This window comes from Malaclemys terrapin, chromosome 2 (genome assembly GCF_027887155.1).
Source record: "Malaclemys terrapin pileata isolate rMalTer1 chromosome 2, rMalTer1.hap1, whole genome shotgun sequence".
NCBI classification, from domain to species: Eukaryota; Metazoa; Chordata; order Testudines; family Emydidae; genus Malaclemys; species Malaclemys terrapin.
In genome coordinates this window covers 143,072,521-143,192,630 of record NC_071506.1, presented here as the reverse complement: position 1 = coordinate 143,192,630, position 120,110 = coordinate 143,072,521, and the positions used below count along the sequence as shown (strand labels likewise).

The 120,110-nt window shown below is 58.8% G+C and overlaps 7 protein-coding genes across 14 annotated transcripts; 3 read left to right on the top strand and 4 right to left on the bottom strand.

Moving 5' to 3' along the window:
* Positions 1-6,539: 6,539 nt before the first annotated feature.
* MRPS24 (mitochondrial ribosomal protein S24) lies at positions 6,540-10,358 on the bottom strand. The gene is made up of 4 exons (XM_054018234.1): positions 10,273-10,358; positions 8,631-8,711; positions 7,503-7,614; positions 6,540-7,060 (listed from the first exon to the last, which is right to left on the bottom strand). Exons 1-4 carry the CDS (start codon positions 10,303-10,305, stop codon positions 6,777-6,779), a joined length of 510 nt encoding a protein of 169 aa, XP_053874209.1. The 5' UTR covers positions 10,306-10,358; the 3' UTR covers positions 6,540-6,776.
* A 4,095-nt stretch (positions 10,359-14,453) lies between these two features.
* On the top strand, positions 14,454-16,261 carry LOC128831102 (uncharacterized). The gene is made up of 2 exons (XM_054017213.1): positions 14,454-14,928; positions 16,093-16,261. The coding sequence occupies exons 1-2, from the start codon at positions 14,544-14,546 to the stop codon at positions 16,128-16,130; spliced, it is 423 nt and encodes a 140-aa protein (XP_053873188.1). The 5' UTR covers positions 14,454-14,543; the 3' UTR covers positions 16,131-16,261.
* A 3,521-nt stretch (positions 16,262-19,782) lies between these two features.
* On the bottom strand, positions 19,783-46,923 carry NPC1L1 (NPC1 like intracellular cholesterol transporter 1). 3 transcript variants are annotated; one of them, XM_054016634.1, is made up of 19 exons: positions 46,826-46,923; positions 38,042-39,579; positions 33,997-34,097; positions 32,506-32,678; positions 31,825-31,953; positions 31,009-31,191; positions 29,962-30,076; positions 29,565-29,692; positions 29,288-29,425; positions 28,959-29,048; positions 28,033-28,223; positions 27,357-27,475; positions 25,639-25,765; positions 24,636-24,691; positions 24,028-24,178; positions 23,039-23,270; positions 22,220-22,333; positions 21,943-22,105; positions 19,783-21,163 (listed from the first exon to the last, which is right to left on the bottom strand). In XM_054016634.1, the coding sequence occupies exons 1-19, from the start codon at positions 46,877-46,879 to the stop codon at positions 20,994-20,996; spliced, it is 3,972 nt and encodes a 1,323-aa protein (XP_053872609.1). In that variant the 5' UTR covers positions 46,880-46,923; the 3' UTR covers positions 19,783-20,993. The 3 variants fall into 3 exon arrangements, with proteins under 3 accessions (XP_053872609.1, XP_053872610.1, XP_053872611.1); XM_054016635.1 differs by lacking the exon at positions 21,943-22,105 and having other exon boundaries at positions 20,997-21,163; XM_054016636.1 differs by lacking the exons at positions 19,783-21,163; positions 21,943-22,105; positions 22,220-22,333; ... (2 more) ...; positions 24,636-24,691; positions 25,639-25,765 and adding an exon at positions 25,769-26,156.
* Positions 46,924-58,181: 11,258 nt separating this feature from the next.
* DDX56 (DEAD-box helicase 56) lies at positions 58,182-68,161 on the bottom strand. The gene is made up of 14 exons (XM_054018319.1): positions 68,067-68,161; positions 67,007-67,168; positions 66,335-66,495; positions 64,895-65,065; positions 64,409-64,499; positions 63,926-64,170; positions 63,296-63,424; positions 62,609-62,722; positions 61,043-61,137; positions 60,695-60,768; positions 60,220-60,309; positions 59,674-59,779; positions 59,061-59,161; positions 58,182-58,570 (listed from the first exon to the last, which is right to left on the bottom strand). Exons 1-14 carry the CDS (start codon positions 68,118-68,120, stop codon positions 58,484-58,486), a joined length of 1,680 nt encoding a protein of 559 aa, XP_053874294.1. The 5' UTR covers positions 68,121-68,161; the 3' UTR covers positions 58,182-58,483.
* A 2,980-nt stretch (positions 68,162-71,141) lies between these two features.
* TMED4 (transmembrane p24 trafficking protein 4) lies at positions 71,142-74,957 on the bottom strand. Its single transcript, XM_054017840.1, has 5 exons — positions 74,752-74,957; positions 74,264-74,364; positions 73,842-73,967; positions 73,228-73,374; positions 71,142-72,546 (listed from the first exon to the last, which is right to left on the bottom strand). Exons 1-5 carry the CDS (start codon positions 74,954-74,956, stop codon positions 72,397-72,399), a joined length of 729 nt encoding a protein of 242 aa, XP_053873815.1. The 5' UTR covers position 74,957; the 3' UTR covers positions 71,142-72,396.
* On the top strand, positions 74,870-97,846 carry LOC128831445 (interleukin-1 receptor antagonist protein-like). Of its 6 annotated transcripts, XM_054017845.1 has the most exons (8): positions 75,029-75,111; positions 89,003-89,205; positions 91,819-91,981; positions 92,545-92,788; positions 94,625-94,685; positions 95,619-95,707; positions 96,493-96,617; positions 96,861-97,846. In XM_054017845.1, the coding sequence occupies exons 5-8, from the start codon at positions 94,666-94,668 to the stop codon at positions 97,068-97,070; spliced, it is 444 nt and encodes a 147-aa protein (XP_053873820.1). In that variant the 5' UTR covers positions 75,029-75,111; positions 89,003-89,205; positions 91,819-91,981; positions 92,545-92,788; positions 94,625-94,665; the 3' UTR covers positions 97,071-97,846. The 6 variants fall into 6 exon arrangements, with proteins under 6 accessions (XP_053873816.1, XP_053873820.1, XP_053873821.1 ...); XM_054017846.1 differs by lacking the exons at positions 91,819-91,981; positions 92,545-92,788; XM_054017841.1 differs by lacking the exons at positions 89,003-89,205; positions 91,819-91,981; positions 92,545-92,788 and having other exon boundaries at positions 74,870-75,111.
* Positions 97,847-100,352: 2,506 nt separating this feature from the next.
* IL36RN (interleukin 36 receptor antagonist) lies at positions 100,353-106,741 on the top strand. Its single transcript, XM_054019067.1, has 6 exons — positions 100,353-100,424; positions 102,806-102,849; positions 103,361-103,497; positions 104,561-104,755; positions 105,593-105,717; positions 106,174-106,741. Exons 3-6 carry the CDS (start codon positions 103,416-103,418, stop codon positions 106,381-106,383), a joined length of 612 nt encoding a protein of 203 aa, XP_053875042.1. The 5' UTR covers positions 100,353-100,424; positions 102,806-102,849; positions 103,361-103,415; the 3' UTR covers positions 106,384-106,741.
* The last annotated feature ends 13,369 nt before the right edge of the window (positions 106,742-120,110 follow it).

The window sequence follows — 120,110 nt, the reverse complement described above, 5'->3', positions numbered from 1 at the left end:
CCCCGCCTGAGATCAGGGCCCCGTCGTGCCAGGCGCTGCCCAGGCCCCGCCTGAGATCAGGACCCCGTCGTGCCAGGCACTGCCCAGAGCAGGGGCTGGATGCTCAGTGTGCCCACCATGCTGGGAGCTGAACTCTTGGCGATGCAGAGCCAGACAGCCCCTGCCCAATGAACCCAGTCCCAGAAGCAGCTGGGGTCAGGGTGGGTCCCCTCCCCGGGGTGCAGAGCTGCCCAGGGCATGAAGGCCCCCTGCCTAGCGGAGTGACATGGCCGGAGGGGGAGGCCCAAGACCCAGGAGCTCTGGGGGCCACAGCTAACCATGCCTGCCCCAGCAAGGGGAGGGCATGTTTCACTCCGAGGGGTGCGTGCGGGGGTCCCAGCATGACTGATCCTGCCGTCAGGAAGGGCAGCAGAAGTTCAGGCCCCACCGCTCTGCCCCTCCCCTGCTGCAATTTCAAACCCGCTGGAGGTGCTTTTCTTTAACACAGCGATCAGCTCCTCCACGCAACGCTGAATTCATTAACGCCCACCCTGACACCAGCCCCGGACCTCGTCACAGAGCTCTGAACTAGGCCACAGCCCCGGCACTGAGCCAGCCAGGAGCGGGTGGAGGAGCTGGCGAGCCAGGTCTCCCCAGGGTGGGCAGTGGCCTGTTTGCTTAGCACCCCATCACCCTCGCTGTCCCAGAGCACCCTGGGGTGCTACTCACGCGTCCCCAGAATACCAGACACTCCAGCACTGCAGGCCCTCACTCACGGGGTCTGCAAGGGCACACTAGTAGTGGGGTGGGGGAGCAGCGCGCCTTTCTGGAAGGCGTCCCTGGGCTGATACCAGGCAAAGCCATGTCTGGTTTTCTCTCAGCAGGAAGTACCAGGCCTGGAGGGTTATTAGTTACATGATATCTGTGCCGGGCGCTGCCCAGACTCCGACCGAGATCAGGGTCTGCTGAGATGATGGCAGCTGACTCAGTGCGGAGAGTCCCTGCCCCAGGCAGCCCCCAGCGCATGGACCAAGGGAGCCCAGAGGTGGGAGCGATGCCCAGGGCTAGATGTTGATCTTGGAGTGAATAAGCCTCACAGGAGACGTGGGCTTTGGAGGGACTTGGGGTTGGGTGGGGCCTGCCAAGGTACAGAGGGAGAAGGGACTAGCTGAGAGGGGCAGGCTTGAGGGCTGGGTGTTCCTTGGCTCTGGCACAAGGGGACTCGGGGCTGATGGCAAGGCCCAGAGCTGCCTCTGCCCATGGCCTGGGGGCTGGCACCTGGCTCCCCCTGACTGGCACAAGGCTGGGGGCACAGCTCTGCCTCCTAGGACTGGGACCCTGGCACTGTCCTCGCAGGCTACCAGGGCTCTCAGCTGAGGGAGGAGGCAGAGCTAGACTGGGGAGCCCCCCCCGGTATCAGGGTCAGTCTCACCCAGCCAAGCAGCTCAGGGTGCCAGGGCCCTGCTGCCTCCCCCCACACAGATGCTCTCCAGGGACCCTGGTGTCCTGGCCACAGCTCCACTTCCTCCTGCCCCAGGCTGGGCTAGGGGTCAGGGACTGAGCTCCACGGAGCCAGATGGCCGGGCTGCTCCCTGATGCCAGCGGAGGGGCAAGGTCCATTGCTCCCCCTCCGTCCCCCTGGCACCGGAGAAGGGCAGCCAGGGAACGTGGGCATGAGCTGCTGCATGTGAACAGCCAACACGACAAGGGTGAGGTCCCAAGGGTACAGGGGGCTACTGCAGGGGCAGCGCTAGGGCAGAGGACATGCTGGGGGCAGCAGTAGGGCAGTGGGTACCACTGGGGCCACGACTCTCTCTGCTCCTCTCTCTCGGGCCATCGACCAAACTAGAATACTGCAGGTCGGGATTGAGGGGCACTAGCGGCATTGTGTGCGGGGAGCCCAGATGGCCCTCCTGGCACTGCCCAGGGTGCCCAGCTGTGGAGCACAGAGGCCCTGGCAATGGGGCAGGAATGTGTGCCCGGCAGAGCACAGAGCCCCGGACGCTTTCCTGCTTGGCAGCACCCAGCTGGCACCTGACCCCACACAGTGCTCAGGCCTGGGGGATGCTTTGCCGTTTCACGTGCACTTGGAGATTCACAGCCCAGCCCCGACACACGGGAACCAGCCCTGGCACCTGCCACAGGAACTTGCCACAGAGCAGGCCCGAGCCAGTGCCGCACCCTACCCTGGGGAACCTGCCTTCTCCCACATTGCACACACCCGCCTGCCACCCGAGCACTGTACCGGGAACCGGGAGTCCTGGCTTTGGAAGGGGAAAGGGGCTCCAGTGATTAGCTGGGAAGCAGGACTCCTGGGTTCTTTGCCCTGGGCAAGTCAGTTTGCTGCTCCTTGCCTCAGTTTCCCCAGCAGCAAGGTTACAGCCTCACTCCCTGCCTCAGTTTCCCCAGAAGCAAGATCATGTCGCTCCCCACCAGTTTCTCCAGCAGTGAGGTCACATCCCCTCTCCCTACCTCAGGTTCCCCAGCAGTGAGAATGATCCTGAGCAAATTAGTCTATGGGGCACAGTTGGGGTTGGTGTCAGAGGGGCAGGGAGGAGCCCTGCTGTGTCCTGAGACTGCTCCCTGCTGCCAGGGGTCAGCGCTAACTCGGGGGGAGAACAGCCCCTACTGCCCCACCCAGCCGGCTGCCACACCCTCTGTTCAGGTTTCCCAGCCACACACTGGCCAGGCCCAAGCTGGCTTGGCATGAGGGCACAGACCTGGGAACAACCCAGCCCTGCCCTGCCAGGAAAGTCAGTTTCCCACAGCTCATCCTTCACCCTCTGCCCCCCTTCGGGCGCCCATGGGAACGGTGCAGTAAATAGCTCAGCCAGGATGGGCGATTCTGCCTCACTCCGGTTTGCCTCACATGCTCGGAGCAGGCAGGAGCCCAGAGCGGGGTCAGGGCGTGCACCTGCCACCCGGGCTGCAGCTACAGAGCGCTGGCCCATGCCAGGGATGGGAGCGGGGGCAGGGAGACCCTGGGCAAACCGGAGTTTAGAACCCAGGAATCCTGACTGCCAACCCCCCCCCCCACCACCACCAACCACCAGAGCCCACTCCCCACCCAGAGCTAGGCAAAGAACCTGGCAATCCTGGTTCCTAATCCCTGGGCTGGGAGTCAGGACTCCTGGATTCTCAGTGGCTCATCCACTGACTTGCCATTTGAGCCTGCCCCCCCCGTGACTTGGTCTCCCCCTGTGCAGTGGGGCCAGTGCCCCAGCGTTCAGCTGGCTGGAGCAGCAGGAAACAACATTCTTGTTATTTTCAATGGTTCAGAGTCCATCCCACACCAACAGGCCCGGAGAGCCCTGCGACCCAGCCCAGCGCGTGCCATGCATGCCCCGTGATCCATCATGTGCAGGCCACTGCCCCCACATCCTCTTCATGAGACACGGGCCTCGCCCCGTCCTGGGAAAGAAGGGAAGGGTTCTGTGGAAGTCAGTGGATGAGCCAACTAGAACCCAGGAGTCCTGGCTGACAGCTCCACCCCTGCTCTAACCACTAGCCACTACTCCCTTTGCAGGGCTGGGATAGAACCCAAGTCCTGGCTCCTAGGGAGCTGTCCACTCTCCTCCCAGGCTGAGGCCTCTGACAGCACTCAGTGCCTTGGCAGGGCCCAGCTCCAGGCTGGGACAGGCTCAGGGCGGAGGGACCCAGGGGATCCCCCCACCCATCTCTAGGCTTCCTCCACGGGAGCTCTTGGAGCTGTGGCGCTCACTGGCCTGGCAGGGGGAGCCGTGTGGCATTGCGTGGTGGGTTCCGGGGGAGGCAGGTTGGTGGGGGGGAATCTCCTGCACTGGACATTGGCTAACTCCCAGTGAGTTGGTCTCACACCCCAAGATGCCAAAGGGCCCAATCCTGAGAGCAGCAGGACCATGGGATCGCAGGGGCTCGGCCCCTCCGAGGATTGGGCCCCTGGGCCCTGTGCATGGGCTGTGAATTGACACCATTGTGGTTTGTGGTGCCCACTCGGCAGTGGGACGCCCCCACTGGGACCGTCACACAAGAGCTGGCGTGTGAACACCATTCCTCCACCGCTCAAGGCTGATCATGGTGCAGCCTGCCTCCCTGTGGCTGGGGGCCAGCTGCCAGCTCCACCCCAGAGCAGGCTGCATCTCCCAGGTGTCAAGGGAACCCTGGGTATTTTCTTCTCCATTGCTGAGCTGCTGGCCCCTTGAGGATGGGCAGGTGGATGGTGCGGTACAGCCCCGAGAGACTCCTGCAGAACACCCCTCTGGGCCAGAGCCCCGTGTGTCTGCGCCCTTTGGTGTGGACACCAGGAAATGCTGCAGCAACATCTGTGGAGCCTGCCAGAGCTGGGGGCAGTGGCCAATCCATGTGCCCATTGCCCACACACCCTGGCAGCCATGTCTCTTCAGTGCTGAGGTCCTGACCAGTGCCTCATGCCCTGAGTCCAGCAGCACCCCACACCAAGATCTCCATGGCACTGCCACAGCCCTGCCCCTTTTCAGCCCACTGAGATCTGAGCAGGGCCCATTCCTGCCTCTGCTGGGCATTGATTGGCACCAGGTTCCCCTCCCATTGACTTACCCACCTCCCCGAGCCCCCTGGAACTCTTTTGGCAGGTCAGACCTTGCCCCCGCCATGCTCCTGACGGACCCCTCATTCCTACTGGTTTCTCTCCCTTACCCCTGCCCAACTAGGGGTCTGTACCCCTTCCCTCAGCCCCATTACCAGGCCTGGCCACCCAGTACCCCAGCCAGGGACACCAGAGCTTGGGGCCAGGTGCCGCTATCAGCAGAAGGGGTTCCCACCCCCTACCCCATTTTACAGAGCGGACGCCAATGCAGGATGTGACAAAGTGGAGATTTTCCCTAGTTATGTTGTATGTGAATCTTACTGTTTTGCATGAATGCTGTGTGTGCCTCAGTTTCCCTTTGTATTGCACCAATGTTTAGGTCAGAGGTGGCCAACCTGTGTCAGAAGTTAATATGCAGCTCCTTGTATAGGCACCGACTCTGAGGCTGGAGCTACTGGCGCCAACTTTCCAATGTGCCAGGGGGTGCTCCCTGCTCAACCCCTGGCTCTGCCACAGGCCCTGTCCCCACTCCACCCCTCCCTGAGCCTGCTGTGCCCTCACTCCTCTCCCTCCCCCCCCAGAGCCTCCTGCAAGCCATGAAACAGCTGAGCGGGAGGCGCTGATGGGGAGGGAGGGGGAGGCGCTGATCGGTGGGTGGGAGGTGCTGGGAGTGGGGGAGGGGAAGCTGCTGGGGGGCTGCAGATGTATTACTGTGGCTCTTTGGCAATGTACATTGGTAAATACTATCTCCTTCTCAGGCACAGGTTGGCCACCCCTGGTCTAGGTGGTGGGAATAAGCGTGTGTGACTTCTGTGGGGTTGCGCCAACTGCTTGCATGGATGATATGGCCGCCTCTTCGCAACCTGAGACCCAGGAGGGGGATGTGATCAGGTGACTCTTGGCCTGGGAAGTGAGACAAAGGCAGGAGGAGGAGACAGTCTCCTTGGGCACATGGCTTGGGGCACAGGGGGAGCTCTGGCTTTGGGCTCCCTCCCCCCCAAGATGGACTTGGCTGAAAGTCACTGATTTCTGTGCTAACAAGCTCTGTTCTACGCTGTGTTCCTCTCGACTAATAAACCTTCTGTTTTACGCTGGCTGAGAGTCACGTCTGACTGCGGAGTTGGGCTGCAGGGCCCGCTGGCTGCCCCAGGACCCCGCCCGGGCAGACTGGCTGCGGGAAGCACACAGAGGGGCAGGGATACTGAATGCTCCGGGGTCAGACCCAGGAAGGTGGAAGCTACTTGCTCTGGGCACAGTCTGCTCAGAGAGAGGAGGCTCCCCCAGAGTCCTGCCTGGTTTCGTAGGGAGCAGTTCCAGAGCATCGCCCCGGCGACTCCGTGACACAGGCCCCAATCCGCCACGCTGGCTTTCCCAGATCTGGGTCTGTGTGTAGGTCCCACAGGGATGGGGGGTTCTCGGGTGGAAAGGGGGCAGGAGGGAGCCCTCATGGACGTTGCCATGTCCCGGGGGGGGGCGGGGGGAGACACGGGGGGGATGCAAAGCTGCTGGCTCCCAGGCATGGGCAGCGCATGAACCGTGGCTGGGGGAGACTAGCCCCCAGCCCCGTCCCTTCCACCCGAGGCCACACCCCTTCTGCTACCTGCCAGAGCCCAGAGGGCCCCCCACTGTGGCCACCGGCCCAGTCCCATAGCTAACACCCCAGCCCCAAAGGAGCGCCATGAGGGAGGGTGGTGCACGACCCCAGCCCTGGAGCGCCGGGAAGGCAGGCGGCGCGCGGCCCCAGCCCCGGAGCATGGGAAGGCGGGCGGTGCACGGCCCCAGCCCCGGGAAAGCGGGCAGCCCCAGCCTCCCAGCTGGAGTGCTGGGGGGCTGGAGTTGGAGGACTGGAGTCACGTGCAGGGAAAGGTCACGGCATGGGGTGGGGCCATGCCTTGCTGTTTGGAGAGGCACAGCCTAAACCTATGCGACCCGCTGCCCATGCTCCCAGGCCCACACTCTGACCGCCCCGGGACCAAGCTGGGAGGAAACTGGGCTACGGTGACTCCAGAGATGGACGCAGGGGCCAGAGTCCTTTTATTCCCCGTTGCCGGGCCGGGCCACTGCTATGTCCAGAGCCACGGTAACACCCGCCCCAGAGCGCCCCACAGCCACCACCTGCGGGTCCATGGCCTCCTCGGGCCCATGCGGAGCCACTCTCCTGCCCCACAATGGGCCAGCAGGTGGCCTGGCTCGGGCACAGGAGCCCCACTGCTTGGGCTGGCCCAGGGGAAAGGCGGGGTGCCCCGCTGCAGGGCTACAGGTACTTGTAGATGACCTTCTCGGGCACGGTCTGCACTTCCAGCCGGACGGGGCACTTGTAGAAGAAAGAGAGCAGCGTCTCGGTGTAGCCCACCAGGAAGTAGAACTTGTAGGGCGGCAGGCGCTGCAGGAAGACAGCGCAGACGATCAGCACGTTGGCGCGGCGCTTCAGCACGATCTCATTGGCCAGGCAGCCGTGGAAGGTGCCGTAGATGAACTTGCGGATGAAGACGTCCTCCACGGTGCGCTCGGCTGCCCCACTCTCCCCGTCCAGGTTACCTGCAGGGCAGACAGGGCAGCGGGGGGTGAGGGGATAGCACCAGGCACACATGCCCACAGGGCACCTTTAAGAGCCGGTACCGGCAGAGCAGGGGGCTACATGGGTGTCCAGCCAGGGCACTGCATCAGGATCCAGCCAGGGAACACACATCTCCCTCCACTCCGCTCCCTTCCCCCACGCCTGGAGAAGATCTCAGGGGGGCGGGGGGAAGAACAGCCCATGCCCAGGTTGAAGACCCCTCCCACCCCCTTTCGTTAAGTCAGAGGGACCACACAACAGGGGGCGCTGTGGGGGGCAGCGCAGGGCACTGGCTGGGAGGAGGCACTCCCAGCTACTCCCTCCCCGGCCTCTCCCAGCAGGAGGCGCTGTGGGGGACAGGGCAGGTGCTGAGAGACGGGGAAGCCCAGGTACCCCCAGGCCAGCGGCTGGTGGGTCACTTACTGGTGTGCAGGGAGAGCCAACCCTTGCGATGGGCGATGTAGTGAGGCGGGTGGGCCTGTTCGTACGTCACCGGCTTGTCTCCTTTCCCGACTCGCACTCGGGCCGCCCGGTTCTGTAAGATAACACCCATGGGTGGGGGGTGAAAAACAACATGGGGGCTACCCCCGCTTGGCAGGGCCAGGAGCGGGGCACACATCTTCCCCTGCTCCATAGGCGTTAATAGCCCAGAAGGGCCGGGGCAGCAGATATTTCAGAGCGTTTGGCAGTACCTAGGGCCCAGAGCACTGACCCCCTGTTGCTAGCAGGCTGATCCCACTATCCACATGCCCCCTTCCTCGGGACTGGCTACGCCTGGCAGCAGAATGGCATGCAGCCTGTGTGAGAGGCAGCCTGCAGGAAGCTTTAGCCTGAGTGTTCATTTCCCTGCTAGGGGCGCCTCTGGGTCCTGCCCATCTGATGCCTCAGAGTGACTCACACTCTCAGCAGGCACCTCAGGGGCGCTGAAGGTGCAGACGCAGCGAAGAACAGGTGCAGCGAGGTGCAGGCTACAAAACTAAGCCCAGGAGCCGCTCTTCGACATCGACTCACTGAGCCTCCAGTCCCCTGCCACTCCTGGACAGGGCAGAATCACCTCATGTCCTGGGGGAAACTGAGGCATGGAGGAGAAAGGACCCACGCCTGGTCATCCAGGGAGTCAGTGGCAAACCTGCGTGTAGAACCCAGGAGTCCTGCCTCCCTGCCCTAACCACACCTGCCACACAGGACTGTTCGGGGAACACAGAGCTGGGGTGGACTCCACAGGAGAAAGCAAAGGCTCCTGGCACAGGTTGCTGGGGTACATGGGGGGTTTCCAAGGCCTCGCCCAGAACTCTGTGCCTCTGTCCCTGCTGGGGAGTGGCTTTGCTGGGTGGCTGAGGCCCTGTCTCACAGGCCCCTCTCCAGCTTTGGTTTTGCAGGTTCAGAGGGAGGGATGGCTGTTACTTACCTTAGAGCTCCTGGGATTCTTTGAGGGGCTGTCCATGGGATCCCACCGCTGGCACCTGCATCTCACAAGTGCACGAGCCATGTATGCCAGTGCTAGGATCCACACGGACAGACCCTCGCAGCAGCAGCCCGCTGTGCACTTACCTTGTGACACACAGCTGTGGTCTGAATAGCCCGGCTGCAGGAAAGGAGCCACGAGAAAGCGCCCCGGGTCCACAGAGCGGCCTAGCAAAGCAAAGCACAGGGTGTTAGGGAGCAGGGGAGGCGGCGAGTGTAACAGACCCCTGGTTGCATGCTGGGGATTGAACGAAGGAGCTGCAGCACCAGAGACACAAACCCCTGGACTGAGCTGCAGGAGACACATTCATGGGAGCCGGGAGCCAGCTGCTAGAACAGGGGTGCTGCATCCGGCCCTTCAGACGTTTTAATTTGGCCCCCAAGCTCCCACCAGGGAGCAGGGTCCAGGGCTTGCCCCGCTCCAGCGCTCCAGCCGGCTAGCGGGGTCAGGGTTTGCCCTGCTCTGTGCATGCTGTGGCTCCGCGCGGCTCCTGGAAGCAGCGGCATGTCCCCGCTTCGACTCCTACACGTAGGGGCAGCCAGGGGGCTCCACACACTGCCCCTGCCCCAAGCGCCGCCTCCAGAGCTCCCATTGGCCGGGAACCACAGCCAACAGGAGCTGTGGGTCAGCACTTGCGGATGGGGCAGCGCGCAGACCTGCCTCGCTACGGCTCTGTGTAGGAGCCGGAGCGGGGACATGCCGCTGCTTCCGGGAGCTGCTTGAGGTAAGCGCCACCTGGAGCCTGCACGCCTGAAGCCCTTCCCGCACCCCAACCCCCTCCCGCCCTCTGAACCCCTCAGTCCCAGCCTGGAGCACCCTCCTGCACCTCCAACCCCTCATCCTCAGCACCCCAACCCCCTCCCACCCTCTGAACCCCTCAGCCCCACCCCAGACCCTGCACCCTTAACCGGAGCCACACCCCCCCTCTGCACCCCAACCCTCTGCCCAGCCCAGAGTTCCCTCCCGCATCCTGGGCTCCTCATTTCTGGCCCCATCCCAGAGTCTGCACCCCCAGCCAGGGCCCTCATCCCCTCCCACACTCCAACCCCCAATTTTGTGAGCATTCATGGCCAGCCATACAATTTCCATATCCAGATGTGGCCCTCAGGCCAAAAAGTTTGCTCACCCCTGTGCTAGAACCACTGGAGGGAGACACGCCCAGAGTCAGTCTATTACTGTAATGCCCCGCCGGCCGGCTCCAAAGCCGCGGGCACCTCTGGGTCCTGACCATTCCTCCTGCAAACCCAGCTCCAGGGACACCCAGCGGGCCATTTCGGTGCTGGGCCGGTGGATTTTGATTAAATGTCCCGGAGTTGAGTTGCCAGGGTCGGCATGTCCGCAGGGCTCTGACAGCAGCCGGAGCTGGCTCCTCGGTGCGGCGGGTACTTGGATTGCCAACTCCCCGGGGAAAGGGGAGCGGAGCGACACCAGGGGGGGCAGCGGCATCCCCCTCTCCTGGTCCCACCCAGCCGGTGCACCCCCCCCGCCCCTTTGTTTCACACCCCCCTGCCCTCTCTGTGCTTGCACAGCCCTTGGCACAACGTACAGCGCCGTGCACATCCCCACGCGCTGGGCGCTGCCCAGCTGAATCAGCCACTAGCCTCGGCTCCGGCCCGTCGCGGTACGTCTGCCAGGCCCAGCGACCCCCGGCCCCACGTGCGCCGGGGGGCACAAGTTCCCGCGCTAGGCCCCGCCCCCAGGGGGGCTCAGGCCGCGGCGGCACCTCACCGTCAGGCCCCTTCCCCACAAGGGCGCCGCCATCTTGGAACGTGCCAAGCTCCGCCCACTGAGAGGGAGGGGGGAGCCAAACCGAACCAAACTGCACCGGGAAGGGGGCGGGGCCGGGGACGGAGCCGAAGGGGAAACCCCGCCCCCAAGGCCTCCTCCTGCCGGGCGGGGGAGGGGCGTGGGGTGCAGGGTGGGGCCGGCTGGTCGCTGCCCCCCCGCATTGCTCCCCTGGGCGGGGGCTCCTCATCAGCAGGCTCTGGGGGCGCTGGAGCGTCAGCCCCGGGGGGGTCCCCTGTGTCCTGCTCAACCCCTCCCCCGGTGCTGGCACGTGGGGCTCCCAAGAGTTTACACACACAAGTGGGTATTTTGTGTGTTACAGGAGCACCCAGTCGCCCCCACCGAGATCAGGGCCCCGTTGTGGCATGTTGGGGGTATGTATCCCAGCGTCCCTTGCCTGCAGGTTCACAGCTTTGGGGGCTGTTTTACACCATCTTGCCCCCTTGCTCTGCCCCTTGCCCGCCTGCCAGGGAAGAGCTGGCTGGTTTCTGGGGTCCTGGGAGTGGATCCCCAAAGCAGGGCCGTGCAGGCTGCGGTTAGCAGGGCATGTGCTCACACCCAGGGGCTCTGATCTCCTCTGGGAGCGAGTTCCGGAGTCCAGCCCAATGTCGTGGTCCCAGTGCCATGTGGCTGCAGCAGGAGTTCACAGGGAGACTCGTCTCAGGTACGCAGGACCTATCCCACGCTAGCAGGGCATAGTGTGCCCAGTGGGGTGGCGCCAGGGATTTCTCGGGGCTGGTTCCTTGGAGCAGTTGTTGAGCCTGGAGGTGATCAGTGCATGGATTGCTGTGTTCAGCTCTGTACTCAGGCCCTGATACCAGGGTGATGGGCGCAGAAAGCCTGTCTTGGTCGCAGATGGGAGTGGGCTTGGCTGTCAGCCTGGGTGGGCGAACATAACCAGCTGAGGGCAGGTGCCCTCCAGAGCCCCATGCAGGGGCCGGACCAGCCTCCGCCCCATTTGCAGTGGGGTCGGAGTGGGTCACTGCTGGGCCCTGCCCCAGGGAGCATTGTTACAGGGCCGACCCACTCGCAGGGCTGAGAAATAGGCTCCAGGCTTTGCCAAACTCGTTAAGGACCGTGCCCATGTGGGGCCCTGAGATTTCCGTGGGGACTGTGGGTCAGGGCCACGGTGTGTGGCTGGTTGGTTCTGCAAGGGGTTGGGGCCAGGCTCTATGCTTTGTGTGAGTCCCACTTTGGCTAGGGATGGGGGCGCCCCACCCACACCCTGGGGCCCCGGCTCAGCATGGGTAAGAGTGGCCTGCAGTGAGAGCAGGGCAGGGAGAGGGGTTGCTGTGGGGGGCAGCTAGATCCAGACTCAGAGGCAAGATTTCCCCACTGCCTCTGCAAACTGGGCAACCCCCATGGTCAGGGCACAGGGCCCATCTCTTGCTATGCCACCCCCTGCAGCAGAGAGGGCTGGCTGGGCCATGGGGCCTGCCCCCTACCCTGCCCCCCACGAGAGCAAGGCAGAGGAGCCTGTGGCAGGTAGTGCTGCCTCTGGGTGATCAGCGTGTGAATGGCCCAGGGCCCCGTGCCCACCCAGGTGGCCTGCCCTGGAGCACAGAGGCACACCTGCAAAACCTGGGGCTGGAGGGTCCAGCTTAATGGCAGGAGCAGGCGGGGCAGAGGTAGCAAGGGGGGCAGGGCACAGGGCATTGTAGAGCCCATAGGTCTGCAGGGGAAGGGGGAGGGGAATCCTGCCCTCTCTGATTTACAAGTGAGCCAGCTCTGCCTTTGTGTGTGGAGGGGGAGGGTTAGGAGTCAGGACTCCTGGGTTCTATCCCCAGCTCTGGGATGGGAGTGGGGTCTAGGGTAGAGCAGGGGGGCAGGGACCCAGGACTCTTGGGTTCTATTCCCACTTGGGGCTGCCTGGCTGCAGCACGGCCAGTGGGAAATAGTCATTGCTCCAGGCCCTTGCTGGTAACAGGCTGGGAGGCCTGGGGCTGCTGGAGGGTTGATCTGTAGGGATCCACATTGCATGGACCACACAGGGCCCGCGGGGCATGGAGAAAACCTGGCTCACGGATCACACCGGGGCGTTGTTATGGGGAGCTATCAGTGAGGTGGGATGCTTCTAGCGGGGTCCCCCAGGGCTCGCTCCTTGGGCCGAAGCTGTTCAATATTCTCCCCCCCGATCTAGTGGAGACTCAGATCTTTGCTGGCGCAGTTAGCAGGCAAGTGGAAGGCTGGGGCGGGTGTAAATCCTGACAGGCTGGGTTCCTGCGACGACGGAGAGACCTGCTGTGCCTATTGACCAGCAGCATCTGAACCCAGCCCGAGGCCAGGCAGCACTGCAGGGAACCCAAACTCCGGGTTTTCCCTGCAGGGTGGGAGATGGCGCCGTGGTGAGCAGGGACTCCAAGAAGGACAGGGGGGTTGTGGCTAATGAGTGCTCGGTGCAATGCTGCGGCTAACAGGGCTCCCAGTTGAAGGCCGTGAGCTTCCTGCAGGACACAGGCTGGCTGAGACCGTTACAGGAATCCCAGGTCCAGTGCTGGGGTCCACACCCCAGGAAGGGTGGGGGGCTACTGGAGGGCGTCCCAACAATCACCACAGAGCACGACTAACTCAGCCTATGGATGAGGAGGCCGAGAGGTGACGGGGCGCCGTGCCCAGGTCCTGCCGCATGGACGAGGATCTGAGTTTTTCCCGCATTCCTGGCAGTGACGGTTAAACACCAGGACAGCTCAGTTAGAAGGTGCTGGAATCGCCACATCCTGGAGTCTCAACACCTCGAGCTGATCGCTTTATAAGGGCTAGGCTGTAAGCCGGCTCCTGAGAGGAACTCTACAGCCCATGGGTCAGGTTGGGCTGGGGGGATCCCTTCTGGCCCCGGAGTCTGCGAAGCTGCGTCTCCCTGGCTGTTGCCCTCCATTGTGACCCTCAGCATGTGCAAAACGCCCTGCACCAAGATAACAATGGTAATCCAATGGCATGCTTCAGGGCTGCAGTTGATCACCTGCAGGGGTCAGGAAGGAATCTTTTGCCCAGTTCCCAACTGGTCAGACCCATCAGAGCTTGCCCACGGTGAATCCAGGACCCTGTGGCAGAGGGGGTGGGTGGCAAGTGTTTGGAGGTGGCACAGAGAATCCGTTCTAGATGCCCAGCACATGTGCCTTTCCCCCAGGTCAGACTGGCAGGGACCTCGGGAGGGGGGGGGGGAGGAATATCGCCTTCCCCTGCAGTTGGAGGAGCAGATCGCCTGCTGGCATCATCTGGGCATGTTGCACATGCTTAAGTCCCTGCCCTCTCAGGGGCCTCAGGCATGGGCGCCCCTGTGACGTTATTAATATGAACTGGGACCGTATACATCATTGTTGCAACCAAGGTCCTGTAGTGGCACCAAATCTTGTATAAAGGGGGTCAAATAAGGAGTCTAAGACAAGGTTATGCTTTGGTTATGATTCTGCTGTCTGTATGCATGTATAATTTTTGTATTTAAAGTTATAAGTATTGGCTCTATCCTGTCTATTTCAAACTTGTGCTATGCTTCTTGGGTGACACCCCCAACAAGTTGGTGTCAGCTCTGCCTAGCTTACTTGATGGCCCATTAAGGACTATCAGCTATACAATTGACCCATTGAGAGACGGCAGATACACCACGTGACTCAGCATGGGGCAAGCCTATGGACAGAACTTTAAGGTTTTTCTATGCCACGTGCTGGATAGCTTGTGTTTGGGACAAAGGCCTGGTCTACACTACGACTTTAATTCGGATTTATCAGCTTTAATTCGAATTAACCCTTTAACCGTCCACACAACGACGCCATTTAATTCAATGTAAAGGGCCCTTTAAATCGATTTCTGTACTCCACCCCAACGAGCGGAGTAGCGCCAAAATCGATTTTAGCAATTCGAATTAGGGTTAGTGTGGCCGCAATTCGATGGTATTGGCCTCCGGGAGCTATCCCACAGTGCATCATTGTGACCGCTCTGGACAGCAATCCGAACTCGGATGCACTGGCCAGGTAGACAGGAAAAGCCCCGCGAACATTTGAACTTCATTTCCTGTTTGCCCAGCGTGGAGAGCACAGGTGACCACAGATACCTCATCAGCACAGGTAACCATGCAGGCTGATAATCGAAAAAGAGCACCAGCATGGACCGTGAGCGAGGTACTGGATCTGATCGCTGTATGGGGAGAGGATTCAGTGCTTGCAGAACTTCGTTCTAAAAGACGAAATGCAAAAACTTTTGAAAAAATTTCCAAGGGCATGATGGAGAGAGGCCACAATAGGGACTCTGAGCAGTGCTGCGTGAAGGTCAAGGAGCTCAGACAAGCCTATCAAAAAACAAAGGAGGCAAACGGTCGCTCCGGGTCAGAGCCGCGGACATGCCGCTACTACGCCGAGCTGCATGCAATTCTAGGGGGGGCTGCCACCACTACCCCACCTTTGTTCGTGGATTCTGGGTCGGGGATAGTCTCGACGCCTGAGGATTCTGCCGATGGGGTAGAGGAGGAGGAGGAGGAGGAGGATGAGCTTGCAGAGAGCACACAGCACTCCATTCTCCCCAACAGCCAGGATCTTTTTATCACCCTGACTGAAGTACCCTCCCAAGCCAGTACCCAAGACTCTGACCCCATGGAAGGGACCTCAGGTGAGTTTACCTTTTAAAATATAAAACTTGTTTTAAAAGCAAACGGTTTTTAATGATTACTTTGCCTGACTTTGCATTCGCGGTCAGTTCAGCTACTGGAAAAGTCTGTAGCTACTGGAAAAGTCTGTTAACGTGTATGGGGATGGAGCGGAAATCCTCCAGGGACATCTCCATGAAGCTCTCCTGGAGGTACTCCGAAAGCCTTGCCAGAAGGTTTCTGGGCAGTGCATCCTTATTCCCTCCTCCATGGTAGGACACTTGACCACGCCATGCTTGCAGCAAGTAATCTGGTATCATTGCCTGACAAAGCCTGGCAGCGTATGGTCCCGGTGTTTGCTGGCATTCAAGCAACATCCGTTCTTTATCTTGTTGTGTAATCCTCAGGAGAGTGATATCACTCCTGGTAACCTGGTTGAAATACGGGAACTTAATTAAGGGGACAGAGGTGGCCGTTCCTACTGGGCTGTTTGCCTGTGGCGGAAAATAAATCCTTCCCTGCAGTTAGCCAAGCGCAGATGGGAAATTGGCCCTGAAGTTTTCCGCGTTTGGCTAGCAGGGATCTTCTCTGTTACCAGCCACGCGGTGGGGGGAGGGTACCGTGATCATCCCAGAGAATTCATGGCGAGGGGGGGGGGGTCGGCGGCGGGGGGGGGGGGTAGTTTGGTGCCTGCAGGGATCTTCCCTGATACCAGCCACGCGGTGGGGGGAGGGGTACCGTGATCATCCCAGAGAATTCATGGCGGGGGGGGGGGGGGTTAGTTTGTTTTCTGGTGCTGCTGAATGTTAACAGAAAAAACGCAGCACTCTACTTGCCTGAAGGGGCCCAGACAAGCCCCCCCACACTGCCCCCCCCCCAACTGGCTGAGATTGGCCAGGCTTCTGCAGCACTCTACAGGCTATGCTTGGTATGTGGGAAAGGAGGGTGCAGAAGCTGTAAAACAATGGCTTACCATGGCCGCATGCAAGCCGAATTCTGTTGCCCAGACCTGTGATCTCTAGCAGCAAAGCCACAAGCACTCAGCATTAAGAGGCAAAATGCGACCTTGCACAGAAATCACATGTGCTATGTAATGTGAACAGTGTTGGTCACCGTGAAAGAGTATAAGCATTGTTCTGCAAAATGTAGCTTTTAAAACAATTCTCTCTTTTTTCCCCTCCCTACAGCAGCTGCAAATTCCTCAAGCCTCCCTCCTCCATCCTGAAGGTTATCACAGATAAGGCGTCGTAAGAAGAAGACGCGGGAGGACATGTTTTCTGAAATTATGCAATCCAGCAGGAGTGACAGAGCTCATCTGAATGAGTGGAAGGAAACAGTTTCAAAGTATAGGAAAGAAGTCAGTGAACGTGAGGAGAGGAGGGACCAACGTGAGGAGAGGAGGGACCAACGTGAGGAGAGGAGAGACGATCGAGATGAGAGATGGCGGCAGGAAGACCAGAGGATGAAGGATGCAACGCTGGGGCTGCTCCGGCGTCTGGTGGAGGTTCAGGAACGGCTGCTGGAAAACAGACTGCCGCTTCAGCCCCTGTTCCACCCTCCCCCCTCCCCATGTTCCGTATCCTCCTCACCCAGACGTGTAAGAACGCGGGGGGGGAGGCTCCGTACACCTTCCCATTCCACCCCAGTAGACAGCCCAAGCAAAAGGCTGTCATTTTTTTAACCTTTTCTTTGTGGCTTTTTCCTTCCCAGCAATCCTCCTCCCAAATACCACCCAGGTTCCCTCCCTCTTTTTCTAATCTATTAATAAAGAATAAATGATTTTTAAATGATAGTGACTTTATTTGGTTTGAAAGAAAGATGGGGGAAGGGGCAGGGTGGGTTCCTTACAGAAAATCAGTCAGTAAAGGGGGAGGGTTTTCATGAAGGAGAAACAAACAGATATTTCACACTGTAGCCTGGCCAGCCATGAAACTGGTTTTCAAAGCTTCTCTGATGCACAGCGCTTCATGGTGTGATCTTCTAATCGCCCTGGTGTCTGGCTGCGCGTAATCAGCAACCAGGCGATTTGCCTCAGCCTCCCACCCCGCCATAAAGGTCTCCCCCTTACTTTCACAGAGATTGTGGAGCACACAGCAAGCAGAAATAACAATGGGGAGATTTCTTTGGCTGAGGTCAGAGCGAGTCAATAATGAACACCAGCGACCTTTTAAACGGCCAAATGCACATTCTACCACCATTCTGCACTTGCTTAGCCTGTAGTTAAACAGCTCCTGACTCCTGTCCAGGCTGCCTGTGTATGGCTTCATAAGCCATGGCATTAAGGGGTAGGCTGGGTCCCCAAGAATAACTATGGGCATTTCAACATCCCCAACGGTTATTTTCTGGTCCGGAAAGTAAGTCCCTTGCTGCAGCCCTTTAAACAGAGTAGTGTTCCTGAAGACGCGAGCATCATGAACCCTTCCCGCCCAGCCCGCGTTGATGTTGGTGAAACGTCCCTTGTGATCCACAAGTGCTTGCAGCACCATTGAAAAGTACCCCTTGCGGTTTATGTACTCGGTGGCTTGGTGCTCCGGTGCCAAGATAGGGATATGGGTTCCGTCTATTGCCCCACCACAGTTAGGGAATCCCATTGCAGCAAAACCATCCACTATAGCCTGCACATTTCCCAGAGTCACTAACTTTCGTAGCAGCACCTGAGTGATTGCTTTGGCTACTTGCATCACAGCAGCCCCCACAGTAGATTTGCCCACTCCAAATTGATTCCCGACTGACCGGTAGCTGTCTGGCGTTGCAAGCTTCCACAGGGCTATCGCCACGCGCTTCTCAACTGTGAGGGCTGCTCTCATCTTGGTATTCTGGCGTTTCAGGGCAGGAGACAGCAAGTCACAAAGTTATGAAAGTGCCCTTACGCATGCGAAAGTTCCGCAGCCACTGGGAATCGTCCCAGACCTGCAACACTATGCGGTCCCACCAGTCTGTGCTTGTTTCCCTTGCCCAGAATCGGCGTTCCATGGATAGAATCTGCCCCATTAACAACATGATCTCCAAAGCACCGGGGCCTGTGGTTTCACTGAATTCTGTGTCCGTGTCCGTGTCCATGTCCTCATCATGCTTGTTGCTGCGCTGCCGCCGCCGCTGCCTCCTCGCCTCGTTTTTCTGGTCCTGGCTGAGCATAAACTCCACGAGAACGCGCGAGGTGTTTGCAATATTCATGAGTGCTGTCTTGACCTCAGCGGGCTCCATGCTTGCCGTGGTATGGAGTCTGCAGTGTTCACCCACCCAGGAAAAAAGGCGCGAAAATGGTTGTCTGCCGTCCGTTGCTTTCATGCAGGGAGGAAGTGAGGCTGTACCCAGAACCACCTGCGACGATGTTTTTTGTCCCATCAGGCACTGGGATCTTAACCCACAATCCCAATGGGCGCGGGAGACTGCGGGAACTATGGGATAGCTATGGAATTGCTACCCACAGTGCAACGGTGCAGAAATCGACGCTAGCCCCGGTACTTGGACGCACACCACCGAATTACTGTGCTAGTGTGGCCGCACTCATTTCGACTTTATACAACCTGTTTCTCAAATCCGAATGATCTAAATTCGGATTAATCCCGTAGTGTAGACATACCCAAAGAAAGCAGAGACCACATGGCAAGAGACTATAAAAGGCGGCTGCATCTCTTCCATCTTGTCTTCAATCCTGCTTCATACCTCAGGAGGAACCTTGCTACAAACGGAAGCTCTGAACAAAGGACTGAATGACCCATCCCAGCTGGGGATGTTCCAGAGACTTGATTTGAACCTGCAGTTTATTCTATCACTGCTACAAGCCTGAACCAAGAACTTGGCCATTACTGTATGGAATTGATTCCATTTCACCAATTCTAGCTCTCATCTATATTTCTTTCTTTTATGAATAAACCTTTAGATTTTAGATTCTAAAGCAGGGGTGGGCAAACTATAGCCCACGGACCAGACCCAAAGCCCTGAGGGATCCGGCCCACGTCCCTGTGGCCCCCAGGCGGGGGGAGGTAGAGGGCTCCATACATTGCCCCCCACAGCTCTCATTGGCCTGGAACAGGGAACCGTACCCAATGGGAGCTTCGGGGGAGGTACCTGGAGGCGTGGCAAGGGCAGCACACACAGAGCCCTCTGCCCTCCCTCCCCGAGGGACCCACCACCCCAGAGCCTAGGGTGACCAGATGTCCCGATTTAATAGGGACAGTCCCGGTTTTTGGGTCTTTTTCTTATATAGGCTCCTATTACCCCCCACCCTTGTCCCGATTTTTCACACTTGCTGTCTGCTCACCCTATCGGAGCCACTTTAGGTAAGCAGCACCAGGCCGGAGCTCAAACCCCTCCTGTACCCCAGCCCCCTGCCCTGAGCCCCCTCCTAAACCCCACACCCCTCCTGCACCCCAGCCCCCTGCCCTGAGCCCCCTCCTAAACCCCACACCCCTCCTGCACCCCAACCCCCTACCCTGAGCCCCCTCATACCTCCTGCACCCCAACCCTCTGCCCTGAGCCCCCTCATACACCCCACTCCCCTCCTACACCCCAACCCCCTGCCCTGAGCCCACTCCTACACACCACTCCCCTCCTACACCCCAACCCCCTACCCTGAGCCCCCTCATACCTCCTGCACCCCAACCCCCTGCCCTGAGCCCCCCATACACCCCACACCCCTCCTGAACCCCAACCCCCTACCCTGAGCCCCCTCATACCGCCTGCACCCCAACCTCCTGCCCTGAGCTCCCTTGTGGACCTCACACCCTTCCTGCACCCCAACCCCCTGCCCTGAGCCCCCTCATACACCCTGCACCCCTCCTCTGCCCCAATCTCTAGCCCTGAGCCCCTTCCTGCATACTGCACCCCGTCCCACACCCCACACTCCCTCCCGCACCCCTGCCCCAGCCCTGCATACAATTTCCCCACCCAGATGTGGCCCTCGGCCCAAAAAGTTTGCCCACCCCTGTTCTAAAGGATTGGCAACAGCGTGATTGGTGGGTAAGATCTGACTTGTATATTGACCTGGGTCTGGGGCTTGGTCCTTTGGGATCTGGAGAACATTTTTTCTTTTACTGGGGCATTGGTTTTCATAAAACCAAAAAACAAGTGGCACTGGTGGTGATACTGGGAAACTGGAGTGTCTAAGGGAATTGCAAATGATTTGTGGTTAGCCAGTGGGGTAAAACCGGAGTCTTCTCTGTTTGGCTGGTTTGGTGCCTTGGTGTGCAAAGGACCCCAGCCTGGGGCTGTAACTGCCCTGCTCTGAGCTATCTGTCCTGAATTGACACTCTGTCCCACCAAGGGCAGCATCGTTACAGCCCCTCAGTCTCTCCTGGTCTGGGTTTAGACTGGGTGAAAATTACTGGCCTGTGCTGAACAGGGGCCCTTCTGGCTCAAGAGTCAATGAAACAATTTCATACCCAAGAGCTTAGCAGAGGCAGGAATCCTTTGCACTGAAATGCAGCTGCCTCTGGGGTGGAGCGCAACTGCCATGCAGCAGCCTGCACCAACATGCCAATGTGGGGTGGAGACGGAGGAACCCCACACCAGGGTTTCCCATTTGCAAGGTTAAATGCAGACAAAGGTGGAAGGGTGAGAACAAGGTTTAAATATAATTCAGGTAGTAAACTGTTATGTAAACACTGAGAGGTGGGTTCCGCCTGGCCCCAGGGCCAGAATCTGCCTGGAATTAAACACAGCAAATCAGAGCCCCCAGACTTCCGGGGATCAGAGAGATGCAGGCCCCCCCAGCTCGGCCCGTCCTAGGGGCGGACAACTCGCTGGGCAAGGAAAGTGCATGCGCTCCCCCAGGGGACCGAGTGACGGGGCGTCTTGCTGGGGAGCACTGAGTGTGAGGAGACAGCGCCCCCTAGTGCTGAGCTAGAGCTTCGAGGTCAGTGCTGGAGGTGGGGAATCCCACTCCACTCCCTGCAGCACAGCACCCCCTGGCTCTGCCCTGGGGCTGGCACTGAGTGCATGGGGGCCCTCCGAGGCGGTGGGGGGGAGATTTGAAGATGCAAAGGGGGGGGGGCTGTCCGGCAGCAGAACCCCCCGACCCACATTGAGTGAGAGAGGAGTGACCCCTTGGCAGTAGCAGCAGCTCGGTGCCTCCTGGCTCTACCCCTCAGAGGTGGCAGGAGGCCACTGGGGGGTCTCTGGGCCCCTGGCCCTTGCTCTGCTCTTCCTTGTCCTGGAAGCTGGGGTTCCTCACGGTCAGACTACCCTCAGGGCTCCTCTTCTCCAGCTCCGGCTGCGGGGCCTTGGCCCGGGCTGCGGCGGGGCTGCGGCTGGGCCCTAGGGTACAGGAGGGGCAGGTTAGAGCCGGGTGGGATGGCGGGCGCCATGGCTAGGGGTATACAGGCAGCTTCCCCCCCCCCCGCCAACCATGGTGCCCCCGTGCCCTGCCCCCTTCCTCCCAGCTCCCACCTCTGGGGCAGGATCCCTGGATATTGGACTGCGTTCCTGAAGATTTGCTCCTCCATGGGGCTGCATGAGGGAGTCCCTGGGGAGGAGGTTGGGGCTGGGGGGCGGCTCCCCTCAGAGATGGTGCTGGGAGAGCGTGGCGGGGGGCAGTGAGGGGAGCCGGGCAACGAAGCATACTGGCAGAGCCTGAAGGGACGGGGGCAAGGGGTGCTGGGGGAAGCCGGGGGGTGGTGGACAGGCAGGGGCACTGGAAGGTGGGCAAGCAGCCAGGGGTGGCTGGCGTGCTGGAGGAGATGGGATGGGGGCAACGAGGGGTGCGGGGGGCACTAGGGGGGATAGGTGAGCAGTGTGTGGGTGCTGGGGGGGGCAGTGCGGGCGGCCAGGGGATGGGTGCTGGGGCAGGCAGGCAGTCGGGGGGCAGGCGCTGGGAGAGGCGGGCAGTGCAGGGTAGTGGGGCGGGCGCTGGGTGAGGCGGACAGCGTGGGAGCCAGGACGGGCACTGGGGGAGGTGGGCAGTGCAGGGTAGTGGGGCGGGCGCTGAGGAGGCGGGCAGCATGGGCGGGCACTGGGGGAGGTGGGCAGCGCAGGGTAGTGGGGCAGGCGCTGGGGAAGCGGGCAGCATGGGCGGCCAGGACGCAGGCAGCAGGCACCGAAGTAGCTGAGCAGCACAGGCAGGAAGACCAGGCCGTGCAGCAGGCCCAGCAGCGTGATAAGCAGGTTCAGGCGGAAGAAGAAGATCTGGATGAGCTGGGCCTTGGCGAATGCCAGCACCACGATGCCCGGCAGGTTGGTCATGGCCACGCCCGCGAAGACCTGCAGCGAAGGGGGTTGGTCAGAGATGGCCCAAGTCACCCCCACACTGCCCCTCCCTCCCTGGGGCTGGCCGGCCCCTGACCCCCCTGCCTTGCCCTGCGGCCCCCCACTCACCGCGCTGCCCATGTTGATGGTGGCCTCCTTGGCCCTCTCCAGCCGAGTGGGCTGAGTGCTGACGGCAAAGGCACGGGTCAGATGGGACACGAACTCCACTGAGATGCCCACGGCCTGCAAGGGGCACAGAGCAGTTAGCGGGGCTGGGGCAGGCTCAAAGCGCCCCCCCACAGCACTCTGTGGCCCCCCAGCACCTGCACCGTCTGCCCAGAGCACCCAAACCCCATGCCTGGGATCAGAGACCCCGCCCCATGGGACACAGTGGCAGAGGACAGCGAGAGGTCACTGGGCCTGCTGGGTAATGGGTTCTCCATGCAGCACTGAATCAAGGACCCACCTACCCATGAAGTCCTGTCCCAGCATGCAATGGGTTTCGGAGCATCACAGCCATGCCCTCCCCTGCCTTGGCTGGGTCCTGTGGGCATCTGTGAATGGCAGCCTGGGGCAGGGATGGGGGATGCTGGGAAGCAGGCACCTGGGGCTGGAGGTTGGGTGCGGGTGCTGGGCGGCTGGGGCTGGGATTTGGGGGCCCAGGGTGAGATTAGGGGGCTGGATGCCAGGGGCTGGATGCCAGGCACCTGGGGCTTGGTGTTGGGGTCCTGGTGATGGAGGCTGGAAGCTGGGTGCCCAGGTCTGGGTGCCAGGTGCCAGAGGCTGGATGCCTGGGGCTGAATGCCAGGTGCCCAGGACTGGAGGCTGGGTGCCCAGTGCTGGGTGCCCAGAGCTGGAGGCTGGGTATTGGGTGCCCAAGGCTGGGTGCCGGGGGCTGGAGGCTGGGTACTGGGTACCCAGGGTTGGGAGCCCAGGGCCGGCACGCACCGTCACCAGATTGATGAGGGAGATGGCATTGTAGCTGATGTCCCAGAGTGTCATGGCGCCCACGGTGTCCACCAGGATCATGACGATGGTGAACAGGTTTATGAGGCCCGAGCGCAGGTCCATGCCCAGCAGCACACAGCAGACGGCGAAGGTGGGCACCAGGCAGAGCGCCAGGTTGAAAAGCCCCTCGTTCACGATGGTGAGGTACTGCTCGTAGAACACGTAGGTGACCCTGGGAGCCGGGCACAGCGTGAGACAGCAACACCCGCCCCCCAGGACCCTCCCCGCCTCTCCCCTGGGACACGGGCCCCTGGACAGCCCCCTGCCTGGATCCTCCCCTGCTTTCCCCCAGGACACGGGCCTCTGGACAGCCCCCCCCCCCCCCAGGACCTTCCCCACCTCCCCCCGGGACACGGGCCCCTGGACAGCCCCCTGCCCGGATCCTCCCCTGCCTCCCCTCTGGGACACAGGCCCTTGGACAGCCCCCCCGTGCCTCCCCCTGGGATGGCCCCCCCAGGACCCATTCCCCTGTGCCTGGGACATGACCCCCCAGACTGCCCTTGGGACCCCCACCCATGCCGAGGACATGGGCCCCTGGATGGCCTCCAGGACACGGGCCCCCCGGGACCCTCCCCTGCCTTCCCCTGGAACACGGGTCCCTTCCACAGACCCCCCGGACCCATCCCCCTGTGCCTGGGACATGGGCCCCTGGATGGGCCCCCGGGACCATCCCCTCCCTGCCTCAGGGACATGGGCCCCATTGTGCTGCCCCTCTGTCCCTGCTCCCACTGGACTGGCCTCAGCCCCAATCCCTCCAGACATGGGCCCAACCAGTCTGCCCCCCCACAGGGGACCCAATGGGCATCCCCTCCCCCTTCTCCTCATGGGACAAGGCAGTGACATCCTTATGGGAAACACCCCCCAGTGCCCCCCCAACCCCCAGGAACCCCAGACGCCCCCTGGCCCCTCCGTGCCATCTGCCCCCTCACGTATAAGGGAAGACCCGGAAGTTGGGGTCGGTGCCCGGCACCCGCCGCATGGAGTGGGTGATGTTTGTTGCCAGCGCTCGTGCCGCCTGCAGCGCGGCCGTGTACTCCTGGGAGTTAGTGAGGGGCGTGTGGTAGGCCATGAACCGCGAGGCTGGGGAGATGTGGGGATAAGACACACTGCCCCCTGGCCTGGAGAGCTCCCCTGGGACCCCCACTCCTCCCAGTGCTCCCCTCCCCCCACATCCTGGGACCCCCTCCCCCACTGTGGCCTCCCACTGCTCCCCTCCCCCATATCCTGGGACTCCCCTCCCCCACTATGCCCTCCCAGTACCCCCCTCCCCACCACCCACACTGCCTGGATCCTGCCTCCAGTGTGGTCCCACACGGCCCCTTTGTGCCCACTCTTTCCCCAGCATGCGACAGACAATGGGGCTGGACCCCCAGCGCTGTGCGGCGCGGGAGGGTAGTGCGGTCCTGGCGCCTGCAGGGGCAGAGTGCTGTGTGCCATTCCCCCCTCCCCTAGGGGCCAGGCCCTCCCCATCCGTCTCACTGCAGAGGGGGTCTCCCCTGCCCCCCGTGTGGGTGTCCCCAGCGCGGCTGGCACTTACCCTGGATCTCGCCGTCTGGGCCCAGCTTCACAGCGGTGTCGTAGGCTCCCAGCCCCCTGGCGGGGACAGGAGAGGGGTGGGTGAGAGCGGGGAGGGGCAGGGTGAACCCCCCCGCTCCATGGGAAACCCTCCCCCCACCTGAGTCTGCCGACAGCCTGAGCTGCCCGCTATGGGGCAAGGGGTGCCTGGAGAGGTCCCCAGCGGGGCAGACGTGGGGTCCCCGTGTGGGGCAATCCTGGGCCCCAAGGTGCCAGCATGGGGCTCTGAGTCCAGCCCCATCAGCCAGGGTACGTGTGTCCTGCACTGCTAGCCAGGCTGGGGACAGAGGGGTGGCTGGGGGGGTGCTGCTAGCTGGTCCCAGAAAGGGCAGGGGACCCCACCCCCGAGGTGGTGGCTTCCCAGGGCAGAACACCCCTAGAATGGCAAACTGGGGGGGGGAGGGGTCAGTTGGAAACTTTTCCCCGTAGGTCAGGCCGGCGCTCATGGCCAGCGCCCCCGGGTCCTGCCAGGAGCCTGTGCCCCACCCACCCAGCACAGCCATGGGCACAGCGAGGGCCTGGTGAGCCACAGGCCCCTGGGACAGTCAGTTACTCTGTGTGTGTGTGAGACACCCCTGGCCAGCAGGGGGCGCTGTCTGTCTGACCCCCCCTCACCAGCAGGGGGCGCTGCGTGGGTGTGTGTATGTCTCACCTCTCACCAGCAGGGGGTGCTGTCTGTCTGTCTGACCCCCTCACCAGCAGGGGGCGCTGCGTGGGTGTGTGTATGTCTCACCTCTCACCAGCAGGGGGCGCTGTCTGTCTGTCTGACCCCTCACCAGCAGGGGGTGCTGCATGTGTGTATGTCTCACCTCTCACCAGCAGGGGGCGCTGGGTGGGGCATGTGCTGCACCCTAGTCCCAGCCCCCATGCCCGCAGGGCATGTTTCCAGCCCCCAAGGACTGCCCGTGCCTGACCCCTCCCCCGCTGCCATCCCAGCGCCAGGCCCTGCCCCTGCCAGCACCTACCCCTTGGGGCAGTTGAGGTTGGGCATGTCGTGCAGGAACCAGGGCAGGAAGCGGTTGAACTGCTCCACCGAGGGGCGAATGACCTCGCTCAGGCTCCTCATGCAGTTGAGCGGGCAGCTGGCGGTGGCTGTGGGGCAAGAGGCTGGCACGGTGAAGGGGCCACAGGGCGTGAATCCTGGGGCAAGAGGGCATGGGGGGCTCTGCTCACCCAGAGGAATTCCCAGGGTGGATCAGACCTGGCTCCGCCTGGACCTGTCTCCTCTCCCACAGGGCCAGTCCCAGGGACGTGCCAGAGCCCCCATCCCATGGCTCTTCTGGAATCACCGGCCCCTTGGAGCTGTTTCTCCCAGACTCCATTAGGCCAGGGCCGGCTCATGGCCAGGGGTGGGAGGGCTCAGATCCCTGCTGTTGCTTTATCCCTCCAGGGAGCTCCAACTGCTTTTCTGCCCAGATCAATGCAGGGCTCTGCTCAGCTCTTGGCCTTGGAGATCTAGTGGCTGGGAGTTCCGCAGGCTCCGCTGGATTGAAAACCAGGGGGTTGTGCCTTTTATTGCTTGCATCTGATGAAGTGGGCTGTAGCCCATGAAAGCTTATGCTCAAATCAATTTGTTAATCTCTAAGGTGCCACAAGTACTCCTTTTCTTTTTGCAGGATGAGCTGTGCACCCAACTATGCCCTTTGTCATCCCACTACGGCCAGACTCCCCCCCCCCTTTGCCTCTCACTCCTGCCCCTCCAAAAACACACTGATCAGAACTGAGTCTGGCAAGCGCTGGCAAAGTCACTTTCGGTTGAAAACAGCTTTCCAGTGTGGCTGGGAGGCTGGCCAGACCCCACTGATCCTACCACCGAGCTCTCTGCCCCAGCCTGCCCCCACCAGGATCTCACGCCGATCTGAGGGGAAATCCGGCTTTTCCGCCCTGTCCCAAACCCCTGGGGCTCTGACTGGCCCCTGGCATTGGAATCGCCTGGCCGCGGCATTCAGCAGTGGGAGCCAGACGCCATTGGGGCGCGCAGAGCCTCTCTGTCCGAGGTGTGGTCCTGTCTCGCTGAGGGGTGAGCCCTCTTCTCCAGCCCTCCCCATCCCCAGACTGCAGGGTCCCTGCCTTGCCCTGCCTCCAGGGGCCCCCAGCCCATCTCTAACCCCTCTCTCCTGCCCCCTTGGTTGGGGGTCACAGTGCCACACCTGCCGGGGGAGCCCTTTCTGTGCCGAGCCCTGGGCAGCACTGTCAGGTTAACCCCCCGTGCCCTACGGGCGAGACCTACTGTTGGTGGACGGGCAGACCCCACTGATCCTACCACCGAGCTCTCTGCCCCAGCCTGCCCCCACCAGGATCTCACGCCGATCTGAGGGGAAATCCGGCTTTTCCGCCCTGTCCCAAACCCCTGGGGCTCTGACTGGCCCCTGGCATTGGAATCGCCTGGCCGCGGCATTCAGCAGTGGGAGCCAGACGCCATTGGGGCGCGCAGAGCCTCTCTGTCCGAGGTGTGGTCCTGTCTCGCTGAGGGGTGAGCCCTCTTCTCCAGCCCTCCCCATCCCCAGACTGCAGGGTCCCTGCCTTGCCCTGCCTCCAGGGGCCCCCAGCCCATCTCTAACCCCTCTCTCCTGCCCCCTTGGTTGGGGGTCACAGTGCCACACCTGCCGGGGGAGCCCTTTCTGTGCCGAGCCCTGGGCAGCACTGTCAGGTTAACCCCCCGTGCCCTACGGGCGAGACCTACTGTTGGTGGACGGGCAGAACTGGCTGTCCTCGGAGCTGATGCGGCAGCATCTCGACAGTGGGTGGAGCCAGTCAATGAAGTCATCCACCCAGGACGAGGCAGGGATGGCCAGGTAGGATCTGCAAGAGGAGCAGGGGGTGGACGGTTAGACGCTGGGCATTGGGGAGCCCTGCCTGCTGGGATGCAGCATGGAGGAGGCCTGGCAGGGGGTTGCAGGCCTTGCTGTAGGGCACCACGGGCCCACCCAGGTCAGGCTAGGGACAGAGCTGGGCAGGAGGCGCTGTGTGGGCTGGGGGACCCGGGCTCAGATAATGACTTAGGTCCCAAGAGACCATCAGAGGTGCCCGTCTTTGTCCAAACAACAAATCAACACAGCGAGGCACTCAGAAGACGCCCAGAGCTTGGGGACGATGGCCTGCAGGTCGGGAGTGAGGGGCACCGGCAGAATTGCGGGGCAGGGGCATCGGGGCAGACCAAGGGGTCCTGGCAGAGCTGGGAGGGCAGGGGTGTCAGGGCAGAGCGAGGGGCCCTGCAGAGCCAGGGGGCAGGGGCTGTGGGTCGGAGCGAAGGCCCCGCAGAGTCGGGGGGCAGGGACTGTGGTTTGGAGCAAGTGCCCTGCAGAGCTGTGTGTGGCCCCATAGCTGGGCGCCCCTCTCCCAGCCCCAGGGGCACTCACACGTTGGAGAACTTTGTGGCATACTGGATCTTCTGGGTCAGGGAGTTGTTGTCACAGCCGGTGCTGGAGCAGACACCGTTCATGCCGGGCCCGGTGGAGAAGTTGTAACCGCCGGTGGTGACAAAGTAGGTGGGAAGGCCCACCATGAAGTATTGGTTCAGGTACTGGAAGTATTGCACCATGTAGGAGTCCTAAGGAGACACCGCAGGACCCATCATGCCAGCTCCCTGCCCCTGCCACCCCGGGGGGGGGAGAGTAGCTAGGTTGGCTCAGAGACGGTGCCCCACCCAGCCATGGCCTTACCCGCCGTCATCTCCCCACCTCGCGCTGGCACCGACCTGGGCACGAGCCGTGGCTAGCGTGTCAGCCCCCTCCACTGGCACCACAGAACAGAGGGCAGTGCCAAGACGTGGCCTGCCCTCCCAGGCGCTCCCCAGCCTGGGCCCCACAGAGATGCCAGGCCCAGAGCTCCCAGTGGGGCTGCAGCCCCAGGAACCTCCTGCCCCAGGACAAGCTGGTGTCTTTGAGCGGGAGATGGAGCAACCTCAGGGCTATGGGGCACCCCACACCTCCCTAGCCCCCGCCCAACCCACTGGGTGCCCGCCTCCAGCCAGCCTCCTCGGAGCCCAGCCCAGGGCAATGCCCCCAGGGGAGAGCCAGGCGCTGAGGGCACGATGGGGAGGTGCCCAGATACCCTGGTGATGGGGCAGCAGAAAGGCCTGGGCGGAGCAAGACCGAGCTGCCCTGTTGGGGCTCCTGGGAAACTGCCATCATGGCCGCAGTGGGGTGCGACTGCCCAACAGCCAAGGGGCGTCAGGGCCAGGCAGCACCTGGACAGGGCCTGCAGCCCAGGCTCCGGGCGCCCTGTGAGAGCCGTGCTGCCCGGGCAGACATGGGGCGCATGCGGGGGGCAGGGGGGTTCTCACCTTGGGCATCGCCAGCTCCTGGTTCAGCCCCACGGGCACCTGCAGCGCCAGGTAGATCCCAGCGCAGAACATGAACAGGAAAAGCAGCATCTGGGGGGTAGGGGGCACCATGGTGAGGACAGCTCTACCGCCCCTCCCCCACCCCAGCCCCCTCCCCTCCCTGCCACAGAGCACCCAAGCCCCAGCACAAGGGCCCAACCCCGCCTGCGTAGAGGCTCCCCCACCCTGGAACCCGGGCCCCCTCCCCCAACCTTGGACCCAACACCCTACCTGCCCCTCCCCTGCCCTGGCACCCGGGCCCCCTCCCTTCCCCTCTCCCCCCCACTCACCACCAGGGCCCTGACAGCACGGTTCAGCAGCACGGGGGTGTAGATGCGCCGCATGAAGGGACGCAGCAGCCCCTCACTCCGCGCCGGGCACCCCGCCTTGTTCAGGCGGTGGCAGCAGCAGAGGTCGAGGCGGGCGGCCTGGGGGCAAAGGAACCGTCAAATCTACCTGCTTGGTGCAGCTGGGGAACGGCCCCGCCCCCTCCATCCCTGTGCCCCCTGGCAGTAACCCCTCCCCTCCTGCCCCCCAGCCCCTTGCCTCCCGCCGGGCACCTCTCACCTCCTGCCTGCGGGCGTCGAGGGAGACCAGCGCCACGAACATGGACATCTGGAGCAGGAAGTCAAAGAGCACAGCCAGGGCGGCGTTGAGAGCAAAGGTGCGAACCGCTGGCATCCGCGTCAGGGACCCTGTGGGCACGAGAGCTCGTGAGTTGGGGGGGATCCTTGTGCCCAGGGGAAGCAGCTCGTGAGTGTCGGGGAGGGACCCTGTGTGCACCTGGCGCTACCCTGCCCAGACTGGCATTTTCCGGGCGCGGGTCCCAACGCCCCAGCCATGGCCTGGCGGCATGCCAGGAAGGGCACAAGTAGCAATGGTGCTGGGCACCCCCAGGTGCCCCATACCTGGGCCCAGCCCTCTCCCAACTCAGGCCCCCTTGTCCTGCGCCACAGGCACTCACCCAGGAAGAAGCAGGTGGCCTCGGAGAAGCTGCACAAGAGCATGCTGGGTGCCACGGTGCCCAGCACCCGCCCGATGTGCTGCTCACGCCTCTCGCCCGGCTCCCGCACCGACCTCTGCAAAGCACCCACCAGGGTGAGGGGAGGGGCTGGGCGATGCCCCCCAACTGCCTCGCCCTGCCGGGGGCACCCCCACCTGGCTCCCTGCCCCCCAACTGCCCTGCCAGGAGCACCCCCACCCGGCCCTCTGCCCCCCCATTGCCCTGCCAGGGGCCCCTCCACCCAGCCTGCTGCTCCCCAACTTCCTTGCCCTGCTGGGGCACCCCCACCCAGCTGCCTGCCCCCCAACTGCCTCGCTCTTCTGGGCCCCCCCCAGTTCCCCCACTGCCATGCCAGGGGCACCCCCACTTGGCCTGCTGCCCCCGAACTGCCTGGCTCCACCGGGGGCACCCCCACCCAGCCCCCTGCCTGCCAGGGGCACCCCACCTGGCCACCTGACCCTCAATTGCCCTGCCAGGGGCACTCACACCCAGCCTGCTGCCCCCCACCTGCCCTGCCCTGGCAGGGGCACACCCCTTGCCTATTGCCCCTCCCCCACGTCCTGCTAGTAGATCCCACCCCACAGAACCGCCCCCAGCCTGTTTTTCTTCCTTTCATCACTTGCTCCCACAGCCAGACAGGGTTGATTCCCCCCACCCCCACCCCTGCTGCTGTGGGAAGGGCCCCTCTGACCCCCACGTTCATGAGTGTCAGCCCCTGATCCCAGCCCCCTCAGCTGGTCCCCAGTGGGACACCCCAGCCCATGACCAATGAGATGTTTCCCAGTGGGCCCCAGGAGCCGATGGGATGTTGCCCAGTAGGATATGCCAGGAGGGGGCACTGCCCTGGGGTGTGGGGGATAGAACGGATTCTGCAGGGGGCTGGGCATTCTGGGGGGGCTGGGTACTCCGGGGGTTGGGCTGTGCTGGGTGTTCGGGGGGGGCTGGGTACTCCAGCGGGAGGGCTGGGCTGGGTGTTCTGGGTGGGGGGGGCTGGGTGCCCCAGCTCACCTGGTATTCCAGCACGAAGATGAAGATGTTGTCAGCGCCCACAGCCAGCACGAGGAAGGGAACCACCTCAATGATGACGAGGGAGGAGGGCAGCCCCACGTAGGCATAGAAGCCCATGGAGGAGAACACGGCGCCCAGCACCACCAGGATCCCGCCCAGGCCCAGCGTCACCTTGGAGTCCACCTGCAGGGGGCAGCGCGGTGGGTCAGGGCGACTCGCACCCATGCGGGGCGGGGCCTCTCAGGACTGATGTGGAGCTTGTGGGAGATGCTACAGAGACCTTCTAGGGGTTGCAGGGAGCGGGGTGGGGGGCTCGGCCAGGCTATGGGCCTGGGGCTGTGCATGGCAGTGCCAGGGGCCGGTTGTGGGGTTAGTGGGTGGCGCTCTCCTCCGGCGCTCAGGGCAGGCTATGGGGCTGGGGTTGTGCGCGCTGGGCTGTGGGGCGGGCGAGCCGGGGCTCTGCAGAGGTGCAGGGTACATGCAGTGGACCCTGGTCGTTCTGTGGCGGCTGGTTGAGTCTGTTCCAAGCTGGGCAAAGGACCCAACCGGCTCTAGAGACTGAGGGTCCCCAACAGGCAGCCCCAGCCCCTGCCCCCAGTCTTCAGGGAGAGGGCAGCCCCCTCTACAGGGCCCGCTCAGCCCCAGGGGGTGCCAGCGAGGGGTGGGCACAAGGCTGCTTGGCTACTAGAGACTGGCATGAGACAGGCCAGCAGACAGGCACTGCCCTCACCACAGGCTCATGCCAGGGCCCCACCCCAGTCCCCTGCTTCCCAAAGCAAGCCCCATAGCCTCCCGCCAGCCCCGCTGCCCCCGTACCAGGATGCGCCTGCAGCTGGAGTACTCGCCCAGGGCCAGCGCGATGTAGAGGAAGATCACCAGGTAGCTGATGGCGAAGATGGGGATGTCCTCGACCGTGGTGCGGTTAATCTCGTCCTCCAGGGAGCGCTGTGGGGGCCGGGGGGTTAGAGACAGGCAGTGCCACATGGGGCAGGGTCAGTGCCTGCTTCCTGCTGCCACTGGCTGGAACTGTGCCCGCTGGAGCCAAGAGCTGTGCCCAGGGGCCTCCTATGGGGCTAGAGGGCTGGGCTGTCCCCATGCACCCTGGGGTGCCCTCTATTTGCCCCTGCCCTGACTGCGGCTGTCCCTCCCCCATCCCTTCCTGCTGTCCCCCCTCTCCTCCCAGCCCCAGTCTGGCATCAGGAAATGCCCCGTGCCTGTCACCGTCTCCCCGCATATGCCCCCAAACCAGAGCTTGCCCACTGTGCCAGCAGCAGAGGCTCATCGTTGGCCTTTAATGGGGCAAGGAGAGGGGGCAACAGGATGGGGGGAGTCACTCCGAGCTGGGGGCTGCTCCGGCTGTGCAGTGTTGGGGGTCCCGGCTCCAGAGAGCAGTGGGGGCTGAACAGCCCTGAGCCATAAGAGAATTGTTTGAGCCCCCATTGTGCGGGGCTGGCCTCCAGCCGGGTCTCTGCAATGGCCTGGTGCTGCCCCCGGTACCTCGGCCATGTAGGCGATGGTGTAGGTGTGGGCGTGGGCCCGCTGGAACTCCCTCACCACCTGCAGGAAGCGCTGCTCCCACAGCAGCACCCAGGCGTAGCGCGGGTCACTGCGCGGGTAGTTGTTCAGTGAGAAGGTGAGGATCAGTGCCTGGGCCTCCGAATAATCTTCACCTGGCGGGGGGAGGGCACTGACAGCCAGCAGGCACAGACATCCCCCTCCTCCCGCCAGCCCCTAGCAGACAGCCTCCTGCCCCCACCCACGGCAGCACCAGTCCACAGGAAAGGAGCGGGTCTGGTAAAGGAGATCATAAATATCCAGACTTTGCCACCCCGCCCCACCTGGGCACCTTCCAGCTCAGGATCGAGGGCCACTTCCTGAATACCAGCCCCCGGGATCAGTGCAGGAGTGGCATGGAGCCTTCCAGCATCACTGACAGGCAACCACCTCTGGGCTGCAGCGTAGTAGCTGGCAAACCCCGCACCGCGACGCCTGCTGACTATTTAGGACAGGAAGTAACAGTTCTGTACCCAGCTGATACTGCCACAGGGTGGAGGGAGGTCAGGGAGGCAGGCTGGAGTCCCTGGAGCACTGGCCAGGATCCTTAGCACAGGGTCCTGGGATCTCAAATGGCCCCAAGCAGCCAGGGCCTCAGTTCCTGTCTCCTCTTCCAGACAGCACCTCCAGGAGCATAGCGCCCCCACTGGACTGAACCAGCTAAGTCATGTGCCGGGGCTGGGGGCTTCTCACCCAGATGCCAGGAGCCCCGTAGGGCCGATGCTCCAGAGCAGACCTGGAGTCACCCTGGCTGGATGGGCACAATCCCCGCTCGGTCCCACCAGGCCAGATGCAGACAAGCAGCTCCATGGATCCCTGCTGCCCCCCACACCAGCCCCATCACCAGCTACCCCATGATCCGGCCCTGGAACGGGGTGACCCCGAGGCTCAGCCCTCTCCTGCCCATTCTTTCTACAGCCCGTCTCTGGCTGGACCTTGTCCCCTCAGCGGCTGGCACTGCTCGGACGCTGCTGCTGCTCTCTTTGCCTCACACCTTGTTCGGCGCATCAGACACCCACCGCTGGTCTTCTCTCACTAGGTCCTGCTTGGCTGTCCCCACCCTGTCCATCGCCTCTCCTGCGCTGGCGAGCCCCACTGTGCTTTGCCAGTCATGCCAGCTGGCACCGCTCACGTGGTACATGCCCAACAAATACCACTGGGCACCATGGTACATGCCTCTCACGCTGGGGAGAAGCTCCCTGCGAACATCCCCAGAGCTGCCTCGTTATCCACCTTTCAGCCCCTCCGTCACTGTGTCCCCAGCCGCGGTGCCTGGCTGCTGGGGCACTGTGCCCAACGCCCACCAGGCCGACCCACCACATGCTTCCCTTGTGCCCCCCTCCCCCACGGAGCTGTGAGCTGGTGGAGGAGGAGTGCGGTCACTGCCCGCGAAGCCGCAGGGCTGGGTGCCCGCCTGGCGCTGGTGCCCCTTACCTGTGTAGCCACCCACGGCCAGGAAGGGGAAGACGGGCGCGCCGTAGTCAGCCATGCAGCTCAGCTGCAGGTTGGTGATGTCCTTGAAGGAGAGAGGCGAGCTGGGGAGGCAGAAGGACTGAGTGAGGGCGGGATGCCTGCTCGGGGCACTGCAGGGCCCCCGTTCCCTGGTCCTCCTGGTGCCACGGTCCCATTGGCTCTGTGGCACTGTGCCCGTGCACAGCGCTCTGAGAGCTGCAGCCTGTGCCAGGAGCTCCCCCTAGGGATGGACCCAGGGTGGCGGCAGAGAGAAGGGGGCTGAAGGCAGACCACAGGGCGGGGAGGGGAACTGCGAAGCGGAAGGGTGGAGAGATCAGAGACGGAGGAAGCCAGTGACAGGGGAGGAGCTGGCGGTGGGTATGGCAGGGGCAGCAGGAAAGGAAGGTCAGCAGCCTCTAACCACCCCCATCTCCAGCCTTTCTGCAGGGGGCGCCTAGCATGGCAGAGCTACTGCCCCACAGGGAGCTCCCCACCCCACGGCTGAGCCACTGCCCGTCCCCCATGGCCCTCCAGGGAGAGCGCCCCAGTGTAGATCCAGAGCCTCCCAGCACACATCCCAGCATGGAGTCCCCCAGAGTCACCCTGTGAGGAAGTGGGAATTTTTGGAAGTATTCTTGTGATGCCTACCTGTGACTCAGTTTCCCCCGTACTTTTCATGCAACCCTATGGGGGCGAAAGAGTTAAGTCTGCCCTTGGGGCTGGGCAGGAGCCGGGGAGGTGGGAGTAGCCGAGGCTGACCCAGGTGTATGGGAAATCCAGGCAGGGAGTGGTGCATAACAGGCCCGGGGCTGGAGGGGGCAAGGGGTGGGTTCCCCCAGCTCTCACCAGGGATGCTGAGCAGAGGCAGCTGGAGAACAAAGCCCAAGGGGCCTGGGCTGGGGATACAGAGCCGGCTTCGGGGACAGGCAACGGAGCGGCGAGGCAGAGCCTGGCAGGCGCCCGTGGCCGCGTGGCTGGGGGGCACTGGCTTGGCCAGCACCACGTCTCTGTGCTGAGCTCACACCAGCCTGCGCCCAGCTGACCAATAAACCCTGCTCTGCTGGGACAGGCTGCCTGGGGTCCCTGCACTCCCGGCTGGCTTGGCCGCGCTCCCAGGCAGAGCTCCGGGTGCGACGCAGGAGGGCTGGGATGCCATGGCCCACCCTGAAGGAAGAGGGGGACCCCTGGGGGGCTGGCAAGCTGAAGGGGTCCCCGGGGCTGTTTAAAAGCTGGGGTGCACCCATGATAACCCCCTTGTCCCCAACATCAGTCCAGCTACCCCCACTGCCATTGCCAGGCCGGTGGTCCCTACCAGCGCTAGCCCAGTGTGCACCACCAGTACCACCTGCCCCAGGCCGCCCCCGTCGCTCCCTCCCCCAGATGACTGGCTCGAGCGCCCTGGAACACCGCCATGCTCCGTGGGGACCTGGTGCCATTACACGCCTTTCCTCTGGGTGGGCACCAGGGGGCGACAGGCAGTGGCACTGCTGGACTCTCTCCCCCCAAGTGCCCAGCCACACCAGACATTTGTGATGTGGCTATTGGCTTGGGAAGTAACCATGTCCCCATGGAAACCAGATGCCATGGCAATGCCAGCCTCAGGACCTGCTGCTCGGCGCCTGAACACAACAGCAAGGGGTGCGGCACCTGGACCAGCCTGGCAGCAAATGCCAGCCTGACGGCCCCTGGTATGGACCCCATGGGGGAGGGGATTGACTAAGCCAATCCAGGTGACTCCCAGCATCAGACAAGTGGGAATTTTTGGTAGTATTTTTATGAAGTCTATGTGTGCCTCAGTTTCCCCTGTATGCTGTGGGAGGAAGGGCTGTGTGCTCTCTGGCAGGCTACTGTGACGAAGTGGGGGGGTTTCTTGTTTTCTGTGGAGTTTCAATGGTTTGCATGCGGAGGGGGTGGGACTCAGTTTCCCTGGGTGTTACTGGTTTAACGAGGTGAGGGGAGAGGGAGTGTGTTTTGCAGAGGACCGGAGAGAGGACGTGGGGCCCCAGCCGATGGCCGGGAGGATGGATACCCCAGCGACCGGTGATCTGGCGACCTGGTGACCCAGAGGCCCAGCTGAGGAGACGCAGCCGGTTCTGGCCAGTGGGTGGACAATGGGCTGCAGAGTGAGGACCCAGTGACCTAACCAGCTGGTTCCAGCCAGAGGACAGAAGCAGGAGAAGAGGCCCCAGTTTACCACCCTGTTTACCTGGAGGAAGACAATGGACAGAGGTGGGGCCTGGGGCCAGTGATCTCAGAGGCCCAGCTGGGAAGCAGGGGGGCTCTGGGCTGGAGAGGGGGAACAGGCAGGGCCTACCTGGATGCAGAGAGACTGGGATGTGCTGGTCTGAGGGAGGCCAGGCCTGAGGCCCTGAGAGTTTCCTGTGCTGTGTTCAACCCTCAATAAACCCTCCTGTTTTATGCTGGATGAGAGTCACTCCGGTCTAGAGAACAGGGTGGCATCAACCCCTTCGGGGGTGGAGGCCCGGGGGGTCCAGAACGAGTGGACTCCCTGAGGGGGCCCACGGCGAGAAACAGGTGTGCTAAGGCTCTGAGAGGTGCAGCTCCAGGAGGTGGAGGGGCCTGACCCCGAGAGAGAGTGGACCCCCGCGAAGCTGTCTCCCTAACAGGGGCACCCCCCACGGACCGCATGGGGCCAAGAGTGGGCACGATTTGTGAGTCCGTGACAGCTATGACACAGGTGTGAATGGCTCCTAGCTGTCTGGGGCCTTCGGTCCCACATCAGTGGAGCTCTGGAGAAGAACACGCAAATCCAATTGCCTGGGCATGGAGCTCCAGAGAGCAGCACTGCCCGTCTCTCCCAGGGTCTGAGCTGCAGCTCGGGGAGCTCAAAGTGGGCTGTGGGAAGCAGTTGGGGCACCTGACCTGGGACAAAGGGAGGTCAGAGGGACGGGGCTGAGGGCTCTGGGCTAACCAGGATGGACAGGGCTGGATCTTTCTTTTCTCTGGGCTATCCAAGGCCTCCCTGTGCTGTGTCCAGCCGAGTGCCCACGCTGACTGGGTGTCCCTGCAGAGGCTGGTGGAGAGGCGTGTGCTGCTCCCCGAGATCATCCCACTCTCCCTCAGGGGCTGCCTGGGTAGGACTCGCTGAGCGGAGCTCACGGTGGGAAGCTTGGGAGCTGACGGCCTAAGGAGGTGGTGAAGCTGCAGGGCTTGTCCTGGTGGAACAGAGAGACCCCCGGGGGTCTGGCTCGCTGAAGGGGGCTCACAGAGACTGTGCAGCAGCTGGGGCCATAGCCCCGGTCCTGGGGATCCGTGACACTAAGATGTCAGGGAGCTTCCTCCCGGGGATGGACTGGGAAAGGAGAGAGGCACCGAAGAGCTGACACTGAACTGTCATTGGATTGACTGTGGTGTCTGACACTTCGCCGAACTCAGCAGCGCTGTAAGCACAAGAGGCGGCCAGACGTAGACATTAAAGCCAGAATAGCGAAGCCAGACATGATTCGCAACCCAAACCAAATGCCACGTGCTGGGCCCAGCTGCCTAGGACAAATCCACACTAGCAGATGGCCAGCAAAGCTCCCAAACGCAGAACCCGGGGAGAGGATGAAAAGGAAAGTGATGGGCCAGGAAATGCTGGGTGAAAACAGAGGTGGTAGAACATGTGTGGAGGGAACAGCTGAGCCAGGGAACGAGGCAGGAGCTGGGCCAGAATCCCGAGGCCAACAGGCGACGGGGCGGACCGAGGAGGGCTTGGAAACGCACGAGAGAAGCTGAGTGGAAAGCGATCAGTCCTGCTCCGGAAGGAAAAGGCCACAGATGGGGGGTTGGGGGGGACATGGAATAAAGGGGCATCAGTCAAGTCCAAGTCTCTACAGACCATTAGCAGGTATGGAACCACGACCTTCTGTGTTGACTCCTACCCCCTGAGCCAAAGGGGAGAGCTGTGGGGGGAGCCCAGGGCTGGGCTAGCAGGGGGCTGCAGGTCGGGAATGAGGGGCATTGGCAGAGCCGTGCGGAAAATGTGCACGCCCCCTGTTCTCCCACACCGGGGCCTGGCACTTACTTGACGCAGTAGAGAAAGTGGTCTTTCCAGTCCACCATGCCCGTCTGGCTCCCCTGCGTCTGGCTGGCCGTCATCTCCAGGCGGGTGCGGTTGTTCTGGAAATACTGCACCAGGCTGTTGACGCAGCAGTCAGTGGCGCTGGCATTGTTGGGGTTCAGGGGGGCGTAGCAGACGTCCTTGAGCGTCACATTCCTGCCTTCCTTCTCCGACCAGACCTCGATCTCCTGCAGCCGCGTCTGCAGCTCCAGCAGGTCCAGCAGAACAGCCATGGAGAGGATCCCGCTGAAGTTCTTCCTTCCTAGGAGGAGGGAGTCGTAGGTGTAGCTGGGGCGGCCCTTGGCTGTGAGGATCACCTGGTTGGTCCTGAAGAAGGGCCCGAAGTTCTGGTCATAGAAGTCCTTCTCCTGCCGGGCCTGGCTGTCGGGCGAGGACCAGAGTTCCACGGGGTCAGTGGTGAGCTGGATAAAGACCATCCCGCAGGAGAGGCCCACCACCACCACGGCTGAGACCAAGATGACCGAGACTGGGTGGGAAGCCACCATGGTGCCCCATCTCCTGAACATCTCCCCCAGGACGCGGTGGGTGGCCTGGCTGAGCTTCTCCGAGCGTGTCAGCTGGTCCCTCTGGCGCTGCCGCCCCTCGCCGCTGGCCTGCCTGGATCTGGAGACGCAGCGCCACACAAGGAAGGCTCCGAAGAGCACGGTCAGCAGGCAGAAGAGCAGGCAGCACACAAACAAGACTCCGTCTAGGCTGCCCACCTTGAAGGGCGGGGGCTGGGGCGTGGGGGCGAGGATCTGTGGGCAGGATTCGGCACAGTCCAGGCAGGAGCATGGCTCCCCGTTGGCACTGACGGCCTTGCCGCAGCTCCAAGTCTTGCTGTTGAGCGGCACGATGCCCTCCCCAATGGCACCATTGGCGGGCACCAGCTGGAAGTCGATATCCAGCGGGGCCAGCCCGTTGCTGCTGTCCCCCTGGAAGTCCAGCCAGCGCTGGCTGTTGCACAGGGTGGCACCGTACTTGCCGCACATGGCAGCGATGGCGTAGCCACCAGTGGCGGGGATCCGGACGCCCTTGCAGGAGTCATAGGACTGGTCAGCGAAGCTCTGGTTGTAGAAGCACTGGTACTCCAGCACGCCCACCTGCCTGCCCAGGATGGTGGAGCGGTTGAAGAAGCGGGTGACGTTGGTGAAGAGGCTTTGGTTGGGGCTGCAGATGTTCTGGCAGTAGATGTTGGCGAAGTTCTCGGAGCAGGCGGGGCAGCGAGTCAAGATGGCCTGGGAGATGGCCAGGCTGAGCTGCAGGGCCACCAGCTGAGTGTAGGTGCAGCAGGCGTACGTGGCATTCTCGCCCGTGTACAGCCGGGGGCACACCTCCTTCAGCTTGCTGAGGGTGGCGTTTTTGAGCAGCCGGGCCGGTGTGTTGGAGAGGCAGGGCGCCGGCGACCACAGCAGGCTCACGTTGATCTCGGGGTTCTGCCCGCACTCGCCGTAGAAGGAGCAGTACCCAGCTTGGTGGGTTTCTGTCAGCGCCGCTGCAGCCTGTCCCCACAGGAAAGAAAGGAGACAGGTTACCAGCAGCACGGCTGGGGAGCTGGGAGTCACTGGGGATGGGACCCACCCTAAGCCCTCAGCCCCACGACCCAGGGACACCCCAGTGCAAGACTGACCCCCACGACCCAACCCCCAACCTGGGGGCACCCCTAGTGTGAGCCAACCACCTGCACCCTGACCCCCAACTCGGGGACACCCCCAGTGTGAGCCAACCACCTGCATCCTGACCCCCAACTCGAGGACACCCCCAGTGTGAGCCAACCACCTGCACCCCGACCCCCAACCCTGGGACACCCCAGTGTGAGCCGACCACCTGCACTCCAACCCCCAACCCAGAAACCCTCCCAGTGGGAGACCAACCCCCCCACCCTGACCCCCAACGTGTGACTCTGACCCAGTGCCTTGACAGCACCACATGACCCCTCCTAGAGTGCGACTGACCCCCAACCACACAACCCCCAACTTAATGAGACCATCCTCCTCACCCCAACCCCCAACACTGTGACACCCCCCCCCCCACAGCACGAGATCAGCACCAGGCCCTGCACCTGCCCTGCCCTCTCACCCCGCTGACAGCTTTCACACTGCCTGGTCAGCTGCTCCCAGCGCCCCCCTATTTCCAAACTGCCTCTGAATTCTTTTCAACCCCCTCAAGATTGTTTTTTGATCCAACATCTTTCTGAACTTTAAAATGGGGAATTTTCCAGATCAAGCAAGTTTGAGTTTGGAAAACTGTCGGGTGCCTGAGCTGACCAATCAAATTGGCAGCGGCCCCACTGTGCCCAGCCCTGGACCCCCGGCAGGATTTGGGGGCAGCTAGGAGCTGGCCCTGGTGAGATGCTTAATGACTTCTTTGTTTCAGTTTTCACCAAGAAGATTGGTGGTGATTGGACGTCTAACATAGCGAATGCCAGTGAAAATGAGGTAGGATCAGAGGCTAAAACAGGGAAAGAACAAGTTAAAAATTATTTAGACAAGTTAGATGTCTTCAAGCTACCAGGGCCTAATGAAATGCATCCTAGAATACTCAAGGAGCTGCCTGAGGGAGATATCTGAGCCATTAGTGATTATCTTTGAAAACTCATGGAAGACTGAAGAGATTCCAGAAGACTGGAAAAGGGCAAATATAGTGCCCATCTATAAAAAGGGAAATAAGGACAACCCGGGGAATTACAGACCAGTCAGCTTAACTTCTGTACCCGAAAAGATAATGGAGCAAATAATTAAACAATCAATTTTTAAATATCTAGAAGATAATGAGGTGATAAGTAACAGTCAGCATGGATTTGTCAAGAACAAATCATGTGAAACCAACCTGATAGCTTTCTTTGACAGGGACATATCTTGTGGATATGGGGGAAGCGGTGGAGGTGGTATATTTTGACTTTAGTAAAGCTTTTGATTCTATCTCACATGACCTTCTCATAAACAAACTAGGGAAATGCAGCCTAGATGGAGCTACTATAAGGTGGGTGCATAACTGGTTGGAAAACCATTCCGAGAGTAGTTATCAGTGGTTCACAGTCAGGCTGGAAGGGCATAATCAGTGGGGTCCCACAGGGATTGGATCGGAGTTCGGTTCTGTTCAATATCTTCATCAATGATTTAGATAATGGCACAGAGAGTGTAGGACTGATGAATGAAATTGTTTTTAATTGTTTACTTTATTAATGTAACTTCATAAGTAAAGTTTTATGAATGAAGCAATATTCATTCATAAAACCGGTTACCCCAATAACTGGCTAATTAACAATTAAGATGCTTGTTAAGAGCCATAGCTGTTCAGTCAGCTGCCTTTGTAAGTTTCACTATCAATCCAATTCCTGCTTAAATCACTGAGACTTGCACTGTTTCAGGATTGTAATTTCTGTTCACCATTTATTACACTTGCCTACAGTGTAACTTCTGTTCACTGTTTGCCATCCATTATACTTGTCTATATTGTAACTTCTGTTCATTGTTTGCCATATTGTAATTCAAACCCCAGTTTAAAACGCTTACTCCATTTTGTAAGGGCTTGCTGCAACCTTCATTTTTGCAAACCCTGCTGTAATCTTATTAGTTTAGTTTAGATGTGTGAATGAGGTATGTATGGATGATGGAATCAACCTCCAGCCCCAGCCTGTCCTGATTAAATAGAGTTCAAACACCAACAGCTGAAGATGCAGACAAGAGCCCTAACAAAGTAAAAAGAATCCACCCTAAAAAAAAAAAATGGTACAATAATAAAAAGATCAAAGCCCGGTCCCAGGCTGAAAGTCATGTCTGCAATTGACAGGTGATCAATCACCAAACCCAGAAGCAGCCTGACACAGCAATACCTATTGACTCTGGATTCAAACTAAAGCCTACAAAAAGAATGGGTGAGATGGAAAACTTTGGAGGAGGGTAACATTCTGCTGCCAACATGGAAGGGCATCGGTGCATGCCCAACAGAGACCCAGCTCGTCCTTGTGCCCGGCTTTCCTGGCCAGTTAGCCGCCACAAGCTACAAACCCAACCTGCAAACTCAAGCAGGACTGGTAACTATGCAGCAGCTGCAGAACATCTGAGGGGGGGGGGGGGTATGTGGGTGTGTGTGTGTATAGGTATTAGGTATAATGTGTGTGTGTGTGTGTATAAGGATTAAGATATTAGTTATTGGTCATAAATCAAATTGTTATCATAATAAATGTGACATGTTTATCTTGTCCCCTTCAATAAGATCCTGCTAGTTTTTATTGGTATAACATTTTGGTGGAGAATAGCGAAAGGGGGATTATTGGTATTTTTGCCTCACTTATTGTAAACCAATCTGTGTGCACACAACCGGCTCTACAGAGCACGGTTCTATTCTTGGTTAACAAAACCTGCTGGCCTCCGAAGAGGTAGCAGAAAAAGAGAAAAAAATCAAATCAGGGGCAGCAAGAGAGTCCCAGGGATAAGACAGTGCTGCTCGCTAAACAAATTTAAAAATGTTCTGTTAAACCAAACTCTGAAGGATATAGGAGTTTGGGCAGTGTAGCGTGGTTTGTTTGTTTGTTTTGGTTTTTTTGTAAGTAATATTGTGGTAATTTCACAATTTTAAAGAAAATGTTTAAGGAATGGGACCAGGAAGGGTGAGGGCTAGTTGGAAAGCCCACCCTCCTTGCTAAATTGGTAGTGGAACAAGGCTTGTGCCCATGGAAAGAAACTGTTTATTGAAAAAAGCAGGATCGGGCTCAGGCAAGCAACAGATAAAAAAACTGGAAAACAGGTTGGGTACAAAAAGTTAAAACCGCACTCTCAAATCTTACAGCAGCAGTAACATCAGGAGAAGAAACATTTGAGACCCCAGAAGGGGGCAGACCTTTGGGACCCCTCTGGGGATTGGGAAGGGGGATATTTGGGTAAATTCCTCCTCCCAGGGCCAAAATGCCATTGAAACAGTTAACAACAGTGCCTGCTTCTGCCTCAGATCTCCAGGCCATGGCAAAATGGCTGGAGATTTTAAAACAGAATTTTTTTTTCTAGATGAAGTGTTAACCCCTTTTACTGAGAGAAAGGGACGATTTACACTCACAAGAAATGCACCACTTAATTAGCATTTGTGCAGCCCCAAGTACCAAACACACTGTGGCAGAGACTAAGCAGGTTCTGCCAGGGTGAAAGCACTGTGCTAATTTGTTTCCAAGCTTTTGTCTTTCAGACTCTAAACCAGAACATCAGGAGAGCTGGTACCAGCTGAAGAGTTATAAAATACCATGGTTATAGTGTCATGACAAAGTCTGTGTTCAGTGTTGCATGTTCTGTGTCTGTCTCTGGTGTCCTGTGCTAGCATTGGGTCTAGAAAAAGAGGGGATACTGCACTAGACAGGGCAAATGTCTTTTCCTCTCTCTACTTCCCCCATGTCCATCCAATTTATCAATCACCACTTGTGTCCAAAGGACTTTGGTCCCCAGTGCATCAGGGTTATTTTTTGTTAGGTTCTCTAATAGCCATTTTGTTGTTAATTTTTGTTATTAATACATTTGTATTGTTAGTTACATTTGCTTGTATTGTTAATTCCACACTTTCCTCTATGCACTCTGGTTCTATTCCCCCAAGCCCTAAAGGGTAGTTCTTGGGCCCCCATAACCTGTAAGACCTTGGCCCATGATTGTAGGGCCCCATCTTTCAGGTCCCCAGAAACCTCTTGAAAACAACTGTTAAAAATAGGAAATTCTGCAACATTTTAGCAACTGAATGTTAGTTTAAGTCCAAATCAGCTTAACCTTGCATAACAACTGTGGTACTCCTACAAAATCTTATTTGTTGTGTGTGCTTAAGAAGATCCTGACCTCAGTGACTTTTATTGTTTGATTGCTATTGCAGCATCAAACTTGGGCCTCCTCTTGTTTGTCAATGTACCCAATTATTGCAATGGTAATGGTTTTATAATTGTTTGGTTTGTTTGCAACAAATCACCTGTTCCCTACAATAACAACAACTGCTGTAATAATCATAAATAAAGGGGCAAAGTGTTGTAGGAGCAGCCCACCTGGTCAGCAGTTCTAAATATAATTTTTCATCCCATCAATGTCCTATTAGTAATCCTAACGGTTATGTTGGTTCTGCCTTAAAACAATTACATAAAGTGTGACCCATTCAATACCCCTGGATTGAAGGGTCAAAAGAGGGACAATGTAGGACTGATGAATTAAATTGTTTTTAATTGTTCACTTTATTAATGTAACTTCATAAGTAAAGTTTTATGAATGAAACAATATTCATTCATAAAACCGGTTACCCCAATAACTGACTAATTAACAATTAAGATGCTTGTTAAGAGCCATAGCTGTTCAGTCAGCTGCCTTTGTAAATTTCACTATCAATCCAATTCCTGCTTAAATCACTGAGACTTGCACTGTTTCAGGATTGTAATTTCTGTTCACCATTTATTACACTTGCCTACAGTGTAACTTCTGTTCACTGTTTGCCATCCATTATACTTGTCTATATTGTAACTTCTGTTCACTGTTTGCCATTTTGTAATTCAAACCCCAGTTTAAAACGCTTACTCCATTTTGTAAGGGCTTGCTGCAACCTTCATTTTTGCAAACCCTGCTGTAATCTTATTAGTTTAGTTTAGATGTGTGAATAAGGTATGTATGGATGATGGAATCAACCTCCAGCCCCAGCCTGTCCTGATTAAATAGAGTTCAAACACCAATGGCTGAAGATGCAGACAAGAGCCCTAACAAAGTAAAAAGAAAAGGTACAATAGAAGAAAGATCAAAGCCCGGTCCCAGGCTGAAAGTCATGTCTGCAATTGACAGGTGATCAATCACCAAACCCAGAGGCAGACGTGACACAGCAAGACCTATTGACTCTGGATTCAAACTAAAGCCTACAAAAAGGATGGGTGAAATGGAAAACTTTGGAGGAGGGTAACATTCTGCTGCCAACATGGAAGGGCATCGGTGCATGCCCAACAGAGACCCAGCTCGTCCTTGTGTCTGGCTTCCCTGGCCAGTTAGCCGCTGCAAACTCAAGCCACAGACTCAAGCAGGACTGGTAACTATGCAGCAGCTGCAGAACATCTGATGGATGTGTGTGTGTGTGTATAGGTATAATGTGTGTGTATAAGAATTAAGATATTAGTTATTGGTCATAAATCAAATTATCATAATAAACATGGCATCTTTATCTTGTCCCCTTTAATAAGATCTTGCTAGTTTTTATTGGTATAATAAGAGTACACTTATAAAGTTTGCAGACGATACCAAGCTGGATGGAGTTGCCAGGGCTTTGGAGGATATGATTAAAATTTCAAAATGATCTGGACAAACTGGAGAAATGGTGTTAAGTAATTAGGATGAAATTCAATAAGGACAAATGCGCAGTACTCCGCTTAGGAAGGAACAATCAGTTGCACACACACAAAATGGGCAATGACTGCCTAGGAAGGAGTCCTGTGGAAAGGGATCTGGGGGTCATAGTGGATCACAAGCTAAATATGAGTCAACAGTGTGACGCTGCTGCAAAAAAAGCAAACATCATTCTGGGCTGGATTAGCAGGAATGTTGTAAGCAAGACACGAGAAGTCATTCTTCCGCTCTACTCCACGCTGATTTGGCCTCAACTGGAGTAGTGTGTCCAGTTCTGGGTGCCACATTTCAGGAAAGATGTGGACAAATTAGAGAAAGTCCAGAGAAGAGCAACAAAAATGATGAAAGGTCTAGAAAACATGAGCTATGAGTGAAGATTGAAAACATTGGGTTTGTTTAATCTGAAGAAGAGAAGACTGAGAGGGGACATGATGACAGTTTTCAGTTACATAAAAAGTTGTTTCAAGGAGGAGGGAGAAAAAATGGTTTTCTTAACCTCTGAGGACAGGACAAGAAGCAATGGGCTTAAATTGCAGTAAGGGCGGTTTAGGTTGGACATTAGAAAAAAGTTCCTAACTGTCAGGGTGCTTGAATGTTTGAATAAATTGCCCAGGGAGATTGTGGAATCTACATCATTGGAGGTTTTTAAGAGCAGGTTGGACAAACACCTGTCCGGGATGGTCTAGATAATATTTAGTCCTGCCATGAGGCAGGGGACTGGACTAGATGACCTCTCGGGGACCCTTCCAGTCCTAGGATTCTATGAATGCACCCCACACACACATCAATGCACCTGCCCACAACCATCCTTGCCGATGCCAATGTGAGTCCCACCTGGTACTGGGGACAATGCCAGTCCCACCAGCCCAGAAACTGGGCACCCCTTAACCACAGAGCAGGGGCAGCTGGCTGAGCTGCCCCTCCACACAGCACTCCCGCCATTGCTGTCGGAGAGATCCCCACTGGGGGAAGAGGCAGGCATCTTCGGCCAGCGGGGCTGTGATCACCCCCTGCCCACAGGCTATGGGCTCAGATCCTTGCGTAGGGACCCCTCAACTCCATCAGACCTTTGGACATTGAAAGCGTTGGCCGGATCGGGGCCAGTGCCCCCTAGGGGGGAAAGGCCCCGTGTTCCCTCCCCTGCCCCCCTGAGCCAGCCAGTCCCTGCCCTGTGGGTGGATCGGAGCCTGCCCATTCCCTGCTCATCCTTGAAGCTGCCCTAGACTGGCACAATCACCCTGTTTTTGGAAGAGACGATGCCAGCCCAGCCCAGTTCCCTGGGTGGCTCCAGGAGCCCTTCAGCAGCTGTTCTGTATAAGGGTCCCCTGCCCTCCCCGTACTCCCCAGACCCTGCCAAACAGCTGGTGCAGTGGGGAGTGACTGGCCATGCCCAGGACTCACTCACCAGGCCCAGGGTGGCGCTGAGCAGCACCAGGGTGAGCGGGAAGCGGCCCAGCATCCTCTCAGTGTTGCCAGCCCTGGAGGAGCAGGTGGCAGTGGGAGCCCAGGGCCAGGTCTGTCCCACCCCCATGGGCCCTGCATTAATGCAGCTACTGCCTGCTATTAGCCCGGCTGGCCTGATAGCCAGAAAGCCAATCAGACTGCGCCACAGCCGTAAATCCCTTGTATCATTAACTTGGGGGCAGGCCGTCTGGGCCAACAGCAGCTGCTGTTACACATATTCTAACGGGGATTTTTTGGAGCGGGGGAGTGTCAAACTGAAAACTAGAAATCCCAGCATGTGGGGTCATGCTGACACCCCTCTGGGTCAACAGCCGAGCTGCACCCTTCAGATCTCTGCCACCTGAGCTACTGCAGGAAGCGACAGCAGTAGTAGGTTGTCATCCTCTGCATGGACCAGCACTAGCGGGGGACGGGACAAACACTCTGCCAGGGGGGGTTCACATTTTTTGCTGACAGCAGAGGAAGGGTGAGACTCAGGACTCCTGGATTCCATGCCAGGCTCTGGAGGGGAGGGTCTGTAGTGGGCACAGACACTTCTGCCCGTTTCTCCCAGATCAGATTTGACCCTCACAGCCCCACCCACTCCAACTTGTCCTCGGCCCAGGCCTGTCTCCCCCACCCTGCCCAGCTCCACGTCCCAGCCCCAGTCTTCCCCTTCCATCCAGCCACCCTCATAGGGGGAAGCCCCACAGTCACATCATACTGACCAGCACAAGGATTCCTCGGGCAGCAATTGTCCTCTGTGTTTTGTGGTCTCCACATAGATTTGAGAATCAGGACATGCTGCCTCCTTTACAGCCAGCTGCATCGTCGAACCACCTCCCCCAGGCGCCCCCTGCAAAACTTGCCCTCCGCTCATCCGCCCCAGCTGTCCTGCCCCAACACAAGTTGGCTTTGGCTGCTCATCTTGCGGACCCCAGGGATCTCTCCAGGGATACTGCAGGTTTGGGTGATGAGTTTCGTATTAGTTGTGCGTGAGGTGCAGCGATCGCCGGGAGTGTGCCAGTTCCCAGGCAGAGAGCCTCTTCATTAGCGCTCTGTCTCACTGCTCCCCTCCCATCCCAGACTCCTTGTCCCAATCTGCACCGGAGAGCCAGGCTCCCGGCCTGCCCTCATGCTGGCCACTACCCCAGTCCCCGGAGGATCGATTGCAGGGCACGTCCTGCTCAGTCCCTGCAGCCCTGGGACGGAGCACGCTCAGTCACTCTGTGGGGACAGAGCATGCTCAGTGCACTCAGAATCATCAGAAGTTAGCAGCCAAACTCTAACAAGTCTCTACTGGGCACTTGCTGCAAAGATTTTTCAAAGGCTCGTAACTTGGCCAAATGTGGGTGTATTTTCAGGAGAGCAGCAAAAGGCCTCTCCCAGCCACCGGGGCTCCAAAGCTGGGGGATGCTAGAGCTTCTCACCCAAAGGTTATAGCAGGTTTTTTTTAACATGGGCAAAATAATGTATTTTTCCGCCGATCTTCTTGGAAACATCTGGGCTGAAACTTTTCTGAATACGCAGCTCGAGGCAGATGCTCGGCCTGGAAAATTTCCACCCAAAAGCCCAACTTGAGCCAAAGCAGCTGCAAGCAGGCGCTTGGCAACTTTGAGGAGAGATGCTGCTACCGGCTCTGCCTGTGATAAAGAAGGGTGTGAGCCCGGTGTGGCTCGGTCTGATTCACCACAGCGCATCTGCCCCAGGTGGAATTGAGCAGCACACGTAGCCTTGCACGTTGGCAATAAAAGCCGTCGAGATAAAGGCTATCACAGAGAAATTAGATCAGGGTTCGAGGGCAACGCGAAGTGTTTCCCTGAATAGAGCAGGAACTCCCCTCCCCCGCCGAGTGCCAAGTCAGTGGGTTCTAAGTGGGGGAAGGGCCTGGCCCGTGGCTGAAGGGGTAGGTGGGTGGGGGAGGGCAGTGGCTTTGAGCGTGGGCTGGTAGGTGGCTGGGGTGTTTGGTGGCTGGTGGGCTGGGGTCAGTGTGTGATGTGGATGTGTGGTTGGGGGGGTAGGTGAGGAGTTGGCGCGTGGGGGTGGGGTGGCTGGTTGTGGTGGCAGGGTAGGGGTAGGTGTGTGATGTGGGCCTGGAGATGTCTGGTTGTAGTGGCTGGTGATAGGTGTGAGGTTGGGGGGTGAGTGGCTGGGGTTGTGGTGGCTGGTTGTGGTGGCTGGTAGTAGGTGAGGGAGTTGGGGGTGTGGGGATTGATGTGTAGTTGGGGTGTGAGTGGCTGGGGGTGGAGTGGCTGGTTGTGGTGGCTGGGGGCAGGTGTGAGGCTGGGGGTGCACAGTGTGAGGGTGGGGTGGGTGGTTGTGGTGGCTGGGGGTAGGTGTGGGGCTGGGGGTGCGCAGTGTGGGGGTGGGGTGTGTGGTTGTGGTGGCTGAGGGTAGGTGTGGGGCTGGGGGTGCGCAGTGTGGGGGTGGGGGGGGTGGTTGTGGTGGCTGGGGGTAGGTGTGGGGCTGGGGGTGCGCAGTGTGGGGTGTGGTTGTGGTGGCTGGGGGTAGGTGTGGGGCTGGGGGTGCGCAGTGTGGGGGTGGGGTGTGTGGTTGTGGTGGCTGGGGGTAGGTGTGGGGCCGGGCGTGTGCACTGTGTGTGTGGGGGTGAGTTGTCTGGTTGTAGTGGCTGTGGGGGGTTGGTGTACAGCTGGCAGCTCCCCACACTGCTGAGGGATCCAGCGGCTGAGTCCCTGGGCGCTTCTCCCCTCTGGTGTCTGTGCAGAGCCCCAGCCCGGCGTCTCGTGGGGTCCCCTGCACATGCACGGTGTGCGAGCCATCTGACCTGATTGCACAGAGCACATGGGCCCCTGCGCTGACCATCAGCCTCCCCGGTGGCCGAGCACCGTCTCGCAGAGTGTCCCGGGGCCCCCGGAGCACCCAGCCAGATGCTTTGCACAGAGCCTAGCCTGTCATTGCTCCTCACTTAACAGCGAACCAGAGAGATCACCTGAACCTGCCTCACGCAGGGCCCCACCTTGCCCCCCTTCCCTGGGCAGTGCGGGGGGGCCAGCTGTGACTCCCCTCCCCATCCAGCTCCTGCACTTAGCGTGGGCAGGGGAGAATGGCTGAAGAGATGGAGGCCCTCCAGGCCCTGCCACCCCAGGACAGTCCCCACAGACGTCCTCCTCTTGCAACCCGGCTCCGCAGTTGCATTGCAAAGGGCGAGCACTTAAGTCAACGACTCTCTTTCGTTAGCCCTTTGCCACCGGCCTTGGGGGTCTCCATAGGGATGCCAGCTTTCTACTTGCACAAAACTAAACATCCTTGGGCCAGGAGGTCACCTGATCTCTTTGTTCACCTTTAGCTATCCCTATTCGGAGGGTGGAATGGGGATCAGGGCAGGGGGTTGGGGCATGGGACAAGGTCGGGGTGCAGGCGCCGGGTGGCGGTTACCTCAGCCAGCTCCCAGAAGCAGTCCCTTCCTGCCCCCCCCCCCTCGGGTTCCCAGCCAATCGGAGCTGTGGGGGCAGCGCTTGGGGTGGGGGCAGCATGCGGAGCCCCCTGGCTGCCTCTATGCACAGGAGCCGGAGTGGGGACATGCCGCTGCTTCTGGGAGCCACGCAGAGCCACGGCAGGCAGGAAGCCTGCTTTAGACCCGCCGCTGACCAGAGCCGCCAGGGTCCCTTTTCGACCAGGCATTCGGGTCAAAAACTGGACACCTGGCAAACCTAGATCCCCATCCAACATGGAGCCCCCTGCCCCACATTCCCAACAGGGTTTGCAGCTTTGGGGAGTCCACATAATGTGTTCACAATGGCCCCCATACACGTCTGGGGATGGGGGGATGGTTTGTTGTACGGTGTGTGCGGCTATGGGGGGTTGGTTTGTTGTATGGTGGGTGGGTGTGGGGCTCTGGTGGGACCATGTTGGAGGGTGGGGGTTGGTTGCCCCTCTTGCCCAGGGCTGGTGCTGGTCTATGGTTCATGCCCCTCCTTGGGTGTGATGCACTGGGCCCCCCCATGTCAGCAGGGCCAGATTAGGACATTCTGAGGCCCTAAACTATGTCAAGTGAGAAGGCCCATACTATTAAAAAATATATATATATTATTTTCACAGAAAAGACATTAAATATATAAACACGAATGCTTTATAGTAGCATATATACAAAGGCGAAGCTGTAAAAATAGAATAATAATCAAACTAAAACACGTCTTGCAGTATTCCTGTTTGCATTATAAAATAGTTTCAAATTAACATATTTTCATCTATAATTTCTTAATTAGTAGATATGAAAACTTTATAGCTACAGCAATACAAAAGCAGTTACAGTTACACAGACCAGCTTACTTAATGGAGGCAGGACAACCTGCAGTATGTCTGTCTGCACATCACATTCATTTTAATACTGACTGTCACGGAGTCCCCGGGCGATGTGCTGAAACTGCTCCCCACAAAGCCAGTCAGGACATTGGGGAACCTCCTCTCCCTCGGAGCAGACCGTCTTCAGGGCAAGAAGCTCACACGGCTTCACCTCCTGGGTCTCTCCTTGGAGCTTTCAGCATATGCCCCTCTGTGCGCTTCCCACAGCGAGTCCACCCAGGCGGGGTCCTGGGGAAGCCAGAGGGTCCTGCACGCACCCCCACTTCACAGTCAGACGTGACTCTCAGCCAGCCAGTAAAACAGAGGTTTATTAGATGACAGGAACATGGTCTAAAACAGAGCTTGTAGGTACAGAGAACAGGATCCCTCAGCCAGGTCCATTCTGGGGCCCAGCGAGCCAGACAACCCCGTCTGCCCTCACTTCCCATCCCCAGCCAGCTCCAAACTGAAAACCCCCTCCAGCCCCACCTTTCTGTCCTTTGTCTCTTTCCCGTGCCAGGAGGTCACCTAATCTCTTTGTTCACCTTTAGCTATCCCCTTGGAGGGGGAAGGGCCCTGGCCATTTGTTGCTAGGAGACAGATTGTTGGCCATTTATGCACACTGGAGACTTAAGAAATGCATAGGGGAAACTGAGGCACCCACACAGTATTCAGACGAAACATTAAGAACAGTCCCACTTCGTCACATCTTGCCCCCCCTTCGAGACTGAACTGAGCGAGGTCACTTTAGCTGGTTACCTGGGGAAGTTCGAACCCACCAACGTTCCCATGGATGCTCCAGCACCTCTCCCATTCCTTGGTGGGAGTTACACCAGGACATTCCAGTTTCACACCCTCCCGGGGGTCTGTTGTGCTTGATGGTGCTTGCAGGCTGCATGTGGGAAGGTTTATGCAGCCCGTGCCCTTTTGCCACCCCAATACCCCTGGGGTTTAAACTGGGATTGGGTCTTTTCCCAGTGCTCCAGTTTGGAGGGCTGCAATTCAGGCTCCCGGGGCAGCAGTTTCTTGCTCAGGTACCCGATGGGGTGTCTCCTCCCCTCAGCATTGGCTTGCATCAGCACCGTGCCCAGCCTTGCATCTGAGGCATCAGTGAACACTGCAAAAGGCTTGGCAAACTCTGGGTTTACCAGATTTACTGGGCCCTGAATTAGAGCCTCCTTAAGTATACAGAGAGCCCTCTGGCACTGCTCAGTCCAGACCACCTCGTCTGGCTTACCCCTCTCACATAGCTCAGGGATGGGGGCAGCCAGGGAGCTAACGTGAGGTACAAACCTCTGGTAGCCCCCCGCCTTCCTGATAAAGGCCTGAACTTGTTTCTTGGTCTAGGGAATGGGCCAATTTTTGATCATCTCCACCTTGCACTTTTCAGCTTTTACCATCAGTCCTGTCTCCTGGAGGCAGCCCAGCCCCCTCTTCACCTGGGACACATGTTCCTCCCAGGTCTGGCTAAAGACACACGTCATCGATGTACGCCAGGGCCAAGTTCCCCATCCCCCTCAGCTTGGCTAGAATCTCCTCAGATCTAGGCATGGGGTAGGCATCGGACACAGTGATGGCTTTAAGCTTCCGATAGTCCCCACAAAACTAGATCATCCCATCTCCCTTGGGGACCAGCCCCACGGGTGAGGCCCGTGGGCTGTTCAACAGCTGGATCACATCTAAATCCAGCATGTCCTTGACCTCTCTCTCCAGGTTCTGGGCTGCTTTCCCAGTGACTCTGAACGGGGACCACCTGATGGGGAGATTGGCTCCCACCTCAGGGAAGAGATCCACCAGGGCATCTTCCCCCTTCACCTCCCAATCCTCCCCTTCCAGGTCCAGGGGTCTCCTCACTTTCCTCCCATACAGCAGCTCAAACAGGAAGAACCCTGTGGATTCCTGGCACACCACCAGCTGCCTCCCGATTCCCCACAGTTTTACTTCCCCTTGGGGAGCCCATTCCTGGTACAGGAATCCGTTCTCCCACAGGACTCTGTCCCTGCAGCCTTCCCCAGCGCTGTGGCCAGCAAGTTCCCTTAGCTTTTCCAAGGAGGGATCCTTCCACAGCTCGGTCTGAAATTCAGCTGCTGGGGAAGGGAGTGGGACCTGTTCCCTCTCGCTGGCTGGGCCTGGGGTCACAGCCCCTCTGAGCCCTGTTCCTGGTAGCTCCCTCTCTGCTGTGTAATCACTTCCCAGCAGCACCTCTGGACCAGGCAAACCTGGCTGGCAGCAGACCTGCCCTGCCTGTGTGTCCCCCCACCCAGCTGGGGTCTCAGCTCCCACCATGCTCTGCGCTGCCCTTGCTGTCCCAGTGGGGCAGGCAGGGAGCTCTCTGCTCTGGTCACAGCATCAGAGCCAGCGTGAGCCCCCTCTCTGGTGTGCAGGGGGACGGGGAGCATCTCTCTGTCCCACACAGCCCCAGGGGTCTGGTTACAGGTAGGCAGGTATCCTGAGCCCAGCAGCCCCTCCCTCCTGCCAGCCAGGTCATTTGCATTTTCACTGATCATCTTAGCCAATTGGTTCCCTGGATTCATTCTTGATATATTTCAGTTGCAAAAATGATCTTTCTCCTGAGCAGTTTGTTACCCTTGGACTAAAAAAAGCTGCAAAATCGCTTCCAAAAACCAGTAAAAAAATTAATTTTATATTATAAATATTGAGATTTATATATCTACACAACAACAAATAATATCTTTATTAATATAGATATATGCCTAAAACCTGTTATTTTACCAGGATATTTCTGTGAAAGTTAGTGCTATTTTGTCTATGTTCTCACAGGAAAATGAGAGGATATATCATTTTTTTTTACACCATGAATAAGGAAAATTATCCTTCTTTTCATATGAATAAATTAAAAAAACATTTAATTTTGTTATTACAAAGTTTATCCAGACTCTCTATAAAATATATTTACAAATGTTTATTATGATTAATTTTCGCTATGAAACAATGAATTGTTGGGATTTTTCTTTTGCCATACTATAAAAATACAATGTATTATGCATATGATATGTGATTTAGAAGTCTATATATGAATTTTTACATAACATACTACCTACAAGAAAATATCTTGTGTACTCCAAACCCGCTGAGCAGAATATCCCAGTCTTTTTTCTAGGCAGATCTCTCTCTTCGCGTTCGCTTCTCTATCCTCTGTCTCCCCCAGGACCACTAATTAATCTTGAGTAAACACCTCGGACACACAAAGTGACAACACGCTATATGCGTGAAAGAGAAAGAATTTACCAGAAAAAAGACTGGTAATCTCTAGCCAGACATTGAGAAAGTGAGGAAAAACTAGCCTATATTCAAGCAAATATAATGAATATTTAATAGTCTATAAATCATATATGCACATAGTTTGAAATAACTTGCTCATCAAGTGCTCAGAATATTTTGATATATATGTATATCTGCCTTCACTTCTCTCAAAACCCTCTATTTATCCTTTCATCAGCACTCTCTGATGTTTATTGGGAAGGTTCCCAAAACTGATGGAGGGAAGCCAACCCAAATTTATCCTCCTCAAGATCCACTTGACCATAGTCCATAAGACGAGCACCTGCAAACTCAGTCACGTGAAGCCTGGATAGCACATGGAGCAGCAAGCGGCGTGCGCACTAAAACACACAATGGTCCGTATGTACAGATCAGAAGAGGAACAAACACACTAACATTTAAGAAAATGAAGAAAAACGGGAGCGAAGACACTGTATGACTGAGCGTGCAGGACCATAAACAAAAGATGGCGGCCTTCTGGCTCTCACCAGCCAAGGGGGATGCTCTACGTGATGTCACTCCTAGGACGAGTCCCCTATGAGTATGAGCTTAGCAGGATTGCTACACGACACTGCTGTCTCCGATCTCACATTTTTCCTGATTTTATCAGCAGTGAGATTATTTATTTATTTAAATAAGTTCTGAAGGCATGGTCAGAATTTCACCCGTAGCAGCTGGCCAACAAAACACTGCCTTAGGAGACTGATAGCAGACTTACTTATAGAAATACTAATTTTACAAGTGCAGTTATGGCTTTTTTCTCAGCCTTAGCCTCCCGCCTGTCAGTAATGACCCATTAGTGAAGGGTGAGGGTAAGGTAAGGGTATTTGTACCAGATATGTAAATGTGTGTCATATTTGCATGAAAATGTCTGTATTTAGAGAGAATCTACTTTCCCCATCTCTCCTTTAGTTATCAAGCGGTTTTGAGAAAATTGGAAATGGAGTCAGTTTTTTTTTTGTTTCGAGGTCCCAAGCTGTAGTTTACTTAGTTTATTCGTTAATCTGGTGCTGCGTGCCAGGGACTGTGGGTGCCCTCTGCCCCATCCCGTTATCGCCCAGCTAACCGACGCCTACGGCCTTGGATCACAGTCCCAGGCCCCAATAAGGCTGATGCAGCAGCAGATACGGGGAGCCTGGTCGATGTGCCAAGGACACCTGCTTGCTCTGTCAGGCAGCCTGTGAACGTACAGGCAAGGGCCCTGGGCAATCCTGACCCCACCCTGCTATTCCCCAGGCAACCCTGACTCCACCCTCCCGTTCCCAAGGTAACAGGACCCCATCCTCCTGTCCCCCAGGTAACAGGACCCCACCCTCCCAGCTCCCAGGCGACTCCAACCCCACCTTTGTGCCCCCAGCAGGGCCAGCTCTAACTTTTTTGCCACCCCAAGCAAAGGGGAAAAAAAAAAAAAAAAGAGTGCCATCCTCCATAGTGCCGCCATAACACACCCCCTCAGCACCGCACCGCCACCCCCCCCGCAGAGCGCCGCACCGCCAAACCCCCCCACCGACCTCCCCCAGCCCCCCACAGAGCACCACGCCGCCGAACCCCCCCAGCTCCCCGCACCGCCAAATACGCCAGCCCCCCACGGAGCACCACCAAACCCGCCAGCTGAACCCCCCCGCGGAGTGCCGCTGAACCCCACAACCCCCCACAGAGCGCCGCAGAACCCCACAGCCCTCTGCGGCGCTCCTGAACACCCCCCCCCACGGAACACCACGCAGCCGAACCCTCCCGCCCCCACACACACCTCCCACCAACTGCCACCAAACACCCCCACCCTCGAGCCGCCCTGCCGAACACCCCCACCCCCATGGAGCGCCCCGCCGCACCCCCCCCCGGAGCGCCACCACCAAATCCCCCCCCCAGCCACCAAAACAAAAACAACACACCCCACCCCCAGCACCGCCCGACCAAATCTCCCCCCCCCTCAAAAAATCAAAAAACCCTGAGTGCCCCCGCCAAACCCAAAATTGGCCACCCCTTACCAGGCGCCTGCCCAAGCACGTACTTGGTCTGCGGGTACCTGGAGCCGGCCCTGGCCCCCAGCACACTTGGCCCCTCTCCCCCGCGAGACCCATTGATGTCTGGGATCTACCAGTCACCCCAAACTGCAATATGGACTCAGAAACCCCCATAGATCGCCCAAGCCCTGGTGTCTGGGCCCGTTAAGCCCTGCTCAGCGCTTGCAGCAGAGTGCCCCCAGCCTGAGCCCTGGGGCGCATGGGGCTGAGCCAGGCCACGAAGCCAGCATACCCCTGGCACAGGCAGGGACTTTCCCTTCGCAGGGAGAGGGCCCCAGAGGATGCTCACGGTTGGTGAGAAGTATCAGAGGGGTAGCCATGTTAGTCTGGATCTGTAAAAAGCGAGAGAGTCCTGTGGCACCTTATAGACTAACAGACATATTGGAGCATAAGCTTTCGGGGGTGAATACCCACTTCCTCAGACACATGGCAGTTGGTGAGCTGCTCCTGCCCCCATGGACACCCCCGGGCAGGGCCCAGTTCTGGGCTGCAGTTGTACTGGCCACCCCAGGGAGTCACCCTGACCACAAAACCCCCAGCAAGACAGTGCCTTCACCTTGATTCCCAGTGAGGAACAAGGCCCGGGGCCTGCTCAGGACATGGAGCGCCTGCTGGGATCCCAGATGGGTGCCCCCAGCCTCTCCGCCTAAACCAGGAGTGAAATAACTAGGCAACATGGCCCTGGGGCATTAGCCCATCCTATGCCCATGGGCCCTGTAGGCATGGATTGATGCATGACTGGGGCCCTGTCAGCGTGGCTGGGGGCAGGCAGCAATAATTTCCCTAAGAGCAGCATGGCTGGGGGGGCATAAAGGCCAGGCAGGGCAGACAGAGCATCCCGTCTAAACTCCACAGAACACCCCCCGTCTCTGTAACCGTTAGAGGTACCCACCTGTCCCGGGGGAGCGTGGGACGCACACTTTCAATGCGGTAGGAACAACCCCTGCATGAGCCAGAGAACTGAAAGGTTCAATGCCCTGATTTCCCCAAGAAATTCAGCTCAGCTCCAGCTCCCCCAGGCCCGCTGTATTGGGGGTGATGGCACTGACCGGCCCAGGGGAGATACAAGCACCTGATGTGTTTCTGACTTTGAAGGGAGAAGAGAACTTGCTTGAAAGGGGGGGGGGGGGGCATTATCTGTGGCCACACAGAAACACAATCCTTGGCTGTAACTAAACGTGGAATCCTCCCCCTATGGCTCATGGCTGCCTCCTACTGGAGGCTGCCACAAGCAGCTGAGGACCTGAGAGCCCCAAGGCTGAGTGTTGGCTCCTTTGCCACCCCCGACACCAGGGCATGAAACCCGAGGCCACCGTGCAAAGTGGGTTTGCCAAAGCCCCCAGTGACGTCTGCTGCTGGACACTGCCACAGCAGTGTCCCCTGGAGGGGCCAGCATGCACCTGGGGTTTGAACTGAGCCAGACTCCAGGCATGTGCCCCCGGGAGCCAGACACGGTTCCACCCCCTACAGCAGCCCGTGGGATGAGCATTGGCACTCTCAGCTAGGCAGAGGGGCCAGCACTGCACCAGGCCTGGCTAGACACCCCCACCCCCCAACATTCACATCCAGCCCCCACCCATCCAGCCCAGCGGTGAGAGGATGGAGCAGTTCCCCCTCCTCTAGGCTACTCAGAGCAACCCCGACCTGTGTCCTGGCCGGTGCCTCCATGGGAGCAGGGGGCAGCACAGCCCCAGGAGAGAGACCCAGCCGTGTGGAGCCACCACTGAGTTTTATTGGGGTCAGCTGCCGTCTGCAACCCTTTGGCCCCAGCCCCCCCTCCCCACAGCCACACTCAGGCGCCTGGGGCCTGGCACTGGGGCGTGGCTGACGCCAACAGCAGGAAATGCCCACGCCCAGCCACAGGTGCCCCATAAGACCCCTGTTCAGACGGCAGAGCCAAGCAAGGGCAGCGGGGCGCAGCGTTTGTCTCCTCTTGGCCCAGCGGGGGAATCGGCCCCAGCCACACGGGACATTGTCCATTCTGAGTCCAGCCAGGTGCTGTCGCTGACGGCTCAGGACGTCTTCCCCTTGCTAGCTGGGCGCCGGGGTCTCCTCCCCATGTATTGGAAGCTCCGCAGAGGGTTGCGCCCCCCCCGGGCCTAGGAGAGAAGCAGCAGGGGTTAGGGGCAGCAGTTGGGAGGGCTCCACCTCCCTCCCCCCACCGGCTGCCTCCCCTGCATTGGGGCCCCATACCTAGGCAATGCAGTGGGGCTGGCTCCCCAGTGACCCCTGCTGGCCAGATGCGGCTCTGCCTCACTGGATCAAGAAGAACGTGGGCTGTTGCGACCCACTGGCTCCCAGAATCTCCTGCTGTCTTGGGTCCCCCCGAATACTCCTCCACCCTCTACAATGTGGGTCTGACCCCCCCCCCGTCCAGCACATGGTGGTGCCAGCTACCGAGCCCCTAGGATAAGGCCCTCTGGGGCTGGGTGGGCACCATCACAGCCCTTCCCCCTCCTGGGCCCTCTGCCTTGGCCTCAGCTCCATGCTGGGGACTGGAGGCTTTGTGGGGAACCCCCCCTCCAGCCATCACCCCCCCCAGCCATCAGTGCTCTGGGGTTCGGAGAGGAGCCCAGCCCAGGTACCCACCTGGAAGCCCCCCCTGGGGCGGCTGCTGCTGGGGGCCAAGTGTTTCCGTCGCTTGCGCTTGTTGAGCAGGGGCTGGGCAATGGCACGCAGGGTGGGGGGCACTGCCGGGGGAGAAGACAGGTCAGGAGCTGCGGCTGGGGCTGGCTGGGCCCTGAACCTGGGACTCCCTGCCCCACCCAGCGAGGCCAGGACAGAGCTGGGGGAACCCAACACCCTGGATATCCCTGCTGCAGGGCCAGGCCCCCCAAATCCTGCCCCAAACTGGCAGGAGACTGTGCCCTGGGGCTAACAGCCCCTGCGCCCCACCCCAGATGGGCTGCGACTCGGTGACTGGTCCCTGTATAACCAGCTCCCATGCCCCATCCCAGAGGAGCCGGGTCTCAGAGCCGGGTAAGGGGTCACTGTATAACCAGCCCCCGCACCCTGCCCCACAGAAGCGTATCTCAGCGCCGGACAAGGGGGCTCTATAAAGGGTCTGGAGGACCTTTGGGATCATGCTGGGTGAAAGGCGCTAGAGAGGCAACAAGGGACCCCAGAAGTGCCCCTGTCCCTGCTCCCCTCCCTCCCCCGCAGCTGGAAGTCTGCGAGCCCAGCCCTGGCGGGTGGCACTGACCCAGGTACTCAGGCACGTTGCGCAGGTGCGGTTTGATGATGGCCGGGTGCAGGGGCCGGTCGTGGCGCAGCAGCCGCAGGTCGTGGGGATTGTCCTCGAAGTACGTCTGGGGGGAGGGGGAGGGTTGAGCCCAGACCCAGCTGCAGAGAGACAGGGCCCCTCTGAACTGCCCCCCACTCCCCACCAGCCTGCCCCGTGGTTCAGTGCCCCCTGCCCAGAGCCCATCACGGGAGTCAGTGCCCCCCCAAGGGTTCCATGCCCCCCTGCAGCTCACCCCGCCCCCGGGGTTCCGTGCCCCCAGCCCCCACACGCCCCTAATGCCTGTTCCCTTCAGCAGGAGTCACGCTCGGGTCCTGCCCCACCCCATGTAGGGCCAGGCCCCCACTCCCCAGGCCAGAGACAAGGCCATGCCTAGGCATGCCCCACTGCAGCCAGCCCATCTGTGCGCACCGGGGAGCCAATCCCCCAGGGCAGTAGGGTTCACTCCCTGCAGAGGGAGGGGCCGCACAAGGCTTCGTTCCCAGCCCCCTCACTGCTGCCCCCCACCTTCAGCTTCTCCGAGTTGAGTAGCTCCTCCTTGATCTCCCGCAGCCGCGCCTCCTTGATGGCCTGCTTGGTGACGGAGCGCATGGCGTCCTGGGGGGGGGGGGGGGGGTTAGAGGGGGGAGGTCAGAGCCCCCTGCACAGACAGGGCCAGAACTCAGCCCCCCAGGCCCCAGCACGTCCCTCCCCCACGGCTCCTGCCCTCCGGTGGAACTTCAACCCCATAGGCCCTGGCAACTCCCCCAACTCCCCCAGGGCCTGGCACCTGCTCCAAGCACCCCCGCTCTGGGCAAGCTGCCTTGGGCCCCACTGTCCCTTCCCCAGAGTTGTATGGGGAGGGTCCCCCAGGTGCTGGGGACCCAGGGGGAGGGAAGGGGTGTTTCCCACCCGGCCCCTGGCTACTTGGCAGACTGGGCGCTGTTTTGGGTTGGTAGCTTTGCCCGTGCCCATCTCCCTCCCGCCTGCCCCCTCCACTGACCCGGCATCTGTAGCGGAGCCCCTCGACTTCCTCCATCCGGAACTGGTAGGGGCGCAGCACAGGCTCGGTGCTCTCTGTGGGGACAGAAGGGGCCTTTCAGGGCCAGGGACCTCGGCACCATGGCCCAGGAGGGGACCTGCAGCCCCCACATCCTGAGGAGTGGGGGCAGGGCTGGGGCAGGACACAACCTGTGCAGGAGATACAGGGAATCCCCTCTTCCACCCAGCCCCCACCAGACTGGCTGTGCCTTCCCCAAGAATGGCTCAAACCCTTTCCCAGCCAGGCAGTCAGTCAAGCCGTGTGCCCAGATCTCCCCACCCCCATAGGACCCCAGCCCCACTCACTGACCTCCTGCGAGAGCCTCCTCAATCTCGGCCAGCAGGGGGCACTCTGGGTGTGTCACGAAAGTCAGGGCTGTGCCAGGGTTGTCAGCACGGGCCGTCCTGCAGGGGGCAGAGGGGAGAGCGTTGGGGGCAGGCGGGATTAGCACAGAGCGTTCTTCTGCCATGCCTGGGACCCAGCAGCTTCCACCTGCCCTGCTGTGCAGAGGAGCCCTACCGCCCGCTCTGCCCCCCAGACCCATGGGTGGGCAATTGGCCCCAGGGGCTGGGACCCAGCCGTGGAAGGTACCGAGGCCAGGCCAGGGCTGTGCCCTCCCCATGGCACTGTCCCGGATTGGGCCTGATTAGCTGGGTGTCCTGGCCTCACCGATGGGATGGGACAGGGCCTGGGTCACAGGAGACAGCCCCAGGGACTTCAAGAGGCCTCAGCGCTGGCTCCCATGTCCATGGGTCCCCCTGATGTCCCCCCAGCCCCACCTGACCCAAGAGCCTAGAGACAGAACCCCCTGACTTGGGGGCTGCTGCTGGCGTGGCCCCAGCAAGCTCGGTGCCAGCCAGGTACCTTACACTGTAGAACCAATGTAAATGAAATTGTTTTTAAGTTATCCACTGTACCATTGTAACTTCTGTTACTACATTGTAACTTTCATTACACTTGCCATTTTGCCTACATTGTAACTTCTGTGCCATATTGTAATTCAAACCCCATTTTAAAATGCTTACTCCATTTTGTAAGGGCTTGCTGCAACCTTCATTTTTGCAAACCCTGCTGTAACCTTATTAGTCTAGTTAAAATGTGTGAATGAGGGATGTATGGGTGATAGAATCAACCTCCAGCACCAGCCCGTCCTGATGAGATAAAGTTCAAATACCAACGGCTGAAGAACTAGACAACAGCCCTAACTCAAGCAAGAAGCATCCACCCTAAAAAGAAACAACAGAAGGAAAATCAAAGCCAGGTCCCAGGCTGACAGTCATGCCTGCAATTGACGGGTGATCAAGTCAAACCCAGAGGCGGTGTGACACAGCAAGACCTAGAGACTTTGAATCCAAAAACTCCTATAAAAAAGGAAGGGTGAGATGAGAGACTCTGGGTAACGTTCTGCTATCAACATCAAGGAGCATCGGTGCGCGCCCGACAGAGACCCGGCTCCCACTCGTGCTCAGCTCTCCTGGCCAGTTAGCTGTCACGAGCTACGATCCCAAGCTGCAAACTCAAACTACACTCAGGACTGGTAACTATCCAGCAGCTGCAGAACATTTTGGTGTGTGTGTGTGTGTGACTGTATGTGTATAAGCATTGAGGTATTTGTTAATAGTTACAGATTAATAAATGTGGCATCTTTGCCTTGACCCCTAAAACGATCCTGTATAAGTTTGTGGGACAACAACACACGCGGACACTGCAGGGAGAGCCAGAGGAGCCCAGCCTGGTGCCTCTGGCTGGAGACCCAGGCATGGGGCAGTGCCCCTTGGGGACACCCTGGGGCTCCACAGCCAGCCAGCTGGGTGCTACCAGCCCATATGGACCAGAGCAGAACCTCCCACCCCTCCCCGCAGCCCGAGCCCCTACCTGCCGGCCCGGTGGATGTAGGACTCGACTGAGGGTGGCGGGTCGAAGTTGATGATGGTGGCGACATTCTGGAAGTCGATGCCCCGTGCCACGCCGTACTCTGGGTCTTTGCCCCTGCAGGGGAAGGGGACCTCAGGGCACAGCCAAACCCACCAGCCCGAGCCCCAGCCAGCCAAACCAGAGACCCAGGAGAGCAGCCAGCGCTGCTAGTGCAAGACAGCTCCCTAGAGCGCTTCTTCCAGGGCAGGGCTGGGATTGCAGGGAGCGAGGGGCCCCAGCAGAGCTGGAGGGAAGGGCTGGGGTTAGGAGTGAGGGGCCCCGGCAGAGCTGGGAGTGGGGGGTGGGGCCCCGGCAGGGGGGGATGGGGCAGGGCTGGGGCTGGGATTGCAGGGGGCTGGGAGTGAGGGGCCCCGGCAGAACTGGGCGGGGAGGGCGGAGGTGGGGCTGGGAGCGAGGGGCCCCGGCAGAGCTGAAGGGCTGGCTGGGGGTGAGGGGCCCTGCTAGAGCCGGGGGGTGGGGCTGGGAATGAGGGGCCCCGGCAGAGCTGGGGGGCAGTATGGAGCAGTCAGGTGCCCCCTGCTGGTGACAGAGGCTGGCGCTGCTGGGCCTGGCTACCGCAGACACGGACCAAGTGCCTGGTTTCTGTTGCCAACGCCGGCCAGCCCGGGGGTCCCTATGGGTCCTTACTTCTCTGCCTTGGCGCCCTTCGCGCCCTTCCTCCTCTTGGCTCGCACCGTGGGCTCCGCCAGCACCTGCTCGTCGGTGGCGACGATGTAGTCGTAGAAGCCCCGGTTGAACTGGCTGATGATGTGGCACCTGGAGTCCAAGCAGAGGCGTCAGTGAGAGGCGCAGGGACCCACCCTGGAGGGTGACAGGTGCTGCCCTCCCTTCTTGGGGGGCTTGCCCAGCACTATTGGGGTCCCCGTGGCAGCTCGGGGCTGGCGAGTGCTAACCCTCAGTCAGGGCCTCTCCGCACGGCAGTGCTAGGGCCGGGCATTGCACGGTGTGTGTGGATCCACTGGGGATGAGGGAAGGCAGAATGCCCATCCCCTCCACATGGACAGCAGGGACCACTCCCCAATGGGCTGCCCTTCCCCACTCCCCAGGGGTCATTCCCAACCCCCCCAGGGCTCTTCCCCCCATGGACTGCATGGACCCCCCCTTCCCCCAAACTCTCCTGCCCCAATGGGTCACCCCTCCCCATCCCCAGGACTCCTCCCCCTCCCAGACTGCATGGACACCCCCCCCGCCCCCCGCAATCTCTCTTGCCCCAATGGGTCACCCCTCCGACCCCCCAGGGCTTGTTCCTCCGCTCACCGGGACTGCACGGGCAGCTCGGCGTTGAGCACGCAGGCTGGGATGCTGAACTGCTCCAGGAAGAGCTTGAGGCGGTAGCCGCGCTCCACGGTGCTGATGAAGAGGATGGCCTTGCCCCGCACCAGCCCCAGCTTGAGCAGCGCGTAGAGCAGCAGGAACTTGTCCTCCTCACCTGCGCAGCGGATCTGGTACTGGCACAGCTGGGCCGCCTCCGGCAGCTGGGACTCCTGCAGCTTCAGGGTCACCTGCGAGCGGGGCGGGGCTTAGCGCTCAGCTCAAACCCCGCCCCTTAGGGAGGGGGCCTAGCCCCTATGCAGCAGTGGGGCTGGGGGATCTCATTCCCCCCTCCAATCCCAGGGACCCCCAGGATAACAGGCCAGGATGATTCAGTGAGGAACCCGCCCCAAGGCCGCAGAGCAGAGCTGCCCAGAGCCATGGGGGAAGACGCCGAACCCGCTGAGCTGCCCCCAGATCCCCCCTTACCGGGTTGTGCAGCACGAGCTCCTTCAGCGCCTGCACCTCCTCGCTGAAGGTGGCCGACATCAGGAAGCTTTGGTAGATCTTGGGGAAGTGGCTGCCAAGGAACCAGAGACTAGCTCAGAGCCTCCCCCCGGCCCCGGAGCGACACCCCCCACGGGCTCCAGGAGAGGCTGGCCACCCTGCTGCTGAGGGCTCTGTCCACAGCCCACATAAGAGGGGTATGATCCTCCCCACAACAGCAGTCACTGTCTCCCAGCCTTGAGCCTCAGCCAGGACAGGGGAGCCCTGGCTGGGCCTTATAGGAAGTAAGGACCCTCAGGCGACAGGCAGCAAAGCAAATCTTCCCTCCCCAATCAACCCCACCCATTGGGCCCCCCCCCCAGATCACTCCCTCTCCCGAATGGACCCCCCACCCTACCAGATCATACCTGCTCCCCAGGGCCCCCTTGCTCAGGCTGGGGGCAGGGCTGGCCAGCCCCAGCAGCTCACCATAGCAGGTTCTTCAGATCCTCCTCAAAGCCAAAGGAGAAGAGTAGGTCGGCCTCATCCAGGACCAGCACCTCCAGGGAATGGCGCAAGCTCAGGCTGTGGCCCTGCAGGTGAGCCAGGACCCGTGAGGGCGTCCCCACCACCACATCCGGCTTCTCCATCAGGATGGGCCTGCCAGGGGCACAGAGCGGCGTGAGGGGCCGGGGTCACCACCAGGCCAGATACACAGCGATCGCCAGCGCCTCCTACGTGGCGTGGGGGACCGGAACTATCCATGGTCACACAGCAAGTCAGGGACAGCCAGGAAAAGAACCCAGGAGTCTTGCTCCTTGTCCCCTACCCCAAACACTAGCTCTTGCTGCCTTCCTGCAGGGTTCTAATACAGCAGCATTCCCCAGAGTGCAGCCAAGAGCCAGCCAGGGCACACACGCCCTCCCCCGGGCCGGGCCCCCCGCGCGCACACGCTCTCCCCTGGGCCGGGCCCCCACTCTTACGGTTGCAAAGAAAATCTTGTAGCCCAGGATTCCAGTGCAACTGGGACAGCAGCTGCCTGGGTTTGCAGGGAGCCAGACAGGTCCTGCTCCTTTCCCCAAGGACGACACAGCTCTCAAGGCCTGGCTGCTCCCCACAGCTGGTCAGAAGCAGGAGGGGCTGGAGCAGAAGCGGCCCCAGGCACTGGTAGCCTCTACCAGTTGGGGGAACGGGAAGGGGGGGGGGGACATGGGGTAACTGCCCCAGGGGCTCAGCTCGCAGGAGCTGCTGGCCAGTGATCCTCGCTGAGCAGAGAGGCTGTGCCTCCAGTCCTGCACCGAGTGGAGCTAGTCCATAGCTTGGGCTGGCCCAGCCAGGTCCATGCTGGTCCCGGTAGCAAGCCTGGCTTGGATCACAGCCGGGCTTAGCTAGTTACCGCACTGCAGAGCCCCTACCCCCAACCAGGGAGGTGTCCCCGAAATTCCTTCATGGGGAGTTCGTGAGCCTGCAGAGCTCCCAGGGCTCCTGCCTGGGGGTGGGGGGGGAAGGGAAGGGCAGCGCCCCTAACAGTGCAGGAAAGGCCGATCCACGTGAGGAGCTTCAGCCGGAGAGCAGCTGACCCCAGCAGGGACCCTGCGTGACGCATTGCCACTGGCTCACCAGAGGCTCTCTGGTCTCTCCAGGGCAGCAGAGCCCTTGGGGTTGGGAGGGGCCAATAGCTTCCCGTCATGTATCCCCAGACATGCTCCAAGCCAGCCGGCTCTTTGGCTCCATGGTGGACCGGGGTGCATCGGGTCCTGCGAGCGGCTGGCACTCGGGTCACAGGCTGCTCCCAGGGAGCGGGCAGCTTTGACCGCTGACTATGAGTGGGCACCAGGCCCCCTAAGTTCCTATCTTCCCCCTCCCCAGCCCCCAGCCCACTCCCCCTCAAGTCTGCCCTAGCCCGCCCCTTCTCCCTGGGGCTCTCACCTCTGTGCAGACATGTCCACCTGCCCGGAGACATCGGCGACACGGACATCGCGGGAGCAGTACGCCGTCAGCTGCCGGATCATCTGCAGCACCTGCTGGCCCAGCTCCTTGGTGGGCACCAGGACCAGCCCACGCACCGCCTGCTCCGTCACCAAGGGGGACTGGAGGATAAGGGTCAGGGTCAGACACCAGCTGTGCATCCACGGCCTGCCATGCACTCAGTGGGATGTCCCGGGGTATCTCGCTGGAGAGGATACAATGCCTGTGTCCCAGGGATGGACACTGCCCTGAGCCAGGCACTGCCCCCATTCCAGGGCAGCCCCCCTCAGGCGCTACCATCTCCTGTTACACAGCAACGGCCTTGGGGCTCGAGAGGGCACCAAGTTGCTGGAGAGCCAGGTGCTGATCTGATGCACCAGGGCACCCAGGCTGCCCGCAGCAGAGACCGTCCCCGTCCCTCCACCCAGGGCACCTTGGCATGAGCAGCAAAAGGGGTCCATGCAGGCTGAGGGGCAGACGGACCCAAGCTGCTCTCCCAGGGACTCAGGGTTCCCGCTGCCTAAGCCAGCGGGGCTCCTAACAGGATCAGGCCTGGACCCAGTGCAGTGAGGGGCTTCCCCAAGAAGGGAGCCCTGCCCGAGCCGTTAGTTGTGCCCCCAGGGACAGACGTACCATCTTCACTTGGAGCAAGTGCTGGAGGAGGGGGATGGCATAGGCGGCCGTCTTCCCAGAGCCAGTCCTAGCCCGGGCCAGCAGGTCCTTGCCCTCCAGGGCCAGCGGAATGGCCTTCTCCTGGATTAGTGTGGGCTTGGCCCAGCCCAGCTCAGCGATGGCCTGCGGGGATGAATGGAGGGAGCCTGGTAGGAACCCCAGAGAGCAACCAAAGCATCTAGGGCACAAGGGGGGGGAGATAGCGCTGCAGGGCCCTTCCAGCCCCTCGGTTGGCTCAGACTAGAGCGCTCAGTGCCCTGGGCTCTTCCCACTGGGGGGGGGTGGGAGGGCACGCAAGTAACCAGGCTTTATGCCCCACCACAGCCAGCAGCTGGCAGCCGAGATCGCACGGAGCTTTGCCAAGGGGATGAATTTCACCCCAGCCCCATCACCCCATGCCATAGAGCAGGGGACGCACCCCCAGCTCCACACACCTGGGTGGCAGGGCCAGGAACAGAACCCCAGCACCCTGACAGCCAGGCCAGCACTCTAGCCACTAGGCCATGCTCCCCACAGCACAGCTGGGGGGGGTGCCAAGAAGAGCGGGGGGGAGGGTCACATCACCCCCCCACACACCCTGGGCAGCAGCTGGGCATTGCCAGGGGACCCAGGCACCGAGAGGGATGCAATTGGTGGGACGTGCCTGGTCCCTCGCTGAGACACCCCCCACGGACACAGGGAGGGCGGGGGTCTCCTGTGGCCTCTGTAGGGAGAAGGGCCTCCCGGCTTCGTGTCTCCCACCCTGCCCTGGGGGCGGCACTGGCTGGACCCCATGGTCCTCTCCTGGCTCTGGGAGGGGCTAGGGATTGGGGGGGGACAGGACTCCTGGGTTCCCTCCCCAGCCCAGGGGTGTCGGGGGGGGCGGGTCCGGGGGCAATCTAGTGATGGGGGGGGGAGCCAGGACTCCTGGGTTCCCTCCCCAGCCCAGGGAGGGGCGGGGGGAATCTAGTGGCTAGAGCTGGGGGACGGGGGGAACTGGGAGCCAGGGCTCCTGAGTTCCCCCCCGGCCCGGGGCCGGTACCTGCAGCAGCCGCCCGTCCAGCCCCATGTGCGCGAAGCTCGGCTCCGGCTCCATCTCCAGCCTACGCTGCCCGCCTGGCCACCCCCGACTCAGGGCGCATGCGCCCCTTGCAGCGCGGAAGCACCATAAAGGCGCAACCACGCGACTAGAGCATCTTCCGTCTGCTGCCCCCTGGGCAGGAGGTGAGTTCTGCACCTCGGGTGGGGGGAGCCCCACCCCCACAGCCCCTGCCTGGGGCGGGAGGGGGCAGGAGCAGGGCGCTAGCGAGGGCCCATTGGCCAGGGAGGGGGAGCCTCCTGCTCTGACCCCTGGCCCCCACTCCCCTCTCAGAGCCAAGGACAGAACCCAGGAGTCCTGGCTCCCAGCCTCCCCTGCTCTAACCACTAGACCCCCCCTCCCCAAGCTGGGATAGTGGGGCTTGGCCCTTCTTGGCCTCAGTCCCCAGAGCAGGGCTCAGGAGACAAAAGGGCCATTAATGACCTTTTGGCTCAAGCTTTGATATCCAGGGATGCCGGGTTCCACCCACCCACCTAGCTAGCCAGGGTGGCATCAAAGGCATCGCTACAAGCCAGGGGTCACGCAGGGAGAAACCACAGGATGGTGGCTGGTTCTGACGCCTGGCTCCACCCCAGCCGCTCCCCAGGGCCGGTTCTGACCCAGCTGTCCCACCACCCCCGGGCCAGTTCCGATGCCCAGCTGCAGCACAGCAACTCTTCACTCCAGTGTTGCCAACTCTCAGCAGTCTGATGATACCTGATGTTTAATAAAGCACCTGGTCCTGGAGTCAGGTGATTGTGTAAGTTTCTACCAGTCATGTTGGTAGAGAAGAGCTGGGAAATCCCTTGCCTAACAGCTCAGAAACATGAAGGCAAAGAAAAAGAACCAACTTAGAGCATTGTGGTTAAGCTGGGGCCAGATTCATGGTGTTTAGGCACCATGGGCTGACTCCACGTGGATCCAGGCCATTTTACAACTAGTTTACTTGTATTGTTGCAGCACGCAAATGCCATTACAGATCAGGGTCCCCACTGTTTTATAGATTTCAAGGCCAGAAGGAACCAGTGTGAGCAGCTATGCTGACCCCTGCATAACCCAGGCCCTAAAACTTCCCTGAATTAATTCATGTTTGAAGTAGAGCAGATCTTGTAGAAACACATCCAGTCTGTTTTTAAACATTGCCGTTGATGGAGAATGCACCACGAGCCTTGGGAAATTGTTCTAGTGGTTAATTACCCTCCCTATTAAAAATGTGCATCTTATTTCCAGTCTGAATTTGTCTAGCTTCAGCTTCCAGCCATTGCGCTGCTACACCTTTACCCGCTAGACTGACAAGCCCCGCTGAATTTGTTCCCCATGTAGGTGCTTATAGACTATGATCCAATCACTCCTTAGCCTTCTCTTTGTTGAGCTAAATAGACTGAGCTCCTTGAGTCTCTCATTATGAAGCAGGTTTTCTAATCCTTTAATCATTGTCTTGGCTTTTCTCTGCCCCCCGCTCCAATTAATCACCATCCTTCTTGAACTGTGGGCACCAGAACTGGGCACTGGATTCCAGCAGCACTCGCACCAGCGCCAGTTACAGAGATAAAATAAACTCAGTGCTCCAGATAATGTTTATGCATCCCAGGTTCACATTAGCTCTTTTGGCCCCAGTGTGTCACTGGGAGCTCAAGTTCAGCTGACACCTCCACAAGTCCTTTTCAGTCACTGCTTCCCAGGATGAAGTCTCCTGTCATGTAAGTATGGCCTGCATTCTTTGTTGTTAGATGTAGAACTTTATATTCACTCATATTAAAATGTGTATTGCTTGCGCCCAGCTTACCAAGCGATCCAGCTGGCTCTGTTATCAGTGACCTGTCCTCTTCGTTACTTACCACTCCCCTACCGTTTGGAGCACCTGCAAACTTCATCAGTGATTTTATTCTTTTCCAGGCCATTGATAAAAATATGAAACAGCCCAGGACCAAGAACTGATCCCTGCAGGACCCCACAGGAAACACCAGAGAGTGATTCCCCCAGGGGGAGGATGTACTCTAGCATGTACCTCATCACATACCCCTTTTGCTGTTCTTACTGCATGTCAGTTGTGAGTGATTCACTCGGGGTCACTGTGGCTGCGATTGCGTCTACATTCTGGGGTCATGTCCGTAGGTGAGCACAGGCATCTCCCCTCTCTTCCCACATGCTTTGTGGGCTAGCTGTTGAGCTCAGAACCGCTCCTGTTGTGACCCAAGACCTTCGTAATGGCACTGACAAGGGGCTTACAGGTATATCCTGACTGGTCTGTACAGGCTGGTTCACCAATGGATGTCAGGTGGTTTTATATGAAAGCCAGGGTCACACTGCTCCTTAGCATCGGCATGAAATGTACACCTGTATAACCTGTAACGAGTTATGTACATAGACTGAAAATATGTTGTCAGAGTCTGCAGCAAAGTACGAGACACCGGCAGAGGTGAAAAGCAGGTTTTCTGTCAGACAAGAGATTTATTCCCCTCGCTAAACGCACTCAAATGTTAACAAAGAGATGTGAAGTCAACAGGAATGGAGCATGCAAGCCTGGAGGCAAGGGGGGAGAGGGTTATCCTGTCCATAAGCAAAGACAACTAACTTGGGGGAGGATTTCTATAAGGCGGAGAATACCCTCCACCCAGGAAGTAAACAGACTGCGCGGTTGCATTCATGAAAACTGGCTCAGCCAACCTTGGCTGAAACGCTGCAGAGGGCTTTGGGTGAGAAACTTCTCTAGAGAGAAAGTTAATCTGGTGGGATGCTCGAGAAAGCAGGTTATGATTGTGTTCTGGGTGTAACCATTTGTTCACTGTCACCTCAATCTTACGTTTTTGATAAACTTCGATTTAGTGTGAAAACAAGACCCTTTATAAAACCTAAATCCATTTTCTTCACAGCATGTTGGGGTGGGGCTCGGTGCTAGGCACTGTACACACAGGCCTCCCCAAAGAATTTACTGGGGTTGTTTTTCTAGGGTCTCCCTCATTTCCCCAGCAGTAGTAACAGCCAGACAGAGAGCTCAGAAACCGGCCCCAGTCCAATAACCATCCCCCAGCACGCGAGTTACCAGAAGAGGTTTTATTTCACTCCAAAATCGTAACAAAGCACATCTGTTATGAATTCTCCCTGCAGCATGGGGGCTGGGCCCAGACAGAACCAACCCAATTCGGTTGTACCATGGGGGAAGGAGAAAACATCAAACTGCATTTCAGATTTACTGCATCTTAACTATACCAGGGCGGCCCCACACCCATCTGCCTTCACCACCATAAATATCAAAAGGGAGGGGTGTGTCCACGGACACTGGCCGCTTCCCCCTGCCACGCAACAAAGCTGGGAAGAAACTCCAGGGGAAAGCATCCACTACAATGTACTTCACCCCCTGAGTAGACCCAGTGCCAACCCAGCTGAGGGACAGTGCAAGGAGCCTGGGATCTCAGATGAAACTGAACAGGTCACGTGCCGGGGGCGAGACAGGCCGATACAGCTTGGCATGGGGCCAGCCCTAGAGGGCTAAATTCAGCTCTTCCTTCCTGAGCGCTCCTGGCCACAGTCAGAGCATCTCTAGTCTCTTATGGGGGACTGGAGCAGATGACCTGGGAGAGAGAAAGTGGAGTCTGGCCTCCCCTGCAGATAAGGGGCAGGGTGCCAGGGGAAAGAAGAGGCCATGCCACTGTCCTGGGCTGCAGTTATCAAAATAGATTCTGGTATAAAATAGCAGCTGCCCCTCACCTCTCCTCGCACCCAAGAGCTGAAATACACACACCGGGTGCGAAGCCGCCGACCAAACGCACCAGACGCACCCCACTCCCTAATGCCTCAGCTATCGGCAACAGATGGGATGAACCAGAGCGAAACAGGTGCCGGGTACGTAAAGGACAGGGCATCAGGGCCCTAGCAACTGGAGGGAGAGCAGCACAGATGGCACCCCTGTGCGAGGACAGAGCGACCTCTGCCCAGGCTGGCACACCCCTGATGCCCTGCCAGTAGCAAGGCAGATCAGTGCCAAGCCCCCAGGAGGAGCTGCTAGCCCCAGCTGGCAAAGCACCAGAGGCAGCAAGACAGCCAGGATCTGGCCTCTTGCTGCCCTGCTGGCAACACAGCAAGATGCCTGGTGGCCAGGATGGCTAATCATGGCCCCTAAGGGGCTTGGGAGCATGGTGCTGCGACAACCAGTGGGTACCCGTGTTTCCCAGCTCCAGTGCGATTCAGTGCCTACCTATGCCCAGAGGGGGAGGGGCAGCGAAGGGCATGCCAGCGTGGGGGGGGGGGGCAGGGGAGTGGAGGGCGCTGCAGTGGCAATTGGGGAGGTCGGGGATTAAACCAGTTTCTTGGCCTCGAAGAAGCTCTTGAGGTGTCTCATCTGCCAGATGCCAGTGAGGATGAGGATGATGGTCTGGGCAATGGACCACCAAAGCACCCGCTGGTTGGTGCTCTCGCTGGTCATGCGGAACCGCTCCTCCCGGTACTGTGGGGGGAGCAAATGGGAAGAGGAGTCAGAACGGATGGGGAACCCTCCCCAATCCCTGCCCCCCAAGCACAACGCCACCCGCCCTCGGCAGGCCCCTCTCCATCTCACCCCAAAGGAGATCACTGCCCCTGCTACTGCGCAGCCAGCATATGGTGCCCTCTTCACGTGCACAAGCAGGCACCCCCACACTTACTGCCCCCCACCAATGGCTTCCATACTGGGCAGGTCTCCCACATGCACACTTACATCCCCTGCCAACAGCTTCCTGATTAGGCAGGCACCAACCCACTCAGTCCCCAGTGGTCCCAGGTGTGGCACTGACCAGGATCAGGTGAAGCAGAGAGGGAAGGCACTGCCATCCTATGCCCAGCTGCCTCATGTCTCCCCCACTCCTAATGAATCCCACCTCATCCAGCCACAATCCGAAGCACATCTCGCATTGCCCCTTTGGCAAAACATGTACGTCCCCCTAATGAGCCCTCTCTGCCATGGCCACTGGGATGGCTTTCCTGACACAGTTCCCTGTCCCAGCCCTATGCAGATTCCAAGAACGCCAACCAGCACTCAGCGAGCAGGTGTTACAACCCTGAACTCTCTGGGGAGAGTTGTGGGGGGGGATGGACAGTCACCTCAGTAACCCTCAAGAGCCCCACACCCACATACCCCGGGGCCCCTTACCCTTTGGTAGTTCTGCTCCTTCTGGATCTGCTCCACTTGGTCTAGCAGCTGCCGGGCTCGGAGCTGCAGCTCTGTCAGCTTGTCCTTGGCTGCAATCTCGGGGTAGTTATTGGTGTGCTCCCCGACCTGGATATCCAGGTGCACACGCTGCACATGGCACACATGGGGTCAGAGGCACAGGGCTTCCAGCAACATGGCACATGCAGTTACAGGTTAAAGCCCCAGGGAATCTGTCCTTCAGCTTCCACGCACCCTCTGCCTCCCCCCCCCCCCCCAAGGATCTGAGAGCACTTTACACATATCAGAGAGACCCACTTCCCCTTCCCACAAGCAGTAGGTATCAGTAGGTATTACCCCTGTGCTACAGCTGGAGAAACTGAGGCACAGAGAAGGCAGGCAATGACCCATGGTGATCAACCTGGGAGAGAGTGGCAGAGCCAGGATTGGAGCCCAGGGAGCCCAGTCAGGCACGTTAGGCAGACAGCCCTTCCCCATACCCAACAGGCAGTGTTTCAACTGCTCTCTCTCAAGAAACGGACAACCTGCACCCTGAGCCCTCCGCCCCGCCGGGTTTAGAGGCAGAGCCGGGGTGAAGCACTGGGGGATTCTCTTACCAGCTTGCCGCCTGCGAAGAGCGCCATGCGCGTGGAGTTGGAGTGCAGGCAGATCTGGTGCTCACCCGGGGTGTGCGAGGTGAAGGTGAAGCGGCCCTCTGAGCCATACTGCCGGGACAGAATCACCTGGAACCGCCAGCGACAGAGTTGTGAGTGCCGAGCAAGCCCGCCATCCCACCCCACAGTGCCAGCGAGCTGCTGATGGTACTTTCCTAGGGCAAGGGAAACCTTGGGCCAGCAAAGCCCGCAGCCCATGAGATCTGGCCCCAAAGGGCAGCAGAGGCCTTACCAAAGGGACGCACCAGGATCTGGGCAGCAAAAAGGAAGAGGGCACACGAAGGTGCCCCTGTGCAGGATAACTGGGCTCTGCCTGAAGCAGCAGGGCAAGTCCGGGCAAGAGGCACAGCCACCCCCAGCATTACCTTTCCATCAGGGTCCTTCACTTCCACATGCATGCCCAGCCCCGGCGTGGAGGGCAGGAACGACTCAGACTGCTTGTCCCACAGCTGGGTGCGGTAATTCCCTACATGACAGAGATGGGGATCAGGGCGGGGCCTGCCCTCATACCCCCAGCTGGCCCTGCCCCCCGCCCCCCACTCCGTTACCCTCCACTTCCCTGTACTACTCCACCCCCATCACTCCCCACTGACCTGTCACCCCAACACCCCCACCCCTACTGCCCATCACCCCAAACACCCTGCCCCCCATCAAACCCAGCCCACTGCCCCCCATCCCCACGCCACTCCCCTCCGCTGTCAGCCGCCCACCCTCGTCATGTCAACTCCCACCCCCTCCTGTCAGCCCCCCGTACCCTTCACCCCCCCCATGTCAGCTTCCTCGTGTCAGCTCCCCCCACACCCCTCGTGTCAGCCCCCTGCGCTGGTTGGTCTCTCCCATTCCCCCCCCTCACCGATCACCATGGTCTCGTCTGGGATCTCCTCGATGAAGCAGCGCTTCTCGGTCTCCCCGATGTGAAAGTAGAGCGCATGCGCCCCCCGGCCCGCCAGCTGCGCCAGCAGCACCAAGGCCGCCACTGTCCGCAGCATCCCGGGCAGCCGCTCCCCACCGCCACCAGCCATTGACAGCCCCGCTCCCTCTCCCGGCCTACCGCGCATGCCTTGCCACGGCTCCCCGGGGATTAAGGACGACACGCATGCGCAACCACTCGGACGCCTGGCTCTGGAGGAGAACTGCGCACGCGCCATACCTGGGAGACGGGCTCTGAGCATGCGCAGCGTACAACCACCACTCACGCAGCCACACGCCACAGGTACGGGTGCGCGCGGGGATGCGGAGCGTCCTTCAGCCCCGCCTCTAAACCGGGGGGGGGATCGCGCATGCGTAGAATCTGTTAGCGCCTGAATGTACTGTGTCTGCGCCCCATAGCCTCGCTGCCTGGAGGGTTGATTCAGTGGCTATAACCCATTGCTTACGATGGCGGGGGGGGCTAGAGGTTCGAGACTGGTGCTATCGGCCAGGACGGCTGGGTCCTGTTTGCAACTGGGACAAGGCTCCTAGGTCCCATCCAGTCTCTGCTATTGCTCTGTAGCCTGCTATCAGAGGGGTGGCTTGTGGGGAGGGCAGAGTTAAGGTGTTTCTATTCTGGAGAGGTGCCTGCTGCTCACTGATTTCCCTGCTGTTTTCATATCCTGCCAGAGTCCAACCAATATTCCTGAGCACTTGGAGCCAAACGAGAAGGGGGGTAGGGGCTCAATTTTGGAAGTTCTTCCCAAGGTTTTATTGACTCAGGCAAAGCTGTGTGGCTGGGAAACTCTGATTTTGATCTTCCTGGTGAGGGACGTTGACCAGGACCGGGGGAGGGTGTGTGGCCCAGTTAAAGTCCACAGAGGCTGGTGCAGACTTTTTGAAGTACACATGGCCCAGGAGAGGCTCTGCTATAAATTCTGCATGGCCCAAATGCAGATGGGTGGAATTACACAGGACCAGCCTGGAAGGAACAAGAAGAAAACTAGCTTATAGGAGGCGCAGGGTTGGAACTGTACAGGCAGGAAATTGTCACATGGAGGTTGGGGGATTTCTGCAAAGGAATGGGTTCAATCCAGCATGGGTCCTGCATGGCTAACAGTCCACTAGGATCCCTGAGTGAACTGGAAGATGTAGTTCATGGGAGGCAGTGGGTTGTCCAGTGCCTGACCTTACAGCACTCAAATGAATGTTCAACTCCGGATGACCACAAGGTGCTGTTGTCATAGGTTTTAGATACGTGGACACAGATGTGGCTACATGTCTCAAACACTGGATCTCCCATGTCCTAGGGAGCAAATCAATTCTCCCTGTCAGTGGATGATGAGGTCAAGATGACAGGCACAGTCACACAAATAGCTCATAAAAATCTTACAGATAATTCCTATCTCTGACTTGTCCCTGTGTGACAATCAGGCCTGTTCTGGGTGTTGCTGGGACAGGTTAGGAAGTATCAGTCCAACCCCCTTCTCAAAGCAGGACCAATCACCAGACAGATTTTTCACGCAGATCCCTAAATGGCCCCCATAAGGATTGGGCTCACAACCCTGGGTTTAGCAGGCTAATGCTCAAACCACTGAGCTATCCCTCCCCCTGGCTTTTGTCTCCTGTCTTAACCCAAAACTCCTGCCCTGGCCTCCTCGGGGCCAAACCTTAACAGCACTTTAGTGGCCATCCTGAGTTGAACATTCGTTTGAGTGCAATATTTGGCTTTGTCCTGGTGCGTTTTCCATTGGTCCTATTGTCTTTCCTGCAGCAACGGTTCTCTCCATGGTCCTCTGGGCAGCTCAAACCATGGTGAGAATGGCCAGAAGGGGTGGTGGGAGTGTTCTATGGCATGGAAGCTGTAAACATTGGGCGTCCCTACCTGGGTACGGCCATAGGGCAAGTGCAGTAAATATTGGCACTGGTTTTGCAGGCCATGGTGATTCTGGTGTGGGTAACCAAGCCAGAGGACCCAGCTGCTACTGGCATCCTGAAGCTGGCCAGCCCTTATGCTGCTTGCCTGTTTGCTGCGGTGGCATGGGCCCAGCACGTCACAGAGTAGCATGGGAAAGCCTCCTATGGCAGGGGAAAAAACAAGACTGCCTTCCTTAGCAGAGAGGGTCATGGAGGATCTTCTGCAAGGAGGGATCTTTCTGCAACTTGGCCTGGAACTCAGCAGCTGGGAAAGGGATGGGGGCCTGCTCCCTCTCGCCAGCTGGGTCTGAAGCTGCAGCCCCTCTGAGCCTTGTCCCTGGGCACTCCCTCCCCTCCGGGGTGGGGTCCTGTGCCTCCGGTGAGGTACCCTCCCCAAGGTCAGGGCATAGTGCCCCTCACCGGCTCTGGCTAGGGATCATGACTAGGGCGTTCTGAGGGTTGTTTGGCCAACCCTCTAGGTCACCCCCATCAACACCTCAGTGGGCAAATGGTGGTGCACCCCCACGTCCTTGGAGCCCTCCTTGGCCCCCGATTTCAGATGTGCCCTCACCACGGGCATCTTGAATGGGGTCCCGCTTACACCCATCAGGGTCAGGTAGGCATCGGGCACCACCTGATCTGGGGCCACCATCTCAGCCCGGGAGGGCCAGCGTCACCTCAGCACCTGTGTCCCAGTATCCATTGACCTTTCTCCCATCCACTTCCAGGGGAACAAGGCACTCACTCGGCAGGGACAGCCCCGCACCCACCCTGCAGACTGAGAATCTTGAGTCTGGAGCATCCAGCCCCCCTGGAGAGCTGGTCTGGGAAACTCCTCCCTCCTGAGCAGTGGGTAAGCTGCCAGCTCCCCCACACACACACACCTGGGAAGCCCGCCCCTCCTCTGGCTGGGTCCCTACCCAGTTAACCCTGTGAGAGTTTGGTTTGCTCAGTCTGTCGTTGAGTTTGGGGCACTGGGTCCGTATGTGGCCTCTCTGGCCACATTAATAACAAGTCACGTTCCGTTGGTCCCCTCGAGCTGGTCGGTTGATCCTGGTGCTGGTTGTTCCCCTTGAGACGGGGTTCTCCACATTCCCCCTTTGGGGGATCCCAGGGTGACATACTCTTTGCGCCGTGGTGGGCTTATTCTTTTGGGACTCCTCCGTTCCATCCTCTGACCGTCTGTCCACAAACTCGTCGGCCAGCTGCCCTGCGGTCTGCAGGTCCTCTGGCTTTTTGTCCACCAACCATATCCACAGGACCCTACCCTGGTGGGGAGGGAGCACCCAGGGACAAGGCTCAGAGGGGCTGCGGCTTCAGACCCAGGCAGTGAGAGGGAGCAGGTCCCCATCCTTTCCCCAGCCTCTGAGTTCTAGACCGAGTTGCAGAAAGATCCCTCCTTGCAGAAGCTAAGAACCTGGCTGGCCTCAGTGCAGTACATACCATGGGAAGAGGCTGCCAGGAGAGGTTCCTGTGGGAGAAGGGGTTCCTGTACTGAGAATGGGCTCCCCTGGGGAAGTGGAGTCATGGGAGATCTGGAGGCAGTTGGTGGTCCCCCAGAAGTATCGCTGCAAGCTACTGTACCTGGCCCATGACATCCTTCTCTCAGAACACCAGGGAATCCGGCGTACCAGGCAGAGGCTGCTACAGAACTTTTACTGGCCTGGAATCTTTAATACTGTCCATCAGTATTGCCGATCCTGTGACTCCTGTCAGAGGGTGGGGAAGGCCCGGGACCAGGGGAAAGCAGCTCTGAGACCTTTGTCCATCATAGAGGAGCCTTTTCAAAAGGTGGCTGTGGACATAGTGGGGCCTCTCAGCAAGACAACCCGGTTGGGGAAGAAATACATTCTGGTGGTGGTAGATTTTGCAACCCGTTACCCCGAGGCAGTGGCCTTGTCTTCTATCGAAGCAGACACAGTGGGAGATGCACTGCTGACCATTTTCAGCTGAGTGGGGTTCCCCAAGGAAGTCTTGACAGACCAAGGATCCAACTTCATGTCAGCTCTGCTCCGGTGCTTGTGGGAAAAATGTGGGGTCCTGTGCATCTGGATCTCAGCATATCACCCCCAGTCCAATGGGCTGGTGGAGAGATTCAGTGGAAGATGATGCTGAAAAGCTTTAGGAACCAGCACCCGCAGGATTGGGACAAGTACTTACCTCACCTGCTGTTCACGTACAGGGAAGTGCCCCAGGAGTCTACTGGGTTTTCGCCTTTTGAACTGTTATATGGAAGAAGGATAAGGGGGGCCCTGGACCTGATGAGAGATGAATGGGAGGGGAAGGCCACTCCCAATGAAGAATCAGTGGTGGAGTATGTCTTGACCTTCCAAGAAAGACTTGCTGAGCTCATGGGCTTGGCCAAGGAGAATCTGGCCAGAGCCCAGAGGAAGCAGAAGGTCTGGTATGACCGCACGGCATAGGCCCGCGCCTATGCCACCGGAGACCGGGTGATGGTTCTCATCCCCGTGAGAAAAAACAAACTACAAGCCACCTGGGAAGGTCCTTTCAAGGTTGTTAAGCAACTAAATGAGGTAAACTATGTGGTGGAACTGTCTAACTGGGCACTCCGCCACCGGGTGTACCATGTTAATATGATGAAGCCATATTATGACAGGGGGAATGTGGTGTTGGCCGTGTGTGGACATTGGGAGGAGCAGGGAGATGACCCTTTAGTAGATCTATTCCCTGAGACAGGAGCTGGCTCCTCCCTGGAAACAATTCCCCTCTCTGATCGGCTAACCCCTGCCCAGCAAGCTGAGATCAGAGGGGTGCTGCATTTGTACCGACAGCTGTTTTCCAACCAGCCTGGACTCACTAATCTGACTGTCCACCGGGTAGAGACAGGATCACATCCTCCTATAAGATGCTCCCCCTTCCAAGTCACAGGGAAAACTGCTCAGGACCTGGAAAGAGAGGTCAGTGACTTGCTGGCTTTGGGGGTGATCCAGCCATCTCGGGAGCCTCGCCTGTGGTGCTGGTCCCCAAAAAGGACGGGTCGATCTGGTTCTGTGTGGACTATCAGAAGCTTAATGCCATCACCGTGTCTGATGCCTACCCCATGCCCAGGCCTGACGAGCTCCTAGACAAGCTGGGAGGAGCTCGGTACCTTACCACCATGGATCTTACAAAGGGCTACTGGCAAGTGCCACTGGATGCAGATGCCAGGCTAAAGTCTGCCTTTATCACCCCTCTGGGGCTCTATGAGTTCCTGGCCCTGCCTTTCGGCCTCAAGGGGGCGCCTGCTACCTTCCAGCACCTGCTGGATCAGCTACTGAGGGGGATGGAGAGTTTTGCTGTGGTGTACATTGATGACATCTGTGTCTTTAGCCAGACCTGGGAGGACCATGTGTCCCAGGTTAAACAGTGCTGGACGGACTCCAGGAGGCTGGGCTGACCATAAAAGCTGAGAAGTGCAGGGTGGGGATGGCTGAAGTATCTTACCTGGGCCACCAGGTGGGGAGCGGCTGCCTAAAGCCAGAACCAGCCAACATGGAGGCGATCAAAGACTGGCCCGCTCCCCAAACCAAAACGCAGGTCCAAGCCCTTATTGGAATTGCGGGGTATTATCGAAGATTTGTGCCACACTTTAGCTCCATAGCCACCCCCTCACTGAGCTATGCAAGAAGGGAAAGCCAGACAAGGTGGTCTGGAGCGAGCAGTGCCAGAAGGCTCTGTGTGTGCTGAAGGAGGCTCTGGTCAGTGGCTCAGTTCTGGTAAACCCAGACTTTGACAAGCCCTTTATGGTGTTCACCGACGCTGGATGCGGTGTTAATGCAGGTTAATGAAAAAGGGGAAAGACACCCCATCATGTACTTGAGCAAGAAGTTGTTACCTTGGGAGCAAAACTACGCAGCCATGGAGAAGGAATGCCTGGCCATGGTGTGGGCCCTTAAGAAACTACTGCCATGTTTATTTGGTTGATACTTCACTGTGTACACTGACCACTCTCCCCTGACCTGGCTACACCAGATGAAAGGAGCCAACGCCAAGCTCCTGAGGTGGAGTCTGCTCCTGCAGGATTATGACATGGAGGTGGTCCATGTTAAGGGGAGTGTGTGACATTATTGACATAAGCTATGACCGTATAGATCATTGTTGCAACCACTGTTATATATTTGCAGCAAATATTGTACAAAGGTTGTCATGTAAGGTGTCTATGGAAAGGTTATGATTTGCTGATTGTGATTATGCTATCTGTATGGGTGTATCATTTTTGTAGTTGACATTACGAATATTGGCTATGTACTTGTATCTCAATGTGTTTTGATTCTAAGTAGCCTCAGTGAAGCATTTGGTCAGCTTCTTGAGAAAGGACTATTCTCAGTAAGTGCCCAGTCAAGAAACCCTTAACTGATAATGGACTTTGGGAGACGCCAATCCACATCTGAGCTTTCCTGGGAACGGTCAAACTAACATGTAAACAATGGCGTCAGCCTGTAAAGAACTGAGTCATGCATAAACATGTGACTTACCCATGTGACTCCAAACTCCATATTGCTGCTGTAATTTCCACAGTAAGAATAAAGAGGTGCCCTTCCACATTTCAGAGGATATAAAAGGCCTTGGAAACCCCTCCATCTTGTCTTCAATCCTGCTTCTTGCCTCTGGAGGAACCTTGTGTGACGAAGTGGGACTGTTCTTAATCTTTCCTCTGAATACTGTGTGGGTGCCTCAGTTTCCCCTATGCATTTCTTAAGTCTCCAGTGTGCATAAATGGCTGACACTTTGTATCCTGGCAACAAATGGCTGGGGCCTTTCCCCCCTGCAAGGGAATAGCTAAAGATGAACAAAGAGATCAGGTGACCTCCTGGCCCGGGAAAAAGACAAAGGCCAGAAAGGAGGGGCTGGAGGGGGTTTGAGTTTGGAGCTGGCTGGGGACTAAGAGTGAGGGCAGACAGGGGTGTCTGCCTCGCAGGGCCCCAGAATGGACTCGGCTGAGGGGTCGATTCTCTGTACCTACAAGCTCTGTTTTAGAGTGTGTTCCTGTCATCTAATAAACCTCTGTTTTACTGGCTGGCTGAGAGTCACGTCTGACTGTGAAGTGGGGGTGCAGGACCCTCTGGCTTCCCCAGGACCCCGCCTGGGCGGACTTGCTGTGGGAAGCGCACGGAGGGGCATATGCTGAATGCTCCAAGGAGAGACCCAGGAGGTGAAACCGTGTGAGGTTCTTGCCCTGAAGACAGTCTGCTCCGAGGGAGAGGTGGCTCCCCAAAGTCCTGACTGGCTTTGTGGGGAGCAGTTCCAGAGCATCGCCCGGGGACTCCGTGACACCTTGCTACAAACGGAAGCTCTGAACAAAGGACTGAATGACCCATCCCAGCTGGGGATGTTCCAGAGACTTGATTTGAACCTGCAGTTTATTCCATCACTGCTACAAGCCTGAAGCAATAACTTTGCCATTACTGTATGGAATTGATTCCATTTAACCAATTCTAGCTCTCATCTCTATCTTTTTCCTTTTATGAATAAACCTTTAGATATTTGGATTCTAAAGGATTGGCAACAGTGTGATTGGTGGGTCAGATCTGATTTGTATGTTGACCTGGGTCTGGGGCTTGGTCCTTTGGGATCAGAAAACCTTTTTCCTTTTACTGGGGTATTGGTTTTCATAACCATTCATCCCCATAACAAGTGGCACTGATGGTGATACTGGGAAACTGGAGTGTCTAAGGGAATTGCTGGTGTGATTTGTGGTTAGCCAGTGGGGTAAAACCGGAGTCCTCTCTGTTTGGCTGGTTTGGTTTGCCTGGTGTGCAAAGGACCCCCAGCCTTGGGCTGTAACTGCCCTGGTCTGAGCAATATGTCCTGAATTGACACTCGTAGAAGTGTCCCACCAAAAGCAACATGGTTACAGAGTGCCAGCATGGTAGCTGATGCGTTGTCCCGGAGAGGGGGACTTGAAATTTCCCAGGTTACTGGTTAGAGTGACCTGCTCAGTTCAGTCTCGAAGGGGGGAGAGATGTGACGGAGTAGGGAGTATTAACCTGGTTATGTTGCATGGGAGTTTTGCTAGTTTACTGTATGCATTGATACTAGATAGTGGTTGGGATATCAGGGGGTGACTTCACTTGAGGGATGATTCTTGAGCACGTAACCTGAGCCCAGGAAGGGGTTGGGGCCAGGTGACACCTTCTGCCCAGGAAACTGGACAAAGGCTGGAGGAGGAGCTGGGGGGTGTGGCTGGGTGAGACTGCTGGAGGAGGTTTCAGTTTGGAGCTGGCTGGGGAAATGGAGGGAGGCTCAGAACCGGGGTCTGGTCTCCTTACCCCGCAAGATGGACCTGACTGAGGGGTCCTATTCTCTGTACCTACAAGCTCTGTTTTAGAGTGTGTTCCTGTCATCTAGTAAACCTTCTGTTTTACTGGCTGGCTGAGAGTCACAGTGAATCGCAGGAAGTGGGGGGTGCAGGGCCCTGACTTCCCCACCCTCCATGACATGGGCAATGGAGTTCTACATTGTGACTGGAGTGGTCACTGTCGCAGGGACTAGGGGATTGTGGGAGCGCGGCTGGAGGACTGTTAGCATTGACACATGTGTAGTGTGTACGCTTGCTCTGTGCTGACCTAAGGAGGTGGAATTTGGCTCCGTGGCGCTCAGGGAGGCGGTTTTACTGTCGCTGTAACAAGGCGCTTATGTCGGTGGGAGACAGATTGGCGTCCAGGGACGCGCACAGCTAGGATGCCAGACGTCGATTTCCATCAGCCTGCAGCCCAGGCCCGGGTGTCAGAGCACTGGAATGGCAGACCCTACTGAGACGAGGGGAACCCAGGCATCAAAGATGAATCACTCGCTCCAGAGGTCCCTGAATGTGTGAGTACACCATGGCGGGGTCTCCAGAGCACAAGCGAGAGGTGTCGGGGTTCTGTGTTCAGAAGAGCCAGCGCTCCTGGAAGGAGGAGACAAAGGAGACAGAACGGGCGAGGTTGAGTCTTTGTGGAGCAGGGCATGGCAGAGCCCTGGCTTGTCCCAGCGGGCCTCATGGCCTAGGCCAGCCTCTCTCACGTTAACCCAGAGTCTCCTGGATGATAATTGTCACTGTGTTGTGAAGGGGCTGTCTGGTGTCGCTGCAGATGCTGACTCAGGCCACGTCTGCGCTACGGCGCTGTAGATGCTTCCTGTGGTGACAGAAGGGGTAATCCACCTCTCCGCGCACGCGCCACCAGCTAGGCTGTGGAATTGTTCTTCCATCGCCCGAGCCATGTCTACAGCAGGGCTTAGATTGGCACAGTAGGGGGGTGAGTTTACCCCAGTCACCATAGCTACGGCTTTTAAGTGTAGACTAGACCTCGGCGCATTGGGCCCGGAAAGAGCAGAACATGGCTCCCGCAAGGGTCTGGCCTGCTGGACTCACGGGCAGAGACAGGGAACGCTAGCACCGAAGGCCCAGTGGCGGAGTGGTGGAAGCCATGGGCCTGTCCCTGTGGAGCTGTGTGGATCCCTGGGCCTTGGTACAGTAAACAAGTCACTCCCAAGACTGATTACAGTCTGGGCATCGACCCTGTGAATCCGGCCAGCCGGCTCCCAGCCCCTCTAGTTACTGGAGGGATAATACTCATTGCTAGGGTTGCCAGGTGTCCGGTTTTCGACCAGAATGCCCACTCAAAAAAGGACCTCGGTGGCTGTGGTCAGCAGCGCTGTCCGGGACGTTAAAGGTCCGGTCGGCGGCACAGCAGGGCTAAGGCAAGCTCCATGCTCCGTCTCCTGCACGTAGGGGCAGCCAGGGGGCTCCACATGCTGCCCCTGCCCCAAGCACCGTTCCCTGCAGCTCCCATTGGCCGGGAATCGCAGCCAGTGGGAGCTGCGGGAATAGTTCCTGTGGACGGGGCAGCACACAGAGCTGCCCAGCCACACCTCTGCGTAGGAGATGGAGGGGGATGTGCTGCTGCTTCCAGGAGCTGCTTGAGGTAAGCGCTGCCCGGGGGGCACCCATGCCCCATCTCCTGCCCCAGCCCTGATCCTCCTCCCGCCCTCCGAACCCGTTGGTCTCAGCCCGGAGCACCCTCCTGCACCCCAAATCCCTCATTCCCAGCCCCACCCCAGAGTCTGCAACCCCAGGCAGAGCCCTCACACCGCCACACACACCTCAACCCTCTGCCCCCTCCCACATCCTGAACCCCTCATTTCTGGCCCCATCCTGGAACCCGCACCCCCAGCCTAGAGCCCATACCCCCTCCCATACCCCAACCCCCTGCTTCAGCCCAGAGCCCCCTCCCATACTCTAAGCCCTTCATCTCCACCCCCCAGCCCGGAGCCCCCTCCTGTACCTCAAACCCCTCATCCCTGACTCCACCCCAGGGCCCGCACCCCCTCTCACACCCCAACCCACTGCCTCAGCCCAGAGCCCCCTCCTGCACCCTGAACTCCTTATTTCTGGCCGCACCCTGGAGCCTGCACCCTCAGCCGGAGCCTTCACCCCAACCCCCTGAGCCAGCCCGGTGAAAATGAGCGAGTGAGTGAGAGTGGGGAGAGCAAGCGACAGAGGAAAGTGGGGATGGAGTGAGTGGGGGTGGGGCCTTGGAGAAGGGCTAGGGCAGGGGTGGGGCTTCAGGGGCGGGGCAAGGGTGTTCGATTTTGTGCAAGTAGAAAGTTGGCAACCCTACTCATAGCTGATGCCAGGTGTCCTTTCTAGGCAGATCTTGGAGGACTACATTCACTGCTCTTTTCTGTCCAAAGGACATCTCCTTAGGGCAGGGGGTGCCAAAGCAGCAGGGCCTCCTGCGGGAGCTAGCCAGTGCCTGCTCCACCCTGTCGCAATGTCAACTGGGCCCTCACAGCTTGCGTGATCCACATGCGTCCCAGGGTGGTTTGCAAGACTCACTGGGGTTGCTGCCAGGCAGGTCCCCATGCAGCACGCCAGGGCCGGGCTCTGTCACAGAATGAGCCTGAAACATTTATTAGAAATTAAGGGAATTCCCTGGCCCACAGCTCCACTCCTCCTGCGTTATGACTGGCCAGAGCTAGTCATCACCTGGAGAGAGGGGACTGAGATTGGGGCTGTGTAAAATGACAGCTAAACTTTGCAGGTCTAGAAAACTGAAGTTAAGGTTCCTAGTTACACAACCCCCGAACCCAGGGCAGGCTGGGAATGCCCTGTTTGGGCCTGCAACAGAAAGTCTGGATCCCGATCTGGTGTTTCTCAGTCTTTACTAGCTCACCCTGCCTCCTATTGAGAAGGATACACTTCAACCTAGCTGGAAATAACCTCTGACCAGCGGCGAAATCGGATATTGCTCCTACTGCCCGGAAAGTTGTTTAAGAAGCTGAAAGCTATTTCACCCCAGAATGGCTTCACTCAGGAAACACCCTGAGGGCAGTCTCCTAGGGGAGAAGTTGATTTGCACCCCTGCTGTAGTCGGCAAGCTTCACGGGTGATGCTGTGCTTTGCAACACAATAAAACCTCAGTCCTCTCTGCCCGGAAATCAGCAACGTTCCCCAGACCTCCGATGTCTGGGGCACAGTGAGAGTCACGCCCCCGTGGCTTCGTGCAGGGCCTGGCGAGACACTTCTCATAGGAAGTGACCGGCAGACGCAGCAGAGACTGCTGTGTCAATTTCAGTTCCTGTGGGACCAGGCCAGCTCTTCCCCTTTGGGCAGGAGCAGCAGACGCGGCTCTGCGTAAATAGGATGTTCCTTTTGCATCTGTGTCGCTGGGGAATCGACGGTCGGCTGGCAGTTTCCCAGCCACTCTCCTGGGAACACAGCACATTTCTAGATCTCGGGTGATTTATTCATGAGTCAAGGCACCGTTCTGAAATCGAGACAGAGTTTTGGACTGGCTCATCTCCCCCTTCCCCCCCCCACCCCTGCCCCGGCTGCTTTTGATTCATCCTCCACTGTCTCTATTCAGCCCTGCCTTGAATCATGGCCTCAATCCCATTTCCTTCCTCTGTGTCCAGACGCAGCTGTGCCCCTGCCCAGGTCTGATTCACAGCCCCTGCTTCTGCTTGTGGCGGGGGGCCGCTCCTGTCCAAAGGAGTCTTCCACTCGCCCGCCCGGAAGGAGATGGCTCAGGCGGAGAGGAAGAACAGACGTGGCATGGAGGGCTCGATCTTGCGCTCATGGATGTCAGTTGGCTCTCTGAAATTCCCAGGTCCCTTGTGTCCCTCACCCCTCTGGCAGATGGGCATCAGACAGAATCACAGCTATGTTCATCTGGAGGACATCTAGCTTTGCTGATATGACCACTATTATCTGGATTGTGGTAGCACCTAGTCACAGACCAGGCCCCCATGTGCCAGGTGCTGTACATTATTAGGTGTATTACGGTAGTGCCTAGGTGCCCCAGTCATGGACCAGGCCCCCAAGTGCTGCACAGATGCTGAACACAGAGATGGTCCCTACACCCTGAAGGTTTACAATCTAAGCAGACACATGTTCCTTCTGCCTTGTGATGAAGAGCCCCAGCCCTCACCCCTTACCCTGCTTTACTCTCTCACGCTCCCAGAGGCAGCGTGCCCTAATGGATAAAGCACCAGCTGGGGACTCAGGAGCCCTGGGTTCTATTCCTGCCTCTGGCCTGCTGGGGGACCTTGGGACAGCCACTGTCCCCCCACCCTCTGTTTACCGGGAAGCTTTCTGGGGCAGGGCCTGTCTCTTGCTCGCTCTCTGTGCACTGCCCAGTGCAGCAGGGCCCTGATTTCAGCCGGCACTAATATAATAGGGATGGTCATGTGTCTGCAGGGCAGATGGTTGCAACCACAGGTCCCATCTCATGATCCTCGAGTTTGTCTCTTTCATCACATTCAGCCAGCGCAACTGTGACTTCGTTCCCCAGGAGGTAGTACTGTAGGCTCTCTAGGGCCACCCAGCAGCCAAACATTCCTTCCCCATCACTGAGTGTGCCCTCTCACGAGGAAAGAGTGCAGTGCCGATGTACACAACTGGGCGTTATTCTCCATCTAGCTCCTGGGAAAGGACCATCCATCCCTACCACCAAGGTACCTGTCTGCAATACGAAGTCCCTCTCCAAGTTCAGACTGCACCACACTGGGGGTCTACAGCGTATGTCCTTGAGCTCTTGAAAGGCCCTGTCATGGGTGGGCGTCCAGCATCCATGAGACCCGCCTTGCGGCAGTGTCCTTGGTTAGTTTGTCAGCGGGGTTGCTATAGTGGTGAATGTGGTATGAACCAGTCATAGTAGCCGGCTAGGCCTAGGAAGACCCGAACTTGTGTGCTCTCCACTGACCATGTATCCCAGATAATGGGATTCCTGTTTTCCCTATCACAAACTCACAGGGGAACTCAGTGATTGGGGAACTATTCAACATTAGTGAGGCCTCATCTGAAGTACTTTGTCCAGTTTTGGGCCCCACACCACAAGAAGGATGTGGAAAAATTGGAAAGAGTCCAGCGGAGGGCAACAAAAATGATTAGGGGGCTGGAGCACATGACTATGAGGAGAGGCTGAGGGAACTGGGATTGTTTAGTCTGCAGAAGAGAAGAATGAGGGGGGATTTGATAGCTGCTTTCAACTACCTGAAAGGGGGTTCCAAAGAGGATGGATCTAGACTGTTCTCAGTGGTACCAGATGACAGAACAAGGAGTAATGGTCTCAAGTTGCAGTGGGGGAGGTTTAGGTTGGATATTAGGAAAAACTATTTCACTAGGAGGGTGGTGAAGCACTGGAATGGGTTACCTAGGGAGGTGGTGGAATCTCCATCCTTAGAGGTTTTTAAGGTCAGGCTTGACAAAGCCCTGGCTGGGATGATTTAGTTGGGAATTGGTCCTGCTTTGAGCAGGGGGTTGGACTAGATACCTCCTGAGGTCCCTTCCAACCCAGATAGTCTATTCTAACGGCAGCTATTTGTCAAGACGGGAATTACAATCCTTGCTGGAGATGACTACATCATCCAAGTATGCGGCCACATGTTGATTATGCAGTTGGAGTAATTGGTCCATCAAACGTTGAAAAGTGGGCCACTGCTCCGTGTAACCCGAAGAGCATCGTCTTAAAATGAATTAGACCGAGCGATGTAGGGGAAGCCGTCTTCCTCCAAGAGTCGGGTGATAAGTGGATGTGCCAGTATCCCTTTGCAAAATCCAGAGTGGTGATGCACTGGGTTTCTCGCAGCTGGCCTAAGAGTTCGTCCATCCACAGCATGGAGTAGGAACAAAGTCCACCCAGAAACACAGGGAGCCGGCTTTGCAACCAGCACAATAAGACTCCTCCACTTGCTCAGGGATTCCTCTGTTACCCTGAGTTCTAACATGGTTTTGACAGCCCCCCTCAATTTGTCGGGGATTGCTCAGAGCCTGTCCTGTATTACTTTACCAGGTTTTGTATTAATGTGATGCTGGGCCATGGACAAGCTGAGAATACATTTGGAAAAGCGGCCACTAGCTGAAGCGACTGTTCCTTTTGCTTCTCTCTGAGGGGCTCTGAGCTTCCTTGCGGGCAGCTGTTAATTTGGAGTTCCAGTTCCTCAGGATGCGGCAGGATGAAGACGCCTTCCCTAGCTTTCCAGGACTTCAGCAAATGTATGTACTAAAGTTGTTGTTTCTTTTTTCCCCTGGTGGTCTGATTAAATAGTTCTTGGTTCCTACCTTCTTCACTACCTCAGAAGGACCTTGCCACTTGGCCATTATCTTTGATTCAGAGCTTGGAAGAAGCAGTAGAACTTGGCTGAAAGGCGCATAGTCATTCCTCAGCTTCTTTGAGGTTTTCTCTAGTGTAGGCCCCATCGTCTCCCGTCTCTCGCGTGACTTTGAGTCGGATTGTACAAGGTTTTCAGCTCTTGGAGCCTGGCTTTCCCATGTCTCCCACACCAGGTCTGGTATGTCACTCATATGGCAGTGAAAACCTTGTGGAAGCTTGCAGTGCTTCCCTAAGGGTGAAGAGTAGGGCCAGGGTTAGTTGGTCCCAGTGTCAAGGGTCATGGATGATTAATTTCTTGAGCATTCTCTTTGCTGTCTGATTAAATCTTTTCACTAGGCCATCCATCTGTGGGTGGTACATGGATGTGCGTAATGCTTTTCGATAGGCCACAGACCTCCCTCATCAGCCAGGGCGTGAAACTTGTCTCTTTGGGGATCCCATGTGAAGGTCTTTAGCAGCTCCTCAGCAATGGTCTTTGTTGTACTTAAAGTACTGCACAGGATCTTTTCAGGGGGAATAAAGCAAAGTGCCACATTTATTGGTAATACATGTATCAACCAACACTGTATCATATGCATATGATATATGTATTACACTCACGCACTTACACACACAAGCACATTCCGTCTTGTTGTTGTTACCAATTAGTTGCTCTCCTTAACTGCACTGGCCACGTGAGTTAGATGGGGGAGGGGTGGAGCCAGGCTTCTGCCGACCTGGATCGATGCTCCCATGTTGACAAGACGAGACCCGGAGTCCTCTGCAAGACACCTCACATTTATAGCAGCTTCCCTTTCATGCAAATCTGTACCAGTTTCAAAATCTGTGTCTGTGTCCATTGGTCCTTTGTGCTGCTTTCTTCTGGGTGTTGTCCCAATGCTGCAAAGAGGGTGTTTCCAAAAGAAGGTGCTCGCTTCTAACCCACAAGACCCTCAATATGTCTGCTCTTCTTTAGTGAGCCCACTTGACAAGTTTTATTGTTTTGGGGTCTGGCTTCTATCCTCTCTCCAGCTGTTGAAGCTAGGGTTACCATTCGTCCGGATTTACCCGGACATGTCCTCCTTTTTGTGCTAAAAATAGCGTCCGGGGGGAATTTGTAAAGCACTCAAAATGTCCGGGATTTCCCCCCTCCCCCGGCAGAGCAGAGCGAGCAGCTGGGAGGGCTGCAGGAAAGTCCCGGGCTGGACTCTAGAGCAGCTGTAGAGGAGCCGGATCCGCCCTGCATTCTGAGCCGGCAGCTCCCCCCTGCAGCCCGGTCCGGCAGCACTGTGCAGGGCCAGGGACCGGGTTTTGTTGTGCTGGGGAGCGCAGCCACGTGTCCGGCTCGGCTCTCACAGAGCCCAACACCCTGTTCTGAGCGGCGGGGTAAGGGGGCCAGGGGGCAGGAGAAGGGGCAGGGAGGTTCTGGAGGGGGCAGTCAAGAAACGGGGGGGGAGGGCTTTTTGGGGGGAGTGGAGAAAGTTTTGGGCAGTCAGGGTACAGGTAGGGGGTAGGGTCCTGGGGGGCAGTTGGGGGGGTGTCTTAGGAGGGGGCAGTTAGGGGACAAGGAACAGGGAGTCTTAGGTAGGGGGTGGGGTTCTGGAGGGCAGTTAGGGGCAGGGGTCCCAGGAGGGGGCAGTCAGGGGACAAGGAACGGGGGGAGGGTTGGGGGTTCTGGGGGGGCGGGAAGTGGGAGGGGCAGGGGCGGGGCTACTCCCGTCCTCTTTTTTGCTTGCTGAAATATGGTAACCCTAGTTGAAGCTGTCTGGAGGTGCTCGCCTTCCATGCCTTGCTCATTCACACCTCGTTCATTCAACAGGGCAATTGATTAAAAGAGGGGGGAGATCTTATTCTACTCCTAGCAAAAAGACTTTTTTTTAACATTATACCAAGGCTCAATACAAAGTTTTCTATATAAGGATCTGATACAAAGTTGTATGAAAATAGAGGCATAATACAAAGTCATATGAAAGTTCTGTGACGATGTTTAATGCAGAGATTTTTCTACATTTTGGCTTTGGCGGACTGGGCTGGTATGGACTCCAGGTATCGGGTGGCATAGTCCACAATAACAAGTGTAGGCTGGTGTCTGGGAGTGCTCTTCTGTAGGGGGGGCTATAAGATCAATGCAAAGGGGATGTCCACCAAGGGGAGGGGGTACTCAGAGAGCCTGTGGGACCCTCTTAGGGGCTACTGGTTGGTATGATGCACAGAAATTCTCAGCTACTTTAAGGACGCTGGCCAAAAGTATCCGGCCAGGATCCTCGACTGTGTCGTATCCTTCCCAAGGTGTCCTGCACATGTGCTGCATGTAGGAGCTTGCGACAATACTCCCAGAGCACTAGTAATTGTGTCCGTATCTCCTGCATCTGCTTGTCCTGGTCTGTGCAATACAAGTCCGTCGTAAGGGCAAAATGAGGGGACTGCCGTGCCCTCTGGGGTGCCCCCTCCTCGTCATCTGTCACTGCTCCTTCTTTGAAGGCCCGGCTCAAAGTCATGTCCTTTCTTTGCTCCAGGCATAAATCCAAGAGACCTGTTAGACTCTCCAGGTCTAGTCTGGGTCCATGGAAGGCCCTTCCCCGATGTCTTCGGCCGTGTCCACATTGACTAGAGTTAGTGTTCTCCATGACGCCTACGGAGCAGGCGGCCTCCCTCCGCTCTTTCCTTCTAGGCCAGGAGGTGAGTAGGTTGGAAGAAATGTTAGGGGCCCTGTTCCTGTCCGAGGAGTCTTCCTTGGGCTCCTGCCCTACAGGAAGTTTCTGTAAGAGTTTGTCCAGTCTCGGCCTGTCTCACTGGAGGGAGATCTGGAGACGCACGAGATTTCATCCGGTCTTGGTTCCCGTCAACAGTCACTATTACTGTCGTTCTGGGATACTGTAGAATATCGCCATGGGTGCATTTAATGGGGATTCCCCCCTCGCTTCCCTGCTCTTCCCAGTATCTGCTCCCGGACAAAATGTCTGGTCACGCCTCGAGAGTACAAGGGCCAGCATCTCCGTTGTCAGCGAGAGCGACAGACTATCGAGTCTGCAGCCTTGTCATCCTCTTTCCAAGCTCCGCTGGGCCCTTCTTCCTGTGCAGGCATGGGGCAGGGGGCTGGCACGGGCCGTGTGAAGTTGGGAGTCTTAGCCATGGACCCTGAGAGGGGCAGCTGTCACCTACCCTGCCCAACAACTAGTCAGGTGTCTGGGGTTTCTTGGGGTTTGCCCAAGATGGGCCACTCAGTCTCTTTTCTCCTCTAGTGTGTAGAGAGTGAACACTTCGGTAGCACAGGGCCCCCAGACAGCTTGAGCGGCCACGTAGCCCTCCGTGAGATGGGCAGCCTTCGCGCGGATCTGCAAACCCAGCTTCGGCCCGCCGGTAGGAGAATCCAGACAGACTGCTCCGTAGCTGGGAGTCCTGCTCTCCTGGATCCCATCTGAGAGGCTGGCTTTAACCACCACCAGCAGACGTCCTTTAGCCTTTGGGCAATCGCCCACGCCGACGGTAGGTTTCTTCATGTAGACCTAACCGGCCCTTCACCTCATCACGTCCCCGGCATGCTGCCTGGGCTTCCCCAGCGAGGAGTGGGGCCAGCCGGACTGCCCATGGGGCCGGGGCCATTGAGAGGCTGTGGCCTCCCTTTCAGGGGTTACCAGGAATGACTCTGTTGTCTGTCATCAGAGTCGGAGTGGTGCCCGGATATGCCGGGGACATGCTCTGCATGGCGGTGGGTCCCCAAAGAGCAGCGGGAGGTTCCAGGCCCGCCAACCATTGGGACGACTGTTGCTGGTGCGATGCCATCTGCGCAAGCGATTGTTGCTGCGCCTGTTGTTGTGCTGGCGAGTCAGCCAGCTGGTGCAGGAGCCAGTTCACCCATCGCTCTTTGCACTGCAGCGACGGTTACATCCACCCCACTTCTGGGACTGTCTCGTCAGATGCTCTTGGGGCCGTCTCCTAACTATCTCCCTCTAGCCACCTCCAACTGGCCCAGCCCTAAAATGGGTCAATCAGCCCTTAAACTCCAGGGCATCTGTTGTGTCCCCATCAGTCCCTTAGAGGCAGCCTGGCCCGGTTGTTGCCCTCCACTATCCCAGGCCTTCCTGCCTCCCCATCTCGCCCAGTCCTCCCTCCTTTAAAGCTGTGGCTGCCTGCAGGCCTCTGTGACTGTCAGCCTGGTGCCTCTCTCCCTGGGCTCCACCTGGGCTTGTGAACCCCATTACGGGCGATCAGAGCCATGCTGGGTGGGGGGCCATGCCGGAGTGCTGCGTGTATTGCCTTCCGGCCCCAGTGCCCTGACAGCCGGCCCCAGTTTGCCAGCCTGGGAGATTCTGGCAATGACTTTTCCCTGAGTTGGCAGCTCTAGCTTCCCGCCCAGCACGGTTTGCATGTAGAGCTGAGTGTGCTCAAATACCAGCCAGTCCCTCCCGCCTGGCGCAGCATTGTGCAACAACAGCTCCCTGCCAAGCCAGCCCTCCCAGGTGTGACCACACCTCCCCTCGCTCCAAGCAGCATAAATAGCTGGGCGAAGCTTGGCAAGAAATCAGACTGGAGGCAGGCGCAGAATGGGCGACCCGGAGCCGCAGGCGGGCCTGGGTACTGCATTGCCATCAGCAAGCTACAGCTGCGAAGGGTTCTCTCTTCTGCCACTTCTCTGCTGGGTCTTGCGGCTCTATGGGGCTTTGTTCCTTCCTCTTTTGCCGAGAGTGCATTTGATCTCCTTGTAGCTGGATCCGGGAGGCAGCCACCCCGCCGGGATAGGCTGAGACACAGCTCTGAGACAGGACAGAAGTTTGCAGCACAACGACCGTATTCTAAAGCCAGAAAATGGGCTGATGTATGGAGATCTCGGTAGTGGGCAAGCAAGCGGCACGCCACAGAGCCAGCCCACGGCCGATCAGGGTCATTTTGATTTTCTTTGAATAAGTGAGAGTTTAGTTGTAACAAGGTGAAACCCCAGCTCATTTCTAAACAAATTCCCCTCCGGCTCTAATTTTAGCTGCATTTCTCTGACTGTAGTTTTCATTCCCTCCGAGGTGACACACAGGAAGCAAAAGGTCACCGCAGTGTGGAAGTTGCAGCGCAGCTGGTTACGACACAGGCTGCAAGGCGCATGCAGGTTGAAAATTACGCTAGTGGAAATTTTGATGCCACAGAATGAGTTACGCTATAGAGCAATGATGTACATTACGGGCATGCAGAGCATGTGACAGCCTCTATAAAGAGACCCATCCTGGCCCAATGGCAGAGTAGATCCACAGAGCAGGGTCAGCTGGTGCAGGATGGGTTGTCCGGTGTGTTGGCTCAGTTACCTGATAGTACTTTTTCTCTTTTACTGTTCAGAGGCCAGTCCGTCCAATATTCATGAAAAACCAGCCACCCAGATGAAAGTCCCCAAGTACCGGTAAGTGATTTCTGTGTCCTGGCAGCGCAGGGCTGCAGAGTTCAGATCCATGGCCGATTTCACAAGGCGGGACTGGCTCCCTGTGGTGTTTGTTGTTCTCTGTATTGTGGTAGGGCCTCGGAGCCCCAGTCATGGAGCAGGGCCGAATTGTGCGAGGCACTGACAGCAGCGACAGGGCGACTGCGAGAGCAGATGCCAGCCCAAGGCGGGGTGGGGTGGGCGTGACAAAGGGGATGTTCGGTGGGACCAGGCACCCAGCACCCATCAGCTCCTCTGCAGTCCGGAAGCAGGATCCCTGAGCTCACTGCCAGCGGAGCGGGGCCTGCGGGAGGCACATGGCTGGGACTGGGGCTGGCGGGTCTGTGGTGTCTTGTGGCACTGCTGGGTCTAGGGGCACTGAGGGTTGTGTGGAGAGAAGCTGGCATGGCCCTGCATGGATGCTTCCATTTGAGCTTGGAGCAGGTTATGTCTGTTTAGATCAGTTGGGAATCGGCGCTGGGGGGGTTGAAGGAGTGGTGGGGGTTTGGAGGGGCAGGGCAGGGTGCTGGGCGTCAGAGGTGAGGGGCGGGGTGTTGGAGAGGTGGTGGGGGTTTGGAGGGGCAGGGCAGGGTGCTGGGCGTCAGAGGTGAGGGGCGGGGTATTGGGGGGGTTGGAGGGGCGGGGCGGTGGGGGTTTGGAGGGGCAGGGTGCTGGGCATTGGAGGGAAGGGGCAGGATGCTGGGGGGTTCAGTGCTAGGGGAGGGGCACTGGGGGGGTTGGAGGGGCGCTGGGGGTTCGGAGGGGCAGGGCAGGGTGCTGGGCATCGGAGGGGAGGGGCTGGGTGTTGAGGGGCTCAGTGCTGGGGGTGGGGCGCTGGAGGGGTGGGGCACTGGGGTTCAGTGCTGGGGCTGGATCTAGTTTGCGGCTCATTGGCTCACACTCGCTACCTTTCAGGCTTTGGGACGTGGCCCAGAAGTCTCTCTACCTGCGGAACAATCAGCTGGTCGCCGGCTATTTGCAAGGCTCCAACTCTGCGCTGGAAGGTGAGTCCCATCTCCTAGAACTGGAAGGGACCTTGAAAGATCATAGAGTCCAGCCCCCTGCCTTCACTAGCAGGACCAAGTACTGATTTTTGCCCCAGATCCCTAAGTGGCCCCTTCAAAGATTGAACTCACAACCCTGAGTTTAGCAGGCCAATGCTCAAACCACTGAGCTATCCCTCCCCCCAGGGGGGCAGCGGGAGTCACGCCCGCTGCCCCCCTGCTGCCCCTGCCCTGGGCGGGCCAGGGCCTGGGAGCCTCCCGGGCAGATCCTGTGCTGGGCACCGTGCCACCACCCTCGCCTGGCAGCCAGAACCTCCGGCTGTGCCCACCCTGCCCTGAGTGCCTCAGCACAGCTCCATCTCCCCGGCACTTTCGCTCGGCTCCCCTGAGCTCCACACAGTTTGCAGCCATTGAGCAGCGATGCTAGAGCTGAGCCGCACCCCCTGCTGGAACGCCAGCCCCCCATGGCCGGCAGCATGGACCCCCCATGACCCCAGGGCCGGCAGCGCAGACCCCCCCCTCCCGCTTGCTCTGCTAAGTGCTAATCAGGCCAGTCTGGTTTTATTCCCAATGCGCCCAATCCGGCCCCTTGGCATGCCGGGGGCTCTGGCCGCTAGGTCACGTGGGTGGTCTGAGAGCCAGCCCGGCTCTCCCACCCTGGGACTCGCCGGGGACTCTGCCAGGGTGGTATTTTCAGCCAATGGGCGAGGGGGTGGCTCGGCCCCAGCCCTGCTCTGGGGGCGGGTGGATCTGTCCTAGGGCTCACCCCCCCTTTCTCCCCACAGAGAAGATTTACTGTGTCACCAACCGCCTCTTAAATCCAGAGAAGTTCCCCATTATCCTGAGCATCCAGGAGGGGCGCCGCAGCCTGGCGTGTGGGACGGGCACCCCGCCTGTGCTGCAGCTGGAGGTGAGTGGGGACCCCCCTCAGATCTCCGTGTCCTAAGCCCCCTTCTCCCCTCCCTGGGCTCCATTCCTCCGGCCCAGGCCTAGCTGCAGCGCAGGCTGGTTGTGGGTGCTCCCAGACCCCCCTGCTCCACTGGAGTCCAGATCTCTGCCCATCACCAGTCCGAGCATACAGACCAGCCCCAGGCCCTGGCTGGCCCCCACGGGAGAGTCTCCGTCCCTCACTAGCCTCTCCCCACCTGTGCAGGACGTGAACATCACGAAGCTGCCCCGGAACAGCAATGAAACCACCCGCTTCACCTTCTACCGCTCCTACAAGGACGGCATGTGGCGCTTCGAGTCGGCTGCCAACCCGGGCTGGCTGCTCTGCACCTCGGCCCAGTCCAACGAGCCCCTGGGCCTCACCTTACACCAGGACGCAGCCCACATCGTCGACTTCTACTTCCAGCTGTTCTGAGCCCAGCCGCCCGGGAGATGTGGCCTGGCCCCTGGCTGCTGCCAGCCCAGCTCGCCCCTGGCTGCGTAGGAGACCAGCTGGGTCGGGAAGGGCTGCACGACCTCTCCCCTGACCCAGCCGCAATCAGCCAGGGTTGTGTTCCTAGGATTCCTGGGTCCCAGCAGGAGGGCCCCGGGGCCTGATCCTGCCGGGGAACTGAGCGCCCGCCCGTTGGGAGTGTTTCAGGGCACCCAGCCCCTTGTAGAGCCAGGCTGTGCACTTCAGCCAACGTGCCCCAAAGGGGACCCTGATCCTGGGGGCCCGTCTCCAGTGCCGTGGGGCCTGGCATGGCTATCCAGGACGCCCAGCCTTTTCCAAAGGGGCCTGTGGGCGTCCAGCAGCAGGATGGCCCAACAGTTAGAGCACTAGCCGGGGACTTGGGAAACCTGGCTCTGCCAGACTCCCTTGGGCAAGTCCCGGAGCTGCTCCATGCCTCAGTTTCCCCCTCTGTTCAATGGGGCCACCAGCCCAGCCCTGTCTCCCGGGGCACGTGATGGTAAATCCACTGCCGATGGACGAATCCCAGAGTGTGTGGGAGTCTGCCCCCATGGCGTCAGCACTGTTCTGGCTCGGCTCGGTGTCTCCCAGCGGTTCTGCTCTGCACGGCTACGGAAGGGCCGAGTGCCCCGGGAGGGGATCTGGGTGCACCCCCTCGCTGTGTGAATAGCTTGTCCCACCAGAGAGCTCTGGACCCCCTCAGCCCCAGTCTGGCTTTGAATAAACATGGAAAGTAGCTACCCATGCCTGAGCGACACTGTTGAGTTGAGATGCACCCGCCCCCCTCTGGGCCCAATTCCCATCAAACGCCCCAGCTGGGCCCTGCTGGAGCCGTAACGCCAGGCTCCCCGTTCCCCAGAGACCGGTGCTGCCACCCCCTCCCCCAGCCTGCTCCCCACAGCTTCCAGGCTGGATAAACACGGGGCTGGTTCCCCACAGGGCTTAGCTGGAGTAAGGAACGAAAGAGCCAACGGCGAGCTGGACTCCTGGGTTCTATTCCCTGCTCAGCCACCCACTCGCTTCCCCACTCCGTGCCTCAGTTTCCCCAGCAGTCACATGAGACTAGTGCTCCAGGTCTAGGGTGACCAGACAGCAAATGTGAAAAATCGGGACAAGGGGTGGGGGGCAATAGGAGCCTATATAAGAAAAAGACCCCAAAATCGGGACTGTCCCTATAAAATCGGGACATCTGGTCACCCTATCCAGGTCTATGGCCAGGCCCCCAGCTGGTGTCAATGGGTGCTGCTCCATCGGAGTCAAGGGGGCTGCGCCAGTCACAACTCCCACGCATACAGTGCTCACTCCGTGTTACCGCCCTCCCGGGGGATCGCACCTGCAGAGGAGAGCTGGCATGTTCCAGCCCTCCTCGCTCCCTGGGCCCATGCAGAAGATGTTCCCCTGCAGGGAAAGTGCCCCGTGCACTCTACCATCCCAGCTTTACGGGCGGGCATGGGAGCAATATGGAATAAGCCTGTTGAACATGGGGGCTATTGTGTGTGGGGGGGAGAGGGGCAGAGGAGCTGCCCCAGGGAATGGGACTGGCCAGGTACCAAAACCAGGGGAAGGGATTTTATACAATGTACCTCCAGCCTGCGGCACTCACTGCCGTATGGTGTCATGGAGGCCAAGAGCTTAGTGAGGTTCCACCAAGGACCTGTTTCTCCTGAGTGAGACTGTCCAGAACTACAGGAGAGGGGCTAACGCAGCAGCTGGGATCTGAGCCCATTGCCCCTGGGTCTGATGGGGTCAGGGAGAAACAGCTCCCGGGGCGGGTGGTTCTGGAATGGCCCCTCGCAGGGGCTCTCTGGAGCAGCTGGGAGTGGCCCCATGGCAGACAGGCCATGGGTTGGGCTGGGCATGGGTGCGACGTCCGTGCCCATTGGGGATGGAGTCTGGGAAGGCGCATGGCACAGACGCCACTGCCGATAAACCAGTCAGGTCAGTTTGCAGGCAAGGGACTGGGGCAAGAGAGGGGAGCGCATGTGCTGCACCCAGCCCCAGGCAGCCCCACGGTGTCAGTGGGAGCGCTGGGCACATGAGGAACATGGGGGGTAGCACCCCCAGTGAGCCGTGGGGACTGCCTGGAGAGCTGGGCACCCGAGGTTGCAGACAGGCCCTGCTGCTGGGCTGGGGCTTCCCAGGCCTCCCCAGGACACACACGTCCTTCCTTGTGGGTTTATTCCCCTCGTGGGCTGCTCCTCCAGCCCCCCATCAGTGGGGAACCAGCGAGCCTGCCCCAGTGTTTGGCACGAAAGGCCAATGGCTCAGGGAAAACCAGGAGCCTTTCCCAGCCAGCTCTGCCCACAACTCGGGCGCCCATCCTGGGAACCAGGGTGTGGCTGAAATCCAGAGGGGGCTGGGGACACTCGATGCACCCAGATGGGGGTGGGAGAACCAGTTCATTTGAGGAGGGGCCTCTGCTCGCGCTGTGCGTGGAGGGCCAGCCCCACGGCGGCTGGGGCATTTCACCCATCATTGCATCCTGATCCCCCTGAGGCAATGCCGCCCACGGCTCTGGCATCACACGGGACCAAGCTGCACCCACAGCCTGCTTGGCAGGTTCCCTTAATTCCACCCACTGACGTGGCAGCAGCAAGATTTCAACATCCCCCAGCTTCCGCGGCTGCCTCCTCCTGGCCTGAGGTGGGGACCGGCCCAGCATGAGCCAGCTGCACATGCAGGGTCCCTCGCCATGCCTGGGGCTCAGCACTGGACTCCCCAGCTCTGCATGCTCCTGACACCCCAAGTACCCCTCCCCACGGATCTGCGATAGCACCAGCCGCAACGGGGGGCAGTTGGCTGGGGACAGCTGGGTTCATGACGCAGACGCTGGGCTGCAGCTGAGCTGAGCTGGGTTCTGTGTCAATCTGTCTGGGCCTCAGTTTCCCCATCTCTGTTGGGATCTGCACAGCCCCCAGCATGACAGGGCCCTGATTTCAGGGGGGGGTCTGGGCAGCGCCCAGCACAATGGGGCCCTGATCTCGGGCGGGGTTTGGGCAGCATGCGGCATGACGGGGTCTCAGGTCTTTATCTGAGAATTCCTGCATTGGGGTTTCCAGACTGACCCAATTCCTGCCCATACATCACTCAGTTCATAAGCTCTCCCCAGCCCTCTCGTCCGGGACTGGGTGTTGCCCCTTCCGGAAAGCCGCCATGTGTCAGCCGAATTTGCATGTTACATCAGCGCTGTCCTCTACCAGGCCCATTGTTCCAGGTGTAACCGTCACTCCCTGCACGGCAGGGCCCATAAGTAGCTGTGGAGCTGCTGGGCGAGTGCGACAGCACGTTCCAGAGCTCACAGGAACTTGTGGACTGCAGGTACTGCTCTCCCCTGGGTGCTCAGTGCCACGGGCCTCCTCTGCCAGCTCGCTGCCCTGGCGCCTGGTGTGTCCTCTGCTTTTTCTTCTGGCTGGGATGGGGGATGGGTATACAGGGAGGGGCAGGAATCCAGTGCCCCACCGGGTGGGCACTGGGGCTGGGTTCAGCTAGGATTACCAGCTGCTGGCTGAACAGAGAGCCCTTTGCAGCCTTCATGGCTGGGAGTTACCTGGGCACAGGTGCCTGCCAGGGCTGGCCCGGGCCCGAGCCCAAAGCCTTTGGCATCATTGGCAGGTCTCCCCTTGGGTTGGCACCTCAGCTGCTGTAAAGCAGCAAAGCTCCACCAATTCCCCTGGGCTCAGGCCCCCATGGTCAGAAAGAATGCCTAGGAGGCCTATGAGCTGCCACCATCTCGCACAGCCAGGTGTTCACTCTGGAACCTAGTGATGACCTCAGACATGTTGCCATTGCGGACTAATGTCTCTGCTGTTGCACATGCGGCCGTCCTGGGACTGTGGGCAGCTCCTGGCACGACAGGCTGTGTTGGAGAAGGATGCCCCAACCTGAATTCCGGCTCCCTGGTTAAAGACACACTGATGCGGCCCGTCTCAAAGTCCCACTGTTGGGGCTCAGTCCCAGCCGCAGGCAGGGTCAGACCTTCATGATAGCCAGGAATCCTGCTCATTCCTGACTGAGGCCAGGTGCCGGCCTCTCTCTCCCCCAGGCCCAGCCATGTCCAGCACCCCGGAGTCACACGTGAGTTGGGGGATACCCCACAGGTGAGTCCCAGCCTCTAGGCTCTACCACGGAGGCTGGCCATCTGTGGGTCCCTGCCTTGCCAGGCTCCCTGGGGCATGGGCGGGTGGCTGTGAGCACAGCTCATGAGCCGTGTCTACACCCTCCACCCACGCACCCCAGGAGAGCCGCTCTGGCTGGAGCTGTAAGCTGGGCCTACCCGCACCTGGGCTTGGAACAGCCTTTGGAGTCCTCTGACGCGGGCTAACGCCGCAGGATGGCACCGACAGGCCCTACTTCTGTGCCCAGCTCACACTGCTGGCGCTCAGCAGTGGCTCCCTGGGTAGGGTTACCATATTTCAATTTGAAAAAAAGGAGGACACTCCACGGGGCCCCGGCCCTGCCCCAACTCCGCCCCTTCCCCAAAGTCCCCGCCCCAACTCTGCCCCCTCCCCTGAACGCTCCGCCCCCTGCTCCTCCCCCTCCCCTGCTTCCCGCGAATCAAATCAAATGTTCGCGGGAAGCCTGAAACAGGGAGGCAGCAGGTAAGCTGGGGCTGGGGCTGAGGCGGGGCGCAGCGCGGCCCAGTCCGGCCCCCCCGGCCGAGTGGCTCCCTCCGGCGGCCGGCCGGCCCAGGCCAAGAGGCTCTGGCCCCGGCGTCTCCCACCCGACTCGGCTCGGGCCCTGGGGCGCCGACCCTGGTTCCAGCCAAGCGGCTCTGGCCCGCCCTGGCCCAGCGGCTCCGGCCCCCGGTCGAGCACCGCCGGCCCCAGTGGCTCCAGCCCCCGGCCGAGCACCGCCAGCCCCAGCAGCTCCGGCCCCCCGCCGAGCACCGCCAGCCCCAGCAGCTCCGGCCCCCGGCCGAGCACCGCCGGCCCCAGCAGCTCTGGCCAGGACCCAAGCCCCATGACCCCTCCCTCCCTATTTTCCCAGACATGTCCAGCTTTTGGGGATTAGCTCCCGGACGGGGATTTGAGGCCCAAAAAGCTGGACATGTCCAGGAAAATTCGGACGTATGGTAATCCTATCCATGGGCATCAATGGGCCAGATCCTCTGCTGATGTCAATTGGTGTCGCTCCACTGCTGCGTGGGGAGCCCAGGGCTGGAGTAGCAGGGGTCCACAGGTCGGGAGTGAGGGGCACCGGCAGACCTGGGGGAGAGCAGGCCTGAGCTAGCAGGGGCTGTGGGTCGGGCATGAGGGGCCTCGAGAGAGCTGGGGGTGCAGGGCTGGGCTAGCAGGGGGCTGCGGGTTGGGAGGAAAGGGCGCAGGCAGAACTGGGGGGAGCCCAGGGCTCATCTAGCAGGGGGCTGCGGTTCGGGAGTGAGGGGCACTGGCAGAGCTGAGGGGAGACAAGCGCTAGGGTAACAGGGGTCTGCGGGTCGGGAGTGAGAGGCACCAGCAGAGCTGGGGGAGCCCATGACTGGGCTAGCAGGGGCTGTGGGTTGGCAGTGAGGGGCACCGGCAGAGCTGAGGGGGGACAAGGGCTGGGCTAGCAGGGGGCTGTGGGTCGGAAGAGAGGGGCACCACCAGGGCGGGTGCAGGGAGCCCAGGGCATCCCAGGGCTTCCTGAGAGGTCAGCAGCCGGGGGCAAAGGTCTGGCCGTGGGTGCTGCCGTCTCTGGTCACCGTCTCCCTTTGTTGACAGCAAAGCCACAGGAGGAGGAGAGCCAGCTGGAGACAGTGTGTGGGGTAAGAGCTGGGGCTGGGCTGTGGTCTCCCTTCGGTGGATCCAACGTGCCTGGGGTGGGAGGGGTGAGGAACTCAGCACTTTCTGCCCTGTCCCAGCTGCCATCTCCCCCCAAAAAGCTCTGCCTCCCACTCAGCTGAGGCTGAGAACGCAATGGTGCCGACAGCCACTATGCAGCCTTCCAGATGGCTTTTGGAACTCCCTGCTACTGGATGCCAGCTAAGACCCTCCTCCCCCCCCCCAAATCAGCCAGGTGCCCTCCGTGTGCTACAGCCCGTATCTGCCCCCATGGACAGCCCTTCCAGGGGCACATTGGGGTTGATGTTTTTCCCAGGAGGCTGTGATTGGGGGAGGGGGTGCAGAGAAGGGGGTGGGAATGCCTCCCTGCCAGGTCTGTGAGTCAAATGTGGGGAAGTGAGTCCATGGGGCAGGGTCCCCCATAGCTCTGAGACCCCTGCTCTGTGCACGGGGACGACGACACTGAGATCACTGACCCCAGTCTCCCCTCTCCAGCTGGAGAGCGCTGCCTGAACACCGCTGTAGGCTGGGCTCAGGGGACGGGCTGAGGATGGAGCCGGATTCGCAGTCGGTCGTAGACCCCAACATGGAGGAGCTGTTCAGCCTTTTCTTGGATGAAGATAGTGACCCAGGTAGGGTTACCATCCGGGTTTCCCCGGACATGTCCGGCTTTTTCAGCTTTAAATGGCCGTCCGGGGGGGATTTCTAATAAAGTAGAAATGTCCGGGATTTCCCCTTCCCCTCATGCAGAGTGCGGTGCGGCTGATTGGACGGCTGGGCCTGATTGAAAGCCCCTCGCAGCCACTGGAGCCTCTAGCAGCCAGAGTCCCTCCCCCTCCCCTGCTCCCTCCTCTCCCACAGCAGCGCCACAGTGTTTGGCTGCATGTGGAGCCCGCAGCTCTCCCTCACCCTGTGGGGGGAGGGGGGGCAGGCAAGGGACAGGGAACGGGGGGTTAGATTGGTCGGGGGTTCTGGAGGGGCTGTCAGGAGAAGGGGGGGTAGAGAGCAGTTGGGGCAGGCAAGGGACAGGGAACAGGGAGACTTAGATAGGGGGTGGGGTCCTGGGGGCAGTTAGGGTGGGGGGGGGTCTCAGGAGAGGGCAGTCAGGGGCCAGGTAGGGGGATTCTGAGGGGGGCAGGAAGTGGTAGGGGACGGGGCTGGGGTGGGACTAGGGCGGCACCCCTTGTCCTCTTTTTTGATTGTTGAAATATGGTAACCCTAGACCCAGGGGTTCGGGGTGGCTGCGCCAGAGGAGGAGACGTGGACGCTGCTTAGTAACTTGTCTGCAGTGCCCCCCATGCCCTCAGCGCCCATCGCAGCCCAGAGCCCATCTGGGGAGGCAGAGGCTGAGGTCCCTACAGGCCCCTGGTTGTCAAATGACCCAGGAGACCAGCAGCTGGGGGCCCCAGAGGGGAGTCTGGTCTTAGCAACTGTGTAGCCACAGCTAGAGAAGCTGGCTGTGATCAGGGCCCTGTCGCGCCGGGCGCTGCCCAGACCGTGACCAAGATCAGGGCCCTGTTGTGCTGGGGACCCTGGTGTCAGGGGGATGGGGACCCCAACCATGGGAGTGCGGGGGCAGGGAGGGGGACCCCGGTGATGAAGGTGCAAGGCAGGTAGGGGGATCCGAGTGGCGGATTTAGGGGGGGGGGTCACACACCAGCACCTGGGTAATGGGCTTGTTGGTTTGTTTCCCAGATGTCGGGGGCGGGAATGTGAGCGTGACGCTCCATGATGACAACCTGGAGATTCTGACGTTACCCACCCCTGGCTTGCGGCCGACTAAACAGCCATTCCACTACCAGATCCGCGACACCAGCCACAAGGCCTTCTACCTGCGGGACAACAGCCTGGTGGCCGCGAACCTGCAGGGCGAAAACGCCAGCCACGAAGGTTGGTTGCCCCCAGGATCCCTGCTGGGGTTTCACGGCTGGTGACCTCACACCACCCCCTTCCCAGAGCCCCCTGCGCAGTGGCTCCAGCTTCCTTAGCCCATTTGGCTCCCGGGCGCTGGGAGACGCCAGGCGGGGCTCTGTCCCCACACAACGCTCCTGGGAGTTTGCAGCCAGCGATGCCCACCCCAAGGGGCTGAGATGCCAGCAGAACCAGGCGCCCCCTGCCCCACTCGCTCTGCTGGTCTCCTGGTCTCGTTCCAGCGGCCGGCACGTTGCACATTAACAGAACGGCTGTTCAGGGGAACCCTTTGCAACAAGAAGGAAGGGCGGAGCATGGTCCTGAGCCACACCCAGCCCCTCCACTGTTCCTAGGGCCGGTGAAAAATCAGGTCCCAACCTGGGGAAATTCCCACCTTTCGAATTTAGTTTCCACCCCGAGTTGGGGTGAACAGTACAAATCTCGCCCACCAGGGAGGGGCGGGTTGGGAATGGGGGGAGGTTCCATGTCACTTTGCTGGGAGGGAGTGAATTGCGGTCGTCCCAGCCGCTGCAGGGCCTTGTGGGGGCTATATTTCACTCGCCTTCTTCTCCTCACTGGGCCAGGTGCCCCAGCTGGACTACAGTTCCCAGGATGCACTGCCATGCAAGACACATGATACTATTACAATGCATCCTGGGAGATGTAGTCCAGCCAGGGATCCTGGCCCATGGAGAACAGTGGGGCCATGAGGCAGTGAGGGGGGACCAGAAGCAGCCAATGCTGGGAGGTCAGTGACCTGGGGGAGGCCCTGACCGTGCTTTGATCACATTTTCCCCTCTCGATCTCCCTCCACAGAAAAGGTCAGCGTGGTTCCCAACAGAAGGCTGGAGCGCAAGAGGTGTCCCCTGATCCTGGGCATCAAAGGCGGAAGCCAGGGCCTGTCTTGTGGAACAGCTGAGCAGCCCCGGCTGCAGCTGGAGGTGAGTGCGATGCCAGGGACCCCTTGCCGGCCCCTCCCTGAGTCTCTGCTGTGGGGTTCTCAAAACCCTGCTCAGAGCCAGGGCTGGACCAGGGCGTAGGCCCTACCAGCCAGCTCCCGGAGCCCCCCTCCTGGGATCACGGGAGTGTCCCACACTCTCAGGATTCATCACAGAAAAGGTTCATCTCCAGCTGTCCTGGTTGTGCAGAATGGAACTGGAGCAGAGCGAATGTCTGAGTTTGCAGACAGCCTGAGCCCACAGGTCAGAGAGGAGGGACCGGCCCTGGCCTCTCAATGGGCCTGGCTGGGTTTTGGCCAGCAGGCCCCAATCCCTCTCCTTAGTCAATACAAACAGTTGCCCCTGGGGCCCAGATCAGCCTCCCAGCCCCATACTCCATTGTGTCCGGCTGTCCCGAGGCGTCACTGGTTCTAACCTACCCTCCTCCCCCGCCCACAGGACATGCACCTTATCGAGCTCTTCTACAAGGATGAGGAGGCCAAGCGCTTCACCTTCTTCAAGACCTACAACGGCAGCACACATCGCTTCGAGGCTGCTGCCTACCCGGGCTGGTTCCTCTGCACCTCAGCCCAGGACAACGAGCCCATCAGCTTCACCTCCCACCCAGGGGAAGCTGCCATCACCGACTTCTACTTCCAGCCCAAATAGCCACAGGGCGGGAGCCAGATGCTGCTTCAGCCCTGCCCTCCCGGTGGCTAGCCATGGTGGAGGGCTTAGAGCTACCCACTGTGACGGGTTGGATCACAGAAACCCCCTTGGGAACTGCCAACTGATGTGCCGAGACCACCCCTGCCCCTGCTTTCCTGCCCTGGCAGCCTAGGACTCCAGCACCTTGTCTTGCTGAGCCAGACACACCCGTCTGCTCCAACACAGACCCAGGGTCTGAAGTACTTGCCCCAAAGCTGCAGACTTGACTGAAAACAGCTTACAGAAGTGTTCCTGTCTTTTACAGTCAGATGCCCAACTCCCAACGGGGTCTAAAGCCAAATAAATCCGTTTTACCCTGTGTCACGGCCTCACAGATCGTGCCCACTTTTGGCCCCGTGTGGTCCGTGGGGGGTGCCCCTGTTAGCGAGACAGCCCTTCGCGGGGCTCCACTCTCTCTTGGGGTCAGGCCCCTCCACCTCCTGGAGCCACACCTCTTGGAGCCTTAGCACACTTGTTTCTTGCCGTGGGCCCCCTCAGGGAGTCCACTCGCTCTGGACCCCCCGGGCCTTCACCCCCGAAGGGGTTGATGCCACCCTGTTCTCTAGACTGGAGCGACTCTCAGCCAGTGTAACACAGGAGGGTTTATTGAAGGTTGAACACAGCACAGGAAATTCTCAGGGCCTCAGGCCTGGCCTCCCTCAGCACAGCACATCCCAGTCTCTCTGCCTCCAGGTAGGCTCTGCCTGCTCCCCCTCTCCAGCCCCGAGCCCCCCTGCTCCCAGCTGGGCATCTGAAATCACCGGCCTCAGGCTCAGCCTCTGTCCATTGTCTTCTCTCCAGGTAAACAGGGTTGTAAACCGGGGCCTCCTCTTCTCACTTCTGTCCTCTGGCTGGAACCAGCTGGTTAGGTCACTGGGTCCTCACTCTGCAGCCCATTGTCCGCCCACTGGCCAGAACCGGCTGCGTCTCCTCAGCTGGGCCTCCGGGTCGCCAGGTCACCGGTTGCTGGGGTATCCATCCTCCAGGCCATCGGCTGGGTCCCCAAGTTCTCTCTCCGGTCCTCTGCAAAACAAACTCCTTCTCCCCTCACCTCATTAAACCAGTAACACCCAGGGAAACTGAGTCCCACTCCCTCCGCATGCAAACCATTGAAACTCCACAGAAAACAAAAAAAAACCCACTTCGTAAGCTTTATACAGGGTAAACTCATAAATCCCGTTAGAGGGGCTGATGGAGGCACCGCTCCACACTGCTGATGGGAAGAGATCTTGGATTTTAGCATGAGCCCTGTGTAACTGTCCTGGCCAGCATGGGATCTATGCACCCAGCAAGCAGAGAACCAGGGTCATGCCATAGGGCCGCAGAGCTGGAGGGACCCTTGGGGGTCGTCTGCTCCAGCCACTTTCCTGAGGCAGGATCGAGTATGACGGGTTTCTCCAGCCTGTTCTTAACCCTCCGGTGCCGGGGGTCCCACAGCCTGTAACCATCGGGGGCTGGTCTGGCACCGGACCAGCCACGGTGCTAGGAAGTGTCACTCTTGTGTGGCTGATTTTGGATGCAGCTGCCCCCCAGGATTACCCTTGTTGACTTCCCCCTCCCCCCAAAAAAATGCTAGGGCCAGAAGGGGCTGGCGTGTGGGTCCAGCCTGGCCTCAGGGGCCGTATTCGAGGCACGAGAGACTGGGTGGCAGGGCCTGGAGGAGTTGGAGCGTTTGGGGTTCATTTTGGTATCTGGCTTCGTACTGGCCCCCGGCCACGGGTCTGGCTTTTCCCTCTCTTTGTACAGGCTGATTTGAGAAATAAAACGACTCGAAATGCCCAGGGAATCGCTGCCAAACATGTGAGCGCTGTGCGGGGGCATTCGGCTGAGTGTGTGATCGACGATTGAAAATGGTGGAGGGGAACCGACAGGCAGTGGTTCTGGAGGAGGGGAATCCAGGGACGGTGGCTGGTCAGACAGGGGACAGATGGGAGGTAACTGGGTGGGGGGACCCCAGGAAACGAAGGGGACCGGGGATGCAGGAGGTACCAGTGTGCGGCAGTGTAAGGGGGAGTGGGGCGGAGGGCCAGATCCCCCAGTTCCATAGTCACAGCTGTATGAGCCAGGCTGCCTGGCTGTCTCTGGGCCTCTCTCCAGGTTGCTGGGCAGAGAGAAGGGCCGGAGGGCGCTCCTGACGGGAAGGCAGGTGTCCCGGACTCCCAGGCCCTTTGCTCTCTCAGCTCCATATGGCCCCGTCAGTCTGACAACCCACCCCAGGCTCCACAGCTTCCTGGGCCCGCACCTCTCTGAGCCATCAGCACACCTGGCTCTGCCGTGGGCCCCTCAGGGAATCCACAAATACAAGAAGGAGTCCGGTGGCACCTTAAAGACTAACAGATTTATTTGGGCATCAGTTTTCCTGTGTAAAAAAACCTCACTTCTTCAGATACTTCTTCAGGGAATCCACTTGCTCGGGGCCACCACACCCAGGGGAGCAATGCCTGCCCCCTGATCTCTAGCCTGCTGTCACTCTCCACCAGCGTAACACAGGTGGGTTCATTGTACATCTGGACACAGCACGGGCAGTTCTCAGGGGCCTCGGGCCTGGCCAGTCTCAGCCTCGTCCAGCTGGGTCTGTCCCTGATTCTGACTGCTCTTTGTCCCCAGTCCAGCAGCCCCCTCCTCCCTGCCGACCACCCTATATCCCTTCCGCCCTTTGTCTTTGTTCCTGGGCAAAGAAATCACCTGGGCCCTCTCTCTTCTCTCCTTTGTTCCCCCCTGGCTGGAACCAGCCGGTCGGGTCACCAGGGTCCTCTCTCCTCAGCCCCTTGTCCTCCCACTGGCCAGAACCGGAGGCCACTGGGCTGGGCCTCCCGGTCACCAGGTCACCCGTCGCTGGGTCTGCCATCAACCAGGCTGCTGTCTGGTGACCAGGGGTCCCGGCTGCTAGGCGAAGTCACACCTGGTCCTTTGCAACAACAAACCCTCTCCCACCCCCTCATTACACAGGCAGCACCCAGGGAAACTGAGACCCACACCGTGTTCATGCAAAACACTAAGGAAATGCCCTGTTTCGTCACACTGGTCCTCCCCAAAGGAGCCACTCGGCTGCTGCCCTGCTAGATGCCCCTGTGACGAACTGGGACTGTTCTTGCTGGGGTGTGGGAATGCTGACAGGGGAGTGTGACTAGGATGGTCTGCATCGGAGGATGGGAGTCGGCCCGAGGGAAAATACCTGAGCTTGTAAAATGAGAACCCAGGCGGGGGTTGGAGGTCAGGTGACTCCGGGGCCCGGGAAACTGAACAAAGGCTGTGGGAGGGGTCGCTGAAAGCAGAGTGCTGGAAGCAGGCTGGAGAGATGGCTGGGAGGCAGAGATGGCTCTGACCCCCCAAGGGGGGTGGGCTGGCATGCCCTGGGACCCCAAGCTGGACCTAACTGAGGGGGGCCCTGTTGTCTGTACCTGCAAGACCTGTCTTGGACTGTATTCCTGTCATCCAAATAAACCTTCTGCTTTACTGGCTGGCTGAGAGTCATGGTGAATCGCAGGAAGCCGGGGGTGCAGGGCCCTGAGTCCCCCGATACTCCGTGACAACTGGTGGCAGCGGTGGGATCTACTGCACCCCGTGGACGGCGCTTCCTGCAGTAAGTGACTGGGGAGCAGTAAAACGAAGGGGGATTGACGGGGACCAGGCGTGCTGAAGAGTGGGAGAGAGACGGTTATTACCCCTGGGAGTGTGTGACCAGCGAGAAGGACTTTTGCAGTAACAGGGTCCCCCGGGGGGATCGCAGCGAGTGGTCCCAGGGGCGGAGGAGTCTGCAGCTCGACCCTGGCAGAGAGGCGGTGACCTCGAGAAGGGCTGGCACACTAGGGGTCCCCCTGGGAACTGTGGGGAGCTGTGATCACACAGGCCGGTGAGTGGCCAGCAGGAAGATGTATGCCAAGCGGCTTAAGAGCGACCTGGTGGAGCTGTGCAAGCAGAGGCGGCTGCGCATTGGGAGGCTCACCAAAGAACAGCTCATTGCCCAGCTGGAGGCGGAAGATCGCGCGAATGAACTGATCCCTGTGTCTCAGGGAAGCAGCCTGGCAAATGCAGCGCAGGCACCAGTGTCTGTCCCAGCTGGGAGTGGTCAGCCGGCTGCTGAGGGCTTCCCGAGACCCCTCCTTCCTATGCCTAGGGGAAGGGTGGGGAGGAGCCCAGCAAATACCGAAGGCGCCGTGACCCCCCCGGCCAGCAGGGGATCCCCCCGGCGAAGCCCGCCGGCCAGCAGAGGATCCTCCCGGCGACGTTCGGCATCCGTGGAGCGGAATTGGCTGGAATGGGAGAAAGAGCTAAAACTGAGAGAGCTGGAGGATCGTGAACGACAGAGACAGCATGAACGGGAGGAGAAAGAGAGACAGCATCAGCGTGAAGAGAGACAGAGACAGCATGAACGGGAGGAGAAAGAGAGACAGAGACAGGAGAATGAGAGACAGCGTCAGCATGAAGAGAGACAGAGACAGGAGAAGGAGAGACAGCGTCAGCATGACCTGGAACTGGCGAGATTGAAGGGCAGCGAACCCCCGGCTGCAGTGAGTGAGGGGGGACCCGGGACTGCACGGAGCTTTGATAAGTGCATCATGGCCCCATACAAGGAGGGGGAGGACATGGATGACTTCCTGGAGGCCTTTGAGACGGCCTGCGAGCTGCACCGGGTTGATCCCGCGGACAGACTCCGGGTCCTTACCCCCTTACTGGACCCCAAAGCCGTGGCATTGTACCGCCAACTGGGAGAGGCAGAGAAAGGGGACTACGAACTATTCAAAAAGGCCCTGCTACGTGAGTTTGGGCTGACTCCTGAGATGTACCGGGAAAGGTTCCGGAGTCAAGATAAAACCCCTGAGATCTCATATCTGCAACTAGCCGTCCGCATGGAAAGATACGCCAGCAAATGGGCTGGTGGGGCCCACACGAAGGACGACCTGATTAAACTGCTGGTACTGGAGCAACTGTATGAGCGGTGCCCCTCCGACCTGAGGCTGTGGTTGGTGGACAGAAAGCCAGAGAACCCGCGACACGCCGGGCAGCTGGCTGATGAGTTTGTAAAGAGCCGGTCAGGGGGTGGCAGGGAGGAGCCCCAAAGGAACAGGCCCGCCGCGATGCAGAGAGAGAGTCACCCTGGGACCTCCCAAAGGGGGAATATGGGGAATCCCCTCCCACGGGGAATGCCCAGCATCAGGGACAACCGACCGGCTCGAGGGGACCCACGGGACCTGAGCTGCTATTACTGCGGCCGAAGAGGCCACGTTCGGGCCCAGTGCCCCAAGCTCAAGGACAGACTGAGCAGACCGAACCCGCATAGGGTTAACTTGGTAGAGGCCCAGACGGACGAGGGGCAGGCTTCTCACGCCAGAGGGGCTGGCAGCTTATCAACTGCTCAAGAGAGAGAAGGGCCCCAGGCCAGCTCCTCTAGGGGGCTGGATGCCCCAGACTCAGGGTTTTTGGTTTATACGGTGGGCGCGGGGCTGTCCCTCCGGAGAGAGTACCTTGTTCCCCTGGAGGTGGATGGGAGGAAGGTCAATGGATACTGGGATACGGGCGCAGAGGTGATGCTGGCCCGGCCCGAGGTGGTGGCCCCAGATCAGGTGGTGCCCAACTCCTACCTGACCCTGACGGGGGTGGGCGGAACACCAGTCAAAGTGCCCGTGGCAAGGGTACACCTGAAGTGGGGGGCCAAGGAGGGCCCCAAGGATGTGGGGGTACACCCGTATTTGCCCACTGAGGTATTGATGGGGGGGGGACCTGGAGAACTGGCCAAGCAACCCCCAAAAGGCACTGGTTGTGACCCGCAGTCAGAGCCGGCAAGGGGCCCTGCGCCCTGGCCTTGGGGGGGGTGCCTTGCCTGAGGCGCAGGACCCTAACCTGGTGGGGAGGGAACGCCCAGGGACACGGCTCAGGGAGGCTGCAGCTTCAGACCCAGCGGGCGAGAAAGAGCAGGTGGCCATCCCTGTCCCAGCTGCTGAGTTCCAGGCCGAGTTGCAGAGAGATCCCTCCTTGCGGAAGATAAGGGACCTGGCCGACCTCAATGCGGTACAGACCATGGGACGAGGTGGCCGGAAAAGGTTCCTGTGGGAGAAGGGGTTCCTGTACCGAGAATGGGCTCCCCCAGGGAAAATGGAGTCAGGGGGGATCAGGAGGCAGCTGGTGGTACCCCAGAAGTATCACCGCCAGCTGCTGTGCCGGGCCCATGACATTCCCCTCTCAGGGCACCAGGGAACCTGGCGTACCCAGCAGAGGCTGCTATGGAGCTTTTACTGGCCTGGGGTCTTTGTTACTGTCCGACAGTACTGCGGATCCTGTGACCCCTGTCAGAGGGGGAGGAAGGCCTGGGACAAGGGGAAAACAGCTTTAGGACCCTTGCCCAGCATAAAGGATCCTTTCCGGAGGGTGGCCAAGGTTAAAAGGGCAGCTCTAAACCAAGAGAGCCCAAAGCACAGACCTCCAGACTGGAGCGCTGGGAGAAGACCACAGCCCAGTTGGAACCCCAGAGGTATGGGGGTGGGAAAAGGGCACAGGCCGCATAAACCTTCCCACATGCGAACTGCGAGTGCCATCAAGCACCCCGACCTAAGGGGGGGCGTGAAATTGAAGGGGCCTGGTGTAATTCCCACCAAGGAACTGGAGGGATGCGGGGGCATCCATGGGAACGGGGGTAGGTTCGAACTTCCCCAGGTCACTGGCTAAAGTGACCCCGCTCAGTTCGGTCTTGAAGGGGGGAGAGATGTGACGAACTGGGACTGTTCTTGCTGGGGTGTGGGAATGCTGACAGGGGAGTGTGACTAGGATGGTCTGCATCGGAGGATGGGAGTCGGCCCGAGGGAAAATACCTGAGCTTGTAAAATGAGAACCCAGGCGGGGGTTGGAGGTCAGGTGACTCCGGGGCCCGGGAAACTGAACAAAGGCTGTGGGAGGGGTCGCTGAAAGCAGAGTGCTGGAAGCAGGCTGGAGAGATGGCTGGGAGGCAGAGATGGCTCTGACCCCCCAAGGGGGGTGGGCTGGCATGCCCTGGGACCCCAAGCTGGACCTAACTGAGGGGGGCCCTGTTGTCTGTACCTGCAAGACCTGTCTTGGACTGTATTCCTGTCATCCAAATAAACCTTCTGCTTTACTGGCTGGCTGAGAGTCATGGTGAATCGCAGGAAGCCGGGGGTGCAGGGCCCTGAGTCCCCCGATACTCCGTGACAGCCCCTCATGCCCCTGGCCTGGGGTGCCCTGTGCCCAGACATCCCTCCTGTAGCTGTCCCTGGCTGGGCAGACAGCAGTGCTGGGTCACCAGGAGGCACCAGGGCTCTGGGTGGCGTGGCATTGGCAGGCCACGGGGATGGCGCCAGGAGCATGGCTGGGAGCGGGGCCCGTGGGGGCCAGTTTCTGTCTCAGCTGGATGTTTTCCCATATCTGCAAACTCAACTGACTCTGGGGCTGGATCAATGGGCCGGACTGTGGCTCTGGCTGGAGGCATCGCCTGTGTCCCTTCGCTCCAGGCTGCGTCTCCTTCAGCTTTGATTCCTGAGCACCAAGACGTGGGCTTTCCTTGCCCAGGGTCTGGGCCGCCAGCTCTTCAGGTCAAGGAGCATCTGCCCCACTCAGCGGTGCTCTCCCAGGCTGGCTGGTAGCCTGAGTATTCCCTGGGTTCGCTGCCTCTATCCCTGGGAGTGTTCCACCCTCCCTGCAGCCATCTTCCTCCTCATGCTCTTCCCAGCAAGCTCCTTCCCAGCTCCAGGTGCCCCAGGGTCCTTCCGAACCTCAGCTTAGCCCATTGCTTTGATGGCCTGCTGGGGTCAGCTTGCCTCTTCTTTGGGTCTCCGCATGGCATGGCTAGGAGACCTTCCCCATAGGCCCTGCCTGTGGCTCCGGGCTTGGCGTCCCTGGCACTCTGCAGAGAGCTGGGGGTCTCCAGGCACCCCTGTAATAATGCAGTTCTGGCGGGACCCAACTGAGAGTGCCAATTCAGGACTAATTGCTTAAAACAGGACAGTTACAGCCCAAGGCTGGGGTTTTTCCACCTCTAAGGCAAATCAAACCAGCCAGACTAAGAGGACTTCGGTCTCACCCCACTGGCTAACCACAAGTCTCACAAGCAATTCTCTTAGACACTCCAGTTTCCCAATATCACCACCAGTGCTAGTCATTATGAGGACAAATGGTTATGAAAACCAATACCCCAGTAAAAGAAAAAAGGTTCTCCTGATCCCATCGGACCAAGCCCCAGACCCAGCTCAATATACAAATCAGATCTTACCCACAAATCACGCTGTTGCCAATCCTTTAGAATCTAAAATCTAAAGGTTTATTCATAAAAGGAAAAAGATAGAGATGAGAGCTAGAATTGGTTAAATGGAATCAATTACATACAGTAATGGCAAAGTCTTGGTTCAGGCTTGCAGCAGCGATAAAATAAACTGCAGGTTTAAATCAAGTCTCTGGAATACATCCCCAGCTGGGATGGGTCATTCAGTCCTTTGTGTAGAGCTTCCATTTGTAGCAAAGTCCCTCCAGAGGTAAGAAGCAGGATTGAAGACAAGATGGAGACGAGGCATCAGCCTTATATAGTCTTTTCCAGGTGTAAGAACACCTCTTTTGTTCTTACTGTGGAAAATTACAGCAAAATGGAGTCTGGAGTCACATGGGCAAGTTCCTGCATACTTTGCTGAGTTACAAGGCATATTTGCCTTCTCTCCATGGGTCAATTGTATAGCTGATGGTCCTTAATGGGCCATCAAGCAGGCTAGGCAGAGCTAACACCAACTTGTCTGGGATGTCTCCCAGAAACATAGCATAAGTTTGAAAAACAGACAGTATAGAGCCAATATTCATAACTTCAACTACAAAATTGATACATACATATAGACAGCATAATCATAACCAGCAAACCATAACCTTGTATTAGACACTTCATTTGACCCCCTTTATACAAGATTTGGTGCCACTACAGGACCTTGGTTGCAACCATGTTCTATATGGTCCCAGATTATATCAATAACGTCACAACCCCTCGCACTGATCTGTAGGGAGGGGATCCCTCAAGGGCAGAAAGCTCCTTCCTTACCCCAGGCAGGGCCGCCGAGAGCGGGTTCGGGCCCCAGTGAAAAAAATTTTTCGGGCCCCCCAGCAAGGGCGGACCAGCTAAACAGGGCTGACGAGAGGTGGGGGAAGCCGGGGAAGCCAGGCCCCGGTAAGGTGATGGGGGCGGGGGAGAGGAAGCTGGGGAAACTGGGCCCCAGGCCCCCTTCCGGACCGCCGGGGCGGTAATTTGTACCGGCTTCCCCCCACCTTCGTTGGCCCTGACCCCAGGTGCACGAGCCTGTGATGGCTGGGGGATGCTCTGCTTCTGTGACCTTAGCAGCTCTGTGGGGCAGGACCAGCGCTCTGTTCTGCGTTTGGACCGCGCCTGGCCCAGCGGTGTCCTGGGCCATGGCTCGGGCTCTCATGTGTCGCGGTGACACTGCTAATATATCACAGCTGTCGGGCAGGCTCCTCGCCATCCTGCAAAGGGCCCACTGGCCGCAGCCTGAGATGGAGCTGCACAAGGCAGGCATGTGCCCAAGGCTGGAGATGCCCAGCCGGGAGGCCCCTGGAGCTGATGCTGTGGCATTTGCTCTGGTGCTCCGCGTGTGGCTTTGCTTTCCAAAGCCTGGGACTCAGCTCTCCCTTGTGCCACTGCTACGCTGGGTGATCCGTCTAGGCTGGATATTAGGAAACACTATTTCACTAGCAGGGTGGTGAAGCACTGTGTAGATCAATCTCTGATAATTTTCATATGACTTTACATTGTGCCTCTTCATATAACCTTGTGGTGGGTCTACCCATGTGTGACCTCTGTTTTCATGGAACTTTGTATCAAAGCCTCATTTAGAAACTTTGCATTGCCCTTGGTATAATATTATAGCCCCTAAGGATAGAATAAGATAGAAGAAACATTTCTTTTTGCTAGCAGTAGAACAAGAGCTCTTCCCCGCCCCCCCACTCTTAATCAATTGCCCTGTTGAATGAATGAGGTGTGGATGAGCAAGGCATGGAAGGCAGACAGCCTCAATTGTTGGAGAGGGGCTGGGAGCCAGACCCAAGGACAATAAAACGTGTCAAGTGGGCTCATTAAAGACAAGCAGACATACTGACAGCCTCGGGGGTTAGAAGCAAGCACCTTCTTTTGGAAACACCCTCTTTGCAGCATTGGGACAACACTCAAAAGAAAGCAGCACAAAGGACCAATGGACACAGACACAGAGTTTGAATCTGGTCTAGATTTGCATAAGAGAAAAGCTGCTATAAAAGTGAGGTGTCTTGCAGAGGACCCCGGGTCTCGTCTTGTCAACATGGGAGCATCGATCCGGATCGGCAGAAGCCCGGCTCCACCCCCTCCCCCATCTAACTCACCTGGCCAGTGAAGTTAAGGGGAGCAACTAATTGGTAACAACAAGACGGAATGGGTTTGTGTGTGTGTGTGTGTGAGTGTAAGTGTAATATATTATATGCATATAATACAGTGTTAATGAATACATGTATTACTAATAAATGTGGCGTTTTGCCTTATTCCCCTTGAAAAGATCCTGTGCAGTACTTTAAGTACAACAACTGGAATGGGTTCCCTAGGGAGGTGGTGGAATCTCCTTCCTTAGAAGGTTTTAAGGCCCCAGATTGACAAAACCCTGGCTGGGATGATTTAGTTGGAGTTGTGACATTACACTCCATATTCTTTATGACATATGCTTGTGAGATGGAACTGACAGAACTGAGATGTGCTTTATGCAAGCTGGCGCCTGTGAGGTATCATTGGAAAGGTTCTGATTTACTGAATGCGATTATCCAATGTGTGTGCCGGTATCATTTCTGTATCTGACCATGTCTCCGTATTTCAAATGTGCTACGCTGGATGAGGCCAAACAATATTAATGGCTTACTGAGGAAATGCACAAGCACCAGGATTACCCCAGGAACTGCGTGCAACAGAAACCCCTCAGAGATAGCACTGCACAATGGGAACGGTCTGACCCAGGTCACAGCAAAAGAGCTTTCTCGCAAGTGTGTGTGGGGGGAGGAGATATAAAAGAGGGGCAATGACAACATGAGGGGGCCTCACTCTCCCAACAACACCACACCAGAAAATATCTGAGGAACAAAGACTGAACTGGGAGAAGTGATGGTCCTAGGCTAAGATCTTTAGCCTGTGTATGAAAACCTGGGAAAGCCAAGGCAGCTTGTGCCTTAAGAATCTGCCAGCCTGTTTATCACTCAGGGTGAGAATTTGCTAATTTGTATCCTACCTATCTAGTGGGTCAAGCTTAGTTTGCATGTTTTGTTTCATTTGCTTAGTAATCTCCTTCCTTCTGTTTGCTATTCCTTTAACCACTTAAAATCTACCTTTTGTAGTTTATAAATGTATTTTGTTTATTATTAAACCCAGATTATGTAATTTCTAACTTGGGGCGCAAGAAGTCGTGCACATCTCTCTTCACATTGAGGAAGAGGGTGGATTTTTATGAGCTTGCGCTGTGCAGATTTTTCTATACAGTGCAAGACAGTATTATTTTGGATTTATCTCCCCAAAGGGGTGTGAGTCCTCTCCCATGGAGCTGACTTCAGCGGGGTCTGTGTCTGCAGCGGGGTGTGGCCCTACCTGTGTGTGTGCTGCAAGAGGCCGGAGAGCCTCATTCAGCAAAACGGGGAGAGGGAACCCAGGCTGGTGGAGCAGGAGAGGCTCAGTGAAATCCCAGTACATCAGGTGACATCCCGGACAGGGGCTCCAACCAATCACAGGGGTTGGTCCTGCTTTGAGCAGGAGGTTGAACCAGGGCCGGCTCCAGAGTTTTTGCCGCCCCAAGTGGCAGGAAAATAAATAAAGAAATAAATAAAAAGCCGTGATCGGCGGCACTTCGGTGGCAGGTCCTTCCCTCCGAGAGGGACTGAGGGACCCACTGCTGAATTGCCGCCAAAGAGCTGGACATGCCACCCCTTTCCGTTGGCCGCCCCAAGCACCTGCTTGCTGCGCTGGTGCCTGGAGCCGGCCCTGGGTTGGACTAGATGACCTCCTGAGGTCTCTTCCTTGAGTCAATGATTCTATGATCCAGAGCACCTCCAACACACAGCTGCCTGGACCCCCACTCCCTATTTCACCCCCAGCTCACCACCCCCTTGCTGTGCCATCCCCTGGGTCACATGCCCCTGAATACCATCCTACTACTACCCCCCCAGCATCCTCCAACACCGCTTGCCCTGCCCACTCTCTCCACCCTAAGCAAGAGTCCAGGGGCGCCCAGGCATTAGGCAGGCTCTCGGGGGCGAATTTCACCCAGTAGCGTTGAGGGGTGAGGTGCCTGATCTCTCAGGGGTCCGGCTGGCTGGGGTGCCCAGCTGTGGGCATGGCACCAGCCTGGAGGGGCTCTGGGGTTCGCCCCCAGAGTGTTGGAATCTGGGCACTGGATGATAGGGTGACAGACAGCAAATGTGAAAAATCGGGACGGGGGTGGGGGGTAATAGGAGCCTATATAAGAAAAAGACCCAAAAATCGGGACTGTCCCTATAAAATCAGGACATCTGGTCACCCTACTGGATGAAAATGAATCCACTAAGCAAATTACAACGTGAGGCTCATGTGGGACCTAACTGTGAGCTTGCGATTGACGGGCTGGGGGCAGGGCCGGCTATTTAAACCCAGACCATAAGTGGAGCCTAATTAGGCTCCCAGCTCAAGTCAGCTTCCCTTATTATTGGCATCTCTTCTGTGGTGACTGATTCTGGGTCATCTCCAGCTCCTCAGCTGGGGTAGCTGGGCCCAGAGCCGCAGGATGCCCCCCAGCTGGAGGCCCACCAAGGTGGGGTCTCTGTTCCCACCGCCAGGTGTACAGGGGACGGTGCACCACATCCGAGAGGTGTTTAGGGGCCTAACTCCCTTGGGGAGGATGCAGAGGGGTGACTGGGCCAAATCAGTGTGATGGTGCAACCCCGTGCACTAGGTCTGTCTCCATCTGCAGAGGGCGGACAGGGCAAACCTGGGGGTGCTGAGACCCGCTTCAGGCACTTCAAAGCCTGGGAGGTATTCGCCTGACACCTCTGAGCTCCCCTGCCCATCCAGCTGCCCCCTGCGCCCCACCCCCCCCAGCTGCTCCCCGGCTGCTCCAGCTGCCCCCACACACCTCCTCTGCCGGTCCAGCTGCCCCCCGTACCCATCTGGCCAGACCAGCTGCCCCCTCACCCTCTGTCATCCATCTGCCTCCCCACTCCATGGCCCGTCCAGCTGACATCCCTCTGTTCCGCTGCTCCCATGCCCCTGCCAGCATGCCATGTGCTTGCTTGTGCTGCCATCTACAGGCCAGTGCCCAGCACTGCACCCTGCCACCCAGACCCCAGGGCTGCGGCTGTCCTGCCCCAGGGCTGGGGGGCAGAGCCTGGAGGGTTGCTCTTTGCTGGCCTGGGCACTGCAGCTCCTGGGGATCAGCCCCGCCCAGGAAATGGGGCCCCACAGCCACAGGAGGGACGCAGACCTAGAGACCCCAGGTCACTGCAGGCAGCAGGAGCCAGAACCAGGGGCCAGGCTGATGTAGTTGCTGTCTGCACTGGGGGCAGGACCAGTGGAGCGCGGGGCCCGTCCCTGGCTGTGAATGAGGAGCACAGGGCTGTGCACACACCAGCCGTGAGGCCATGGCCTTGCCGGGGGGCATGCGATCCTGGGGCTGAGCCGGGGACAGCAAAGGGGACAGAGTCGGGGGGGGGGA

What these genes read in the sequence shown, in the direction of transcription:
- MRPS24 (XM_054018234.1), bottom strand. Translation starts at nt 10,305, where the DNA reads ATGGCGGCGCCCTTGTGGGGAAGGGGCCTGACG. An exon ending in TGTGGGGAAGGGGCCTGACG is followed by an intron (nt 8,712 to 10,272) that starts GTGAGGTGCCGC and finishes TTGCTTTGCTAG; the next exon opens with GCCGCTCTGTGGACCCGGGG. An exon ending in CCACAGCTGTGTGTCACAAG is followed by an intron (nt 7,615 to 8,630) that starts GTAAGTGCACAG and finishes GTTATCTTACAG; the next exon opens with AACCGGGCGGCCCGAGTGCG.
- DDX56 (XM_054018319.1), bottom strand. Translation starts at nt 68,120, where the DNA reads ATGGAGCCGGAGCCGAGCTTCGCGCACATGGGGCTGGACGGGCGGCTG. An exon ending in AAGGGCGCCAAGGCAGAGAA is followed by an intron (nt 62,723 to 63,295) that starts GTAAGGACCCAT and finishes CTTCCCCTGCAG; the next exon opens with GGGCAAAGACCCAGAGTACG. An exon ending in TGAGGAGGCTCTCGCAGGAG is followed by an intron (nt 60,769 to 61,042) that starts GTCAGTGAGTGG and finishes CTGTCCCCACAG; the next exon opens with AGAGCACCGAGCCTGTGCTG.
- NPC1L1 (XM_054016634.1), bottom strand. Translation starts at nt 46,879, where the DNA reads ATGCTGGGCCGCTTCCCGCTCACCCTGGTGCTGCTCAGCGCCACCCTG. An exon ending in CCATCGCCTACATGGCCGAG is followed by an intron (nt 31,954 to 32,505) that starts GTACCGGGGGCA and finishes CGGCCCCCACAG; the next exon opens with CGCTCCCTGGAGGACGAGAT. An exon ending in AGGAGCTGGCGATGCCCAAG is followed by an intron (nt 28,224 to 28,958) that starts GTGAGAACCCCC and finishes GTGTCTCCTTAG; the next exon opens with GACTCCTACATGGTGCAATA.
- LOC128831102 (XM_054017213.1), top strand. Translation starts at nt 14,544, where the DNA reads ATGATGGAGAGAGGCCACAATAGGGACTCTGAGCAGTGCTGCGTGAAG. An exon ending in CCCCATGGAAGGGACCTCAG is followed by an intron (nt 14,929 to 16,092) that starts GTGAGTTTACCT and finishes CCCTCCCTACAG; the next exon opens with CAGCTGCAAATTCCTCAAGC.
- IL36RN (XM_054019067.1), top strand. Translation starts at nt 103,416, where the DNA reads ATGGAGCCGGATTCGCAGTCGGTCGTAGACCCCAACATGGAGGAGCTG. An exon ending in CGAAAACGCCAGCCACGAAG is followed by an intron (nt 104,756 to 105,592) that starts GTTGGTTGCCCC and finishes CTCCCTCCACAG; the next exon opens with AAAAGGTCAGCGTGGTTCCC. An exon ending in AGCCCCGGCTGCAGCTGGAG is followed by an intron (nt 105,718 to 106,173) that starts GTGAGTGCGATG and finishes CCCCGCCCACAG; the next exon opens with GACATGCACCTTATCGAGCT.
- TMED4 (XM_054017840.1), bottom strand. Translation starts at nt 74,956, where the DNA reads ATGCGCGGTAGGCCGGGAGAGGGAGCGGGGCTGTCAATGGCTGGTGGC. An exon ending in TGAAGGACCCTGATGGAAAG is followed by an intron (nt 73,968 to 74,263) that starts GTAATGCTGGGG and finishes TGGCGGTTCCAG; the next exon opens with GTGATTCTGTCCCGGCAGTA. An exon ending in TCTTCGCAGGCGGCAAGCTG is followed by an intron (nt 73,375 to 73,841) that starts GTAAGAGAATCC and finishes TGCCATGTGCAG; the next exon opens with CGTGTGCACCTGGATATCCA.
- LOC128831445 (XM_054017841.1), top strand. Translation starts at nt 74,955, where the DNA reads ATGCCTTGCCACGGCTCCCCGGGGATTAAGGACGACACGCATGCGCAA. An exon ending in CACGCAGCCACACGCCACAG is followed by an intron (nt 75,112 to 94,624) that starts GTACGGGTGCGC and finishes TTTACTGTTCAG; the next exon opens with AGGCCAGTCCGTCCAATATT. An exon ending in ATGAAAGTCCCCAAGTACCG is followed by an intron (nt 94,686 to 95,618) that starts GTAAGTGATTTC and finishes GCTACCTTTCAG; the next exon opens with GCTTTGGGACGTGGCCCAGA.